The following is a 144,179-nucleotide window of genomic DNA, read 5'->3' as shown; positions in this document are numbered from 1 at the left end:
TCTATCCCTTGGCATACGTGGGGAGTTAATGGCGCAGGCATCAGCAGAGTGATCTCTGTGTGGTCAGGGGGGCCACAACCAACAGGGTACATGGCGGCCCCACCACAACGGACTAGCTACCGTGCTGGATATCAGGTGCAAAGAAGTCCATGGTCATCATCAGCGCAGAAATCGGCACTGCATAGTGCATGGTGGAAAGGTGTCCTCGCCCAATAGATGGAGAATGGGCAGGACTGCAATGCGAGGATGAGAAAATGGGCTAAAGATCTCAATGCACAATAGACACGATGCACCTTGTAAGGCGCCCTTCCCCAGTTGGCTCGCTCTTCAGGAAAATTTTGAAGAACGGAGGTCAAACCCTACAGGGGACCATCACATAAAGGCCGAAACTTGTGAAACTCCATTTAGTCGTCTCGTATGACAGGCAGGAATACCTCAGGCCTATTCTAAACGCTGGACCCACAGGGAGTACATCCATTTGAACCTCCCACTATAGTCAATAAGCCTTGGTCTCGCTCTGAATTTTTTACATGCCACACTTCCCTTCCTTCACTATTAAGTTGTCTACTCCTTGACGCTTTAGTGCATGTCCTAACAACAAATGACTTATTTTAATCAAATTATGTCACAGATTTCTTTCTTTTCAGTTTGATTCAGTGCAGCTCCACCAGTTATCCTGCCTAACCATCTACTCTTTGGCATTCTACTGTAGCACATTTCAAAAGCTTCTATTTTCTTCTTGGTTGAAATGTTTATCCTACATATTTCACTTCTGTCCTAGGCCACACTCCGAATACCTTCACAAGAGACTTTCTAACACTTAAATTTTTATTAGTGTTAAAATATTTCTTTTTATCAGACTCACAATTTTTTGCTTTTGCCAATCTGCATTTTATATCCCCTCTACTTTGGATACTGTCAGTTTGTTGTCCAAATAGCAAAACACATCTACTGTTTTTAGTGTAACATTTCGTGATGTAAATCTGCAAGCACCACTCATTTTAATTTGATTACACTACATTACCTGTTTTATTTTGTTGATATTCATGTTATGCCCTCTTTTCAAGACACTATCCATTCCATTCAATTGATCTTCCAAGTCCTTTCCCTTTCCTAACATAGTTACAACGTAATTAGCAAACCTTAAATTTTCTTTATCACGGACTTCAGTTCCCTTTCCATATTTATATTTTGTTTTCTTTACTGCGGACTCATTGCACAGATTGAGTGACATGAAACAGGCTACAAGCATTGTCTCACTCCCTTCTCAGGCAATCTTCCTTTCACACCTATAAAGAAATTATGGATTCATCGCAATATTTCACTCTCTATTTTATCCCTGCAACTTTTAGACTTTCAGAGGGTGTATTTCTGCCAAGTGCCAAATGCTGTTTCTATAAATGTGGATTTGTCTTATTTCTTCAACATATTTTCTAACATCAGTCCTCAGGTCAATATTACCTCAAGTGTTCTAATATTTGGTCAACATTAAACTGACTGTCTCCTAATTGGTAGCCTTTGATTCTTCTGTAAATATCTTGTGTCAGTATTTGCAACCATAAGTTGTTAAATTGAAGGTACGGTAACATTCACAATTGTCAGTAACTGCTGCCTATGTATTTGGGACTATTACATTCTTCTTGCAGCCGGAGAACATTTTTTCTGTCCTGCAACTCGCATACCAGGTTGAATAGTTTTGGCATGGATGGTTCTCTAAAGTATCTTAATTTTGTGACAATGTCTGCCACAGGAGACTTCTTGTGATTTACACCCCTCAGTGTTCTGAAATTCCTCTCGCAGTATGATCTCCCCATCTCACCTTCATCCAAGTCACTTGTCTGATTATGACAATATCTTCACCTTTGTGAACTTCGTATAGCCCTATGTATCCCCATCATTTTTGTTTTCAGCCTTGGCTAGTTTTCTTAGCACCGGCTTGCAAAACAAACTCTATGTATATACAGCTGCTTCTCTTTTCTCTGAAGATTTCTTTGATGCTGAATGTTTTTTTTTTTTTTTTTTCATAGTAATCCTTTTGCTATACACTTCGATTTACCTAACAACTTTCACTGATGCCAATTTCAAGTTTTTGCCAGCTTCCTGTACTTAGTATTAAGTGAGCTCTGTGGCATGCCCAAATTCTGGTACTTTGTTGCAAATGAGAACAAGTTGCATAGCACTGAGAGATGCCAGTGTGCACAACCTGAGATGTCACATTGTGCTAGACCGTCCCTAAGTTCCGGTGCACAGCTCTGTATTGACAACAGAAGTAATTTCAAGCAGATATCGCTCTGGACTACACAGCAAATAGAACATTTTGTACGGGTTGTAATATTAGCAATATTATGAAAAGGATGGACTATTGCTCAACTTGTAAAGATGAGAAGGTGAATGATATTATCTTTTTGGAGAGTAGCAATCTACCCTTCTTGATATTTTTAAATATAATGTTTTGTGACACATCTTACACACTATTCTTATCCGAGTCCAGCACCATAATGTGTATGATATCACAAGAAGGTTTTTTCAGGAAATAATAAAATAGTCTGGTAAAGGATTGTCATATTATGATGATGAAGGAAAACAAGACATCATCAATGTAGACTAATCCTCTTATGCTCTAGTCCTGCCCACACCAGCATCTTCACCACAATCCTGTCTAATCACCTGCAGTTAAGTCTGGCTTCTTGTCGGGAGATCCTAATCAGCACCATTTGCCCAGTTTCTGTACAGACACTCTATTGTAAATTATTTGCCATTTTTTATTAGTGGGCTAACTAGTTCTGTTCTCTTCAAGTTCGTAACACCCACACACCATGCATTTAGTTGGACGGCAAGAAAGGAGCAATACTTTTAATTACTTGTTTATCAAGGAACTGTTGCTGTGGTTTCCAGTTCAAACATTGCTTTCATGCAGCTTGAACAGTCTTCTCAATTTGGGAAAGATCTCACAAATGACAAAAATTGTTGAGTGCATGCATGTCCCATTGTATTAATAGCAATAATGGAAATCCCTGGATTGGACAGTATTTAAAATAATGGGAAACTGTAAAACTGATGTGCAGCACACAAACACACTGCAATAGGAAACAGTGTTCACTATCTTTTGACCAGTGACACTATTTCAAGTGAAAAGTACACACGTTCACACATACAACCACACAGACACCAAAATGTGCACTATTGCGGAAAAACGGCTATTACCAGGGATGATGCATGTGGGGAGAAGGTAGGTAAAGACACATGAGGCAAGTAGAGGATACTGTGGTTGTGCGAGGCAGAGCGGAAAAGACAGTTATCAGCAGCTGCACACTAAGATGAAAGGAGTTTTGAGGTAGTAGAGCATGTAAGATATACAGAAAAAGGAGTGTAAGAGATACAGAAAAAGGGAGATGGGGCAGTGATAGGGAGAGGGGGTAGTGATTGTGTGAGGGAGGGGGAAGGACAGAGGGAGGGTGAGGGAGAGAGAATAACCTTGGGTAGAGGGGGGTGCCAGTGCCACAAAGGGGCTCAGTGGTGCACAGGTGCACTACATGATGTCGATGGCGAAGGAAAATATGGAGCGCAATTGAAATTATTTTTCTGATGTGCTTGCTTTCTTCTTCTCCCAAAATCTCTTCATGTTCTAACTGGTTTTTGTTACAGTCTGTCCATGTTCCCTTAATAACACTAAGTTTAACTTCAGACTGATGGTTGTCAAAATTTTGGATTCAGCTGTGTCCCGTAGATTTTTTCTTGTAATGCTTAATTCATGAATATCTTTATTAATATTAAGTACCCAACTGATTTTAACATTCATTAAGGGGACAAGGTAATGAATCCTTTTGGTCAATCATATTGTTTATTCTGAGAATGTAGCCATAAAATTTATATTTTCTTTTCCTGAACATGTTACAGATTTTCTCCTGATTTTGATGTAACTTGTTGGACTTCCTGCTCATCTAGAGACCCTCAACACATACTGAGCCAGTAATTTTACCTTGTTTTTCTATGTCTTTAGCTGATAAGCTACCTCCACTGGTTATAGCCACTGATGCATATAACATTTCAGGTTTGATTACCTTGATGTTACGTTTTAATTTTGCCTGATGAGATATTGATTTTTACTGTACCTATCCCGTGCAATTCTCTAAATTTTTGCAATTCCATACTCCTCTCTGTCTGCACCATGATTTAATCTGAATGGTGGGTGATTTCTTCTGTGTATCAAATTTAGATATTTGATAATCTTGCCAATCTGTGTGTGTAAACATGAGTCCTCCATGGCTCTTAAGGAGACCATTCTACGTATTGGGTTTTTCCATAAGAAATTTTCAGTTTAATTTTAACTGCCATTTTCATTGCATTTTTCAAGCGAATTAATTGCTGCTTCTCTGTTATTTAGAAAGATAGCTAGATTGTCTGCATAAGCTGAAAATCATAAATGAATTTTAGTTGCTCACAACCTGCCAATGGTTATTTTTTTTTCTCATATCCTAATTACTTTTTATAGTACAAGATTTAACAGTAAGAGGAATAGTCTAACTTTTGAGCTGGCATCAGTTAATGTTTGTTCAATCAACTGTCTTGCCTTTCTATCCACTTGAAACTCTTCCAGCATATTAAACAGTGCACAGCTATCTACTGAATCACATGCTTTTTTGAAGTCTACGAAGCTGATTATTATTTGTCTGTCTTTGCCATCTTGACTTTGAGAATTCATTTCACACTGGACCTAGCTAGCATGAAACAAGCTTGATGTCTGCCAATTACATGGTCTGTTCATGCTTCAAGCATTTTAAATACGATTTTTGAAAGTGAAAGAAAGCAAGTAACTGGCAGCAATGAAATCCCTGGGGAACTGGCAGCAAGGAACAGGAGAGGACACCATGTGCACTCTGTATGTATGCCTGGAGGCCTCAATCATGTTGAAGAGGCTATTCCAGCAGCCACTGAGGGAACATGGTGCAGCCAACTGCCGATTTTGGTGCACGTTGAAACAAATGTTGCCTGTTGTCTGGGCTGCGAAGTCATTCTTGAGTCATTCCAGCGACTGGCAGAGAAGGTTAAGAAAAGTGTGTGGAGTTTCAACAAAGCTCACAATTTACAGCATTGTTGCCAGAAAATGATTGTGGCCCTTTAGTTCTGAGTCAAGTGGAAGGACTGAACCAGAGACTTCAAAGGTTCTGTGATCAGGTAGGCTGTGACTTCCTGGACTTGCGCCATAGGGCTGAGAACAGCAGTGTCCCCCTAAATAGGTCAATTGTGCATAACACATTTGAGGTTGCCACCCAGGTAGCCAATTGTGTGTCGGGTGCACACAACAGTCTCTTTTTGATTAGGTAACTCTCCATCCAATCCACATAATGATGGATGAATGAAACCCAGAAATATCAGTGTGAAATCGAAAGAAATGCCTCCCACAAGTGAGAGTATTAAAATCCTAATGGTAAACTGCCAAAGCATTCTTAACAAAGGCCAGAGGTTGAAGTGCCCATGAAACGCAGTGCAGCTCGCATAATACTAGGTACAGAAAGCTGGTTGAAACCTGAAATGGACAGCAGTGGGATTTAAATGTATATAGAAAGGATAGGCAAACAGGAAATGGAGGTGGTGTATTTGTCGCAGTAGACAAGAAACTCAAATTCATTGAGATAGAAATTGAAGCTGCGTGTGAGACTGTTTGGGCAAGACTCAGTATCAGTGTGTGCATAAAACTGTAAATGGATCCTATCGCCCACCAGACCTCATCTCTTGATGTAACCAAAAACTTCAGGGAAAACCTTACTTCACTTGCACTTAATTTCCCCAATCATACAGCAATCATCGGTGGAAGCTTAAATCATCCAACAATTAATTGGGAAAATTACAGTTTTCTTCACTTAAAACTTCTGGGCTGATAGGCCGTGGTCAAAGTATGAAACACTCTCCAGACGTTTCGTCTCCAACTGCGGGAGACATCCTCGGAGGTAAAGCGGTGAACTGGACAGGATGTCTCCCGCAGTCAGAGACGAAACGTCAGGAGAGAGTTTTATACTTTGACCACGGCATATCAGCCTGGAAGTTTTAAGTGAAGACAATACCGGCCGGGAAAGCTTACATTGTATGAAATTACAGTTTTGTTAGTGGTGGGTGTGATAAGGCATCCTATGAAATTTTACTGAATGCCTTCTCTGAAAAACTACAACAGATAGTTAGAAACCCCACTAATGATGGAAATACATTGGATCTAATGGCAACAAATACACCTGACCTCTTTGAGGATGTCCACATAGTAACTGGTATCAGTGACCGTGACGCGGTTGTGGCAACAATGATTACCCTAGAAAAAAAGAACAACTAAAACAAGCAGAAAGATATATATGCTCAGTAAACTACGTAAGAGATCAGTGATCTTATCTCAATGAGGAACTTGAAACTTTCAGCACAAGTCAGGAGCATGTAGAGGAACTCTGGGTCACATTTAAAAGAATAGTTGATCATGCACTGGACAGATACGTACACAGTACAGCAGTTCATAATGGGAGGGAACCTCTACAGTATAGTCACTGTAAAGAAAGTTCTAAGGAAACAGAGATTACTGCATAATAGGTGTAAAACAAAGCATACGGCTCTCGATAGAGAGATGCTGAATGAAATGTGTTTGGCTGTCAAGAGACCTATGTGTGAAGCTTTCAATTAATAACATAGTGAACTATTGTCAAACGATATTTCACAGTTATAGTTACGTGTTCTATTGATTGATCTCACGGTAACTTATGGTGTGGAACATGCTCAAGAAATGCACACATGAATCAAGTTAAAAAAAAAAAAATAAATAAATAAAAAAAAAATAAAAAAACTTAAAATTTTTATTACCTACCCGAGTCCCCTAACTGGCACAAAATGCATGTATTATACCTATAGATTTATTTATTCCTATTCACAAATCCATCTATGGAATAGAAGGATTTGTCAAGGAGACATGGTTTCAATTTACTTTTAAAACTATTACTGCTGTCTGTCAGACATTTTATTTCATCTGGTAATTTATCGGAACATTTTACAGCAGAATATTTTACCCGTTTCTGTGCCAAAGGTACGTTAAGTAGAGGATAGTGTAAGTCTTTTTCTTCTGGTATTACAATCATGAATGTCACTGTTGTTTTTAAACTGGTCCATGTTGCTGAGAGCAAATTTCATTACTGAGTAAATGTACTGTGAGGATGTTGTCATTATTCCTAACCTTTTAACACATTCGCTGCCATCGGCGCACCAGCGCGTCCGGCCGATACGGGTGCACCTGCGTGGCAAGAATCTCAGCTGTTGCAAGGCACCACGGTTTAGTCACGTACAGCCATTTTTTCCCACCAGTTATTCTCTGTTGTGGGACTGAAAATGGGAAACAATCGTGACACAGCAGGTCCTTCAGCACCTAAGAAATATAAAATATGGGACACCGTAAATGAACAAAAATTAACGGATGCAGAATTATTACGAATATTAGAAGAAAGCAATTCAGAAACGGAACTAGCCAGTGGGGAGCACGGGTGGGAATCCAGTGAAGAGTCTGACGGAGCCAAGTTTTCTTTAGATGAGACTATAGAAAGGGCAGAAGGAGTGGTAACATAGCTGATACAAGTGTTGCATGGGAAAGTGAGCCAGCTGGAATGGTAGATTGTCCGTTTATAAAAAATGAGGGACTGCTAATTCTACCAAGGGGGACTCTTGAGGGCGAATAGGAAGGATACACCCAAGGAAAAACAGAAGGCAAAATTACAAAAAGGTGAAGCCATTGCCAGATTTGCAGAAGAAGTTATTATAGGTAAGTGGCGTGATAAGAGGGAGATTTGCTGCATTTCTAAGGCATTTACAAATGAAATGGTTGAGGTTGAAAACAAAAGAAAGGAGAAGAAATCTAAGCCCTTGGCCAATGTAAACTACAATAAATTTATGTTGGGAGCTGATCGGCACAATCAGATGTTATCATATTACCTCTCGGAATGAAAAACCATACACTGGTACAAGAAACTTTTTATCCACATTATGGAAATACTGCTGACAAATGCACGTGCCCTACACAATAAATATTCTGGCGCAAAATGCCCCTCAAAAGAATTCAGACTCAGTATTATAAGAGCACTATTGCCAGAAAAGCAGGTAGAACGGCCAGTCAGAAATCCCCAACATGTTGTGATAAAATAAGAATCAACTGGAAAATCAAAAACACCGAGAAAAAAGTGCAGATCATGCGCCAGTCAAGGACACCAAACAGACATGATTTACGAGTGCCCAGATTGCCTAAATAAAGCAGGGTATTGTTTGAATTGTTGTGTTATTCACCACTTCTGAAGGCAGATAGCACTTTCGTTGTTTTTTCATTATTCGACAGTTATGTGTAAGTACTAGTCTCGAACTTTGTATTTATTTTATTTGTTTGAGTTTAAGCGGTTAAGTTCTTGATTGTATCTCTTCTGAGATTTAACTATCATTGTATTTCAGAGGTTTCTTCAAGATCTTGTGTTTGTTTTTGAATGCTGTTTCTACTATATTTTTTGTTCAATAAATATGTTGTTTGTTGGTAGGATGTTTCGTTTTATTTTTTAATATAAAATGAAAATTTATTACTCTAAACTGTCACAATTTTCAGTAAAAATAAACAACACACACTAGCGCGTCCGTGGCCACCCGCTACAGAATGTAGACTGATATGCCGCTGATGCCTTAGTGTGGCCCAAAAAAAATTTGATTCACGAGAGTAAATTTTATCTTTTACTCATTAAATAAATACATTTTACGTTACTTTTAGCAATACAGTTTGAGATTCTATTAAAAAAATAATTGGTTACGTGGAAACGCAAGGCCAATTACAGTGGCAGTGAACGTGTTAAAGAAATGTCTACAAGATGTGTGGCTATAAGCCCCACACATTATTCTAACCACTTTCTTTTGACCAGTGAATACTTTTTGTTTAAGTGTTGAGTTACTCCAAAATATTATTCCGTATGACATCAGAGAGTGAAAGTCTGCGAAAGTGTATTAGTTTGCTAAATTCTGTTTCCTCAAAATTCTGATTGCAAAAGTTGCTGAACCTAGTTAATTTAGGAGATCCAAAATACGAGTTTTCCAGTTAAGATTCTCATCTATATGTACACCCAAAAACTTAGTACACTCTACACTAGCTACTCACTTCTGTTGATGTGTTATATTTATTGAAGGAACTGTACTCCTTGCAGTAGAAAATTGGATGTACTGTGTTTTTTCAAAGTTCAGAGCAAGACCATTTGCAGGGAACCAATCAACAACTTTTGCAAAACTATTATTTTTATCATTTTCTATTGGAGTTTCTTTTACTGGATTAATAATGATGCTTGTATCATCATTAAACAGTGTCAGTTTGGCTTCTTTTTTCAGATAAGAAGGGAGATAATTCACATATATGAAGAACAGAAGGAGACCCATGATCGGACTCTGTGGAATACCTAATGTAATTTCACCCGTTAGATGAAGTGGGAAACTTCCTTAAATCACTTAACTCTTATAAGAAACTTTTTGCTTCCTGTTCTGTAATTATGACTTAAACCACTTATATGCTGTTCCATTTGTACCACACAATTCTAATTTCTGTAACAATGTCATGGTTCACACAAGCAGATGCTTTGGATAAGTCAAAGAAAACTCCAGTTGGTGACATTTTAATGTTGAAAGACTATTATGTTGGCAGTGAAATTTTATATTGCTGTCTTCAGTGAAACAGCATTTTTGAAATCCAAATGTGATTTACAAAGTGTCCCATTATGTTCAGATGGCTACCCACTTTCTAGTACATTACTTTCTTGATGATTTTTGAAAATGTAAGCAATGATACTTGTCGGTGATTATCGACATCTGCAGTGTCCCCTTTTTTGTGGAGAGGCTTGACAATGGCATATTTTAACCTGTGTGAGAAAATACCTTGAGTTAGTGTTGCATTACAGATATGACTCAGAACATCTGCTGCAACTGTTACACACTGTTTTAATACCTTGACAGAGATGTTATCTACTCCAAAAGAACGTCTATTTTTCAAAGTGTTTATGATTTTCCTTATTTCACAAGAGGGGGTTAGATGAAAATTAATCTGACTATGGTTTCTCAAAACTACTCTTCATGTACTGCTTGGCTTTTCCTTTTGAACTATTCTCACAAATTTTATCACCTATACTTCAGGTATAGGTATTAGTTCTGTTTGCAGATGATACTTCTGTCTTAGTTGAAGATCAGGATTTGGAAAAAATTCCCAAATCTGTGATCGGTACCCTCAGTACTTCAGAAACTCGGTTTCAGCTAAATCGGTTGAGTCTAAGACTCACGTGATGCAGTTCAAAATCAGTCAAAATGTGAGCGGATTACAATTGTACACAACAACTAAGATGTAGAAGAAGTTGACTCAGTCAAATTCTTAGGTTTAAATGTAGATAAAAATTTGAGGTTGCAGGCACACACTGAATACCTGGCAAACAAACTGAGCAGCTTTGCATCTGCAATGAAAATATTATCAACTGCAACGGGAATGGACACACAAAAAGTGGCATATACAAGCTACTTTGAATCCATTATTAGGTGTGGTATTGTTTTTCAGCCTCCCCCAAGAACCATGGACCTTGCCGTTGGTGGGGAGGCTTGCGTGCCTCAGCGATACAGATAGCTGTACCATAGGTGCAAACACAACGGAGGGTATCTGTGAGAGGCCAGACAAACGTGCGGTCCCTGAAGAGGGGCAGCAGCCTTTTCAGTAGTTGCAGGGGCAACAGTCTGGATGATTGACTGATCTGGCCTTGTAATACTAACCAAAACGGCCTTGCTGTGCTGGTACTGCGAACGGCTGAAAGCAAGGGAAACTACAGCCGTACTTTTTCCCAAGGGCATGCAGCTTTACTGTATGGTTAAATGATGGCATCATCCTCTTGGGTAAAATATTCCGGAGGTAAAATAGTTCCCCATTCGGATCTCCGGGCAGGGACAACTCTGGAGGACGTCGTTATCAGGAGAAAGAAAACTGGCGTTCTACGGATCGGAGTGAGGAATGTCAGATCCCTTAATCGAGCAGGTAGGTTAGAAAATTTAAAAAGGGAAATGGATAGGTTAAAGTTAGATATAGTGGGAATAGGTGAAGCTTGTTGGCAGGAGGAACAAGACTTTTGGTCAGGCGAACACAGGGTTATAAGTACAAATTCAAATAGAGGTAATGCAGGAGTTGGTTTAAAAATGAATAATAAAATAGGAGTGCGGGTAAGCTACTACAAACAGCATAGTGAACGACTTATTGTGGCCAAGATAGACACGAAGCCCACGCCTACTACAGTAGAAGAAGTTTATATGCCAACTAGCTCAGCAGATGAAGAAGAAATTGAAGATGTGTATGATGAAATAAAAGAAATTATTCAGATAGTGAAGGGAGATGAAAATTTAATAGTCATGAGTGACTGGAATTCGGTAGTAGGAAAAGGGAGAGAAGGAAATGTAGTAGGTGAATATGGATTGGGGCTAAGAAATGAAAGAGGAAGCTGTCTGGTAGAATTTTGCACGGAGCATAACTTAATCATCACTAACACTTGGTTCAAGAATCATAAAAGGAGGTTGTGTATATGGAAGAACCCTGGAGATACTGACAGGTTTCATATAGATTATATAATGGTAAGACAGAGATTTAGGAACCAGGTTTTAAATTGTAAGACGTTTCCAGGGGCAGATGTGGACTCTGACCACAATCTGTTGGTTACGAACTGTAGATTAAAACTGAAGAAACTACAAGGAGGTGGGGATTTAAGGAGATGGGACCTGGATAAATTGACCAGAGGTTGTACAGGGTTTCGGGGCAGCATAAGGGAACAATTTACAGGAATGGGGGAAAGAAATACGGTGGAAGAAGAATGGGTAACTTTGAGAGATGAAATAGTGAAGGCAGCAGAGGATCAAGTAGGTAAAAAGACGAGGGCTAGTAGAAATCCTTGGGTAATAGAAGAAATATTGAATTTAATTGATGAAAGGAGAAAATATAAAAATGCAGTAAATGAAGCAGGCAAAAAGGAATACAAACTTATCAAAAATGAGACGAATAGTAAGTGCAAAATGGCTAAGCAGGCATGGCTAGAGGGCAAATGTAGGGATGTAGAGGCTTATCTCAATAGGGGTAAGGTAGATATTGCCTACAGGAAAATTAAAGAGACCTTTGGAGAAAAGAGAACCACTTGTACGAATATCAAGAGCTCAGATGGAAACCCAGTTCTAAGCAAAGAAGGGAAAGCAGAAAAATGAAAGGAGTATATAGAGGGCCTATACAAGGGTGATGTACTTGAGGGCAATATTATGGAAATGGAAGAGGATGTAGATGAAGATGAAATGGGAGATATAATACTGCGTGAAGAGTTTGACAGAGCACTGAAAGACCTAAGTCGGAACAAGGCCCTGGGAGTAGACAACATTCCATTAGAGCTACTGACAGCCTTGGGAGAGCCAGTCCTGACAAAACTCTACCATCTGGTGAGCAGGGTGTATGAGACAGGCGAAATACCCTCAGACTTCAATCAGTTTAATAAGCCATAGCTGCAAAATACTAACACGAATTCTTTACAGACAAATGGAAAAACTGGTAGAAGGCGACCTCGGGGAAGATTAGTTTGGATTCCGTAGAAATATTAGAACACATGAGGCAATACTGACCCTACGACTTATCTTAGAAGCTAGATTAAGGAAAGGCAAACCTATGTTTCTAGCATTTGTAGACTTAGAGAAAGCTTTTGACAATGTTGACTGGAATACCCTCTTTGAAATTCTGAAGGCGGCAGGGGTAAAATACAGGGAGCGAAAGGCTATTTACAATTTGTACAGAAACCAGACTGCAGTTGTAAGAGTCGAGGGGCATGAAAGGGGAGCAGTGGTTGGGAAGGGAGTACGACAGGGTTGTATCCTCTCCCCGATGTTATTCAATCTATGTATTGAGCGAGCAGTAAAGGAAACAAAAGAAAAATTCGGAGTAGGTATTAAAGTCCATGGAGAAGAAATAAAAATGTTGAGGTTCGGCGATGACATTGTAATTCTGTCAGAGACGGCAAAGGACTTGGAAGAGCAGTTGAAGGGAATGGACAGTGTCTTGAAAGGAGGATATAGGATGAAAATCAACAAAAGCAAAACGAGGATAATGGAATGTAGTCTAATTAATTTGGGTGATGCTGAGGGTATTAGATTAGGAAATGAGACACTTAAAGTAGAAAAGGAGTTTTGCTATTTGGGGAGCAAAATAACTGATGATGGTCGAAGTAGAGAGGATATAAAATGTAGACTGACAATGGTAAGGAAAGCGTTTCTGAAGAAGAGAAATTTGTTAACATCGAGTATAGATTTAAGCATCAGGAAGTCGTTTCTGAAAGTATTTGTAAGGAGTGTAGCCATGTATGGAAGTGAAACGTGGACCATAAATAGTTTGGACAAGAAGAGAATAGAAGCTTTCGAAATGTGGTGCTACAGAAGAATGCTGAAGATTAGATGGGTAGATCACATAACTAATGAGGAGGTATTGAATAGAATTGGGGAGAAGAGGAGTTTGTGGCACAACTTGACTAGAAGAAGGGACCAGTTGGTAGGACATCGTTCTGAGGCATCAAGGGATGACCAGTTTAGTACTGGAAGGCAGCGTGGAGGGTAAAAATCGTAGAGGGAGACCAAGAGATGGATGCACTAAACAGATTCAGAAGGATGTAGGTTGCAGTAGGTGCTGGGAGATGAAGAAGCTTGCACAGGATAGAGTAGCATGGAGAGCTGCATCAAACCAGTCTTAGGACTGAAGACCACAATAACAACATTGTTTTTCGGGGTAACTCCAACAACATTGTTTTTCGGGGTAACTCCAACAACATTGTTTTTCGGGGTAACTCCAACAACATTGTTTTTCGGGGTAACTCCAACAACATTAAAGAACAGGGTGACCATTATTTAGGAAACTTAAAATATTAATTCTGCCATCCTTACACATACAAGCCGTGATTCAGAATTTTCAAGACTGAATCATTTCTGAGTAGCGCTGCGCACGCGGACCAGTTCTGCCAGTGGGGGAAGTAGTGAGGGGTCTCAGGCCCAGCAGTTGCCTCCGGAAACCTGGCGAGTGCTCATCGCTTGCAGTGTGAATGCGTGTCATTGACCTCGGTCGAAAAGTGAGAGAGACAGAAATGGAGCAGCGTTATGGGATTAAGTTTTGTGTGCGGCTGAAAAAAACTGCCACGGAGACATTCTGTACGATTCAAGAGGCCATTAAGGAAGGAGCCATGTCCTGTACAATGGTTTTCATTGTGGCACAAACGTTTCAAAGACGGCTGCAGGAATGTTGAAGACAATGACTGCTCTGGGAGGCCATTATAAATCCTAACGGATCAAAATGTGAAGAGTATGTGGGAACTTTTAAACAATGAGCGTCGTGTTAGTGTGAGTGTTCCACCGCTTGAGAGATCGAGTTTGCCGCGTCCGCCCAGCGATCGAGGCGATTGGATTCTCCAACACGACCATGCGCCCACTCTCACTTTGCGCGCCGCCAACAAAGTTTTGGTCAAGTTCAAAGTGACAACACTGCCGCAGCCACAAGTAGCCCTGTCTTGGCTCTAAGTGACTCTCTCCTTTACCCTCCGAATCAAGACAGGCCTAAAAGGGAAGTGATTCGACTCCATCAATGCCATCCAGCAGGCTTCGACAAGAGCCCTTGACAGCATGACTCCCGAGGCCTTACAGAAAGGCTACTAACAGTGGAAGACACTCTGGCAGCGCTGTGTTGATGCTGGATTACATCTTGAAGAATTTTAGTCCGCTGTACTTAAATGTCCAATAAATTTCTAGTTCTGAGTTAAGACTTGAAACTTTTGAGTCACACTCTATATATAATATTTTTGTACACCAGACATGAATTATTTGAAGAAAATTTTATGCTCCCCACCCACTGCCTCAGACTGTCTGCCCAGAGTCCTCAATACATGGGAATGAAAATTTGTAATAAATTAAAAGGGAACAAGCTGATGCAGACGAATTTAGGTTCACTTTAAAAAAGGAGCTATATGAGGTACTGACACTGAAGTGTTGAAGTGTTATTACTCAGTGGATGAATTCATGTGGGACAAACTGGAAATTTGAGCTTGATACAATGTGTTACACATTCCAAGATATATCCTTGTATTGCTATTATTTATTGTTGTGCTATTATTTATTAATGTAAAAATGCTTGTAACTTTGTTATACATTTTTGACGTGTCTCCTGTATGCAGACCAAATTTACTGTAAATGTATGTCATGATATGAATAAAACACAATTAACAATTCAATTTAATACCTGCAGTGATCCAAGGGGTCTTCGAAAACCATTTGGTGTTACATTTGGTAATTTTTTTAATTTTTTTTTTTTTGGGGGGGGGGGGGGGCAACAGTGTTCAAAAAGGGATATAAATTTATCAAGAAATATGTTGCATTTATCATTATCATTTGGCTCATTATATACATCTTCCCAATTAACATTTCTTAAACTTTCTCTGAAGTGCTCTATAGATACCAGGTTGACCAGCCTTACACTTTCACTTAATCGTTTCTGAACTGTACATCGTGCTAAGTTTTGTAAGTTAATCAGCTGTGCCTCATGGTCTGATAATCCATTTATCACAGGGAAAGCATGTGTTAGTTTTATATCCTCTTGCTGTACAAATGCATTATCTATTAGAGTGCTACTGTCTTGAGCTATACATGTAGGGAAATTGATCATCTGATTCTAAGTTATATGTCATTAGAAACACTTCTGGTTCACTATTCCTACCAGAATTGTTTAGAAAGTTTACATTGAAATCACCAAAATTTAATAACTTTTTTTTTGTCTGACAGACAGCATAATAGACACACATTTTCTCCTAATGGGGATCTGTACACAGTTGCTAATATCAACACTACATTATACATTATCTAACTGTAGTACACATGCACAAACTTCAAAGTGCCGATTGACAGAAAATTTGTTTACTTATACAATTTTGTACTTGCACCCTTGTTTTGTGTAGATGGCAACTCCTCCTTTATCCATGCTAGATCTCCAAATGTAAGATGTTAAATTACACCCATTTATACTGACACTTTCCATCCCCACAGCTACATGGTGTTTCGATGAAGTATATCAATGTCATTCTTATTTTTGAGATCATCTACACACACTAAGAGCTCATCTACTTTATTTTTTATTCGACTGGTGTTCTGATGAAGTACATTGATACTACCCTTAGCTTTATCCCTAATTTACTGTACATGAAGCTCCTTTTATTCTATTTTTCTTGATTGTCTGTCTGGGCTTTGGCTTAATCTAAAAAACCTGTCTACCTGTCTGCCTGGTTCCATTGACCACAGTGATCATCCCTTGTGTGACTGTGCCGCCGCCCAACCCCCCCACCCCCTTACAGTAACTGCTAACAAAGAAGTTACCTTATCTTTTTCCTTCCTATTCAAGTGCAGACTACATGTAGTGTATCCCCACCTACCAATAGTATCCACTGGAACACCACTCGCGAGATTTTGCCAGTGTCTGGAGCAATCTGTTCAGCTCAGTGTTAATATGCCTTACGCAGTGTTTACCCAGGGACAATCATAGCACTGGAAGATCTCCACAAACCCCACCTTTGTGGGCCCATTTTCTGCTCCTATTTTATCCAGGTCACTCATAATACTACATCTTAGATTTATAGCCAGGTTGTTTCCTGCTCCCAGCTATAATTACCTGATCTTCCTTATATAAAAGTCCTGGCATAGCTGACCTCAGTTTTCTATCACATGGCTAAGGCTAGCACTTTGTTTCACAAAACTTGTGATCTGGTACCCTTCACCTAATTCCTACTGAAGCTGCTAGCCTACACCCCTCCCATGACTGCTGCCTAGAAGCAGAATTCTTTTCCTATTGTAATTCGATCCTGACCCTGACTTTTTTTCTTTAAGCTAATATTCTGCTTCAACCTACATTCAATTATATCTAGATGAGGCTCTTCCTCCAGTACTTCAGATGGCAAGCCAAACTGATGTACTAGTGAAATTTCTGAAGTTTTTCAACAGTTTCCATTTTTTGCACTTTGCTTGCTACCTTTTTCCAGCACTCCATCTCTTTCCTCCTTTAGCCTAGATAATTCTAAACTCATGTTTCCTAATTCAGCCTTATGGGCACAAATTTTTGCCTCCTGCTCAGTGATTTTTCCTGTTTTTCTACACAATCTACATTGCCATGGAAGAGCCTCATTACCTACCCTACACCCCCCTCCGGGCCAGCTGTTTCCTCACCGCTATATTCGCCCCAATGAAACTGTAACCTACAGTCTTCACAGAACACCACCACCTTCAGATTTCTATGGCAACCATCACATTTGTCTTATATGGTTTGATAGAAAAATTTACACAAAAGTAGAGAATAACTTGGCACAAAACTACCATCCAATATCTTTGACGTCAATTTGTTGAAGAATCTTAGAGCATATTCCGTGTTCAAACATAAGGTATCTTGAACAGAATGATCTCCCCAATGCCAACCAGCACAGTTTTTGAAAACATTGATAATGTGAAACCCAACTCACACTTTTCTCATGACATATTGAAAACTTTGGATCAAGGCAAAGAGGTAGATGCAATGTTCCCTGATTTTGGAAAGGCATTTGCAGGGGTACCACAAGTTTCCCCAAGCGAAATTCCCCCGATCGGCAGGTCCAATCTGTTAAGAGATGCCTGCAGAAATGGTCTGCAGTTTTGGCCCACCGTGGAAGTCCACACATGTGGTCAGCTATTCACGTGTCACAGACACCAAGTTGATGAAATGAGACCGTGGTGATCAATCCAAGCAACAGATAAATTGTGAAAATGTTCTGAGAATCAATAATAATGAGGATAGGTAGCAACTCAACGCGAAGATGATCACTGAGCTGCAGACAGGCATGTAGGAAAGAATCACACTCTCACAACAAAATTTTCAGCCATAGCCTTTGTCAGAAAATGGAAGAACACACACTTTTACAAAACCACTCAGACACAACTCGTGCATGACTGCCATCTCCAGCTGCTGCATCAATCGTGTCTAAGTATCACTGCCAAACAAACCACTCCTCATGCCTCCCTGCCTCTCATCGGCAGCTATGAGGCTAGCAGCAAAAAGTGGTGGCAGCTCCGACAGCAAGCTGAGGGAGTTGTAGGAAGGGTAGAAGCAGTAAGAATGAGGGAGTAGGGAAGCAGTGCATGTACTGAGCTGCACCCAGCCAGTGACGATGCAAGACGTCTCAGTAAACAAACCATTTCATCTACTGAGACAAAAAACAAGATTTTTCCAGCGTGTGTGTCTTTTTTCCCAAATTTCTCTGACATGTTTGAAATTCTGATAGTCCCCGATTTCCAGAACTTGTGACAACCTTGATCTGACTCAGTGCCACACCCATGTTTATTATCAGAAGCATGATCATATGGGGAATCAAGTGAAATTTATAACTACTGGGGACTTTTTGTTAGGGAGGACACAGTATGTTATCTTGGATGGAATCATCATCAGATGTACAACTAACTTTGGGTGTGACTGAGGGAACTATGATGGGACCCTTGCTGTCCATGTTATATAATAATGACCTTGCAGACAATATTAACAGTCCAATCAAGCTTTTTGCAGAGGATGCAGTTACCTGTAATGAAGTACTATGTGAAAGAAGCTGCATAAATATTCAGCCAGATCTAGATAAGATTTCAACAGAGAGCAGAGATTGGCAACTTGCTCTAAACGTTCAGAAATGTAAAACTGTGCACTTCACAAAATGAAAAAAAATGTACTATGCTGTGACTGTAATACGGGTCACTGTTGTAATCAGCTAACTCATACAAATATCTGGGTGTAACACTTTGTAGAGACATGAGGTAGAATGATCACATAGGTTCAGTAGTGAGTAAAGAAGATGGTAGACTCCAGTTTACTGATAGAATACTGGGGAAATGCAGCCAGTCTACAAAAGAGACTGCTTACAAATCACTCGTGCAACCCATCCTAAAATACTGCTCAAGTGTGTGTGAACCATACCAGATAGGACTAACAGAGGATATTGAACATATGGAGAGAAGGGCAGTATGAATGGTCACAGGTTTGTTTAATTCATGGGACAGTGTCACAGAGATAATGAACTTGAAGACTCTAAAACAGGTGTAAACTACCCCATGAAAGACTGTAAAGTCTCAAGAACTGGTTTTAAACGGTTACTTTAGGGTTACACTACAACCCCCTATGTATTGGTCACACAGGGATTGTGAGGATAAGCTTAGAATAATTACTGCATGCACAGAGGGTTTCAAAACACTCATTCTTCCTGCACGTATGTGGATGGAATGGCAAGAAACCCTAATAACTGGCACAACAGGATGTATCCTCTGCCGTACACCCCACAGTTGTTTGCAGAGTACAGATGTAGAAATCCCTTGGTACTCATTTATATCAGTTTTGTCGCCTTTTTGTGTAATTTGTGGATTATGGCACACCATTTCCTCCATCTCTAAGAACTTTATGAATTATTGCAAAGGCTTTCCACTTATTTTTCACATTTCTGCTGTTATCCCATCTGCCTTTAGAGCTTTACTGTCTTAAAGTTATTTTTTTGTCAATTTCTATTGTTGGGGAGTTGTGATTCTGTGTGACTCAGGTTTTTGAAATGTGATTTGACTTGCAGAAATTCATAATTTAAAAGATCTTTGAAGTAGTTTGCTAAGAGTTTACAGCTACCTTTATTATTTATTTACAGTCCCATATGGGCATCAGAAGACTGACACTGGGTGCCTGATGTTGATATTTCTTCTCTAAGCATTCTGTAAAAATTTTATGGTCTATTTTTCTTGAACTTTAGTTCTACTTCTGCTTGCTTGGTTTTATTATAATTGCATTTTAAAGAGCAAATGGTGTTTTATCAATATTTGCTTTATTTAAAGCTAACATTAAAATAAATAATCCCGACTACAGGAAGCAGCCAGTCAGCATTTTTCAAACTGCACAAACCACGTTTTTCCCAGTAAAAAATGCCTTAACTTTCCACTCTTTTACTGCAACGATGTCTCCATGCGTGTGGATCAACTTTCTCCTCCTCCACCCAAAAAAAAACCACTTGATTGAATTATACTTACCACCTTTTTCTTTATGCTTCTATCAGCTTTGCTAAAATACTCTGTGTTAAATTACAATGACACAGAATTGCTGGACACTGCTTACTTTAAGTAAAACACAACAAGTGACATCACAATGTTTTAATAGGGATGTTCCTGTTGGCAGTGGTACGTTATCAACTGCCTCTGACCTTTGAACTGACTTACCCAGACAGTTTAACAGATTCCAAACCATGCGCTGTAGGGAAGTGAAATTCCTAGCACCAACAACAGGAAGATAAAGCATAATATACTCATCACAGCTTTTGGATCGTTCATTTTTTTCCTTCTGGGAAGAAAACTGGCTGGTTGACAAATTTGGAAACTAGCAACAAATCACTCAGCTCCATGTTTGAGAGAAGACATCAGATAGTAGCTGCTGTCTGAGGTCTTTTCCATCTTTGCCTCCACTGGTCCTCACGAGGGGAGACCCTCTTAGTCTGGAGGCCGCCCCTCCTTTCTTCCCTGAGGAAGGAACATTCTACTTCCAAATGCTAGGATTAAGATATTATACTCTGAAAAGTTTCTATCATCAATGCTAGTACTTGTGTCTTCTAAAAGGCAAGCAGTGGTCAGTCTTTCTGTCTCCTAATTTTGGATGTATCAAATTTTCTTGTTGATTTTATCATTAAAATATTCACATTTAAGGTAGACATGCAAGTAGGATTTCTTATTCTAAACTTTATATTGTAAATCACATTGCATAATCTATATACGAGGTTGAGCAACTATCAAAATAAATCCAATCATTGCCCATGTGTTTGCTGTGTTCTGGCCACTCTGAATATGATGTAGTGACATCAGAAAGAAAAGCTCTGCCATTATCAGCCGGTGATGTTAAGGGGCGTCTGATATGAAAGGTGGGTTTTCTTGTCTTGTACACTAAGATTTGTGTTATTGCATGATATCTCATTTACAGAATACTTAAACAGCTCTCCAATGAAACATTTTAATAGAATTTGACTGACAGTCTTCCCAAGTTACTGCATGCGCTGCAATTTTTATTGTGAGAGTCTAGTTAAGTGTATGCCAGACAAACTATGGACCAGATGTTTGTCTTACATACCATGTATGCTAACAATGACCTCAAAAGTAACAAGTTCTCTGCTCTATTAAACCACGTATTCTAAAAAGCATATAAATTTTGATTGATCGTGTGTGTGTGTGTGTGTGTGTGTGTGTGTGTGTGTGTGTGTGTGTGTGTGTGTGTGTGTGTGTGTGTGTGTTTTGTAGCTAACCCTTTTACCTACTTTGACACTCTTGGAAGCTGACACCTCTCTCGATTGCCGTAACAGGCCGAGAACAGTCTGGGGAGGTGGGGGGGGGGCACAGTATTTACTGTTGGAAATCAATTTAACTTCCATTTGTGACATATTCACGAGCAATGGCCAGCCAAGGTCTCACGATTCTGTTGTAACCAGGGAAGGGAAAACTCAAAACTGCAACATCTAGTTTTTGTGCAGTCAACATACTCTTGATGAAATAATTAATGACAGTTCAGTGTGGCAAAGGACAGTCAATTATCACGCGAACAGTCACAATGTTACATGGGATAATTTTGCCAGAATAACAATTTTTAGGTTGGACAAAAAACATCACAAATACAACTGCTCAGTGAAAACATATTGGCACTAACACTGTGTCTACCAGACTGAATACAGGAAATCTTCCCATATAGATTGACACAGTTATTGTACCTTAATTTTATGTCACAACCTCTTTCAACACAGGTGTTAGAAGTTTTGTACCTAAAACTGGATGAACACAAAACGACAATGATGTCCTGCAATTTCTTTCCGGTTGCAAACTGGCGATTTTGGGGATGGGGCAGCTATTCACAGACAGGTGTAAGAATATGGCACAATTTCTTAACTTGCTTAATGCTCTGACAAATCTGCTAGGTTGGATGTTGTCATTTTTGTATGGATTATATGACTTACTGTTATCTGGTTTATGACAAAAGTATGTCATTATTTACTATAGTCAAAATTTCAATTAGCCGTAACTTTTAATGAACTCAACTTCTAGTGAAACTAACTGTATCATTGGAATCAGGAAGATAAATATAACCAACTGAATAATAGTGAAGACACTCAATACTCAATATCCATCCAAATTGTCATCAAAATTACAACAGAAAGTCGAGAATGACTAGTTGTTCCCAAAGGCCACATAGCTACATGAAAGTGCTTCGTACGCAACAACCAGTTGCACATCAATCGAGGTGCATCTTCAGGTTTTATAATGGTTAAATTTTCCTAATGTAGATGGACAATTATGGAATTCCAGCATTTGGAAAGTTATCCATGTTAAGAGTCAAACCTCACTGGTTGTTTGTCATAATAAAATTGAGTAGACCCAAAAGATTTTTGGCAAAATGTACAAAGCGTGACTGCTGAATTATCCAGGCCAGTTAACACCCCAATAATATATTACAGCATCAGGTCGACACCAGTTGTATAAAACCAATGTAAGTAAAGCTTAAAATCTTGTTTTATGTGCACACATCTGCTCTACTGCTCAGAGGCCAATGTGGTGAAAGCCACCTATGGAGACAAGAATACACTGGAAAGTTTAAGGCCATGGTGCTGATGATGAAAATGAAGTCAACACACCAACAGCTGTTGCAGATGTATGCACATCATACAGTGATTTTAAGTTTTACTTACATCAGTTTTATACAGCTGTTTACTGCATCCAGTGTTATATCATAAGGTGTGTTAACCAGCCTGGCTCATTCACCTGTCATTTTTTCATTTTCAACAAACATCTTTTGGGATTCTCAATTTTATTATGGCAACCCACCAATGTGGTTTTCTTCTTAATGTGGATGATTTCCCAAATTCTGGGATTGTATAATCGTCCACCTATATTATGAAAACAACCATTCTAATACCTGAAGATGGGTCTATACTGATGCGAAACCAGTAGTTGTGATTTAAGCACATTCATACAGCTTCATGGCTTTTGGAGCTACCTTATCATTCTTGACTGTTTAATTGTGATGAATTTTAAGATAAGTTGAATGGTTATGGAGTTGTTGTTGTTGTTGTTATTATTATTATTATTATTCACAAAGTCTCCGAGCTGTGGTTGCCCTCCCCACACACTATTTGTAAAATTTAGATACAGAATGAAAGGAACAGAAAACATAAATTGGATGAGTTTACAACTTACTATTTTTCAACTAGGTTTCAGGATATAAAATGAATAAAGCAGCATTACAAAAGAATTTCTGCAAACACAATGTATTATCAAAATAAAGCAATTGATACATCAACATTTTTGTAACAATTCACTTAATCTAAACAGTTTTATCACAGTGCAAAATTTTAATGCTGAACAAATATATAGGAACATAACAAAATCAACAAGAATGGCAATGAAAGAATGTTGTGGGTGAACATTTCACCCCAACTAATGTCGCTTTAAGCATAAGACATGCTAACTAACAATTCATGTTACATCAGGACAGAAACACTGAAGGAAAATCACAGCGGAACATATCACTTCTATGAAGAACAGAATCAACAGTTTCACTGAAGGAAGAAAGCAATTGCAAATAAAACCAAGGAAAAAGTTTGTACTTCAATAAAAACACAGGAACCGTAAACTAATTTTTCACAAAGACAAATTTGTAACAGCATCTTACCTGAAACAAATGACTTCTGGAAAAATTTCTTTCCAGTAACAGACATGAAATCAATTACTCTTATTCATGGCACATAATCAGTCTCATATGAAAACACACACAAAAATATTTACTGTAGAGCATTAACATTTAAGATGAAGCTCAAGGCAATTTCAATTATAAAACAGGTACTGCAGATGTCCACTGCCTTGATTTATCACAGAATGTCTAACCATAACAAAATAACAACAAACAAACAAAAAAGGCAATGAAGGAACTCATCAACTGACAACAAAAATAGGAACTTTCAACTGAACCAAAAAACAGCAAATTTCCAGCGTGCCTCACGAGTTAGTGGTGATGACCTGCCATGCTCTAATATGGTTGTCCGAGTAGCCCGCAAACAAAGTTTGTCCATCACCTGACCATGCGAGTGACAGGCACTGCGGTGGTTCCGCGTCCACTCCCTGATATTGATTAAGCACTTCTGGGCACAGTTCATCTACTAACAGCTTACCTTCCAGATCCTGAAATTTCATAAAAATTGTGTTAGAGGAATGACATGCAGATAGAACTAGGACAACACCACAGACACAAAACAAAATCACAACTACTTTTAAAACTAATGAATGTTAGGTATTTACTCTTCATGGTACTTCAAAGCTTTCATCAACACTAATTGTATTGGTTATGAGTATGTCCATATTCTTATGCAATTGACATTAGCAGCACCTGTACTTTCTGAACCTAAACCTACTGAGAACTAATGATGATCATTAAGTCCCATACTCCGTAACAGAGCATAGGGGACGATGGGGGAGACCCGCACCGCCATACGAGGCAAGGTCCTAGTGGAGGTGAATTGCCATTGCCTTCCTCTGACAGTAGTCAGGATGAATGATAAGGCAACACCACAACACCCAGTCATCTTGAAGCGGGTGAAAATCCCCGACCCCACCGAGAATCAAACCCGGAACACGCAGACAAAAAATCAATATTGAGTCTTCAACTGAAATAAATATGAATTGAAGTTTTTGACTGGGCTTACTCAACACTTCATGACTATCAAGGGAAGAATGCAACTAACAGCTCACCGATTTCACTCATCTCTTGCATGATTATATTACTTAGCTGTACTAAATGCTGCTATAGCACAATGCACTAAGTGTTTGTGAAATCTATTCAACTTTTACAAGCCTGTTGAGTACCAAGCAACAATGCCAGAAACCTAGTGGCAGACTAGAGGTTTGTGATTATTGAATTCAAGTAAGAGTTTTTTCCTAATGTTCACATAAATACTTTGTGAAGGACCACTGTAATTCAATCAAATTTATTTTATTATTTTTTTTTTACATTTCAGGTTCTGATATGTGGATTTTTTCCCATTAACACTACGCAGTTGGCATTGGCCAAGTGATGTGGAAAGGGACAATTGTGGTGCCTCATGTTGGCGGGGGGAGGGGGGAAGAGATGACTTCTATTGGAAGCGATAGTGGTATGATCAGGGACTGGTAGATGGCATAATGTTAGCTCAATGTGAATCAGCTAAATAAATATTATGCCCTTAATTATGGAGTGGGGGTACATAATGAAAGAGGAAGTGCCCAGGTGGAATTTTGCACAGAGCATAACTTAACCATAGCTAACACTTGGTTTAAGAATCATGAAAAAAGGTTGTAGACTTGAAACAGGCCAGGAGACACTGGAAGGTTAGAGATAGGTAATATGATGGTAAGACAGAGATATAGAAACCAGGTTTTAAATTTTAAGACTTCCCCAAGAAAGCAGGTGTTGACAGGTGTGAAAATTGCCAAACTATCAGCTTAATGATTAATGGTAAATCTCAAAGATGTGAAACAAATACTAACTAAAAGATACAGGGGCTGGCCAGTACTTACCTCAGCTCAGTACAGCCGATAGATAAAAAACTGAAAATATACTTTCCTAGCTTTTGGAATAAATGTTCCTTCATCAGGGAGGAGAGAGGGGAAAGAAAGGGAAGAAGGGAAAGTGGATTTAGATACTCACAACCCAGGTTATGAAGCAACAGGATAAGGAAAACACGGAGGGTAGCAAGGATGGAGGCATGGTTGTCAGAGGGAAGCCAAAGATATTCTACTGTAAGTACTGTGCCAGCTTCAAACCAAAGAGGATGTATACAGAAGTAAAGAGGTATATAGTATAAAGATAAACACAACTATGTAGGATGAAAAGATGAGTGTATGGCTAAAGAGGAAAGGGAAAGAGGATGTGTTGGAGTGCACGTGCTCTTCTCCTCTTTAGCCATACACAAATCTTTTCATCCTACATAGTTGTGTTGATCTTTATACTACACTCCTGGAAATGGAAAAAAGAACACATTGACACCGGTGTGTCACACCCACCATACTCGCTCCAGACACTGCGAGAGGGCTGTACAAGCAATGATCACACGCACAGCACAGCGGACACACCAGGAACCGCGGTGTTGGCCGTCGAATGGCGCTAGCTGCGCAGCATTTGTGCAATGCCGCCGTCAGTGTCAGCCAGTTTGGCGTCGCATACGGAGCTCCATCGCAGTCTGACGGACTTTGAGCGAGGGCGTATAGTGGGCACGCGGGAGGCCAGATGGACGTACTGCCGAATTGCTCAACACGTGGGGCGTGAGGTCTCCACAGTACATCGATGTTGTCGCCAATGGTCAGCGGAAGGTGCACGTGCCCGTCGACCTGCGACCGGACCGCAGAGACCGTAGGATCCTACGCAGTGCCGTAGGGGACCGCACCGCCACTTCCCAGAAAATTAGGGACACTGTTGCTCCTGGGGTATCGGCGAGGACCATTAGCAACCGTCTCCATGAAGCTGAGCTACGGTCCCGCACACCGTTAGGCCGTCTTCCGCTCACGCCCCAACATCGTGCAGCCCGCCTCCAGTGGTGTCGCGACAGGCGTGAATGGAGGGACGAATGGAGACGTGTCGTCTTCAGCGATGAGAGTCACTTCTGCCTTGGTGCCAATGATGGTCTTATGCGTGTTTGGCGCCGTGCAGGTAAGCGCCACAATCAGGACTGCATACGACCGAGGCACACAGGGCCAACACCCGGCATCATGGTGTGGGGAGCGATCTCCTACACTGGCCGTACACCTCTGGTGATCGTCGAGGGGACACTTAATAGTGTACGGTACATCCAAACCGTCATCGAACCCATTGTTCTACCATTCCTAGACCGGCAAGGGAACTTGCTGTTCCAACAGGACAATGCACGTCCGCATGTATCCCATGCCACCCAACGTGCTCTAGAAGGTGTAAGTCAACTACCCTGGCCAGCAAGATCTCCGGATCTGTCCCCCATTGAGCATGTTTGGGACTGGATGAAGCGTCGTCTCACGCGGTCTGCACGTCCAGCACGAACGCTGGTCCAACTGAGGCGCCAGGTGGAAATGGCATGGAAAGCCGTTCCACTGGACTACATCCAGCATCTCTACGATCGTCTCCATGGGAGAATAGCAGCCTGCATTGCTGCGAAAGGTGGATATACACTGTACATGCTCTGTTGCCTGTGTCTATGTGCCTGTGGTTCTGTCAGTGTGATAATGTGATGTATCTGACCCCAGGAATGTGTCAAAGTTTCCCCTTCCTGGGACAATGAATTCATGGTGTTCTTATTTCAATTTCCAGGAGTGTATATATCTCTTTACTTCTGTATGTATCCTCTTTGGTTTGAAGCTGGCACAGTACTTACAGTAGAATATCTTTGGCTTCCCTCTGACAACTATGCCTCCATCCTTGCTACCCTCCGTGTTTTCCTTTCCCTGTTGCTTCATAATCTGGGTTGTGAGTAACCAAATCCACTTTCCCTATTTCCCTTTCTTTCCCCTCTCTCCTCCCTGATGAAGGAACATTTATTCCAAAAGCTAGGAACGTACATTTTCTGTTGTTTTTTGTGTATCTATAGGCTGTACTGAGCTGAGGTAAGTACTGGCCAGCCCCTCTATCTCTTTGAAACTATCAGCTTTTAAGTCATGGATACAAAATATTGACTCTAACTCTTTACAGACAAATGGAAAAAAAACTGGTAAAAGCCAACCTAGGGTAAGATCATTTTGGATTCCATAGAAATGTTGGAACACATGAGGCAATACTGGCCCTGTGACTTAGAAGATAGGTTAATGAAAGGCAAACCTATGTTTCTAGCATTTGTAGACTAAGAGAAAGCTTTTGACAGTTTTGACTGGATTGCAGGGGTCAAATACAAGGAGCAAAAGGCTATTTACAATTTGTACAGAAACCAGTTGGAAGTTTTAAGAGTCAAGGGGCACAGAAGGGAAGCAATGGTTGAGAAGGGAGTGAGACAGGGTTGTAGCCTATCCCCGATGTTATTGAATCGGTATATTGAGCAACCAGTAAGGGAAACAGAAAAAAAATTTGGAGTAGGAATTAAGATCAAAGGAGAAGAAACAAAAACTAACAGTTTGCCAATGACATTGTAATTCTGTCAGAGACAGTAAGGACCTGGAAGAGCAGTTGAACAGGTCTTCAAAGAAGGATATAAGGTGAACATCAACAAAAGCAAAACCAGGATAAAGGAATGTAGTCAAATAAAATCAGATGATTCTATGAGAATTAGATTAGGAAATGAGACACTTAACATAGTAGATGAGTTTTGCTATTTGGGTAGCAAAATAACTGATGATGGCTGAAGTAGAGAGGATATAAAATGTAGACTGGCAATGGCAAGAAAAGTGTTTCTGAAGAAGAGGAATTTGTTAACATCGAGTGTAGATTTAAGTGCCAAGAAATCTTTTCTGAAAGTATTTGTATGGAGTGGAGCCATGTTTGAACGTGAAACATGGACAATACATAGTTTTAAACAATAAGAGAATGAAATGTGGGGCTACAGAATACTTAAGAGTAGAACATGTAACTAATGAGGAGATACTGAATAGAATTGGGGAGAAGAGGAATTTGTGGCATAACTTGACTAGAAGATGGGATCAGTTGGTAGGACATCTTCTGAGGCATCAAAGGATCACCAATTTAGTACTGGGGGGCACTGTGGACCACCCATGCTGTTGAGTGTGCATGACTGCACAAGTTCGACAGTCAACAGTTGTGGTACCGTTAGTTAGGTAAGATCACCCACAAGGTCGTATCACAATGGATGGGGAAAATCCAGTTTTAAACATCTGAAGGCCAGAAACCATATAAAATGCGAAGTGACATCAGTTTCAAATTGTTGTGAGACTTACTCCAGACATCCACCATTTTTTGCCAGAAGTTGAAATTGAGAAGGAGCACTGTCAATGAGAGAGGTGGGGGGGGGGGGTTAGAGAGAGGTGGGGGGGGGTTAGAGAGAGGTGGGGGGGGGGGTTAGAGAGAGGTGGGGGGGGGGGGGGTTAGAGAGAGGTGGGGGGGGGGGTTAGAGAGAGGTGGGGGGGGGGTTAGAGAGAGGTGGGGGGGGGGGGTTAGAGAGAGGTGGGGGGGGGGGGTTAGAGAGAGGTGGGGGGGGGGGTTAGAGAGAGGTGGGGGGGGGTTAGAGAGAGGTGGGGGGGGGGGTTAGAGAGAGGTGGGGGGGGGGGGGTTAGAGAGAGGTGGGGGGGGGGGTTAGAGAGAGGTGGGGGGGGTAGAGAGAGGTGGGGGGGGTAGAGAGAGGTGGGGGGGTAGAGAGAGGTGGGGGGGGGTAGAGAGAGGTGGGGGGGGTAGAGAGAGGTGGGGGGGGGGTAGAGAGGGGGGGGTAGAGCGGGGGGGGGTAGAGGGGGGGGTAGAGAGGGGGGGGTAGAGAGGGGGGGTAGAGAGGGGGGGGTAGAGAGGGGGGGGTAGAGAGGGGGGGTAGAGAGGGGGGGGTAGAGAGGGGGGGGTAGAGAGGGGGGGGTAGAGAGGGGGGGGTAGAGAGGGGGGGGTAGAGAGGGGGGGGTAGAGAGGGGGGGTAGAGAGGGGGGGTAGAGAGGGGGGGTAGAGAGGGGGGGTAGAGAGGGGGGGTAGAGAGGGGGGGTAGAGAGGGGGGGTAGAGAGGGGGGGTAGAGAGGGGGGTAGAGAGGGGGGTAGAGAGGGGGGTAGAGAGGGGGGTAGAGAGGGGGGTAGAGAGGGGGGTAGAGAGGGGGGTAGAGAGGGGGGTAGAGAGGGGGGTAGAGAGGGGGGTAGAGAGGGGGGTAGAGAGGGGGGTAGAGAGGGGGGTAGAGAGGGGGGTAGAGAGGGGGGTAGAGAGGGATGTGACCTGCTGGATGTACAGTTGGTTGCCTTGTAAATAGATTAATGGAATAGTACTTTAAGGTAATTTTAATTTATTACAACAAGACAATACCTGGGTGACAAACAATGAAAATTGTTAAACGTAACCACTGTCTTGCAGATGATTGGTCTGCAATGCACAGACGTACTACTAGGTTTCGAGCTACTATTCTTTTCTAGTTTAAGCATGCCCATAAATGGAAACCCTTCCTTTGTGGGTACGCATATACTTTAACTAGGCATAATGATAGCCCACAAACTAGAAATGTGTGCAAGACATATCGACTGGCTACAGATAGAAGATGCCTTTCCTCACTTTTGTTTATACTTCAAGTCATAATATGTAATTTCACAAGAGTGAAGAACACTTTAGCTTATATCTAATTGTCAGTAAATTAACAACTGCAAAGATACTGACCCAAATTTTGATTGAAGGCCCAGTAGCAGCACACAACCAGTACCGATTTGGAGAGAAACAAAGTGCATTGATGATGCTCTTGTGCTCCAGAGTGTACAAGTGCTTTTCTTCATTCAGATCCCAAAGCATTACTGTCCAGTCCTGCAAGAGAAAAATTAACTTATAACAATCGTGCCAGCAATGAGGCAGTAAAATAATCAATGACTTAATACATACTCAGTTAAGATGATGGAAAAAATGATAGGAAGGAAGGCCAGAAGGAACTATAAATAATTCTTTCTGACAATCTTCTGTTTCTCGACAGTACATTCCTAAACTCAATAGTCAAATAATTTAACAACTGTAGAAAAGGGGATAGTTTTATGATCAATGAAAAGGATATGTAATAGAAGTATTGATCCCAGAACACAAACAGCAATATATGATATAGTTAGTAATGTGGTTAAACATTTTTCTTTTCTGCTATTAACATTTCTATATAGGAAGCATATTTAACTTTCAAGATAAAAGGATGCTACACCAATGATAAATTTTGGATTGGGCGAATTCACCTGTTTACAGTCAGAAATCGACAATATTTAAGTACAAATTTGGTTAACAAACATATTTAAACACAAGTTCAGCTAACAAATTGGTTACTTCCACACCATTGTGACATAAATACAAAGGCTACATGGAACCTGTTACTGTCAATCCTAAGTGACATTTGGAATTGCAAAAATATGGAAGGATAGATTGCTACTCATCACACAGAGCCAAGGAGGAGAGGTGGTGGTGGTGGTGGTGGTGGTGGTGGTGGTGGTGGTGCTGGGTGGGGGAACACTAGTAGATTCATAGAGGTCATGTGTAGTACTGGAGTGGGAGCAGGTACATCATGTGTAGGTGGAGGAGGATGGGGACTATCAAAGATTGAAGCCAAGAAGGGTTACGAGAGCATATATTGTAGCGAGAGTTCCCATCTGTGTAATCAGAGAAGCTGATGTAAGTAGGAAGAATCCACATGGCACAGGCTGTGAAGCAGTCAAAGTAAAGCACATCATTTTGGGCATCATGTTCAGCAACTAAATGTTCTAGGTGTCTCTTGGCTACAGCTTAGCAGTGGCCATTCATGTAGACAGCTTGTTAGTTATCATGCTGATGAATAAAGTGGCGCAGTAGTTCAGCTAAGTTTGTGAATCCTATGGCTGCTTTTTCAGGAAACCTTGCTTTTAACTGGGTGGAAGATGTGTGAGACAGGACAACAGCTGGCGGCAGTGGGAAGGATGTTTGGGACTGGTGTTGATTCTTTGTGTCTACTGCAAGGACATGAGCCTTTGGGCGCACACCTGGGAGCAGAGGTGAAGTACAAAGGGGCAAGGGTATTACATAGGTTTGGTGGGCAAAGGAATACCAGAGAGAGAGAGAGAGAGAGAGAGAGAGAGAGAGAGAGAGAGAGAGAGAGAGAGAGAGAGAGATATTTGCTCTGAAATGTAACTTCGCACTCTAGATTTTAAAATGACAATCATGCAATATTTATAACTCTTCAACACCAATTTATGGCGACTATGGTGCAATTCCATCAAGCTCACCGTCATCAATGGAATCAGCACCAAAACAGTTATCACCATCACCTCCACCACTATAAATCATTAACTGTTCATCGTCTTCTGTTGCTTGTGCTGCTCAAATAAGTTTCTTGATCTGTCTGATCTTTCCTTCCACGAGGCTGCATCCCGTCATGAGTTTCACATAATAACCTTTCCACCTCTGTTACTGTAAAGGACTCGTTCCTGATGTCTGTCTTCACATTTCTCCATACTGTCTCAATGTGGTTGAAATGGCAGTGATGGTGGCAGCCTTACTACAGTGTGATGCTACTCCTTGGCGATTTTGTCTAATACACATAGAGGCACATTGGGCGTATTTTCTTTAAAGAGCGAACAACAGACTTCATCATGCTCATATCCACAGCAATGTTTCACACCTGTAACCTATACACCCTAATAAATTTTGACAATAGTCTACGGAGAGCAGCGGACTGAAGCATGAATGATCGAGATCGCAATAATATTTGTTTATTAACCAGTTTCGGCTTGTGTACAAGAGATCTTCAGAATCTTTGGCCCCCTATGGCTGGTGCTGGCAGCTCCTCTGATTTCTTGCAATACCACGATCATATCACGAAAAATCCGAAGTCACAGTGGGCTAAAACTTCTGAAGATGGCATGCACATAAGCCGAAACCAGTTAATGAACAAATATTATTGCTATCTCGACTGTTCATTTTAACTTAAATTGCACCGTAAGTTCTTTACAATCATCTGTGGTTCAGGCTCTGTTCAGAATCACTGAAAGATACGGAGCACTGCCCATTACAACAGTTATAGAGACAAACTGTTTTAAAAGGTTCCTAAACCACTCAACAAATCTTGTTTGGTCCATGTCTTCATGGTAATCACCTATCCTCTTGGACCAAAAAATAAAGTGCATCGGGAACAAAGCCACTAGAAGAACCTTTAAGTACCACGATCTTGCTCCTCTTCCCATCAGATGAAGACCGCTACTGCTTTGAGTGTCATCCATCCAGCATTTGCTGATGCCATCCCTGGCATTAATCCATGTTTTATCTAATCATCCACATTATTGAAAGAATGTCTTTGTCCACAATTCTGCGCAAGAATATGCTTCGAGCCATTACAATATGCGTCTTTTCTAACAGGACTGTGTGTGTCTAGCAATTTGTAACAGAAACCCGTATTTTTCAGCATAATTTTAGTGACACTTTCACAACCCTGAAAAGTTCACTTTCTTTTCAAAACTAGCAATTTTGCAGTGGTAGGATACTCTTTCCCGGTGCAGTAAGCATAAATATGCCTGTAAAATTTGCTGTCTGGAAAGAATCTAAGTCGGTGACTGAGTGAGGCTGCTTTCTCTTCTTTTCTGAAGTTGTCAGAAATACATTATCCGATTGAGATGCCCTCAACTTTTGCAGTAACACACTCCTATTACTGTCCTTGCACTAATTCTAAGAGTTTTCAAGGAATGTTCCACTACTTTATCGGCAGGCACTGATAGCTGTCCATAAATATTAACGTATTCTTTCTCCTGCAAATAAAACCCACGAGTTCTCCATAACTCCAGTACCTGAATGTTTAGCGGCGCACCTCATTGCAAACGATTGTCACTAGGCAAATTAACTATTTTCTGTCGCACTTTCCACATCTCCCTCTCACAGTGCTGGCAACTTACAACCATATTCTGCATACCTGGGAGGCAGAACTGATGCAGTAGTCATATGGATCACTGATCCCATTCAGTGGTGTGAGTCTTATACAAATCCTTTGACACACCAAGTTTGGTGTCTGCACTCCTTTCTAAATAAGGAACAGAAACACTAAGTAGGCACAACACAGAGCAAAATGGAGTACACAAAACAATTGATATAAGTTTTGGGGTTTGATGGGGACTAAACATCGAGGTCATCAGTTCCCTGTTCCAAATAGATATACTTGTAAAAGGCCTATACAGTAAAAGCGTAACCTCTGCACTCAGGAGGAGGGAATACCAAGGGGTACAGAACTAAAATTAACACCACAATAACACAAAACAGAGGACACTTAAAAGGAGCAGAGCAAATAGTTGACTAGACTAAAACTACAGTGGTTGATGGATCAGGTAAAAGGTCAACCACTCAACAACAAACAAAGAACCTCCAGCTGGGAAGCGTTGATAGAGTTACCAACACAACTTGTCACCATAAAAGACACTATTTTGGTAGTCACATCACAATTAAAAGTATCTGGAGTGGGTGTAGCCTGAGAAATCGTGCGAGAGCGCCCACACTAGAGTGAGTGATAAAAACCAGCTGCACGGATAAACGTAAAACTGACTCGGCTATAGAAGCATCGTCACCTAGAATTAAAGGAAATGCAGCTGATAAATTAAAGGACTGCTGCAAGGGGGCTAAAAGGGGGCACGCCATCAGAAGATGGACCACTGTCAGCCCTGCATCACAGCTACACTTGGGCGGGTTCTCACGGCGAAGGAGATAGCTGTGGGTCAACCGCCTATGTCCAATTTGGAGACAGCAGAGAACAACTGAGTCCCTATGCGTGCTCCTCAAGGATGAGTTCAATACGACCGTGGACAGCTTTACCATGCGGAGCTTATTTGGCGTGTTCAAGACAGACCATTCAGAGCTCTAGACCTCGCAGGCCTTACGATGTAGGGCTGACCAGAGGTCTCTTTCCATGAGAAATTGGTAATGGCTAAATGCAACTCAGCAAAATTTAACTAAAACTAAACAAATTTTTATTGTCATGACTAAAGTAAAAGTTTCACTTCTTTTAATATTGTGATTTTACTTAAGTGGTGTTTTCCTATTATAAGAATGCCTTATAATTCTAATATGAAATAGGGCAATAATTCAGTAAATAGCCTGGATACAAAAGCAAATTTTTAAATTATGTTGTTGTGGTCTTCAGTCCTGAGACTGGTTTGATGCAGCTCTCCATGCTACTTTATCTTGTGCAAGCTGCTTCATCTCCCAATACCTACTGCAACCTACATCCTTCTGAATCTGCTTAGTGTAGTCGTCTCTTTTGTCTCCCTCTACGATTTTTACCCTCCATGCTGCCCTCCAATACTAAATTGGTGATCCCTTGATGCCTCAGAACATGTCCTACCAACCAATCCCTTCTTCTGGTCAAGTTGTGCCACAAACTTCGCTTCTCCCCAATCCTATTCAATTCCTCCTCATTATTTATGTGATGTACTCATCTAATCTTCAGCATTCTTCTGTAGCACCACATTTCGAAAGCTTCTATTCTCTTCTTGTCTGAACTATTTATCATCCATGTTTCACTTTCGTACATGGCTACACTCCATACAAATACTTTCAGAAATGACTTCCTGACACTTAACTCTATACTCGATGTTAACAAATTTCTCTTCTTCATAAACACTTTCCTTGCCATTGCCAGTCTACATTTTATATCCTCTCTACTTTGACAATCATCAGTTATTTTGCTCCCCAAATAGCATAACTCCTTTACTACTTGAAGTGTCATTTCCTAATCTAATTCCCTCAGCATCACCCAAATTAATTCGACTACATTCCATTATCCTCGTTTTGCTTTTGTTGATGTTCATCTTATATCCTCCTTTCAAGACACTGTCCATTCCGTTCAACTGCTCTTCCAAGTCCTTTGCTGTCTCTGACAGAATTACGATGTCATCGGCAAACCTCAGCGTTTTTATTTCTTCTCCATGGATTTTAATACCTACCCCAAATTTTTCTTTTGTTTCCTTCACTGCTTGCTCAATATACAGATTGAATAACATCGGGGAGACACTACAACCCTGTCTCACTCCCTTTCCAACCACTGCTTCCCTTTCATACCTCTCGACTCTTGTAACTGCCATCTGGTTTCTGTACAAACCGTAAATAGCCCTACGCTCCCTGTATTTCATCCCTGCCACCTTCAGAATTTGAAAGAGAGCATTCCAGTCAACATTGTCAAAAGCCTTCTCCAAGTCCACAAATGCCAGAAACGCATCTTTGCCTTTCCTTAATCTTTCTTTTAAGATAAGTCGTAAGGTCAGTATTGCCTCACGTGTTCCAGTATTTCTACGGAATCCAAACTCATCTTCCCCGAGGTCGGCTTCTACTAGTTTTTCCATTCGTCTGTAAAGAATTCGAGTTAGTATTTTGCAGCTGTGACTTATTAAACTGATAGTTAGTTAACTTTCACATCTGTCAACACCTGCTTTCTTTGGGATTGGAATTATATTCTTCTGAAGTCTGAGGGTATTTCACCTGTCCCATCCACCTTGGTCACGAGATGGTAGAGTTTTGTCAGGACTGGCTCTCCCAAGGCCGCCAGTAGTTCCACTGGAATGTTGTCTACTCCGGGGGCCTTGTTTCGACTCAGGTCTTTCAGTGCTCTGTCAAACTCTTCACGCAGTATTGTATCTCCTATTTCATCTTCATCTACATCCTCTTCCATTTCCATAATATTGTCCTGAAGTACATCGCCCTTGTATAGACCCTCTATATACTCGTACCTTTCTGCTTTCCCTTCTTTGTTTAGAATTGGGTTTCCATCTGAGCTCTTTATGTTCATAGAAGTGGTTCTCTTTTCTCCAAAGGTCTCTCTAATTTTCCTGTAGGCAGTATCTACCTTACCCCTCGTGAGATAAACCTCTACATCCTTACATTTGTCCTCTAGCCATCCCTGCTTAGCCATTTTGCACTTCCTGTCAATCTCATTTTTGAGACATCTGTATTCCTTTTTGCCTGCTTCATTTACTGCATTTTTATATTTTCTCCTTTCATCAATTAAATTCAATATTTCTTCTGTTACCCAAGGATTTCTAATAGCCCTCGTCTTTTTACCTACTTGATCCTCTGCTGCCTTCAGTACTTCATCCCTCAAAGCTACCCATTCTTCTTCCACCGTATTTCTGTCCCCCATTCCTGTCAATTGCTCCCTTATGCTCCCCCTGAAACTCTGTACAACCTCTGGTTCTTTTCGTTCATCCAGGTCCCATCTCCTTCAATTACTACCTTTTTGCAGTTTCTTAAGTTTTAATCTCCAGGTCAGATTGTGGTCAGAGTCCACATCTGCCCCTGGAAATGTCTTACAATTTAAAACCTGGTACCTAAATCTCTGTCTTACCATTATGTAATCTATCCGAAACCTGTCAGTATCTCCAGGCTTCTTCCATGTATACAGCCTTCTTTTATGATACTAGAACAAAGTGTTAGCTATGATTAAGTTGTGCTCTGTGCAAAATTCTACCAGGCGACTTCCTCTTTCATTTCTTTGCCCCAGTCCATATTCACCTACTAAGTTTCCTTCTCCCCTTTTCCTACTGTCGTATTCCAGTCACCCATGACTATTAAAGTTTCGTCTCCCTTCACTATCTGAATAATTTCTTTTATTTCATCATACATTTCTTCAATTTCTTCATCATCTGCAGAGCTAGTTGGCATATGAACTTGTACTACTGTAGTAGGTGTGGGCTTCGTATCTATCTATTCGAAGAAAAAATTTGAGAAACATTATTTAGTAAGTTTGTTGAGTCATTTATTTGGAGCAAGTTTCTTGTACATAACATATTTAGGGCATATAATAATGCTGTAGTCTCCCTCTATTTTCTCCTCCCACCCCCAACTTCCCTCCAATACAAAATTGGTGATTTCTTGTCTCAGAAAGTATCGTATCAGTCAAATCCTTCTATTAGTCAAGTTTTATGACAAATATGATCTTTGTAATTCTAGATCTAAATACATATTCTGCAAGCCACCATTCAGTCTTGTTGGAAGCTACTTCATACCACTACTGGCCACTTCCTTTCCTGTTCCACTAACAAATTAGGCAAGGGAAAATAACCGTCTACATGACTCCATATGAACTCTGATTTCTCTTAGCTGTGCAGTCCTTGCAAAAATATACATCAGCAGCAATACAATCATTCTGCAGCCAGCTTCAAATGCCAGTTCTCTAAATTTTCTCAATAATGTTCCCTCATAAAGAACATTGCCTTCCCTCCAGGGATTCCAATTTTAGTGCATGCTGTTCAAACCTGCCAGTAACAAATCTGATAGCCCACCTATTAATTGCTTTGACTTCTTGCTTTCACCTAACCTGATGGGGTTATCAGACACTTGAGCAGTACTTAAGAATAGGTCACCTTAATGTCTCATTTGCTGTGTCCTTTACAGAAGAATCACACTTTCCCAAAATTCTCCCAGAAGTCTACCATTCACCTTCCCTTCTACAATTATTACATGCTTGTTCCATTTCATATCACTTTGCAACATTATGCCTTGACATTTAAATGACATGACTGTGTGAAGCAGCACACTACTAATGCTGTATTCTAACATTACTGGTTTGTTTTTCCTACTTGTCTACATTAACTTACATTTTTCTATTCAGTACCACCTCATTTATGTGAGCTATCCATCTTACCTTCAGAATTCTTCTAAAGAAATACATGTCAAAAGACTCTTCTCATGTCTAAACTATTTATCAACCATGCTTCACTCCCATACATGACTACACTAAAAACAAATACTTTTAGGAATGAGATTGTAACACATCTATACTCTATGTTAAACAGCTCTTCTTCCAACACACTTTTCTTGCCATTGCCAGTATACATTTTACATCCTATCTACTTTACCCATCATCTGCTACTTTTCTGGATCAAATTGCAAAACTCATCTACTACTACTTTTAGTGTCTCACTTTCTAATTTAATTACCTCATCACCTCCTTATTTAATCTGATTACATTCCATTACCCTTGTATTGCTTTCATTGATATCCTACTTTCAAGACACTGTCCATTCCTTTCGGCTGTTCTTCGAAGTCTTTTGCTTTCTCTTACAGAATTACAATGCCATCGGCAAATCTCAAATTTTTTCTTCACCCCTGGAGTTTAATTCCTATTCTAAATTTTCCTTCGGTTTCCTTTACTGCTTGCTCAATGTACAGATTGAGAAACCCTGGGATAGGTTACAACCCTGTCTCCTTCCCTTCTCAATAACTGCTTCCCTTTTATGATTCCCCTAAACTCATAGCTGCCATCCAGTTTGCACCAACATTGTAAATGGCATTATGTTCCCAGTCTTCTTCCCACATTACATAGAGAATTTTGAAGGAAGTATTCCAGACAACATTGTTGAAAGGTCTCTTTAGTTCTACAAATGCCATAAAAGTAAGTTTTCCCTTAACCTATCTGCTAAGAGAAGTCAAAGTCAGTACCACCTTACTTTTTCCCCTGTTTCTCCAGAGTTCAAACTGATATGCCCTGAGGTTGGCTTCTACCAGTTTTTCCATTCTTCCATCGAGAATTCGTGCCAGTATTTTGCAACCCTGACTTATTAAACCGATAATTTGGTAATATTCACATTTGTCAGCACCTGCTTTCCTTGGAATTGGAATTATTCCTCTTGGAGGGCTATCTGTTGAGAGGTCAGATAAATGTGTGGTTCCTGAAAAGGGGCAGATCCCTCAATCAGGCAGGTAGGTTAGAAAATTTATAAAGGAAAATAGATAGGTAAAAGATATAGGGGGAATTAGTGAAGCACGGTGGTAGGAGGAACAAGACTTTTGGCCAGGCGAATATAGGGTTATAAATACAAAATCAAATAGGGATTCTGCAGGAGAAGGTTTAATAATGAATAAAAACAGGAGTGTGGGTAAGCTAGTACAAACACCACAGTAAACACATTACTGTGGCCAAGAGAGACATGAAGCACATGCCTACCACAGAAGTACAAGTTTATATGCCAACTAGTACCGCAGATGACAAGGAGATTGATGAAATGTATGATGAGATTAAAGAAATTATTCAGATAGTGAAGGGAGATGAAAACTGAATAGTCATGGGTGACTGGAATTCAATAGTAGGAAATGGAAGAGAAGGAAACACAGTAGGTGAATATGGAAAAGGGGTAAGAAATTAAAGAGGAAGCCACCTGGTAGAATTTTGCACAGAGCATAACTTAATCATAGCAGTTGGTTCAAGAATCATGAAAGAAGGTTGTATACACTGAAGAGGCCTGGAGTACTGGAAGGTTTGAGAAAGATTATATAATGGTAAGAAAGAGGTTTAGGAACCAGGTTCTAAATTGTAAGACATTTCCATGGGCACATGTGGACTCTGACCACAAACTTTTCGTTATGAATTGTTGATTGAAACCAAAGAAATTGCAAAAAGGTGGGAATTTAAGGAGATGGTACCTGGATAAACTAACAGAACCAGAGTTGGTTGGTTGGTTGATTGGGGTTGAAGGGACCAAACAGCAAGGTCATCAGTCCCTTGTTACAAAGGCGGTCAGTTCCGACAGAGGGACAGCTCAGAAGAGTCAAAAACGATAAAAGGTAAAAGGTAAAAGGCTAAAAAAGTGCAGTTGTGTCGTCAATGATAAAAACACAAGGAGGGAAGTCAGTAAATGGGCAACCTCAAGAGAGGAAATATCCCACCTGTGATGCAGTACAAGCAAGACCACATGCTATTTAAAAGCGTTCAACCGCCAGAGTGTAAAAGGGCGGATTGTAGAAGGGATTAAACAAACCTAAAAGGCGATAAAAACAGTAAAAGGGAAAAAAGAAGGAACATGGCCAGGGAGGGGAGTCAGGAATCTCCAAGCACAGCCTACAGTGGGAGACATCCCAACCCTCACCGCCCTGCCCCTACTCCAGAGGGAGATGAAAATCCTTAAAACTGAGAATAAAAACCACTTTCACGGAGGAAACTGAGAACCAGTTCAACCATCCGGGAATCGTCTGCTAATATTAAGGGTAAAGTGCAGGGAAGTCTGTACTTAGTACGCAGAGCTAAAAGAAGGGGGCATTCCACCAAAATGTGGGCCACTGACTGGAAAGCTCCACAACCACAAAGTGGGGGTGGCTCACCACGCAAAAGAAAACCATGGGTCAGCCTGGTATGGCCGATGCGAAGACGACAGAGGGTGGTTGAGTCCTTTCGCGAGAGGCGTAAGGAAGAACGCCATGGGACAGGTGTCACCTTAATCGCACGAAGTTTATTAGACAAGGAGGTAGCCTCCCAGGATGTGGCCCATGATTGCGCAAAGTGGGATTTGAGATGAAGCCGTAAATCCGCCACAGGAGGGGTGACAGGGAATGGGGGATAAGTGACTGCTCCCCCAGCCAAACGATCAGCAAGCTCATTTCTTTGGATGCCCACATGGCCAGGGACCCAAAGGAAGCTAACAGAACAAGCAGCATGGTGGAGATCAGCGAGATGGTCATGGATGGAGGAGACCAAGGGATGACGGGAGAAACACTGGTCAAGTGCCTGAAGGCCACTCATTGAGTCTGTACATAACAAAACGCGATTGAGCTTGGACTGTTTAATAAAGGCCAGGGCCCGGGAGACCGCCATCAATTCCGCAGTGAACACCCCACATGCATTTGGCAGGAGATGATTTTCCATGCCTACAGAGGAGGTGAAGGCATAGCCCACACGATCAGCAGATTTAGAGCCATCAGTGTAAAAAACAACAGCATCCCGAAACTCAGATAAAATGCGGCGGAAAAAACAATGGAACACCATCGGGGGAACGGAATCTTTCGGACCTCGGCAGAGATCCATCCGAACTCGGGGCCGAGGAACTAACCAAGGAGGTGTGTTGGGGAGGGAACGTGGGATACAGGAAAAGGAAGGAAGCTGAAAATCACGGCGAAGAGACGCTAGGCGGAGCCCAACCGGTAAACCCGCCCGAGGACGGGAGTCAGGTGGGCGACTTCCTTGGGCAGGGAACAGGATAGAACAGGAAGGATGAGTGGGAGAGGAACGGACAGCGATTGCATACGAAACCAGAAGCTGGGAGCGCCGAACAGAAAGGGGGGGAATCCCAGCCTCAACCAGGAGACTATCAACAGGGCTAGTCGGGAAGGCACCGATGGCCAAACGGATACCACGATGGTGGACCGGATCCAAGAGGCGCAATGTAGAAAGGGCAGCTGAACCGTAAACTTGACAACCATAGTCCAAGCGAGACAACACTAAGGCCCGATAAAGGTGGAGGAGAGTGGAACGGTCAGCACCCCAAGAGGTGTGGGCAAGGAAGCGAAGGACGTTTAGTTTACGGAAACATCCTATCTTCAGGCGTCTGATATGAGGCAGCCAAGTGAGCTTGTTGTCGAAAAGAAGGCCAAGGAAACGAAACTGTGGGACCACAGGTAATCGTTGTGCATTGAGATAGAGCTCTGGATCGGGGTGGACTGTCACACGGCGACAAAAGTGGACCACTCGCGATTTTAAAGGAGAAAACTGAAATCCGTGTGAGATGGTCCATGCAGAGGCACGCCGTATAGCACCCTGGAGCTGCCGCTCTGCAGCGGCCATCGAAGAGGAACTAACCCAAATGCAGAAATCATTCACATACAGAGCAGGAGTGACCAAAGGACCGACGGAGGCCACAAGTCCATCTATAGCAATGAGGAACAGAAGTACACTCAATACGGAACCCTGAGGGATGCCATTCTCCTGGGTTCGCGGAGAACTTAAAACTGTACCAACCCTAACCCTAAACGAACGATGAAACAAGAACTGGCAGATAAAAATCGGGAGTGGGCCCCGAAGACCCCACTCATGAAGTGTAAGTAAGATATGATGGCGCCAAGCCGTATCATAGGCCTTGCGAAGGTCGAAAAATACAGCAACCAAATGGCGGCGCTGGGAAAAGGCCTGCCGAACTGCGGATTCCAAGCGAAGTAAATGATCGATCGGAGACCGTCCCTCTCGGAAGCCACACTGGTAAGGGGACAACAGACGCCGAGATTCGAGGACCCAAGTGAGCCGACGGGCTACCATCCGTTCAAGTAACTTACAAACAACGTTCGTCAGACTAATTGGCCGATAGCTGTCGACGAACAGGGGGTTCTTACCGGGCTTAATGACGGGAACCACGATGCTATCCCTCCATTGAGAAGGGAAGTCACCCTGGAGCCAAATACGGTTTAATACCCGGAGAAGATGTCGCTGTTGTGGAGCACTGAGATGTTGAAGCAGTTGGTTATGAATGGAGTCTGGGCCAGGGGCCGTATCATGTGAAGAGGAGAGTGCGGAAAGAAGTTCCCATTCAGTAAAAGCGTCGTTGTATGATTCTGACTGGCTGGGGGTAAAACATAAGGCGGAAGCTTCGGCCCGCTGTTTCTGGGGAAGGAAAGCAGCCGGATAGGAGGCTGATGCCGACGCTGTTGCAAAATGGGTCGCAAGGTGTTCCGCGAGAATCAACGGGTCCGTGCAAAGGCCATCCGGGAGGTGAAGACCCGGGAGGGTAGACTGCCGATGGCAACCTTGGAGAGAGCGAAGTGTAGCCCATACCCGCGACAGAGGGACAGCAGAACTGAGGGAAGAAACAAAGCGTTCCCAACACATCCGTTTGCTCCGTTTGATTAAGTAACGGGCTTTTGCGCGAAGGCGTTTAAAGGTAATAAGATTGGCAACGGATGGATGCCTCTTAAGGTGTTGCAAAGCTCGACGGCGATCACGGATGGCAACGGCAATGTCCGAACTCCACCAAGGGACCTGCCGGTGGCGAAATGGTCCAGATGAGCGCGGGATAGCAAGGCTAGCAGCGTGAACAATCGCGTCAGACATGTCACGTATGACATCATCAATACCATCCGACAATGAGGGAGAAAAAACGACCTGTGCAGTATACAGAGGCCAATTGGCACGTTGGAAGGACCAACGAGGTGATCTGTCCATGGGGGAGCGAGAGAATCAACGGGAAGTGGTCACTATCGCAAAGGTCGTCGTGCGGTGACCATTTTAGGGAAGGGAGGAGGGAGGGAGAAGAGAGAGAAAGATCAATGGCAGAAAAGCTACCATGACCGGCACTGAAATGGGTAGGGGAGCCATCGTTAAGAAGGCACAAGTCGTGGTCGGTAATAAACTGGTCAATGAGATGACCCCGACTAGATGGAAATGCACTGCCCCACAAGGGATAATGTGCATTAAAATCGCCAAGTATAAGGAAGGGAGGAGGAAGTTGCTGAAGGAGGGCACTTAAGGAGGCAGGTGTAGGAGTTCTGTCAGGAGGGAGATACAGATTGCAAATTGTGACCACAGAGTCCAGGTGGATCCTAACAGCAACTGCTTCCAATGTAGTTTGGAGAGGAATCCACGTGCTGGCAATGTCCGTTCGGACCAACGTGCAAACTCCGCCAGACGCCCGTAGGGGGCCGACCCGATTTCGACAGAAAGCACGGAAGCCACGGAGGGTTGGTGAGTGACCACCAGTAAAATGAGTTTCTTGGAGAACCACACAAGCCGCAGAGTAAAACGAAAGAAGGGATTGCAACTCCGGTAGGTGACGGTAATAGCCATTACAGTTCCATTGGATAGCCAAAGAACGATGAGTCAATTGGGGGGTGAACAGGCTAATGTCAGTCATGCCGGTGGGTCACCACCCGTCACCGACAAGGAGGGGGCGACATCCATGAATAACAGGTCAGAGTCAGGTTGTGAAGATGGGGACGAGACCTCTGGCGACACCAGAGACTCCTTGTCCCGGGACTTGTGCTGCTTCTTTCTTTCTGTTTGGGATCGTGGAGGGCTGTGCAACAAAATGGAGCCAGCCACAGCAAGATCGGGAACAGAAAGAGAGCGGGCGATCTGGGGGCCCGCAGACCGTGGTTCTCGTGGTGGCCGCGTGGCAGCAGACCTTTGGCCTGGAAGGTGCCGGGAAGGGGGATCCCGCGAGGGGCGCCCATGACCGGCAGACGCCGAAGAAGCAGGACACTTCTCCAGCCGGGGAGAGGAAGCGGTGCCCGGAGGGGATGGTGTGGGAACCGCAGGGGGAGGGGGGAGGAAAGGGGTTCGGGACTGGGGTAAGGAATGAGGAGGAGGGGGTGAAGATACTACTGAAGCATAACTAGTTGTCAGGGTCACTGGATGAAGGCGTGTATACTTTTTACGGGCCTCGGTATAGGTGAGACGATCAAGAGTCTTATACTCCTGTATCTTTTTCTCTTTCTGATACACTGGGCAATCCAGTGACCGTGAAGAATGATTCCCACGACAATTTACACACACAGGAGGGGGAACACAGGAACTTCCCTCATGGAACGGATGTCCACAGTCACCACAGAGGGAGGCCTACGAACAGCGCGAAGACATGTGGCCAAAACGCAAACACTTGAAACATCGCATAGGTGGTGGGATGTATGGCTTCAAAGGCCAAGATAAAGGCACCAGTGTCAACGCGGTTGTCCTTCGGACCCCTCTGAACCCGCCGAACAAAGTGAGCCCCCCACCGGCTTAGATTGTCCCGAAGTTCCTCATCAGATTGAAGGAGGAGGTCTCTATGGAAAATTACACCTTGCACCATGTTCAAGGACTGGTGTGGGGTAATTGACACAGGAATCGTACCAAGATGGGTACAGGCACGGAGAGCTGCAGACTGGGTAGCTGAAGCAGTTTTAATCAACAGCGACCCAGACCGCATCTTGCTGATAGAGTCCACCTCGCCAAACTTGTCTTCGATGTGTTCAACAAAAAACATAGGTTTCGTATGAGTAAAAGTATCCCCATCAGTTCTGGCGCAAACCAGATAGCGAGGGAAAGGTTTCGCCCCCAGCCGATGAGCCTGGCCCTCCTCCCAGGGGGTAGCCACGGAAGGGAAGGCGGAAGGGGCAGAGGAAGCAGCACGTGAAGAATCTTTTCCAGTCAAAGAGACGGCCGGAGAACGGCCAGTTATGGACTCTTATGCGTTTCATGAGCATAGTGTCCGCCCTGATACCACCCACTCCGATCAGGGGCTCTCCTCATGGGCGCCACCCAGCCACAGCAAGGGCCGTCTGGCACGGCGGCCATTGCTGGGAGTTCCGATGCTCCAGGACGACAAGCAACCACTCCTAGGCTTACATGAGGAGGTCACACCTCAGGTATCAGACATGTGATCCCTGTGTTTTCAGGGGGCTCAACCAAAAGGGTACATAGCGACCCCACCACACGGGCTGGCTACCGTGCTGGCTATGGACCCTAGCGTCAAACGACGACGTAAAGGAAACGATGGAATCAATGATGATGGCACACGCCGGAGACACTAGGTAAGGTGCTCTTCCCCAAATGGCTCACACTACGGAAGAAAATTTAGTGATGGAGGTCAAACCCCAGAGGGGACCAGAGAATACCAAAAGGATGAAGGAATTACAGAACAAGGCCGAATTGCAAGGTCAACAGAACCAGGAGAATAGCAGGGCCAACATAAGGAGGGACACCATAAGTAGGGACACCAAGAGAGGGAGAGGAGAGGTCGGAGGGAAGGATGACGGACAGGAAAGGAGGGGAAGGGAAAGGAAATGCAGCCCGGAAAAAGAAGGAAGGCTGCAATAGCTCGGGGCCCCGTGCTTGCCACGCACGTACTCACGAAAGGACCGCGAGCCCCCTGGGGGCTAACAGAACCAGAGGCTGTGGAGAGTTTCAGGGAGAGCATTAGGGAACAATTGACAAGAATTGGGGAAAGAAATACAGTAGATGACGAATGGGTAGCTTTGAGAGATGGAATAGTGAAGGCAGCAGAGGATCAAATAGGTAAAAAGACTAGGACTAGTAGAAATCCTTGGGTAACTGAATAAATATTGAATTTAATTCATGAAAGGAGAAAATATAAAACTGCAGTAAATGAAGCAGGCAAAAAGGAACACAAACGCCTCAAAACTGAGATCGACAGGAAGTGCAAAATGGCTAAGCAGGGATGGCTAGAGGACAAGTAAGGATGTAGAGGCATGTATCACTAGGGGGTAAGATAGATACTGCCTGCAGGAAAATTAAAGAGACCTTTGGAGAAAAGAGAAACACTTGCATCAATATCAAGAGCTCAAATGGGAACCTAGTTCTAAGCAAATAAGTGAAAGCAGAAAGGTAGGAGTAGTATATAGAGAGTCTATACAAGGGTGATGTACTCGAGGACAATATTATGGAAATCGAAGAGGATGTAGATGAAATGGGAGATTTACTGCATAATTCCAATCCCAAAGAAAGCAGGTGTTGACAGATGTGAAAATTACCAAACTATCAGTTTAATAAGTCACAGCTGCAAAATACTAACATGAATTCTTTACAGACGAATAGAAGAACTGGCAGAAGCCAACCTCGGGGAAGATCAGTTTGGATTCCATAGAAATATTGAAACATGTGGCAATACTGATCCTGCTACTCATCTTAGAAGATAGGTTAATGAATAGCAAACCTATGTTTCTAGCATTTGTAGACTTAGAGAAAGCTTTTCACAATTTTGACTGGAATACTATTTTTCAAAGTCTGACGGTAGCAGAGGTAAAATACAGGGAGCGAAAAGCTATTTACAATTTGTACAGAAAGCAGATGGCAGTTCTAAGAGTCAAGGGACATGAAAGGGAAGCAGTGGTTGGGAAAGGAGTGGGAAAGGAGTGAGACAGGGTTGTAGCCTATCCCTGATGTTATTCAATCCGTATATTGAGCAAGCCGTAAAGGAAACAGAAGCAGTTTTGGAGTAGGAATTAAAATCCATGGAGAAGACATCAAAACTTTGAGGTTCATCGATGACATTATAATTCTGTCAGACAGCAAAGGACCTGGAAGAGCAGTTGAATGGAATTGGCAGTGTCGTGGAAGGAGGTTGTAAGGTGAACATCAACAGAAGCAGAACGAGGATAATGGAATGCAGTCTAAATCGGGTGATGCTGAGGTAATTAGATTAGGAAATGAGACAAAGTAGCAAATGAATTTTGCTATTTGGGGAGCAAAAGAACTGATGATGGTCAAAGAAGAGAAGATATAAAATGTAAACGCAATGGCAAGGATAGCATTTCTGAAGAAGAGAAATTTGTTAACATTGAGTATAAATTTAAATGTCAGGGAGTCGTTTCCTGAAGTATGTGTGGAGTGTAGCTATATATGGAAGTGAAACAAGGATGATTTCTAGTTTAGACAATAAGAGAATAGAAGCTTTTGAAATGTGGGGCTACAGAAAAATGCTGGAGATTAGATAGGTAGATCATGTAATTAGTGAGGAGGTATTGAAAAGGATTGGGGAGAAGAGGAATTTGTGACACAAATTGACTGGAAGATGAATCAGTTGGTAGGACATGTTCTGAGGCATGAAGGGATCACCAATTTAATATTGGTGGGCAGCGTGGAGCGTAAAAATCGTGTAGGGGTACCAAGAGATGAACACACTAAGCAGATTCAGAAGGATGTAGGTTGCAGTAGGTACCGGGAAATGAAGCTTTCACAGGATAGAGTCACATGGAGAGCTGCTTCAAACCAGTCTCTGGACTGAAGACGATGACAACAACCTTCCTCTCAAAGTTTAAGGGTATTTCACCTGTCTTATTTCTTTTACACTAGATCAAACATTTTTTGGCATGGCTGATCCTCCCAAGGCTATCAGTAGATCTGACAGACTTGCGTTTACTCCAGGGACCTCGTTTCAACTTAGGTCTTCCGTCAACTTTCTCGCAGTATCGTATTTCCCATCTCTTCTTCATCTATGTCCTCTTTCCATTCTATAATACTGCCTTATAGTTGACCTCCTTTGTATAGCTTTCCTATATATTCCTTCCAACTTTCCCTTCTTTGCTCACTACTGGTTATCCACCTTAGTTATTTTACATATATACAGCTGGCTCTTTCTCCAAACGCCTCTTTACTTTTCCAAATCCTTATATTCGTCCTCTAGCCATTCCTGCCTAACCATTTTGCACTTCCTGCCAGTCTTGTTTTTTTCACTTCATCAATTATGTTCAATATCTCCTGTTGAATCCAAGGATTTCTACTGGGCCTTGTCTTTTTTTTACATCTCTGAGCCTTTTATGCTGCACTGTTTCCTCTTTCAAAGCTACCCATTCATCATCTACTGTATTCCTATGTCCTGTTTCACTCAGTCCCACTTCCTTAATTTCCTAACTTTTTGCAATTTCTTTACTTTTAACCTACACCCTGTAACAATAAATAGTGGTCAGAAACCACACCTGTTCCCGGAAATTTTTCAATTTAAAATCTGGTTCCAAAAGCTGTCTTACCATCATACAATAAATCTGAAACCGTCCAGTGCCTCCAGGTTTCTTTCATATACAAAATCTCCTTTCATGATTCTTACACTGTGGGTTAGGAATGATCTGATTATGCTCTTTGCAAAATTCTATCAGGTGGCTCGCCCTTTCTTTCCCTTCATCCAGTCTGCATTCACCAACTAATTTTTCTTCTCTTTCTTCTCATATTATCAAATTCCAGTCCCCCACAGCTTAAATTTTCATCTCTCTTAACAATCTGAGTAATGTGTTCTCATCATACATTTTTTTCATTGTCTTCATCATTTGTGGAACAAGTTAGCATATGAGCTTTTACTACTGTGGTGAGTATGGGCTTTGTGTCGATCTTTACTATGATAATTCATTCACTATGATCTTCACAGCAGCTTACCCACACTCCTGTTTTCTGATTAAATATTAAACCTAATCCTGCATTACCCCTATTTGATTTTGTATTTGCAACCCTGTATTCGCCTGACTGAAAGTCCTTTTCATTCTGCCACCACTGAACTTCATTAATTCCCACAATTTACAACTTCAAATTATCCTTACCCATTTTCAAATTTTCAAACACACCTGTCCTGTTAAGGGCTCTTAGTATTCCACATTTCAACATGTAGAACACCAATTTTGATTCTCCTGATATGTCATCCTCCTGAGTAGTCCTCTTCCAGAGATCCAAATGGGGGGACTACTTCACCTCGGAATATTTTACCCAAGATAATGCCATCCTTTAGCCATACAATAGAGCAGCATGCCCTTGGGGCAAGGCCTGTGACTGTAGTTTACCCTTACTTTCAGCCACCTGCACTACCAGCACAGTGTGATGGTTTGCCCGCTTGATTTATCCGTTTGTTGTCCTCGGTGTCGACTTACTGTGTTGTGATACTGGCTGAAAAATGGGGTGTGGAAGTAAAACACTGACTACTTTAAATAAAATGGCCGAAAGGTGCGCAGTTGCGTTTCACAGTAGTTTACTTTCATTTTTCACAACCCCCCAATAATAAGATTTATATATGGCCAGTGCACTATTGTTTTCAATTTCCATAAGCCTCATTAATAGTTTGCAGGCAAACCTCCACATACTGCTACAATAGTTGACTACTGAACATTTACGAGCAGTAAAAACAATCACAAAGTTCACAGTTCGTAAAAAGAATAGAAAGGTACATATGGAGCAGACACTATCATTGTTTTAACACATGGCGTAATCGTGTAACACTTATTTCACAGTTAAGTTGAAGCATTGTTGTTCTAATCAAGACAGGTTTCTCGTCTTAAACTCAGCCTTGGACTGACTGTCTCTGGGACAAAAAATTGGGCCCTTATAGATCCTCACAATAACAGGTACTGAAACTACACATTGTTCGATGTTTAGTTTTAATTGTGATTTCTGTAAATTAAACTTATTAAATCAACTGAATACATCAAAAACTTCCTTCTTTTTAACAGTTTCTCCAGCTGCAAGGGTTAAGCCAAATTTTGTTTAAATCACGAAATTAACATATTTAGTTATGCAAACAATACTTTGACAAAACTTCATTACTTTTGAATTAATTAAGGGTTGTCTTTGCTAACATGTTTCCAAATAGAGTCAAATACATCCTTTAAGAATACTGTTAGTTGTTCCTCCGAATGTTTGTAATTAGTATAGAATTTATATTTGTTTGTAAGTCAGCAATAGAATTTAAATTATGAAACAACTGTGACTCTTCAAACAATTACTGCCTTCACCCTACAATGGAAGTATTAACTAGAAATAGTCTAAATAAATTAGAAAATCAATTAAATTCATAAAACTAAGCCCAAAATTACATCTGGTGTTATATTCTTTGAAACTGAGGATCAACCTTTATCTATTATGAAAATAGAGATAATACTCACATATTTTAATGGTAATTAATTCAAGAATGGGGAAAAAAATTAAGGAGGCAGATGGAAAAACAAGAGGAGAAGTAAAAATATCCCAGCTTGCTTCATCACAACAGCAAGGCTAATTTGGATGATGTTATAAGCTAAATCAGTCAATCATCCAGACTGTTGGTCCTGCAACTACTGAAAAGGCTGCTGCCAAACGACGCATTTGTCTACCCTCGTAACAGATAGTCCTCTATTGAGGTTGCACCTACAGTACCGATATCTGTATCATTGAGGCAAGCAAGCCACCCCACGACTGGCATAGTCCAGGGTTCCTGGAGGGGTATGGGGGGGGGGGGGGGGGAGATTTAGGATACAGAAGCATGTAATCAAGTCTAGTATTAACACCAGAGTACTGAAGGATGTTGGGATCTTGACAACTTTTTCAAAACACATGTAGTCAATTGTGGCCTTTATAAAGGACAAATCGGAAACTTAGGGATTTAACATGAGTACAGAAGAAGAGTCAGGTACATAGTCAAATATACACACTATTTTGGCAAGGCATATTTAATGTCTTGTGGGAAATGTACTGTATTTTAAAAGAAACTTTTCTTGACTAACACATTCCATTCCCAGGAAGGACATGTTTTGTAACTCAATCACTTTATTATACTTCTTTCCTCTGTGGAACACAGTGAATCTACATCTACAATCGGCAATCTACTGTGAGGTGCATGGCAGAGGGTACATCCCATTGTACCAGTTATTAGGGTTCCTCCATGTTCTATTCTCATGTGGAGTGGGGGAAGAATGAATGAGTGCCTCAGTACATGCAGTGATTATTCTAATCCCCTGTGTGAGTGATATATATGTAGGGGGTTGTTGTATATCCCTAGAGTAATCATTTAAAGCCGGTTGTTGAAACTTTGTTAATAGACTTTCTTGGGATAGTTTAAGCCTGTCTTCAAGAGTCTGCCCAGTTCAGTTCCTTCATCTCTGTGACAATACTCCATTGATTAATCGAACCTGTGATCATGTTGCCCTTCTCTGTATATGTTCAATATCCTATTAGTCCTGTCCAGTACAGGTCCCCACACCCACACACTTGGGTGATATTATAGGATAGGTCACATGAGTGATTGTAAGAAATATTTTTTGTAGACTGATTGTACTTCCCAGTGTTCTACCAATGAACAAAGTCTACCAACTGCTTTACCGACAACTGAACCTATGTGATCATTCAATTTTGTATCCCCTTAAAGTGTGACACCCAAGTATCTGTAAGAGTTGGCCGATTCCAACAATAACTCATTGATATTATAATATCCTATGATTATGTTTCATTGTTTTGTGAAGTGCGAAAGTTTACATTTCTGAACATTCAGAGCAACTTGCCAACCTCTGCACTCCATTAGTCTTATCAAGATATGACTGAATATTCATGCAGCTTCTCTAAAATGGTACTTTCACACTTCCCTGGAACACACCTGAAGTTACTTCCACATTTGACGATGTCTCTCCATACAAGATAACATATGTCCTCCCTACCAAAAAGCCCTCAATCTAATTACAAATTTAACTTTATACTCCATGTGATCATACTTTTGATAAGCATTTGTGTGGTACTGAGTCAAACACTTTTTGGAAATCAAGGAACACAGCACCTACCTGGTTACCTTGCTCCAAAGCTTTCAGTATATCAAGTGAGAAAAGCACAAGTTGGATTTCACATGATCAATGTTTTCAAAATTCATGCTGGTTGGCATTGGAAGGTGGTTTTGGGCATCACTTCTGCTACCCTTCTTGTAGACTGGTGTGACCTGCACCTTTTTCCAAGAAATTGGCACAGCTTTTTGTTTTAGACAGATTATAGTTAGAAGAGGGGCTAACACTGACAAATTCAGTACAGAATCGGTAGGGATTCTATCAGGGCCTGGAACTTTGTTCTACTTTAACAATCTCAGCTGTTTCTCACCATCACTGACACTAATACTTATTTCATTCACCTTTTCAATGGCAGATGATTAAATCGGGGCAATTCTTGCGGGTTTTCCTTTGTAAATGAACATTTGAAAAGTGAGTTAAGAATTTCAGCTTTTCGTTTGCTAACCTCAATTTCAGCAACTGTCATTTGCTGGGGACTAGACACTAACTCTGGTGCCACTAACAGCCTTTGTATATGACCAGAATTTCTTTTGGATTTGGTGAAATGTTTGACAAGATTCTGCTGAATGAGTGTACTATGTCACACAATTTAAATATCCGGGAATGGCATGAAAGCAGGTAATGTAACGTGTCAAGTAGAAAGTACACCATTTGCCAGAATTATGGACTACGTTCGCAGTTTCATTCACACAGAAGTACCATTTCAACAAATCACAATTACATTTAGGTTCCATATTATAAATGTTATTTCTGTCACTTATAATATTAGGTGATCTTTGTAGGAAAATTTTCAAATCCATACGACTATGTGTTACAGAAATTTCTATAAACTACTGCAAGTATCATTCTAAACTTTTTTCCTGTGCTATGATGAATAGCTAACCCACAAGAAGACAAATATTTGAAGCAATTTCTTACAAACTAATTATCTTAAGATTATCACTCTTCTAAGCAAAAAGACTTCTCGTTTGAGACAATACAGGGTGATTCACAAGTGTCTTCGAGATTTCAGTAGGCAACTGTGCAAAACTGCAAGACACAGAAAATAGACAAACCCCAGGGGATTGTAACTTTAACAAGCTCAATATGGGCATTTGCAACACAGCACATAATGTGATATTCAACTCTTGCCTTTTTTGTGTCCTTGAGCTCACTAAATGAGTATCAGTTATGACAGTTCAGTGATTATTTCGTACGAAATATCAGGTAGAAGGACCAAACTAATGTGTGTGCTGACATTATAGCAAACACGTTCATCACTATTATATGCCACCATGTCCTGACATCTACCCCTAATGGTGAACTAAGCTGCTACACTAGGGAGTGAATTGCAGACAAACTTACAGCAATGATCTATCCACTGATATGTTAATTTTTGCAGAAATTTTGTTGTTTATGAAGTCATTCTTTGAAACCCTGGAGATACTTATGAATACCCTATAAAATCACTTTATATATGCCGTTACCAAGTATTATGAAAGAGAGAAGTAAATAATGGGAATAATATCTGAAAACATGAGCCAGCAAAGCAGATAGTGCACAACTCTGGTACTGTTACAAAATAAACTGGCAAAATTAAGTGCTTGAAGAAACACACACACACACACACACACACACACACACACACACACACACACACACACACACACACACAGAGAGAGAGAGAGAGAGAGAGAGAGAGAGAGAGAGAGAGAGAGAGAGAGAGAGGACACAAAAGTTTTAAGATGACTCATGGAATTTTTACCTTGCCTCCGGAAGCACAGAGAGAACCATCTGGTGAGATGGTGACTGAATTCAGGTAGCCTGTGTGTCCAATGTGGTCAGCTTTAATCTTGCAATTAGAAAGTCCCCACACCTGCAAAAATTGAACTATATTAAAATATTGGTGACAACTGGGTCCACAGCCTTCATCAAATTTTTAAATGAAGTCCTTCTGCTTTAGGTTGCTAAAATATTATTTACTGCGACTGCAATTTCAATACAGGGTCATTCGGAGTGTCTACAGATTTTCGGAGGATCAAATTCATGACTTTTTCATTACCTCTTTAGTTATATTCATGATCTCTTGAAAATAAGCTAGTACAATGACAAACACTTTTTTGTGAGCCGGGAAACTGTTTGAAATGAAAGCTGAATGCAATAATTCTTGTGTGAGCATGAATAACTTAATTATGTATGACTTAGTATACCATTCATCAAATGCTATAAAAACATTAACTCTCACACAGAATGGGGTATGACTATTCAGATATATTTATCATCACATCAATATATTGAAATTTTACAATTTTTTTAAAGACAGTATAATGATTCTGAAGGTACAAAATCTATGTCAAATGTTAAACTTCACAGTAAGCATCTAAGTGTGTAAGATTCTTGGCTAAAACTAGAAAATTTCATTATATAAAACTTCAGCTGCTTCCTTTGCCTTTTCAATAATCACATTTTATTTTTGAGCTTTTATTTCTTGAACTGTTATTTTAGGATTGGCCTGATCATTTTCATTAGATTTTTTTTCAAGGCTTCTACTCTTTTTGATTAAGCATGCTTCACAGCTAGTATAATTCCTTTTGTAATGTCCACATTCAGTTGTTTCTTTGTTAACATATAAGCTTCTTTCAACTGCAGTGTTTCCATGAAACATGCAAACCAGCTTCTACACCAACTTTATGAAGTCATGGTCCGCACTTTGAAGTAAAAGATGGCGGCCGAAGTACATCACAAGTGTGATATTCCTCTTAGTAAACCTAGAAAATGTGTGAAAAGTGCAAACAATTCAGTGTTTACCGTAATAATATGTGCTTGGTGTGTCATATTGCCGGAAAAACAACCGAAATAAAGACTAAGGACATAGAAAAACCGATTCCGGTTATTGCTACTGTGAAAAGCAAGCTTGCAAAGGAATAACATGTATGAAATGTGAAACAGTATTTCATTTTCAGTGTGCAAATGCGGCTTCAAAACGTAAAATATGATCAAAATGAATCAATAGTTAACTTAAAAAGGACTGTAAAAACGAAATTGTTATGGCGTTAATAGAAGAAATACGTAACTTAAAATACAAATGTGACTCACTTTCATGTATGATAACAGAAAGTCTTTGTACAACTCGCACTGATAGAAGACTGGATCCTAGCACCTAAGTTTCACGTGACGAAATTTCGTCTCGTAAAAGATGCAAGAAAAATGTGAAATTTGGTGTGAAGTGCAATGAATGCTGTCTACTATTTCACTTTAGATGGGGAAAAGTTGATCCATCCCTTACAGAAGACATGAAATTGTTGACAAATTGGAAATGTGAAGAATGTAGGACAAGATTTAATGCTATAAGCCAACAGGAAGTTTACCATAGAGAATTTACAACAACAATGAACACACTAAATAACAAATCATCATCCCAGTCCACAGGGCAAAAACTTTCAGAAAAGCAGTACAGGATGGCTTATGCCTCGAGCGCCTCACAAGGTAACAAACACAAAAGTGAATAGTTATCTTAATCTTTGTACAATGCCTTAGCATGAGAATAGATACTTAGCTCTAACTCGTATAAACAATGACAACGATCACGTGACAGTCCGAAGAAGACATACCCCAAACAAAACTGTGATAAAACAATCTCATCAAACGAATACAAAGGTACTACGAAAAAATAAACACTATAATAACCTAAAAGTTTTCTGAGACAGTTTCGGAGGAGGGTTAGCTATAAAACTGAAAATAGGTGATGCAGCAGGAAGGTTCAAAAATTCAGGGACTAGTAAAACCTAATGCAAGATTAAGCCAAATTGTTGACAGTGTTGCAAGAATCTACATCAAACAACTATGCACTAATTATAGGAGGTGCTAATGATGTATATCACAATTAAACAGTTGCAGCAACAAAAGCACCGAAGAGTCCCTGGGTAAGCTAACACATACCAATGTAATATTGGCTAAAATACCTAGCCATTATGATCTAATAGAACCATCATGTGCGAACAATGAAATTAAAAAAAGCAAATAACCTCTATAATTCAGTATGTAAACATTTCAAAAATTTAACAGTGACCGACATGAATAATATTGCAGACTGCTGCCGCACTACAATAGTGCCCCTCAGCAAACCTTGTCACTGTAACAGAGTTTGTCATACAAGCCATGGTCAGCATCTAAATGGTTTAGGAAAGTCACTTCTAAGCAAAAAAATACTTGGGATTGTACGAGAAAAATTAAGCTCTGATAAAAAAACAATTGATAGGCTTCAGTTCAAAGATACGGAACAGGGAAACTCCCAGTAGTGACAAAATCTAACATAAGCTGGATTCGGCCACAACAGTTTGCAAAGGACAGTAAAGATAATGCAACAGCAAAAGCAACAAATATTCCTCCCAGTAATAAAAACAATTTAATATTATTTCATGTTTATGTACAATCCCTAAGACATAAGGTTAATGAGTTACAGTACTTGGCAGACAGAATTAACTCTAGCACACTGTGTATTAATGAGCATTGGTTGCATGACTAATAGATTTGTGTGTACCTAATGGCTACATATTAGCCACAAAATATTGCAGAACAAATATTGCACATGGTGGAGTTGCAATCTACATCAGAGAAAACAAATCTGCAGCATTCAGTGACAGACCTACACAAACACTGCATTGAAGGTGTATTTGAAGTAGCAGCCATAGTATTGCACACCCAAAAAATTATCATTGCTTCTGTGTACCACACACCAGCCTGTGATGAAGTCCTTATAAATAAACTAAATTCACTAATCAAATTATTCACGAAACACAAAAATCACAAAATTTTTATTGCAGGTGACTTCAATATAGACATAAGGGAAAGTAGAAAAAAATGTAAATGACATCGTTAACAGCCTAAAGGCACTAAATTGCTATGGTATAAATGAAAAACCTACTAGACTAGATGCATACCTTGACAATTTAATTATTAATGTAAATCAGGATCAACTAAAACATGATGTGATTAAGTTAGAATTATCTGATCATGACAGGACATGGGTCAGAATAGGCAGTATGAACCCAGAGTGAACTGAACAGTCACTTTCAGAATACTAAAAGAGAGCAATATTGTACAATTGAAACATGAACTGAAGGTGGTAGATTGGCCAAATACAATACACAATGTAAAAACTCTCAATGAATGTTTCTCTATGTTTTTATATATATCATTAAAAATTCAGTAGATAGTCAATGTCCACTTATCACATGGTGCACTCCAGAGCTCAAGCAAATGAGGACACTGAAACTTCTGCTAAAAAGCAATAGTGATAATGAGGAAGCCAGGAAACACTATGTGACCCTTAAGAAGTTGTACAAATATGAAATAAAATCAGCTAAATGTAAAGTAAATTATGAATATATTACAGGCTCAAAAAATGCCTGTCAATCAGCTTGGAATATAATAAAAAGTGAAATCAATATGAGCAAATAGGAAGCCACAGTGCCAACAGACTGCAACATCCTTAACAAATATTTTAAAATTGTGCCAGCTCTCCTTCTTCTGGTAAAAATAATTCTGATAATATTTCAGCTGCTGTAGCCCTTCTTTAACAACAAGCACAAGCAACCAAGAAATTCTCTTGGTCAAAAATCACCTCCGGCCACATTACCATATCTGTAAAGAAACTTAAAAACTCAAAACAGAGGACTATTACAGGCTTAGTAACAGTATTGTTAAACAGACAGTCACTGCAATCTTAATGCCACTAACATATCTGCGAATCGCATACTTGGATGAGTATTCCCTGGCTGTCTGAATGACTGTTACACTCCCAATCTATAAGAAAGGTGACAGAAAAATGCCAAAAATTATAGACCTATATCAATAGTTCCCATTATATCAAAAGTAATAGAAAACTGCATACGTATCCAAATTTACAATTATTTTGAAAGTAATAAATTATTGAGTAAGAACCAGTTTGGCTGTCTATCTGAATTATAGACAACCAAAGCAATTGAATGCCACCTTAGTAATATGTATGAAGGATATGATAAGTCACACATGAAATAATGATAAAAAACTAGAACATCATGGTATTATAGATAAACCATTACAATGTTTTCAATCATACTTAAGCAATAGGGTACAATTTCTAAAAACAAACTATCAAAAGTCAACACACATTAAAGTAAAGATTTTTTTTGTGGTTTTAGGATGCACAACTACAATGGTCATTAGCGCCCTGACTAATTTAGGAACGTACCGCGAGGCACAAGATTAAAACAGCAACTAAAAGGGACAACACTATATAAGACATATTAACAGGCATAGGATTAAGAAACTACAGCATAATCATACGTCCTTAGAAAGGTGTGTCAAGTTGATAAAACGAAGAACGCGAGCAGCAGCTCCTGGGTCATCCGCTAAAATGGCATCCAGAGTACATGGTAGGCCAAGATCAAGACGCAGCGTAGTAAAATCCGGACAGGATGTTAAAATGTGGCGGACCGTCAGCAATTGCCCACATGGACAGAACGGCGCTGGCGCTGCCGTCAGCAGATGGCGATGGCTGAACTGGCATTTTCCAATTCGTAGCCAGGCCAAAACGACCTCCTCCCACCGAGAAGGACGTGAGAAGGACGTGAGGAGGACGTCCAAGCTGCGGGAAGAGGTTTCAAGGCGCGAAGCTTGTTGTCCTTAAGTGCAGCCCAATCGGCATGCCACAGCGATAAAATGAGCCGACAAATGACCGTGCTACAATCTGATGAAGGGACACAACAAGAAGCCGTCCGAGGCTGGAGGACCGCAGCCTTGGCCGCGGCATCTGCAGCTTCGTTCCCAGGGATACCGACATGGCCAGGAACCCACATAAAGCTAACTGGAGACCCGTCGTCCACCAGCTGCTGAAGAGAGCGTTGGATCCGGTGCACGAAAGGGTGAACCGGATGCCGATCATTGAGGCTCTGGATGGCGCTCAGAGAATCTGAGCAGATGACATAAGCAGAATGTCGGTGGCGGCAGACATAAAGAACAGCCTGGTAGAGGGCAAAGAGCTCAGCTGTGAAGACCGAACAATGGCCATGTAGCCAGTATTTGAAACTTTGTGCCCCAAAAATAAAAGGCCACCCGACCCCGTCATTGGTCTTAGAGCCATCTGTATAAATGAAGGTCATATCAATGAACTTCGAACGAAGTTCGACAAAATGGGACTGGTATACCAAACAGGGGGTAACCTCCTTTGGGAGCGAGCAGAGGTCAAGGTGAACGCGAACCTGAGCCTGGAGCCAAGGTGGTGTGTGGCTCTCGCCCACTCTAAAGGTTGCAGGGAGTGAAAAATCAAGGTGCTGAAGGAGGCGACGAAAGCGAACTCCAGGGGGTAGCAGGGCAGAGACATACAACCCGTATTGACGGTCGAGAGAGTCGTCAAAAAAAGGAACGATACGATGGGTGGTCGGGCATAGACAGTAGCCAAAAGGCGTAACGGCAAAGCAGTATATCGCGCCGGTAGGTGAGTGGCAATTCACCGGCTTCAGCATGAAGACTCTTGACGGGACTAGTATAAAACGCTCCAATCGCAAGCCGTAAACCCCGATGTTGCATGGAGTTGAGGCGGCGTAAGATGGATGGCCATGCAGAGGAGTATACAAAGCACCCATAATCCAGCTTGGAGCAGACGATCGACCGATATAGGCGAAGTAGGACGGTTCGATCCGCTCCCCACGACGTGCCACTGAGAACACGGAGGACATTTAGAGAACGGGTACAACGGGCAGCCAAATATGACATGTGGGGACCAACTAAGTTTCCTGTCAAATGTAAGACCTAAAAATTTTGTTGTCTCCACGAATGGGAGAGCAACGGGGCCGAGTCGAAAGGACGGTGGGAGAAACTCTTTGGAGTGCCAGAAGTTAATACAGACCGTTTTCTCGGCAGAAAAACTGAAGCCATTGGCGACACTCCAGGAGTAAAGATGGTCAAGAGAACGCTGAAGACAGCGCTCCAGGAAACATGTACGCTCCGCGCTGCAATAGATGGTAAAATCGTCCACGAAAAGGGAGCCTGATACATCATCTGGGAGGCAATCCATTATTGGATTGATCGCTATGGCGAAGAGAGCAACGCTCAAAACGGAGCCCTGTGGCACCCCATTCTCCTGGCGAAAGGTGTCTGACAGGACAGAACCCACACGTACCCTGAACTGTCGATCCATTAAAAAGGAACGAATAAAAAGGAGGCGACCGCGAAAGCCCCATGTATGCATTGTGCGGAGAATGCCTGCCCTCCAACAGGTGTCTTAAGCCTTCTCCAAATCAAAGAACACAGCCGCGGTCGGGCGATTCCGCAAGAAGTTATTCATAATGAAGGTCGACAAGGTAACCAGATGGTCAACAGCAGAGCGGCGCCTACGAAATCCACATTGTACATTGGTAAGTAGGCGTCGAGATTCGAGCAGCCAAACCAAACGAGAGTTAACCATTCGCTCCATCACCTTCCAGACACAGCTAGTAAGCGAGATGGGTCGATAACTGGAAGGCAAGTGCTTGTCCTTCCCCGGCTTAGGAATCGGTACAACAATAGACTCGCGCCAGCATGCGGGAACATGTCCCTCAATCCAGATGCGATTGTAAGTACGAAGAAGGAAACCTTTACCCGCAGGAGAAAGGTTCTTCAGCATCTGAATATGAATAGAATCAGGCCCCGGAGCGGAGGACCGTGACCGGGCAAGTATATTTTCGAGTTCCCACATGGTGAATGGGGCATTGTAGTTTTCACAATTTGAGGAGTGGAGATTAATTGGCCGAGCCTCCTCTGCCTGTTTTCGGGGGAGGAAAGCAGGGGGGTAATGAGTGGAGCTCGAAACCTCTGCGAAGAAGCAGCCGAAGGCATTGGAGACATCCTCAGGGGCTACAAGGATGTCATTCGCGACCGTCAAGCCAGAAACTGGTGAGTGGACCTTAGTGCCAGATAGCTGGCGCAGGCTACCCCAGACAACAGAAGGAGTAAAACTGTTGAAGGTGCTTGTTAAAGCAGCCCAGCTGGATTTCTTGCTTTCTTTAAAAATACGACGACACTGTGCACGTAATCGTTTATAATTGATACAATTCGCCACTGTAGGGTGGCGTTTAAAGGTGCGTAAAGCACGTCGACGAGCACATAAGGCGTCTACATGCTGCGGTCCACCAGGGAACCGGTACGCAGTGTGGAGAAGAAGTAGTGTGAGGGATGGAATATTCAGCAGCAGTGAGAATGACTTCCGTGAGGCATGCGGCCTGACTATCGCAGCTTGTGAAGGTTCGATCCTGAAAGGTCGCCCTGGAAGAGAAGAGCCCCCAGTCTGCTTTGGAGATGTTACAACTAGTTGAACACAGAGAGGGGGTATGATGCAGGAGATGGATAACACACGGGAAGTGGTCACTCGAATATGTATCAGAAAGCGCATACCACTCAAACCGGCGTGCAAGTTGGATAGTACATACAGAGAGGTCTAAATGGGAATAGGTGTGAGAGGTGTCTGAAAGGAAAGTAGGGGCGCCAGTATTGAGGCAGACAAGACTGAGCTGGTTGAAAACGTCTGCTAACAGGGAGCCCCTAGGACAGGATGCTGGAGAGCCCCAAAGAGGATGGTGAGCATTGAAGTCTCCAGTTAACAAAAATGGTGCAGGGAGCTGAGCAATAATTTGCAGCACATCTGCCCTGGTAACGGCAGACGACGATGGAGTGTAAACGGTACAGATGGAAAATGTAAAAGTGGGGAGAGTAATGCGGACGGCAACTGCCTCAGGCCGGTGTGCGATGTGATGGGATCACAGTAGATATCATCCCGGACCAGCAACATAACCCCTCCATGAGCCGGAATACCTGCCACAGGGGGTAAGTCAAACGCACAGACGTGTAGTTTGCCAAGGCAATTTGATCGCATGGGCGTAGCTTCATTTCCTGGAGGGCTACGACGAGCGGATGGTGCAAGCGGAACAGCAATTTCAAGTCCTCTCGGTTGGAGCGAATGCTGCGAATATTCCAGTGAATAAGTGCCATTGTGAGAAGAAGATGCAAAGAAGGGGTCATCTCGAAGGCCGCTGAGGGCCGGCTTCGAGCGAGCACTGCCACCGCTAGCAGCAGGTGGACAGTCATCGTCCATTTGTTCTATAGGTTCATCGGCTGGTGAACGGCCAGATGTTCGGATACCAGCGGTGCGGCCAGGCGAAACGGATGAAGGCCTGGGGAGGCAACCGCTGGGTGGCGCAGGAGGAGAAATGCGCCGTGGCGGGGAAGGAGAACCGTGCTTCCTATGAACCTTCTTGGAAGGTCGTTTTGTGGAAGGATTGGTCGATGGCTGAGGGTTCGAGGTATGTAGAAGGTCTGCACGAGACAGTTCCTTCTTGAAGGCCCGTGCTTCTGACTTCTGGGTCTTTGTCCTGGCAGAAGCTGGTAAAGGTGCTTGTGTCGGAGAGGCGACCGGGCGATCTTAGCACTGGCCGAACGGACGACCATAGTGCTGAATGTCAGATCGCATGTCTGCGTCGTCACCTCCCTGGTAGTACAAGGAGAGGCGAGGACAGTACTGTACTTCCCTGCTGGGAGCAACGTGGGCTTCCTACTAGCGAATAGCTTGCGAGCAGCCGAGGTGGAACCATCTCTTTGACCCGAAATTCTTGGATACAGCATTCTTCCTTGTAGATGGGACAGTCGCGGAAGGACGCTGCATGGTCACCGTGACAGTTCACAACGAGGAGACAGAGGTGGACAGTCACCCTCATGGGCATCCCTGCCACAAGTCACACATGTAGCCGCATTGGAACAAGACTGGCGAGTGTGATTATAACACTGACACTGGTAGCAGCGCGTAGGTGTCGGGACATAGGGGCAAACAGAAATAACCTCGTAGCCCGCTTTGATGCGCGACGGCAGCTGAACACTATCAAAGGTAAAGAAAAGTGTCCGGGTCGGTACAAGGTCATTGTTGACCTTTTTCATGACCCTATGGACAGCCGTCACGCCCTGCTCAGCGAGGGAAGACTGAATCTCCTCGTCAGTCAATCCGTCAAGTGATCTAGTATATATCACACCACGAGAAGAATTCAAAGTGTGGTGAGCCTCCACCCGGACAGGGAACGTGTACAGGAGTGTGGCCCGAAGCAGTTTTTGTGCCTGAAAGGCAGTCTCTGTTTCTAGTAACAAGGTACCATTACGCCACCTGGTACAAGATTTGACAGATCCGGCTATGGCATCTACACCCTTCTGGATAACGAAAGGGTTGACAGAGGAAAAATCCTTTCCGTCCTCAGATCGAGAAACTACGAGGAACTGTGGGGCAGGCGGTAGTACTTTTGTCACTGGTGGCTGGTCAAGTTTCCGTTTGTGGTCAGAAGTCGAGAGAGAAGAAGAGAAATCTATTGCGGAGGAATCCCCCACGATTGCCAGCGTCTCCGATGGCGCGCTCCTTCCTTGAGGGGACCCTCTCAGAGGGCACTCCCGCCTTAGGTGATTGTTCACACCTCCCGAGAAACGGACGGAACGACCAATCGGCATGGTCGGAAGGTGTCACCTCAGGCAATCACCCCTCCCTGGGCCTGGCCTTTACCAGGGGGTACGTCCGTGCCTTACTTGTCTACCCAGGGCGGGGAATTACACGTTACCCCGTCACCGGCTACATGTGCAAATGCATGGCTCGGCCTTCAGGCATGCCCAGGGAGGAAGGAAGAAGAGGAAAAAGAAAGGACAGACTGTCTACAACGCCGAAAGCAAGGAGAAAAAGGCAAGGAGAAAAAGGCAAGGAGAAGAGTAAGTAAGACAGTGGGATGTAGAAGAACAAAAAAGAAACCAACCAAAGGAAGGAAGAAACCAGAAGAAGTGAAAAACCAAAATGAACGCAAATATAGGTCGTGAAACCGTCCGTCTCCGGACGCAGGCGCTAACTAACCTCTTGAGGGGGAGGGACTTCTTTTAGTCGCTTCTTACGACAGGCAGGAATACCGCGGGTCTATTCTAACCCCCAAACCCGCAGGGGGGATTAAAGTAGAGAGAGGAATTCCACAAGGCTCAGTTCTTGGCCCTTTCCTGTTCATTGTTTACATCAATGACACCTCAAATTATATGCCATGCAACAATGTACTGTATGCTGATGATATGACACTAATAACAGATGATGAAAATCTGCAAGATGTCATAGAATACAACAAAGTAGTAGCTGAAATGAGCAGTGACTGGTGCAGAGCCAACCTTATATCAATAAACAAATTGAAAACTGAAGAAATTTACTTCACCCTGAAGCCAATTGAACAGAATACAAAAAAGGTCAAGTTACTACGTTTACATATATATCAAAAACTTACATGGGACACACACACAAATTATCTATGTGGCAAATTTGCTTGAAGTCTATTACACAGGCTGAGACACGTTGTCAGTAAAAATCTGTTAATCTCCACATACTTTTTTTTTCTTCATTCACAACTGCAATATGGGGTACTTCTTTGGGGTAACCCAGTGGGTTCAAGTACCATCTTCAAGTGGCAGAAGAAAGCAGTTAGGTGCATTTTAGGACTAGTACCAAAACAAAGTTGCAAAAATCATTTTAAAGAACTAAAGATAATGACACTACCTAGCATATACATTTATAATTGTTTAATATATGCTAAAGAGAACATAAAGAACTAAGAACTGAAGTGTGTGTTCAAAATCCTCAAAATAATAGTAACATAGACCTACCATGCACAAGACTGACATTAACACAAAAGAGCCATAAACACCTTAGCTTGAAATTTTGTAATAAACTCTCAAAGGCTGTGAGCGAACTACCGATGAATAACTTTAAGCAAACGATAGAAGTGTGGCTCAAATGTATGCCATAGTACTCACTTGACGAGTTTCTAAACAATGACACAAAAGAGATATGCTACATGAAACAAAAAAAAAAAAAAAAAATGCCATGTGAATTATACCTATATGTTTGTGACAGTAACGTACCAACAAAGGCTTTTTACATGGATACGTAAGATGTACCATAAATATATCTTGATACTATTGTATATTTAACTATTATTATTATTATTATTATTATTATTATTATTATTTACTACTACTACTACTGTGAATGAATAATTGTTGCATTATCAATATTACTTATAATTATTGCAATTTTAAAAAATGTATGAACACACTGACGATGTCAATTGCACGGAAAACCTACTGAAAGGCAAATAAAGCTTCTGTTCTATTCTAAATTTATTGGAAGGTGATCACATTTATCCTTCATAGGATTGAATTGTTTACTGTTTTTCAGTATATTCATAAATTTAAAATATTCTCTCTCCACTTTGTCAGCTATTGGAGTAACACTACATGACGACTTGTTTTATAAATACATGCTTTGGTCAAAGTTTCTAGTTTCTGATGGTCTTTTATGTACTTCAGCAACATAATTTTAAATGTGGTTTACTTTCAAGTGCTCTTTTCATGACTTCAATATTTCCAACCCATCTTACGGAACAATGATATTTGGAGGACAATCCTTCATAAAGTACTAGATAACCTCTAAGAAATTCATGAACAATCCAACCACTTATTATAGGCAGTTTTCAAAGCTCCATTCACTACATGAAGTGAGCAAGTGCCACAATGAAACTTTTGTGGCTGATCATTTTCTTCACTGATGATAAATGTTGGCAAAGCATGCACTTCCAAGTTTACATTTGGCACATCCATTGGAATTTGAATTACATTCACAGATAACAAATTCATACCATTCAGAACCTCCAGGAAACTGTACAGTAAATCAGAAGATGTGGCAAAATTAAAAAATGTAGATATTCAAGATCTTGTAGATACAGATTTTGTTCATCCCAGAAATGGACTGCCAAATCAATCTGTACCTTTTTGGACAACTTTGTTTAAACACTCATTATATGACACACAAAAGAATTCAACTTCCCGGACTTTATTAGCAAGAAGATTCTGGAAATGAGGGCCAATTCCATAAGTAATTATATATGACAACTTACTCTGGTTTAACTGTTTTCTTTTTTGGCAGCCATGCTGTCAGGAAACATAATTTGGAGTATGTCTGTTGTGTTTCCAGCACTTCTTACTGAAGACTGAGACATGACTTCACAGCCAGCCCATTTAATTTCAGATTTTATTATCTCATCAATAACTAAAAAAAATGTTTCAGTGAAATTGTTTTGGAACACTCTTCAACTGAAGTTCTGGAGGTTGTAGCATGAACAGGTGATTGTGATTCATTACTGCCATTCAAATTCTGTGCAGAAGAAACTTGATAGTGTGCTGCACTGTTTTTACTACAGCAAAACAACTTGTTTTGCCACCTTGAAACTAACGAATGAACCAAATCTGAATCTCTCTCCTTTTTTTATGTATTTTTACACATGAAATGCTGCTAGCAATAATGGAAAGTCACATTTGCACAAAATGCTCGCCAGATGTCAAATTACAGCCCACAAGTATTAGCCATATGGGGCACGAAAAGTTTTGGCTAGCTAGAAATCTAGCTTACTTTTATCATCTGTAACACCTTGAAAATAAGATAAACATTACAATGGTTTTATTTTAATTATTAGAAACTTAAGGAAATGCCTTTCCAAAAAAAAGATGGAGATTAAAGATATTTAAACAGAAGTGAGAGGGGACAGAAATAAAGAAACAGCTGTTCTAACTGATAATCATCCAGCAACACGAGATGGCAACAATGTCTTGGAATGAGCTACAATTTATTTGTCATTCCCTCAGGTGTATACACCACATATAGCTCAACGAAGCCACACATCTAAATTTCTCAATTTCCCCTCAAGTTTGCAAACTGCAGTAGCAGGGGCATTGGTAACATGGCTTGCACATATGGGCACTTAAGTCCCCTACTCATAACAAAGACTTAAGTGATTTGGGGAATCTTCTATATAATTTTTTTAATTAAGTGGTCTGCTGGGGGTAGCTGTAACTCACTATTCCCTTCTAGACCTCACCTGACTGACATACATAACAAAAACAAAATTCGTGACCATCCACTTAATTTCATTACCTTCACCTTTTCATTACTTTCATAACCACTTTTTTATTTTCATGACCTGTAGACATGCTGTCATTTTAAGTAAATTAACATCTACTACACTTAAATGAAATTTTGATTTTAGTGTTTATCATATCTACTGTTATTTCATTAGCTTTCTAACATGTTCAGGCACGATGTACAGAACACACAATAAATTTACAGCACCACATGCATTTTCTTTTATACTGCTGAGCTTTATCTTATTGAGTAGGTTTCAACATCCCACAATGCTTGACAATGACCAAGTGCTGACATTGCTATCACAATAAATAATATTTTAACAGTCTAAAGCAGAATAACTTCATTCAAAAGTATATTAAAATAAATGTAAATTGTGAACATTATGTGGTGCAGACAATTTGAATGAATCAGAGCTTAAATCTTAGGGATGGAAGTGAGAGGACACAGACTAGAGGTACGTGAAACACACAAAACAATAACAGATTCAGACTTCTTGCACAATCAAACCACCAACTAAACCACAAATACACACACTTGTTTCCATAAATAGTGAACAGGACACATGTAGTATGTGCAGGCCAACACAAAGTCAGCAACACAAGACAATGCACAAGAAAAAACAGATTTCATTTGAGTGTCATTATTAGATAAATTTTGTTTGTGAATACAGTGTGTGTGTGTGTGTGTGTGAGAGAGAGAGAGAGAGAGAGAGAGAGAGAGAGAGAGAGAGAGAGAGAGAGAGCAAAACACTGCAACATGCAGCCTACCTTTACTCTCTTATCCCAACCACCAGAGACAATAATTGGGTTCTGCACATTAGGCGAAAAGCGAACACAAGAGACCCAGTCTGTGTGTCCACCATCATCCTGAAACAGAGAATTTTTGCAGAGAGAGATAGTCAAAGTGTTTATTTGCACTCATACAAGTGCTTTATTACGTATTTTAAAAGCTAAATACTTCAATTACACCAAGAGTCAAAATAGCACAGTAAAATGCATGTATGTGAGTTAGAATGAGGAACAGCATAAGGATTACTGTGGAGAGGAAGGCAATCACACACCTTCATATGACTGGTGGCACCACAGAAACACTCAGCAATCAGATAATAAAACTACATTTTTGCATTTGGTCCTTGAATCTATCGTCTTAGCAGAATAAGTAGCTGAACTGAGGTACAAGAAGTTGTGATCAGTGAAGCTAAACCCATGGGCCATGAGAGTCCCTTTGAACCATGGAAGTGATATGAACTGCAACTAACAATCCTTCAGATTAGGTCTTGCCAAATAGAGCATGGATTACTTCTCCAGCAAGGAAACCAACTAATGCATTGTGCTCATGATGTGGGACATCAGTTTATGACACTCATGAGTTCCTAGTGGGGATGGAGGTGGGCACTGGAGGTCTTCCCTTCATGGTGAAAACAAGTATTTCTAATTTTGGATCCCTTAATATATTTTTGTAACTTCGCTTGTTTACTTTTTGTTAGCCATGCCATTTGTTATTAGTATTGTTCCCATCAATCAGTATGATTTTGTTACGTAATTGACATAAAAGCTTTTTCTACATTTATGAATGACCATGAATGAAAATGCTGTTGCAGACTCTAAACCCAAACAATAACAATAGTAAGTTTCAATTTATTGTAAGTTACAATTAACAGATTATAAATATACAACACAGAAGAGTGTGTCTTACCTTCATTGTGTATTTGCACTGTGCCAGAGTATTCCATAGCTTTATACTGCGGTCACGACTACCAGATACTATCTGTCTGTTGTCAGCAGAGAAAGCCACACTCAAAACATCCTGGAGCAGATGACTAAATTTTAGTACATAAGGACAGTATTACAAATGGTACTTAGAGAGACTGCATGTATTACCAACAATGCTCTACATTCCACTTATTAGCTCCAACAGAAATAGAATCCACATAATACAAAATGCAGCCATAGCTTAAGTTTTTCTTGTTTAAGACACCACTGCATGTAATGCATTCGTTTACACACCTCAGCAATGTTTCGTTTTGATCTGTGATATAATTTTTCTGGGAATTTTGAGTTGAGACATTTATGTCTGAAGCTCTCATTCATACCATTCAAGTATGCTGTTCCAGTTCGAGTGCCTGCCTGTGGGCAGCCATGTACTCTTTAACAAAGATGGGCATGGGTCAGCAAATAGACAATGCAAGGGATATCCGGAAGCTGGGCCATAGCCACATGATCCTACTGCCCTGACAGGCAAAGCTTGTGTAATAAATCCACCTGGCACATAGCCTATACTATCTGTGCCTGTCCATGGGTGAACTGAAGGGCACCTGTGACCTGTGGGGAAGTATTGGAACAGGTTACATTAGAGCGTGAAAGTCAATAATGAACAAGTTTACTGAGAATTTCAAGAGGACAACAGAACTGAGCATACCATGAACATAATTATTCCCCAATACTTGACATTTTGTTATTTGCTACTTTTCTTGGTAATCTGTGCCTTGTTTGGGTGAAGTTACTATTTCCTTATGCACCTTCTCGTGATATACCAATTACTTTTATGATCGTATGTGTGTCTGGGAACCAAACAGAGGGAGTAATATAAATTACGTATTTATTATAGTAAATAATTCCTAGTGTGCTGTTAACATTGACAATGTTGATATAACACATAGCAGGCATTTGATACTGAACCTCACCAACAAATTGTTAATGTGATTGTATGGGGATACCAGATACATTTTGCAAGTGTGTAACATGACCAACTGTTGTGTCATATCAGCAGATGATGTTTCATTTGTCGTCATCTCAAGGATCTATTTATATACTTTCATTATTTGGTAATTTTTAGGACGTGGGCAATGAAAGGTTCAACTGATAACAGTCGCTGTTGGGTCACTGACTATAATTTATACCCAAGTTATTAACTTCAAACTAATTACACTGAGTTTTAGTAGCATTCCACATGCCACAATTCAATGTTACAATTTCACACAAACTATAAGACCATCAGAACACAGAACTAATAATTAACCTGAATACACTTGTGAACTTAGCTGACCAATGTTGACTCAGTACCACAAATGTTCACCACACGCTACTACGGTACGATGTACTGTATCCGAAACACCCCCGCACCCCAGTCACCCAACTGAGACAATAATCCATATGCCCGCAATTTGCTTACTAGTCACTTGTGAGGAACGGTATCAAAAGCTTTCTGGAAATCTAGGAATATGGAATCAATCGGATCTCTTGTCGACAGCACTCGTTACTTCATGGGAATAAAGAGCTAGCTGTGTTGCACAAGAATGATGTTTTCTGAATCCGTGTTGGTTATGTATCAATAAGTCATTTTCTCCAAGATGATTCATAATGTTAAGAGTAGAGTATATGCTCCAAAATCCTCCTGCAAATTGAGGTCAGTGATATGGCTCTGTAATTCAATGGGTTACTCCTATTTCCTTTCTTGAGCATTGGTGTGACTAGTGCTACTTTCCAGTCTTTAGGAACAGACCTTTTGTTAAGTGAGCGGTTGTATGTGATTGCTAAGAAAGGAGCTACTGTCTCTGCATACTCTGACAGAAACCTGGTTGGTATACCATCTGGACCGGAAGACTTGCCTTTCTTAAGTGATTTGAGTTGTTTCGCAACACCTAAGATATCTACTTTTACGTCACTCATGCTAACAGCTTTTCTGGTTTCGAATTGTGTAATATTTACTTTATCTTTTTTTTTTTTTTTTTTTTTTTTTCGTGAAGAAATTACGGAAAACTGTATTTAGTAACTGCTTTAGTGGCACTATAATCGATAAAATTTCCATCGCTATCATACAGTGACTGTATTGACTTTTTTTTTTGCCACTGGTCTTTACATACGACCAGAATCTCTCTGGGTTTTCTACCATATTTTGATACAATGTTTCATTGTGGAAACTATTAAAAGCATCTCGCATTGACATCCGCACTAAATTTCATGCTTCTGTGAAACTTAGCCAGTCTTGGGGATTTTGCGTTGTTCTGAATTTGGCATGCTTTTTTCATTGCTTCGGCAAGTGTTCTGACATGTTTTATGTACCATAGTGGATCAGTCCCATCTCTTATTAACTTATGCTGTATGAATATATTGCAGTCGATACTTTATCTTTGAATTTAGGCCATAACTGGTCTACACTTACATAATTAGCTTGGGAGGAATGAAGACACTCTTAGGAAGGCATCAAGCGAATTTTTATCTGCTGTTTTAAATAGATATATCTTGCGTTTATTTTTAGTGGTTTTGGTTGATATGGTTTTGAGCCTTGCTACAATGACCTCAAGTTCACTAAGCCCTGTATCCGTCATGATGATCTCTATTAGATCAGGACTGATTATGGCTAAGAGGTCAAGTGTGTTTTCGCAATCTTTTACAATTCCTGCGAGCTCACGAACTAGTTGTTCAAAGCAATTCTCAGAAAGTATTTAGTACAATTTCGGATGATGTTTTCTGTCTACCACCTGCTTTGAAAATGTATTTTTAATCTATGATTTCTGAACACGGTTTGCGCCTCTAAAAATTTCGGCAGAATTTATCTCCGGCTTTAGCCAGCTTTTTGTTCCTATTACAATTTCAGCTTAAGTGCTTTCTATCAATGCTTGAAGCTCTGGTACTTTTCCAACACAGCTGTGACAATTTACTACTACAATACCGACTGTTGCTTGGTTGGATTCTCGTTGTTTCTTTGCCCTGTACCCTTTGAGACTGGAGCCCTTTTTGATCTTTCCAGAGACTGTCTAACCTAAAAAAACTGCCCAGTTCATGCCACACAGCCCCTGCTACCTGTGTGGCCACATCCTGTGTGTAGTGGACAAATGTCTCAAAAGATGATTAAGAGGTGGAGAAAGATTGAGAATACTGAACAGGTAATTCAGTATGTAAAGGAAGATGAACATCTAATAGTCATGGAGGACTGAAATGCAATAGTACAGGAAGGAACAGAAGAATGGGTTACAGGAAAATATAGGCCTGGTAATAGGAATGAAAGAGGAGAAAGACTAAGTTCTGCAATAAATTTGAGACATGGGTAACCATTTCTGCTAGCCACATTTCATCCATGTAAGATGTTAGATGGGACAAATTAGCATGTTCATAATACTTGAGCACAACAATTGCATCTGGAATTTAAATGAGTGATATGACAGCAATTGCAACAGCAGTACAAATACTATCTGCTTTTCTATTCTGATTGGAATTCCTGCATGCTATACTAATGATGTGTTGAGGCAGACTAGAGCCATTAGTGGAGAGATCGAGGGCCATACTGGGGGTCATTCCTTGGGATGTAGGAGGTGGTGTCCTTTCAAGCAGACAGTCAACTCACATCCAAGGGTGAGCAAAAGAGAGGCGTGGCAGCCACCGAGCCGGTGCCGGGCCGTGGACAGCCAGTGCCAGGGCACAATACAGACATGCAGCTGGCGTTAAACAACACTCTCCTGTTCCAATAGTCTAATTAGCAGGCTTTAACACACATTCACAGAAAATGAGAAAAACTGGCCTGATAGTATGAGGGATTTCAGACAAGTGCTATTGACATTCCAGGGTTTGCGAAAGCATTAGCTCTGGCCACAGATAACATCCTTAAAAAGCATACTCAAAACACCATCAAGTTTGATTTTACTGCAAGGAAGATAGCGAAAACACACTTGTGGTAAGAGCAAAATCCTACACTGGCAGATGGTCTGTGTGCTTGAATCGCAATTTTTAGACTGACAGCAGTAGTAATGCAGTTGACTGGGAGTTTCAATTTTATTGAGTCGCTGAAGGGAGGATGAAAAACCATTACAAAAATATACTATTGGCCAGTGTTTTTCAGGAAAGTTTAGGTGCACAGCAATCTGCCACCAGGCCGAGGAAGTTGTGACTTCAGAGTTACGAGTGAGAACTCAACTAGCAGAGAGGGACTTAAGGTATAAAGATAATACAACACTAACTCTAGTTGGGAAGAAAGGATACTTGAAATCCTGACACTGAAACGAGAAACTTAACATCGAAAGTGGTGATCATGAAGCAGACAAAGTCGAGGCATTCTGCTACCTTGGAAGTAAATCAACCCATGACAAATAAAGCAAGGACGACAGGGCCCACAGATGTCTACATAAGCCTTAGAGGATGCAATTTCTTAGAAATTACTGTTAGAGCAAATCATTTTTTAATAGTGGCTAAGTGGCTAAGAAAATCGGAATAGAAGAGACTTGGTGCTAAGGAATGTGGTGCTAAGGAATGTAAAAAATTTGATGGACTGACAATACGGTGGTTCTCAACACAGTCAGCAAAGGAACGAACACATGGAAAACACTCAAATGGACAGAATTCTAGGGCACCTGTAAAGACATCACGGAATAACCAGCATGGTACTAGAGAGAAATGTAGAGGGTAAAAACTGGAGAAGAGAGAGATTGAAACACATCCAATAAATAGGGAGAAAGCATTGTGCAGAGATGATGAGTATGTTGCATGAGAGGAATTCATGCCAGCTTGCCTAAAACCAGTCAGAAGACTGGTGACTCAAAAAGATTCCAGCCTGTCATACGCAAGCCATCATTATCTCAATGATCATCACTAATCAATTACTGGTGTGCCATATTGCCCAATGCCTGAATAATTAACATTGTTCCCTGGCATGCAATACTGAAGTAAATGCCAGCTGGAAATAGCCTATTGAGGTTTATGACGATGTGTACACCTAGAGCCATGGGAACATCCTGGTGACTTTTTCGTTCTCTAGGAAGGTAACACTTCCAGACAGAACTCTGGCCATGGTTGCCATTCTTTATGGGACCACAAGCAATAGTTTTGTTGCTCAATCTACCGGCAAGTTCATTTCATTTCATTGTAGCATACCAATAAAGCCTGGAATTTGTTGATGTGTAATTTCTGCTTATGGGCTATGCACTGTTCACAAATACTGAAACCCTGACTACTCCCACTATAGAAATGTAATTTTCATCATATGGACATTGTACTGTATTTAATTTTTAAGGATCACATCATTTTAAAGATTTTACTTCAATTTTTCAATGTTTGTGTAAAACATCAATTTGTAAGAACAATTCAGTCTAACATTGGTAACAATGAATAACGAACATGCTTCTACTAAGAACACAACAACATTGCTGAAGTATGTATTTGTACTTGTTGAAAATAAACTGTAGAGTTACTGTTGTTAACTTGTACCAAACACGTGTCCTGAAACAAAAATATTAATATTCTGCATTGATATTGTACCAAATGTAACCTCTGTTGTGAAATACCGATCTTCATGTGGCGATTTTTTAAATTCATTTCTGAAACAAAGGAAAATTTCGAAGTGCACATTTGAGTTGTTTCAGCAAATGTTGAAAGATTCTCTAACTACAAGCATGGGTTGTCTGAAAACAGAAATGCCCTCAGTCATTTTAGTGATAATTTTTCAGGTTCAGGCTCAGTAGTTACTGAAACCTTTCACGTTCTTAAATTAAATAATTTCTCACTAAGGGCAACTGCCCACACTGCGTGTGGGTTGGGTGCCACGATTGTTCACTCTACCAAAAGTGCATCCGGCACATTTCAACACAATATCTGATGAAGTTTGATGGCAATTCCCAAGACTTTTTGTGCCGATTTGTGACCGTTTATGAGCCCTGGATCCATTATTACATACCAGAGTTAAAATGGCAGTCACAATAATGGATATAAAAGACGGGTGTAAGTGCACCTACGAAGGCAAAGACCATTTTGTCAGCTGGTAAGGTGATGACCACTTTTTTTTTGGTATTCTCAAGGAACAATCATCAAAGATTACTTGGGGAAATGGCACAACCATAACTGGACCCTATTCTTCATTGCTGGATTATTTGAAACTTGCATTGGCTGTAAGACTAGGGTTGGCACACAAAAAGTGTCTGTGATAACAATGGCAAAAATGCATTACCAGGGCTTTGAACAGGTTCCTCATACATCCTATTCACCTACACAGGCCCAAGTGCCTCCTTCCTGTTCCACAACTTGAACCTTTAACTTGCTGGGAAGAAATCTTCATCAAAAGAGAAAATGACACTTGTACAGGGTACATTCCGAAAGTAATGAAATTGAATTTCCCGCACCGCTCCTAGTAGTCGGAGTGGGAGCGGGCCACATGGAGTAGGTGGGGGGGACACTAAGCTTTGCCGCAAAACCGGTTTCAGTGCTCTCCGAGCTGTGGAAGCGGCAGGACGTCTGTTATTGTAAACCTCTGTGCGCCACCGTGTCACGGAAAAAATGGAATCGACGATCGAGCAACGTTGAACCTGATTATTTGGACAACGTCATCACTGGTGATGAAACCTGGGTTTTTGAATACGACGCAGAAACAAAACGCCAAAGCTCTGAGTGGCACACTGATCAGTCCCCCAAGCCCAAAAAGGCAAGAATGAGCAAATCAAAAGTGGAAACAATGCTCATTGTCGTTTTCGACAGCAAAGGAGTGGTCCATAAGGAGTTTGTTCCTCAAGGACAGACAGTTAACGCTGCCTACTACGTGGATGTGCTGGAAAGACTCCGCAAAAGGGTCGTCAGGACGAGAAAGGACATCTCCGCTACCTGGCAACTCCATCACGACAACGCGCCTTGCCACAACGCGCTACGAGTCCGCGAGTTCCTGGCCAAACACCAGGTGCCAACGCTGCCCCACCCCCCCTATAGTCCTGACCGCACCCCAGCTGACTTCTTTTTGTTTCCTAGGATTAAGTCAGCCCTGAAAGGAACCCGTTTTTCGTCCATAGACGAGATCCAATCCGCCGTGACGAAGACCTTGCGAGAGGTCCCAGAAGATGCCTTCCAGGGCGCGTACCGGTCATGGCAGAGTTGCTGGAAAAAATGTGTAGAGGCCCAAGGACAGTACTTTGAAGAATTTTAAGTGTTTGTGCAAATCTGTTCAATAAATTACTTTAAAAAAAAATAATTGCATTACTTTCGGAACGCACCCTGTATGATGCAAGTATTTTAAAGAGGTTGACAGTATCTATTTTTCCGAAGGAAAGCTTGAGGATTGCTGGACCAAGTACAGATCCCTCAAAGAAGATTGTCAAAAAGTAAGGTGAGTTGTAAACAACACAAACTTTTTTCCTTATCTTTGTTTTATCAAACAAACCTCCCTCGTTTCACGAAACTTGCCTTGCTTGTAACATTATTTACGATTCCATCCACTTTTGTTATGCCACAACATGTTTTGCAACTTCTGAATGAGTGCACGCTGCCAAGATGTTTCCGTAAATGTTTAACACTGAAGTGACGAATTATGTTCTGTTATAAAACTAGCATGGTGAATTTCAATGGCCTTAGCTATGTCATGTAATCTTGAACGGCCATGAACTAATGACCTCCTGTTAAACTTACGTTACCTTTGTAGAACACCACAAACAATTACATTGTTGTTACCACTTGCGTGCTTTGCTATATCATTTTCACCAGAAGTAATTTTTAGGTAACTATCACAGACAGTGGGAGGAATTGAAAGGACATTTCTTTCTGCTTCTGAGCCAGTCACTAAATGCTGTTATATTTTGTAACATACTTCACCTTTTGTAGTGCTGTCACCACAGATTCAGAATCAGACTTCGAGCACATAACTAAACAACAACAACAACAACAACAACAACAACAACAACAACACTCCACTACTTTGCACAAGCTTCTGATGGGTGTCAGAATCTGTATAATGCCTTGCACACACTGTCAACCGTATGCTCCTTCGCAGAATCAGCAAAAATTTGACCACATCGGCTGGGCAGTATTTTTCATGGCTTTGCCAGCCAGCCCTATCATCCAAACAACAACAACATAGTAGTATAGCAGTGATTAGTGATAATGCAGAGTTTCGTTGTCATCTAATTGATACATATCTCTTAGCAGCAGTGACATATTTACGGCGTTGGGGGCTGCTAAAGTCTACACCCCCCCTCCCCCCATGCAATTGTGAAATTATAGATATGTTTTTCTTACACACCTGTGCACAATATTTTAATACTATTGCTAGAAAATAATTGTTAAGAATACCCCTAAAATGCACACAATATTATAATACTATGGGCAGAAAATAATGGCTAACAATACCTCTGCTTCAGTATGTGAAGAAGTGGGTAGATGGGTTGTAAACTGCTACAATATGCCAACAACAGACTAGTGTGGAGATTCACTCAGAAACAAACACAATTAGCAATAACTCTTCAGTGACTACCACACTCCATTTAAGAAATGTTTGATCATCTGACTGTGGATCCGATCCAGCCTAGGAGCTGTGTCAGGGCAATGTGCAAGTGCGCTGAGGAGCTCCCACTCCGTAAATGGGGTGTTATAGGGCTAACTGTGGCATGTAGTGAACGAGAGAACTTTCCTTTCCAACCGTCGTATGAGGGTGCTAAAGGCTGGGGGGTAGTTCTCTGACACAGAGGCTCGAGAAAATTGCTCGGCAATCGCGTTTGCATCGTCACATAGCATGCTATTGATGGTAACACCAGGGACACCTGTTTGGATCTGGTACCCAGATAGACTTGGGAAGGCGACGTATGGCACCCAATGGTCAACTCATATCTCTCAACACTCCTGTTTCCGTTTTTTTTCTAAGCTGGCGTAAACGGGCATGGGCATGGAGCTGCTTATAGGCTATCAGATGCTCTAGGGAAGGGTGTCACTTATGTCGCTGTAGAGCTCTTATTCGGCGTTATGTCTTGTTCTTCAAGAAACGCATTTCCGTGATAATCCCTCTCCAAATTTTCGTGGTTATCAAGCGTTCTGTTGGAACTGTGCCTCGTGGCGGGACGCTTCAGTTGGCAATGAGGTGTTCTAAGAATTTCACGTGACTATTCCAGATAGGGCTGGCTGGCTCACTCGCGAGTGAATATATTAAGGAAAAAATTTATAACCCTTCATTTTGTGAGAAAACTTTCTCCCAAAATGTAGATTAGTGACTTTAATTGCAGCCTGGTTCACATCTAAGTACAGTAGGTTTCACTCTGCTTCCCTACTGATGATCTCCTGAGACAATGTTCACAGGTAGGTGCAGGTTCATCGTAAAGGGACGGAAAGAACCGCGCCGCCGCACAGTCACCTGTTACATGTCAGTCGTGTGGGACAACCTTCAGAAAAAATGACTGTGAGACTTATTACATCAGTGACAGACAATGCAGAACATTCCCAATAACATGCCTGACTTGCCAGGACCCAGTGGATGTGCGTAGGAGTTCCTGAATCATTTCCGTAACACTCGCGTGATGATCATACCTTCTTGTTGTTGTGGTCTTCAGTCATGAGACTGGTTTGATGCAGCTCTCCATGCTGCTCTATCCTGTGCAAGCTTCATCTCCCAGTACCTAATGATAACACCTACCAGTAACAAATCTAGCAGCCCGCCTCTGAATTGCTTCTATGTACTCCCTCAATCTGACCTGATAGGGATCCCAAAAGCTCCACTCCTGAATCCCTGAACCATTACACCAACAACCTGAAAACAGCTTTCGCATCCCGCAACTACCCTCCCGACCTGGTACGGAAGCAAATAACCAGAGCCACTTCCTCATCCCCTCAAACCCAGAACCTCTCACAGAAGAACCCCGAAAGTACTCCACTTGTGACAGGATACTTCCCGGGACTGGATCAGACTCTGAATGTGGCTCTCCAGCAGGGATACAACTTCCTAAAATCCTGCCCCGAAATGAGATCCATCCTTCATGAAATCCTCCCCACTCCACGAAGAGTGCCTTTCCGCCGTCCACCTAACCTTCGTATCCTCTTGGTTCATCCCTATGAAATCCCCAAACCACCTTCCCTACCCTCTGGCTCCTACCCTTTTAACCACCCCCAGTGTAAAACCTGTTCTATGCACCCTCCCACCACCACCTACTCCAGTCCTGTAATCCGGAAGGTGTACACAATCAAAGGCAGAGCCACGTGTGAAAGCACCCTCGTGATTTACCAACTGACCTGCCTACACTGTGAAGATTTCTATGTGGGAATGACCAGCAACAAACTGTCCATTCACATGAATGGACACAGGCAGACAGTGTTTGTTGGTGATGAGGATCACCCTGTGGCTAAACGTGCCTTGGTGCACGGCCAGCACATCTTGGCACAGTGTTACACCGTCCGGGTTATCTGGATACTTCCCACCAACACCATCCTATCCGAACTCCGGAGATGGGAACTTGCCCTTCAATATATCCTCTCTTCTCGTTATCCACCAGGCCTCAATCTCCGCTAATTTCAAGTTGCCGCCACTCATACCTCACCTGTCATTCATAATCATCTTTGCCTCTGCACTTCCACCTCGACTGACATCTCCGCCCAAACTCTTTGCCTTTAAATACGTCTGCTTGTGTCTGTATATGTATAATGGATGGATGGATGGATGGATGTGTGTTGGAATGACTCCTTACCCTCTCCCTTAAAACCCACATCCTTTCGTCTTTCCCTCTCCTTCCCTCTTTCCTGAAGAAGCAACCATTGGTTGCGAAAGCTAGAAATTTTGTGTGTGTGTGTGTGTGTGTGTTATTTTATTGTGCCTGTCTACCGGCGCTTTCCCACTTGGTAAGTCTTGGAACCTTTGTTTTTAATATGTTTTTCCCATGTGGAAGTTTCTTTCCATTTTATATATATATATATATATATATATATATATATATATATATATATATATAAAGTAGAAAGAAACCCACATGGGAAAAACATATTAAAACAAAGATTCCAAGACTTACCAAGCGGGAAAGCACCGGTAGATAGGCACAATAAATAAAACAAACAAACACACAAACGGAATTTCTGGCTTTCGCAACAAGCAACAAGCTTGTTTCTGTGTATGTGCGGATGGATATGTGTGTGTGTGTGTGCGCGCGAGTGTACACCTGTCCTTTTTTCCTTTTTTCCCCCTAAGGTAAGTCTTTCGGCTTCCGGGATTGGAATGACTCCTTATCCTCTCCCTTAAAACCCACATCCTTTCGTCTTACCTTTCCTTCTCCTTCCCTCTTTACTGAAGAAGCAACCGTCGGTTGCGAAAGCGTTTTTAACACACACACACACACACACACACACACACACACACACACACACACACACACACACACCCATCTGCACATACACAGACACAAGCAGACATATTTAAAGGCAAAGAGTAAGGGCAGAAATGTCAGTAGAGGCGGAAGTACAGAGGCAAAGAAGTTGTTGATAGACAGGTGATTTCCCTCTCCTTCCTTCCTTCCTGACGAAGCAACTGCCAGTTGCGAAAGCTCGTAATTCTGTGTGTGTGTTTGTGTGTTTTGTTCATGTGCCTGTCTGCCGGCACTTTCCCGCTTGGTAAGTCTTGGAATCTTTGTTTTATATATATATATATAGTCCATAGCTCGCGGTCTAGTGGCTAGCATTGCTGCCTCTGGATCACGGGTTCGGTTCCTGGCCAGGTTGTGAATTTTCTCTACTCGGGGACTGGGTGTTTGTATTATTTTCATTATTTCATCTTCATCGTGATCGTCGTCATCCATTCGTGCCAGTGGCTAGACTGGACTTTGAAAAAAGTTGCACGGTGTTAAAATTGGAACCTTGCTGTCGTTAGTTCTTAGTAATAAAGACAAATGTAAACTTTACTGACTTAATGTTAGAGTATCATTCCATTGCCATGGTTAATTATATATGCTACCAGCAAAAACTCGAAAAAGTAACTTTTCTTATAATTGCTCAGATTTTGGGCTTTTAAAACTGCTCCGAGCAAATTCCTGGGCAAATGCCCATTTAGAAATGTCCTGCCCACTGAGCATTTGCCCAGTCCACATCACTACTCTCACCTGTGGGAAGGATTTCTTCTGATCTTACACTCATTCTAGATTTCCTACAGGAATCATTATCTAGACTGGATGGATTACTATTAAGGCAACAGAAAACCTGCATTAAAAATTATTAGTTCCCGAGTACTTTCTGAGCTTAATTACAGTTGTTAGCCAACTAAAAAACGGAGTCAATTTGTGCTAAATGTGGAAATATACACTCTTCTCTAGGGAAAAACCGGATGTCACAATATATGCTGCACTAACTAAATCACAAATACCGAATTTACAGTACTACAAAATTAAATTATATACAGAAAAACAGTAACTTCCGGAAATTCTCAAAAATGCACATTTGTGTTGATATACAATCAAATTGAGAGTGATCTATTCTTTGGCAGTAACTGTGAATCATTAATGCTGATTTTCTATGAAATAATTTATCAGAAATACTTGTACCGGTAACTTAAAAAAATACAGTTTCATAAGCATACAAAAATTCTAAAAACAACCTATATCTAAAATGTGCCAATTTTTCCACTAGTGTGCTGAATAACACAACGAGTTTATCTCAGTCAAAATTGCAGAAACACACACATACACACCAACAAAACATGTTTTCTGCCTGTTATAGCTTACAATGCAATTGTTTGCTTACACTAGGTTGTTCCCATTTGTTGGAATATGGGCCACCAACTATTGCAATTTTCATAATTATTTCTTCAACCTAACAGGCTTATTTCTTTCACTTTTCTCTTTTACCTTTTTAACCAATTTACTGAAATGTCATCAATGTCGTCGTCGTCAGTCCTGAGACTGGTTTGATGCAGCTCTCCATGCTACTTTATCCTGTGCAAGCTTGCTTGTCTCCCAGTACCTACCGCAACCTACATCTTTCTGAATCTGCTTAGTGTAGTCATCTCTTGGTCTCCCTCTACAATTTTTACCCTCCAATACTAAATTGGTGATCCCTTGATGCCTCAGAACATGTCCTACCAACCGATCCCTTCTTCTGGTCAAGTTGTGCCACAAACTTCTCTTCTCCCCAATCCTATTCAATGCTTCCTCATTAGTTATGTGATCTACCCATCTAACCTTAAGCATTCTTCTGTAGCACCACATTTCGAAAGCTTCTATTCTCTTCTTGTCCAAACTATTTATCGTCCATGTTTCACTTCCATACATGGCTACACTCCATACAAATACTTTCAGAAATGACTTCCTGACACTTAACTCTATACTCGATGTTAACAAATTTCTCTTCTTCAGAAACGCTTTCCTTGCCATTGCCAGTCTACATTTTATATCTTCTCTACTACGACCATCATCAGTTATTTTGCTCCCCAAAAAGCAAAATTCCTTTACTACTTTAAGTGTCTCATTTCCTAATCTAATTCCATCAGCATCACCCTAATTAATCCAACTACATTCCATTATCCTCGTTTTGCTTTTGTTGATGTTCATCTTATATCCCCCTTTCAAGACACTGTCCATTCCGTTCAACTGCTCTTCCAGGTCCTTTGCTGTCTCTGACAGAATTAATGTCATCGGCGAACCTCAACGTTTTTATTTCTTCTCGATGGATTTTAATACCTACTCCGAATTTTTCTTTTGTTTCCTTTACTGGTTGCTCAATATACAAATTGAATAATATCGGGGAGAGGCTGCAACCCTGTCTTACTCCCTTCCCAACCACTGCTTCCCTTTCATGTCCCTCGACTCTTATAACTGCCATCTGGTTTCTGTACAAATTGTAAATAGCCTTTCGCTCCCTGTATTTTACCCCTGCCACCTTTAGAATTTGAAAGAGTATTCCAGCCAACATTGTCAAAAGCTTTCTCTAAGTCTACAAATGCTAGAAACATAGGTTTGCCTTTCCTTAATCTTTCTTTTAAGATAAGTCGTAAGGTCAGTATTGCCTCACGTGTTCCAGTATTTCTACGGAATCCAAACTCATCTTCCCCGAGGTCGGCTTCTACTAGTTTTTCCATTCGTCTGTAAAGAATTCGAGTTAGTATTTTGCAGCTGTGGCTTATTAAACTGATTGTTCAGTAATTTTCACATCTGTCAACACCTGCTTTCTTTGGGATTGGAATTATATTCTTCTGAAGTCTGAGGGTATTTCGCCTGTCTCATCCACCTTGGTCACGAGATGGTACAGTTTTGTCAGGACTGTCTCTCCAAAGGCCGTCAGTAGTTCTAATGGAATGTTGTCTACTCCAGTGGCCTTGTTTCGACTCAGGTCTTTCAGTGCTCTGTCAAACTCTTCACGCAGTATTGTATCTCCCATTTCATCTTCATCTACACCCTTTCCATTTCCATAATATTGTCCTCAAGTACATCGCCCTTGTATAGACCCTCTATATACTCCTTCCACCTTTCTGCTTTCCCTTCTTTGCTTAGAATTGGGTTTCCATCTGAGCTCTTTATGTTCATAGAAGTGGTTTTCTTTTCTCCAAAGGTCTCTCTAATTTTCCTGTAGGCAGTATCTACCTTACCCCTAGTGAGATAAACCTCTACATCCTTACATTTGTCCTCTAGCCATCCCTGCTTAGCCATTTTGCACTTCCTGTCAATCTCATTTTTGAGACGTCTGTATTCCTTTTTGCCTGCTTCATTTACTGCATTTTTATATTTTCTCCTTTCATCAATTAAATTCAATATTTCTTCTGTTACCCAAGGATTTCTACTAGCCCTCGTCTTTTTACCTACTTGATCCTCTGCTGCCTTCACTACTTCATCCCTCAAAGCTACCCATTCTTCTTCTACTGTATTTCTTTCCCCCATTTCTGCCAATTGTTCCCTTACGCTCTCCCTGAAACTCTGTACAACCTCTGGTTCTTTCAGTTTATCCAGGTCCCATCTCCTTAAATTCCCACCTTTTTGCAGTTTCTTCAGTTTTAATCTACAGTTCATAACCAATAGATTGTGGTCAGAATCCACATCTGCCCCTGGAAATGTCTTACAATTAAAACCTGGTTCCTAAATCTCTGTCTTACCATTATATAATCTGATACCTTTTAGTATCTCTAGGGTTCTTCCATGTATACAACCTCCTTTCATGATTATTGAACCAAGTGTTAGCTATGATTAAGTTGTGCTCTGTGCAAAATTCTACCAGGCAGCTTCCACTTTCATTTCTTAGCCCCAATCCATATTCACCTACTACGTTTCCTTCTGTCCCTTTTCCTACACTCTAATTCCAGTCACCCATGACTTAAATTGTTGTCTCCCTTCACTATCTGAATAATTTCTTTATTTCATCATACATTTCTTCAATTTCTTCGTCATCGTCATCTGCAGAGCTAGTTGGCATATAAACTTTTACCACTGTAGTAGGTGTGGCCTTCGTATCTATCTTGGGCACAGTTCACTATGCTGTTTGTAGTAGCTTACCCGCATTCCTATTTTCCTATTAATTATTAAACCTATTCCTGCATTACCCCTATTTGATCTTGTGTTTATAACCCTGTAGTCACCTGACCAGAAGTCTTGTTCCTCCTGCTACCGAACTTCACTATTTCCCACTATATGAAACTAACCTATCCATTTCCCTTTTTAAATTTTCTAACCTATCTTCCCGATTAAGGGATCTGACATTCCACGCTCAGATCCGTAGAATGCCAGTTTTCTTTCTCCTGATCTATTCTACTGAAATATCAATGGCGATATTCCAAAATCTGTTAAGCTTTTACTCTTCAGAAATCAGTGTCTCCTCAGCTTCGACTGGTTAATACAGAATTAACAACTACTGAGAATTTTGAAGAAAATTTTTCCTGCATAGCAGCCACAATTTTTTGCCTGGTTTGATATTGGACTGTCATACATTTTAGCTGAGAAGCCATCTTGAAATCAGTTGGTTGCAGACATTTATGACTGTATGGTTCTTTTTGCCAAAGGGGTTACTTTGCAGTCTCAGCAGTGTACTGTCTCTCTGTACCACACATCAGTCTCCAGCTGTTGCTTACCCCAGTAACTGGCAATTTGAGTAGGCACCACACTGGGTCAAAGTGTGCTTCCACCTCCCTACAAAAACTAATGCCACTGTTCCTAAACATAATGCTTGACTTGTTTGCTTTCTGCCACCCATAAACATTACAGTGACCATGTACCTTCAACATACCTAAATTAACAAGAAAACTTTACAAATTCCCTTGTGCATCACAAAGCACATGTCATAGACACAAGCAGAAGAAAGGCACTGTAGGCAGAAGTGACATACGGTACACTGTTCTTTGTCACTTTGCCATTACCCCACCAACCATCACCTTATATGAACACTATTTTAACAGTTTGGGAAGAAAATATCAAAATTCCAGTCTGCAAGTATAGTGACATTTTATTAAGGTATTTCACAGTAGTTTTTTCCGATACTCTGCAATTAGAGCATTTTCTTAAACATTTTTGGGCACTTATGCAGTTTAGGGGGTACATGCGCTGATCACTAGAAGAGTACCTATTTTTGAAGGAAATGCGTATTTCTGAAGATACAAGCATATATATGCACAGAATACCAAAAAGTTTTATTAAAAAAATTGTGTGCTACACTCTTATCTGATGTGCTTATTTTCATATGGATGGGGCTGGTGGTGGCGGAGTAGAAGATCAATTAACTGTCTCAAATTTTTTTTATCAAAAATGATGTATTGCATATGTATGCACGAAATTTCAAAAACATTTATTCTTGTAAAAGAGATGGAATTAATAACAAAATTTTCTCAAAGAAATCATGTTTTTTATTTTGCACAGATATACATTAAAGCATGTATCACAGATTAGATAAAAACAGCTACCTCAAGTTAATTTGTAGCATTAGGATAGATATTTCAAACATGCTCAATGAAACGTTCGTTTGTTGGTTTTGGGGTTTGATGGGGGCTAAACATCGAGTTCATCAGTCCACTGTTCCAAACGGATGTATTTGTAAAAGGCCTATACAGTAAAGGCGTAACCTCTGCACCCAGAGGGAGGGAACACCAAGGGGCACAGAGCTAAAATGAACATCGCAATACCACAAAATAGAGGACACTTAAAATGAGCAGAGCAAATAGTTGACAAGAGTAAAACAGACTACAGTGGTTGATGGATCAGGTAAAAAAATGTGAACCACTTAACTACAAACAAAGAACCTACAGCTGGAAAGCGTTGATAGAGGTACCAACACAACTTGTTACCATAAAAGACACTATTTTGGTAGCCACATCACAATTAAAAGTCACTGGATTGGGTGTAGTCTGAGAAATCATGTGGGAGCGTCCACACTAGAGTGAGTGATAAAAACCAGCTGCACGGACAAAACTTAAAACTGAGTCAGCTATAGAAGCATCGTCACCTAGAATTAAAGGAAATGCAGCTGGTAAATTAAAAGACTGCCGCTAGGGGGCTAAAAGGGGGCACGCCATCAAAAGATGGACCACTGTCGGCCCTGCATCACAGCTACACTTGGGCGGTTTCTCACGGCGAAGGAGATAGCTGTGGGTCAACCACGTATGTCTAATTCAGAGATGGCAGAGAGCAACTGAGTCCCTATGCGTGCTCCTCAAGGATGAGTTCCATACGGCCATGGATGACTTGGCCATGTGGAGCTTATTTGGTGTGTTGAAGAAAGACCATTCTGAGTGCCAGACATTGCGGACCTTCCGAAGTAGGGCTGACAAGAGCTCTCTTTCCACGAGACCAAGCTCCAGGGTTGGCGAAGTGGTGGCCTGCTTGGCCAACCAATTGACACATTTGTTTCCTGGAATGCTGATGTGGCCCGGGGTCCACACATACGTCTCTCTGAGCGACCACACTCGGTAAGAGCAGAAACAGCATCTTGAATACTGGGCACCAAAGGGTCCCGAGGAAAGTGCTTGCAATCCGCTCAGGGAGTCACTGCATATGACAAATGACTCCCCAGGGCAGGAGGAAAGGTGAGCGAGTGCATGATAAAGAGCAACCAGCTCCACAGTGAAAATACTGCTCCTACAAGGCAGGGAATTTTGCTCAATGTAGTCGCCGTGGATTAAAGCAAACCCAGTGCGTCCATCGACCACAGAACCATCGGTGCAGACTACACCTGAATTGCGAAACGAGGCAAGAAGAGCCAGGAATTGTTGACGTAGACTGGCAGGTGGAATGGAGGACTGAGTTGCAGGACAAATCCCAGCAAAGGGACCAAGGAGGGGTAGAAGAAGAGGGCCGGAAGGATGGAGGAAGGGGAAAGCACTCTAGTGACAAGAGAAGGGAATGATCGCAGACCGCTATCGGGAGACCCGACTTAGGCTACCGTCGTGGGGAGGGGAGTGCAGAAGATGGAAAAATGAGCCTGCGGTTTGGGTGGTCGGGCGAGGCATGGACGCAGGCAATGTATGGGCGGTATCGTAGGGGAGGGATTCCAGCTTCTACAAGAAGGCTAGTCACCGGACTAGTGCAGAAGGCACCTGTAGCCAGTGTGATGCCACAATGGAGAATCGAGTCGAGGATCTGTAACGTTGAAGGTGCTGCTGAATCTTACACCATGCTCCCGTAGTCGAGACAGGGCTGGACTACAGCCTTTTAGAGCTGTAGGAGGGTTGTTTGTGCAGCTCCTCAAACGGTGTGGCTGGGGCAGCGAAGGATGTAAGGTGCCACCAGCACCGTTGTTTAAGCTCACGAAGATTAGGTGTCCAAGTGAGCTGAGCATCAAACAGCAAGCCAAGAAAGCGATGTGTCTCCTCAATACGAAGGAGTTCATTGACAAGGTAGAGCTCTGGACGGAGGTGGACCGTTCAACGGCAACAGAAATGCATCACTCGGATCTTAGAGGCTGAGAACTGAAAACCTTTGTTGGATGCTCAAAAATGTGCCTTACAGATAGCTCCCTGCAGCTTCCGTTCAGGGACACAGATGCTTGGGGAGACAAAAGTCATCGGCATATAGAGAGGAACAGACCGATGAGCCCACAGCAGCTGGAAGACCATTAATCGTCACCAAAAAGAGGGCAGCATTGAGAACCACGCCTTCCAGGACACCGTTCTCCTGAATATGAGCAGAGCTAAAATAAGTGCAAACTCTAACCTGAAAGGAGCAATTGGAAGGAAATTCCGTAGAAAAATCAGAAGTGGACCCCGTAAGCCGCATTCGTGCAGCGTAGGAAGGATATGGTGGTGCCAGGTGGTATCGTACGCCTTCCGAAGATCAAAGGAAACAGCAACTAGATGTTCTCACCAAGTAAAAGCTGTAGGAATAGCCAACTCTAGCGAGACTAAATTGTCGATCACTGATATTTGGGAGCACCAGTGCTAAGGAGGCAAATGTCCTGCTGTGCCAAGAGAGCCTCAACGTTTCTACCCCGGCCTGAGATTTGGGCTTTTCTGACCCAATCTCATGGACTGAGGAAGACCTGGAAGCTCTACGGCCCTCAGGTGGTGGCTTTTTCAGCCACTGGCTGACATCTGGAGAAGCAGCAACCGTGGAAGGGAGGACACCATGCGATCCCTTCTAAGCGAGGGGAGTCAGAGGAGGCGGGCACTTCTTCGGCTCAGAGGTGGGGAAGTTCCGAAAGAAGGAGGGGTTGTTACTCCCAATGCTGAAAACAGGGGAGCAACGGAAGAGGGTGTTCCCAACTACCATGCGGGCAGGAATAGACGGCCGGGCTGGAGGGACCACAAAAAGTGGCTGAGCTTGGGGGCTCATTGCCAGGGACGGCGACACCAAAGCTGCTGCAGCATATGTCGATGAAATGCACACAGGGTTAAGTCAGTCGTACTTGCATTTAGCCTCTGTGTAAGTGAGCCTGTCCAAGGTCTTCTACTCCATAATCTTCCGTTCTTTTTGATAAACCGCGCAGTCTGACGAGCAAGGTGAATGTTTCTGTCCGCAGTTGACACAAACAGGGGGCGGCGAACATGGGACGTTGGGATGGGATGCACTTCCACAATCCCGACAGGTGAGTTGGTATCATATCTCTATGACATATGCCCAAACCTCCAGCACTTAAAGCAGTGCATGGGAGGAGGGACGTAAGGCTTAACATCACATCGATATATTCTCACCTTGACCTTCTCAGGCAGGGTGTCACCCTCTAAAGGTAAGATGAAAGCGCGGGCGGCGACTCTACTATCTTTAGGTCCCCTGATGACACATCATACAAAGTGGGCACCGCGGCGTTCCAGATTTGCACACACTAGATCGCGTGTTAACAACAGGTCACAATGAAAAATAAGTCCCTGAAACATATTGAGGCTCCTATGAGACGTAATGGAGACTGCAACATCACCAAGCTTCTAGAATGAAATTTTCACTCTACAACGGAGTGTGCGCTGATATGAAACTTCTGGCAGGTTAAAACAGTTTTAATCTGCCAGGAAATTACCAAGCTTGTCACAAGCAAGCAATGCTCGTGGCTGTGCCGGGGATGCTGTCCGTATGAGGACTGCTCCAGACATTGTTTTAGACATGCCCTCAACTTCTTCGAACTTGTCCTCTAAATTTTCCACAAAAAACTGAGGCTTTGTGGTCAGAAATGAGTCCCCATCTGTTCGGCTGCAAACCAGAAATTGAGGAGAATACGTCTCACCAGATAATTTAGACCACCGTTCCTCCCCTGGTCTGGGCAGGGAAGGGAACGATTGGCAGTCATACATTAAAGCATTGAACTTTTCTTTCTTAAGAGACTCGTGCTTGCACACTATTCGTATTTCTTTTCATGGTGGTCTCACGAGCAGCTACGGAAAGGAATGTCCACCCAGACAGAGCCCCACTTGCCTGGGTAAGCCTAATACAACCAGGGAGCGGCATGTTTCCCAGAGGTCGCCCAGTAGCACCTGTTCTACCTCAACAGCCATGTGTCTCCTCAGCACGCAGCACACCTTGAGATTGAGGGTTTTTCATAAAGGTTTATACCATCCTCGCGACCTAGGCAGTTAAGCCAAGATCCCAGGCTCCGCACCATACAACATTCACCGTCGCGCCTTACGGTGATTGTTGAAACACGCTCTGAGCTTATGGTATTGAGGACTGGTGGTGCTTCCCAGTACCCAGCTTAGGGACACCGGGTTTGCCAAGCCTGTACCCAGCAACCAAATGCAGAACCCCCGAGGGTCCCAGAACGTTGATGCCAGAGAAATTCTGCAAGGTAGTTATTCAGCATAGCACACTGAGTTCCGAAATGCCTTTTATTTTTTCTTTAGCTTTTTGCCAGACTGACTCCACGTGATTTGTGGTTGCGTTTGTAAAGGGATTGACAAAATAAAGCAAACGATTAAAAGTCAGATGATTGTAGCCCAAGTTACCTATGGTATTGTAAGCTTGCCACAAATCAGAAACTACTGTGGTTCCAGGCAAAACATACTGTTGCAAAATTGGCAGCAAGTGAGAGCATCATGTCGTGGCACAGTTACCATAAAGCTTTGCTTTGTCTCAACATCATAACCACCAAAGACCCATTGTTCCTGCACCATATGAGCTCAATGGTACTTTCTCCTGATGAAGCAGCTCTCGTCTATTACAACAGGGCCGCCCAAAACTATTGGCTCAATTAAGAAATATTGACGGCAGATATCCCTACAAAATTGGCACCACTTGACCACAGTGTGCGCACTGCCAATTTTGAGCTCCCTCATTAAAAACTTTTGCTTATTGAGTTTGAAAGCCCACATGTAAGACAGTTGCAAAATTTTAGAAATGTCTAAATGACTGCCAGCAAAAAATGACATTTTCCCGATTGAACATTTCTTTCTAGAGTCCCTGCCAACAGAGCAGGGCCAAATTTTCTAGCAATCAGTGCATGTATCCCCTAAACTGCGTAAGTGCCCATTTTTGTTACACCAAGATACAATAGTTTCCTTTAGAAATAGGAGGTAAGTCATTCAGATACTATTGATGTTGCAAGTACACTGACTGCTGTGAATAACAAATTCCTACATATTGTTAACTTCTTGTCCTTTCATTTGCCGTATCTGCCTTCCCTAGAGCTATTGGAAGTTTTATTTAGCCATATAGCTGAAGTTAGAATATGACTTAAGACTATTAGCAAAGAGAGTTGTACTATCTGTCCATTTGATCATTACAAATGTAATAACTGAAATAAGCAGACAAAAATGAGGCAGGTGAGCAATATGGAAAGCCACTCACATCTTGATAATCAGTCTTCTCTGGGGTTTTAATAAATGAATTTGCTGATCTCCCCTCCCCCTTTCCTCCCACAACACAGATTTACTGCACAAGAACCATTGCAATGACATTTTAACAACTCTTTGGAAAATATTGACTGTAGACACATGAAAATTAAGAGCAGACAGTCAATCCAGAGAAGAGAAAGTTTTTGGAATGTGATGTTGCCAAAGAATACTGATGGGTAGATCATTAAACTGCTGAAAAGGTGCTGAATCGAATTAAGGGGGAAAAATGTGCAGTAAAACATGACAAAGTACGGGCAGTTGATAGGACGCACCTGAAACAGCAATGATTAATCAATTATGCAATGGAGGTAAGTATTATAGAGAAAAGCGTAACTTGAATACACATAGCAGATATAAGAGGATGTTACACAGATATCAGGCTTACGAAGGACAGACTTATGCAGAGATGTCTTCAGACTGGAGATCATTGTGAAACAATAAATTGCAGCTGAATATTTAACTTCCTGGACAGATATTTAATAATAAGTCACTGCAAAGGTGAACTAATTAGATTCAATTTATTTTCCTTCACTTACTAAACACAGTATGAATTTTGAATGTGTACAAGAAATTGTACAGACACATTCATGATAAGCTGCAGCCATCAGATCGCTGTTAGTGGCCTGTTAGGTTGAATGAAACTACTTGAAAGAGGTCCATTGTCAACCAAGAATACCTGAAGGAAGTCTAGAACAAAGAGTGATACAAGTGGATTCCTTTTACAAAGCCTTTGTTCTGGCACATTACGTTACCTACAAACCATATTAAACTAACATATTCCAAAATATTACTGTGAGACAAAGACATATGTGAACGGAATATCAGTTTAATGGCCAATGGGAGTCCAACATCTTGATCACATTTATCCACAGGCATCTGTTCACCTAAGGAATATATTAATAATAGAACCTTGAGGCAACTATGTCTCAACACCTCCCCCCCCCCCTTTTCCTTAATCCCAAAAGAAATTACGTGCACGAGGGACACACGTGTTTTTGTTTTGTTGGACTAACAACACTGTGCTGTCGGCAGGAATGCCTCTGTTGCTTCATACAATTCCTTTGCCAGTATTGTGGCATTAGTCTTTGTTAATGGTGCCAGTCAAAAGTAAAGTAATAACTGTTTCCTCAAATATTACAATGTCTAAAAAAAATGGCTCTGAGCACTATGGGTTGGGACATTTGTGGTCATTAGTCCCCTAGAACTTAGAACTAATTAAATCTAACTAACCTAAGGACATCACACACATCCATGCCCGAGGCAGGATTCGAACCTGCGACTGTAGCGGTCACGCGGTCCCAGACTGAAATGCCTAGAACCGCACGGCTGGCATTACAATGTATGTGAAAGACATTTATCCAGTTACTAAAGTTTTGTTGTGTTTCTATTAGACAAATATTCCTAAAAGTGATCTTTTATTTCTGGTGAGTAGAAGCAGGCACATCTAATTGCCTCTTCTTTTAGACATTCTGCTAAGTTAAGAGAACTCTCCTTTAAAAAAAATAATAATAATGTTATATGGGTAGCGGGCTTGATCTATGTCATGAAAAAGAGGAAAAGAAGTAATGTATGGGATGATCCAAATTTTGAAGAGAAACTTGCTATGATGCAGGAGAAGCTGATGGAAAGTAAATGGATGCATAGTATTTATTTCCCGACCATTCTGATTGTGATCCTTGTTTTTCTCCTGAAAAAGCAACCCCTAGGTCTTTCACTTATGCATCATGAGAAAGGCTGATTCAGCTGTACGATAAACTAATTGTAAAACAGATGCACATTAAACTGGAACAGTACAGGAACAGGATCAAAGTACATCAGCAAAGTAATTAGGCCTACAAATCTCCTGATATGTACAAAGAGGAAGTCCAGTCTCTGCCCTTACCAGAACATGAACACTGCATACAAGTGTGTGAAGTGTTGAGAGTAATGGATTAATTCAGTAAAATATCTAAATTTAAAGCTTACCCCTGACAATTTTTTTAAAATAATTCATGTATTCTTATAGTTTCATTAACAAGTACTCACAAAAGTATTACATAGTGGAAACCTTACTTGATAGTGGTGATTAGTGAATTGTTGTTCTGCTTGTTCATTGTTCTAATAAGTTAGCTATCTCTTTGCAGAAAAGCAACATTTGTTACAGTGCCTGTCAGACACATTTCCTGTTAGCTAATGAAAATCATTCTTTCTATAGTGGGTTGACACTGACTAATATTTCAACAGCGAGGTTCCATACAATCTTAACTGCGTGTAGATATCAGGCATACGCCCAACAATGGGCAATGTTAATCGGAAACTAAGTACGTTGCGTAGTAACAACAACATTCATTTATAAATACCTTCGTATGGTCCACAAATTGACGAGTGCTTATTCCTTTGGACAAATCCCACAGCCGTAGTGTCTTGTCCCACGACCCAGAAAGAGCGAAGTGTCCATCTGTCGAAATTACAATATCACTTACGAAGTGGCTGTGGCCTTGTAGTCTCTTCTGTGGTACTCCAAAATTTGTATCGTCGCGTGTCAACTTCCAGAGAATCAAAGACCTGTCTGAAAATGAAGAGAACGAGAACATCAAGTTACCATATGCCTGCATCATATGGTGCATCACACAAGGGCGCAACAAACGCTGAGGTAATTATTATTGTAATACAACATTTAGTACAAAAATAGAACTTAATTTTAAATAGAAGGCAAGTTTCCTTCTCTTTTGTTACAAACGACTGGTGCCACCGAAAACTCAGGACATTACTGAAAGGGTCCCATATGGCTCCTCTCATCTTTATCATCCTGATTTTTTAAAAGAGAACTAAATTCACTCTAAACAACACCGTCGCGATTGTTTGCGGCGCGCATATTAAATGTTTGAAAGAACGAGACAGCTGCAATTCGGTCATTCCCATAACTGAATCTGATTGTAGCGAAACTACCACACCGCTTCTGTCTACAATAAAACTGGGGACGCCTGCAACAGGGGTGCTCTAAATAGCATATTTAAAGCCAGTAATAAAACGACCTAAAATTTAACATTACCTCTAGACGACGATAAAATCATATCAGGGTATTTTGTATTGGTTGCAACTTGCGTAACCCAGCCATTGTGACCTCTTAGAGTCCCACGAAGAACAAGAGATTCAGTCATTTGCGTTTTCTCTGTACCATTAAAGAAACAACAAGCGACACATACGCTACCACCTTTCAGAATTCCCTCTGCAGTGTGCCGAATAACGTCAGATGCCGCTTGGCGGAGCTAATAGTGGGGGGAACTGGGACATGCAAAGTACACAACCACAGATATTTCACATTCTAATGACAATTTCATTTTATTAATGTGTCAATGAATATTGTAGAAATATGAGTAATTGCAGTGTGAATCAAAATTAAGTATTAACATACTTCGAGTAAATGCAGTACCGGTTATCGGCTAGTTATTTGTAACTGTAGGCTAATATTTGGAATCACTTTGTTATATAATCTTTGGTTTCAGTTTTGCTGGGACGGACGAAGAAATAAACGCTCGTAAAAAGACTACTAGAAAGAAAGATCGCTTACTAACAGTAAATAGCGGATGTTGATCGCTTCCGCGAAGTAAGCCAGTATATGCATGCTATTTAGTTACGTTATTTATTCGATATTATAGCAATTTCCGCGAAAATCGAATGTCAGCATTCAAACAGTGACGTCACCCAAGGTTCTAATCATCGGCCATTTTGAGTGCTGGTAGTATTGTTAACCTGTGTTTGTAGTTTGTTTTCAGTGTTTATAAGTAGTAACATTGATTACGTTTCTGTAGGCCTGCACAATGGAAGATAAGGCATCGTTGAAAGAATTGGACCAATGGATAGAACAATTAAATGAATGCAAACAACTGACAGAAAGTCAAGTAAAAACTCTCTGCGAAAAGGTAAGTGAATTTAAGCATAAATGCCCTTGCGTAAAGAAATCAATAGATGCATTCACACATCAATGTTATTTCGTAGCTGTATTGAGTTAAAGGCCTGAGCGAAACATGAAGCCCGATAAAACGTTAGTTCGTGCAACATTCATATTTAGACCTATGTTTAGTGTGGTACTAGTAACTGATTAGTTTGGTGTTATACTGCTTACATTGACATCTTTAAGAAACTGTGTTAACGGTTCTTGCATTTAAATCTTGTTAACGTGTTCGGATTTTAGTTTAGTGTTGAGAAATTCGTGGTCAAGAATTTAGTGTCTGCGCTATAATTTTTAGTACTTTTGTAGAGTTAACTGTGTTGTGCCCGTAACGCAGAAAATGTATTAAGGTGTGATCTTCAACTGTAATTTCAGGCGAAAGAAATATTGACAACAGAGTCCAATGTTCAAGAAGTGAAATGCCCAGTGACTGTTTGTGGCGATGTCCATGGACAGTTCCACGACTTGATGGAACTGTTTCGAATAGGTGGCCGCTCTCCAGACACAAATTATCTTTTCATGGGAGATTATGTTGATCGTGGCTATTACTCCGTGGAGACAGTGACACTTTTAGTTGCTTTGAAGGTACGTGTTAATTTTTTTTAAATTTCTGTGCACAATTATTAACGTTATGTTAAAAATAAAATAGTTTTATCACCCTACCACACATAGCGATTGTTATAAGAATATACACAAGGACATAATTAATAAGAGCTTGTATGAAACAAAAAAATTAATTCAGATGCTTGGTGTATCAAAGTAAACCAACACATTACAATGAAAGTGATATTTATGTGAACCATAGACGTAAGTTGTAAAATTAGTGCCACATGTTTTCACCAGAAATGTCTGTTTTATGACTGCCATCACTGGATTGTACATCTAATTTGTTGTACACATTTTAGTTGTCTGTGAAGTTTAGTCACTCATTGCGAATAGTGTTCTTTTGTTTAATATAGTGCAAATGTGCATTCATTATGCCAACCATTGATGGTACGAGAGTGTATTGTACGCCTACCTTGGTACACATTGTAGACTTGTCTATTATATGATTTAGGCTTTTTGTAATTTATCTTGCAGTTTTTATGAAGAAAAGTGCATCAAATATGGCGCAGACATTAGGCTACACTGCAGTGCAGTGTGTTACCAGAAACTTGGTTGTGCAGTCATTTTCATTGGCTTTACTAACTCATGATAACTATGATAACTTTCTCTTACAACCAAACCTAGACTTCGGAGGAGGGAGGATCCTCCTCTTAGCCTTCAGACTTCACACTGATCACTCCATTATCACTTAAGGATTGAAAGGAGGACTGTAGGCATAGATCTGTTTTTGAATGTTGTTTTCCCACTTGTTGGTCCAGTAATCAGTAGCCACGATTTATCTTAATTAGGGCTATTTCTGTGTAAAGTTTCAGTTCCCATTTTATGCTTATTCATGCTAGAATCAAAATGGAACTGAACATTGAAAAGTAGGTGTTAACTGCAACACAATTTCTGTTACGCTTTTGGAAATGTGTGTTCTACATGTTTCCTGAATGTAAATGTTCCAATTTTGGTTAACGATTTAAAATTATCTTCATGTATACACTGTAGGTTTTTTTTTTTTTTATTAAGAATACTGTATAACATGTCTCATGTGGCTAGTGGTACTGCTTACTTATTCATCATTGAACCATTCAGTACGACAGTTTTGGGTATGTTATACACAGTTAATAAAGAATAAATACATATGTAAAACAACGAAGCATAATAGAATTAGGCAAAGATAAGACAGGAATTCAGCCATGGCCTTATCAATGGAACCATCCCAGTATTTGTGTTGGCAACTTGAGAAAGCCATGGTAAATGCAAGTCAGGATGACCAGACTGTGCCCAAGCACTCCTTCCCCAGAATCCCTGTCCAGTACGTTCACGGGCTTAGCCACCTTGGTACATGAATAGGAAAGAGAACCACATATACCTTGTCTATAAAGATATTACTAACTTTAAAAGTAATCTAAAAAGTGATATCACTATAACACAATACTTTTTTATATTACACTTCTGATAAAGTAAACAATTACATAAAACTGTTGAAAAGTATAGCACACACACCTGCCGTTGCTATACCCTTCACAAGTAACCTTGCACTAAATCCCTTCTCCAAGGAGATGTATTGCACTGCACCTGGAACAGCGAAAACGGAAAACCAAAAGCAGAAACGTTCTCTTTGGCAAAACATATGTAGCATTTTCTGTTACATCAGAACAGATTAAATATTGCTCAGCAGTAAGTGGGGTCTAGTAATTCTAACATATTCACTTACATGGAAGAAGCTTTTCCCAACAAGACATGATTTTAACTTTGCTCAAAAAGATTTCCTTCTTGAACATCTTCATGAATGCTGACTGTGCCTTATAAAGATTGACACCAAAGTGGCTAACACGTCTTTGAGTACACGTTATTCTTACTTGTTCTACAAAGTAGCTGTAGGACTATCAACCTGTGTGGTTACAGTGATGTCACCCTATCACCCTTTTTACTATCAGAATATTGGGTCTCCTGTGTGAATGTAATGGTGGTGGACAGTTTTATTAATACTCTCTCTCTCTCTCTCTCTCTCTCTCTCTCTCTCTCTCTCTCTCTCTCTCTCTCTCTCTCTCTCTCTCTCTCTCTCTCTCTCCCCCTCCCTTCCCCCCTGTTAATCTCCTCCCCCTCTCTGTTCATATCCTCTCTCTGACCTGGAACCTTGTTTATTAGAAATTCAAACAAAACCTTGATTATGAATTGAAGTTGCATTAAAATTAATGGTTAAATCGGCTGGGATCATTGGTACACGGGGGGGTGAGAGAGGCCTCTCCAGCTGCTGGATCTGCTATCCTGCTTAGTTTTAATCTGCGAATGGGTAGGATTACAAAATTACAGACGTTACAGATTCCATAGTAGTATTCTAATCATAAGCCACTAAGCCATAAGTATGATTTCTATATTTTCTGTTAAAACTGACTGCGAGACAGGAATTGAAACCACGCATTTTCACAGCACGGCATTTTATCTCTCTGTCATCTTTATATTTGTACATTGTCCTTAAAAAAAAATATCATCTGTCTCAATTTTTTTTATAGTATTGAGTAAAAATTTAAAGTGAATCAGTCAAGAAATGTGTTAAGTGTTTGGGGAAAATGTTAAACATTGTCTTTATATAGTAGTATAGATAAAGCTGTGAAGAAATTGTAGTTTACAGTGCACAGTAGATTAAGTGGCTGGAGGTGCAGTTGCATACTAAAGGGATTACTTGGGTTTAGGGTAATAAACGTTAATTTTACAAGTGTGTAATGAATAACAAACCTGTTGAAATCACAGGAACTACAGATCTTTGTAGAAAAGGAGCAAGTTAAATTTATAGTATATTTTTGCATTGTTATTGTAGTTTAATAATTTGCCAGCTTTACTAGCAAGTGCCTTTATTAAAGATTGTTCACAGAAACATATGGTAAATTATTGAATTGATTTTTTTTCCATAAGTGTGTGTAAAAAGATTTTGAAACAATGTCTCGTTCCTTTAAGGATACTTAAATATAACAGTATTGCATATTAAGAGCTGCATAGTGGTTAGAACATTAAACAATCATCCCATAGAATCGAATGAAGCATATGACTGTATCTTCCTTGCAGGTTCGTTATCGAGAAAGAATAACTATTCTTCGTGGCAATCATGAATCACGGCAAATTACGCAAGTTTATGGCTTTTATGATGAGTGTTTGCGCAAGTATGGTAATGCTAATGTGTGGAAATTCTTCACGGATTTGTTTGATTACCTGCCTTTGACAGCCCTTGTTGATGGGCAGATTTTTTGTCTGCATGGTGGCCTTTCACCATCAATTGATACGCTTGATCATATACGGGCACTTGATCGCCTGCAGGAAGTTCCACATGAGGTAAGTGATATTAACTTGGATATAGAAATTACCTAATTAGTATCTAATGAGTGAAGGAAAAATGTGGTGCAGAACATGGCTATAACTCGGAGTATCATTGCTTATCCGTCATTTGAGATAACCTGAACTGTTGTTTTTAAGTGTATATAACCTTTTGAATTGAAGTTTGTAATATGAAATTGAATCTCAGTATTGGGGTGTATTGGTTCTAAATTATATCTCTTGGTTGCATTATTGTGGTGGTGGTGGTGGTGGTGGTGGTGGTAATATGGAAATAAATGTTACAAAAGCTACTTAATATCGGACATTAGGGTAATTGTATGAAAGTTGACAATGATGTAAAACAGCAAGGCAGATTGTATGCTCCCATTTCTAGTATCAGGTTAAATGAAAATTGATCACAGTTACCTTCTTACTGTGAAGATTATATCCTCTTCTTTATTCTTCCATCCTTCTTCCCCCCCCCCCCCCTTTTTTTATGCACAATGTATAGTAGACCATCCATGTTTCAACTATGATGTACTTGTTATGTATATGAAATTTTCTCTTCACTTTGCAAAATCAAAAATTTAGGATTCGTTTCTTGTTACATGTATGAAAGTTTGGTGATCTGTCATTCCTTTATGATTTAACAGGGTCCAATGTGCGACTTGCTTTGGTCTGATCCGGATGACAGAGGTGGTTGGGGCATATCACCTCGTGGAGCCGGTTACACCTTCGGACAGGATATTTCGGAGACATTCAATCACTCAAATGGCCTGACACTGGTGTCTCGTGCACATCAACTTGTAATGGAAGGCTATAACTGGTAGGAAAATTTGTTGGAGATTGTAATACCAGTTGTGTGTTGCAAGAACTTGATTGTGTAGAATTGAGTACAACAATTCCATAATTTATAAAAATCTTAAAATTGTATGCAGAATGGACTGTACTAGATGAACTGTGGGTGATAAAGTTTGAAATTGCATGATGGTCAGAGGGGACTGTTGATACAGGATACTGTGCAATATTGTAGCAGTTCTCTGCATTGTGGGCTGATGAAAATGCCAGAGCTGTCAGACTCACTGTGATCAAAATAGAGATGAAGAAAAGCGAATCTAGAGTATTTGATTTGTTGGAGGGTATGATTAGAGATGATGATTATTGCATAGGACTTTTCAAATTTGAGTATGTTATTCGATGATTATAAATTAAGTTTAATAAAATAAAAACATACTTTCTAAATCAAAGTTGTGTGTTTCAGGTGTCACGATCGCAATGTTGTTACAATCTTCTCTGCTCCAAATTACTGTTACCGTTGCGGGAATCAAGCGGCTATAATGGAACTGGATGATGCTCTCAAGTACTCGTTGTAAGTATATCACTGCTAGGCAGTCATTTATTTTATTCTGAAAAAATGGTATATTGTTTTATAATCACAAAATTAGTGACTATGCTTTATACCTTTGTTGGCTTAAATGAAATTGTCTGAAGAGACTGGTGTGTTGAAGTAGGATTCACTCAGGGCCACTAAGAGTCCCCACATAATGAGTGATACGTCTCTCAAACAAAATGGTATTACAATTAGAAAAGTAATAGTGGGCACAGATTAAAGAGCAGGGTGGAAGATTTACATATAAGCTAGTCAGTCTAAAATTTGAGAGCATGAAAGTTCTGCCATTTACAAGACTCTTCACTTTCTTTTGCCAAACTGGCTATCCTGCACGTTTCCAATATACATTTTTGAATATGTGTGGAATGCATTGTACTCAACATACTGTAGTAACTATGTTAATGAAACAATGTTGTGTGCTGCGTGCCTGATGCTTGTGGTGATACAATTGTGAGCAGTCTGGACTTTGAGAAGAATAGGTTTCAAACTCCAGGTATTTCTTATTTTACTTGAACGGGTCACACTATTTTCATTTATTACTTCCACATGAAATTGACTGTTTTTCAGTGATTTGATGCTTTCATAAATGTGACCTGTAGTTTATACATGACAGTTCTCAAAGGTAACTTAATTACAGTAAATAATACCACCGCTGGCTCTCACATGCACCTCCTTACATGTTCTGAAAAGAGGTCACTCCTACAGAACATAAATTTTATTTCCTTTAGATATATCATAAGTTTTGAGGAACTGTAATGCTTCATAAAAGCCCAGTTCCCTGTCACAAATAGTGTGTTTTTTTATTTTGTAAAATATCATGGTACACCTATAGAGAGAAAAGCTTCTGTGCGTGGATCAGCATGGATTTCAAAAATGTCACAAACTCTGTGTGCTGTTTCCTCATAAGGTGGCAACCATCGCAGCAGGCAGATTCTGTATTTCTAGAGTTACGGAAAGCATTTGACATAGTTCCGGAGTGCAGACTGTTAATGAAGACCCGAAGCATATGGAATAGGTTTTCAGATTGTGAGCGACTTAGACTTTAAACAGAACACACAGTCCTAAATGGCAGGTGGTCATCACAGGCAAAGAGAATATCAGAATTCCTACAGGGATGTGTGATAGGACTGCTCCAGTTTGTATACCTGAAGGATCTGTCAGATAGGATGAGTAGCTTTCTGCTACTGTTTACTAAGGACTGTAGTATGTGGCAAACTGTCATTGTCAAGTGACTGTTCAAGGATACAGGACAGCTTGAACAGAACTTCTGTTTGTTATGACGAGTAGCTCCTTGATCTAATGTGGAAATATATAAGATAATGCACGTAAATATAAAAAAAGATACTCGTGTATGCTTGAGAACTTTGGGAAAGTGTAGCTCATCTGCAAAAGAACAGTACACTTGTATGACCCATTCTTGAGTGTCTGGTATCCCCACCTGGTCAAATTAAAGGAAGACATTTGCAGTTCAGAAATGCTCTCAAGAATTCGGAGCATTTCCAAACTGCCAATGGGAATTCTTTTTTGTGAAACAATATTGAGAAAGTCTTGGGAACTGGCATTTGCAACAGACTGCTGCAAGCATTGCAATTCTTGTTCGACAAAGTGACGATAAGATTCTGCCCTTACCGTATTTACTCGAATCGAAGCCGCACCTGAAAAATGAGACCCGAAATTCAGGGGGAGAGAAAAGTTATAGGCCGCACCTCTAAATCAGAACAAAGTTGGTCCATTGCAATATGAGACACAATTTAGGTCGAATGAATGACGATACAGTTACAATAGTTTAGTTCAACTTGTAAGCTTAGCAGTTAAGGTTTACCAGGTAGCAATTGCTGTGCGTCAGGCGCTCCGTCTGTATTTATTCGGGTACCCTTCCTTTTCACATGCTTCGTCTGGTTTGAATTGATTGCTTATTTTTCTTTGACCTGATAAGTGCCGTTCTCTTTGTTATAGGTGTTTACTTCACTCTTAGCTGAAAATGCATTACTATACTGTAGTGCATTGTTTGTTGCACTCTGATAATGAGTGTTTACGGCCTGTCGGCGCTCATGGCATGGGTTGCTTTTGTGCACGCTATCGCTGCTTACAATTTAAAAAAAGAGAGAGGAATTGTCTCATTAGCGAAACAATGGCAAGAGACTGCTATTTGTTGTTACTTACACAGCTGCTTTCTTTGATTATGATCAACAAGAACCAAATAATAGATTGCATATGATAGCTGTTCTGAACGAGAGTGTAACAAAAAATTTTTTCTGTTTGAAAATCTTTGCAGACACCTCTTTACTACATTACATTCTGCACTGAAATTAGTCAACTTACATTTAAAAATCTAGTCATTTGCTGTGCTTCATTTCTGACTCTATCACTATTAGGCATAAGAATAATACGAATATAAACATGACATGATGTGTGTATTCTTCCACGTTTGCTATATGTATATAATTCCGCGTTTGCTGTTGTCTCACTTCAGTTTCGTAATTTATTATGCAGATGGGATTTAAATGAGATAGCAGTAAACACGAAAGAATACATGGCAAAATGTTTATATTCATATTCTTTTTATGGTGAAGAGAATACTGCATGTGATAAACAATTCATAAAAGTTTCTATTAGCAACCATCTCTTCTCGCAGGTAGGAGAAAATTCAGAATGTATAGTTGGCAATATTGACAACATCCCAACAGTCTTGCCAGTCGAATTTTCTTAGTACATTGTAATGCTACTACATTTGAAGATTAACAATATGGAAACTCGGGGCAGAGAAGAAAAGCTCGTCTTCCACCTTTCTTTCTTTCTTTTTTTTGTGTAGAGCTACCTATATTCGACAGCAGAAGTTAGTTGTGGCGGCACCTACCAACATTTTTCAGAACTTCCGCTTACTTTGCATTTGATTCTAAGCTGCAGGTGGTTTTTTTTTTGGATTACAAAAACCGGAAAAAGTGTGGCTTAGATTCGAGTAAATATGGTATATTTGTCAATATTTACTTGGTTTCATCTCCTACACATGAGGTGCAAATTGAATGATATTTTAGTCTTCCAATTGCCTCTGGTAATGTGTCCAAATGATTCAGTCTGGCAACCTTTCACATAAATGTCTGCATGTAAATTTTGCACTTTGGTATACGGTGAGTACACTGGTTAAAAACTGGTTCAGTATGTTATGTTATACTTCTTGTGATGACAAGAAAACTAACAAAACATGTATTAAAGGCTTTTTGAACGGACCTCTTTTTTAATGACTGTGAAATGGTAGTGTGCAGGAGAAGATACTGTGCTCTTTACAGTGCAGTGTGATAATTCATTTTATTTCAACACTACAGTTGTTTTGCAAATTGCTGCAGTTATGAAATTAAGAATGAGCAGAGGTCATGGCTACATAGGAACATACATGTATGTAGCTACATGCCTACACACTGGAGGTTAGCTTTTCTTAAATAAGATCTGTTCTTAAAGAATAACTCCCAAAAAAGAAATTTAATGATGAAACTTCCTGCAAGATTGACTCTTTCATTTATTACACAATACTCTGAAAACGTACTGATACTTTAAATACCTTCATGCAAATCATTACAAGCTATAATCAGTAAATGTGTTGCTTGTTCAGTGTGTAATGCTGAACCCACCTGAAATATCTCTTGATTGTAGAGATCTGTGTGGTATAACCCTGGGAGGCTTAAAGTAAAAACATGATTACTGTAAGTCCGAATAACAGTTGCAACTTAGTTGAAGCTGAGATAGGAACTGCTGTTACTCCAAATTTCAATCCTTATTAGGTTTTATTTTTATTTATTTATTGTCATGTGGCAGGCACAATGAAATCACACTTCATATTGTTCACTTTATTGAACTCATTGTTAAACAAAAACTTGAAGCTCCAAGTTTCCATAAAGGCTTTATTCTAATTGTTTGCATTTTTTCTTTCTTTGTTAAAAAAACTGCATCATCTCGTGTCTCGTATAAAGATGGACGCTGCAGGAGAACAAATTTGTTATTGCACACTACATTAGATACCTCGGCTATCCAAGAATTTTTTTTTCATATATTGTATAAATAGTATGTGTAAATACCTGATTTAAAAACAGTTTGCGAAATGAGTAGTACCGTGTAACACTTGCTTTTCTTGCAGCCTGCAGTTTGACCCAGCTCCGAGACGTGGAGAGCCTCATGTCACACGGCGGACACCAGATTACTTCCTCTAGGTTGCTGCTATTGCTGCTGTTGCACTTCACCTCATCCAGTCACATACATTACATACATACATACCATATTATATATACATATATAAATAAATACTGTGCGTGTCCCTGGTGGTACAGTAAAATCTCGTTACTGCATGGTGTTCCTGATTATTTTTATCCTGTTCCTTCTGTGTGAATATTTGGTATTGGAAGTGTGTGGACTAGGAATTCCTGTTAGGTCTCCACCTTTTTTCCTTTCCACTACATTTTTCCAGTTGAATCTTCTGGTGAAGTAGGAGTGACGGACTTGTTAAGAGATGCTGTAACGAGATCATACTGTGCTGTTGCAATTACAGAGGCTCTATTATGTTGATGTGCCTCTTTTGAACCATGCTGGAAGGAGGGGGCCATCTGCATAGCATTGTAGGATTGTACCTATTCGTCTCCAGTAGCAAAATATGACTGGTACATAATACGTGAGTTTGCTGCTGTGTTCATTCTGAGCAACCTGGAGAGTCGCCCATGGCTGAGGGATGTCTTGCGGAATGCTGATTTCCCTGCCTGTCTGATGCGTTTTAGGAGTAGTCCTTCTAAGTGGACACACATTCTTTTGTTTTCTACAAACTTTCCATGTATTGATTGTATTGTAAACTGAACGCTGTGTTGCGTATTGTATTATTAGTTATTATGACTCGTAAGAGTTATCTATCTTTTTAAAATTGCATAATGATGCATAATAAATCTATTGTATTTGCACAGTGTCTTGATCACATCGACTCCCCTTGCCCTAGGCCTTTCTTCTTGAGAATACAGTCTGTTTAAATAATTTTGACAGTATTTTAAATAATTCTCATCCAGACTGTTCACATTACAGTTTTTATTGTTATATACAAGAGGCTGTAAGTATTACCTGCCTTGAAGGAATTTATTTAATGATTTTTTTTTCTGTCCTTGACTCAATTTTCCTACTTTATTGATTACTTTTGTAAAAATAATTAACTATCCTCATGTAAGAACTCGTATTTTTATAATTTTGTTTTAATTTATCATTTTATTAATTGGCAAGGCAGAGTCTTCTCTGCTGAGAATGTTATAAATGTTTATAAAATATGCTGAAAACTGTAAACTTATGTTTCCTTTACTCAAAGCAATATCTTTTCTACTTCTTCACTATACTTTGTATTGGACATTCCCAGTACTTTCGTCTGTCAAATTTTCGTTCATGTGGTATATTTTAATAATACTCTGCAGCACTAGTTTTGCACTTTGTCACAGTCGGTATCCAGTGTGGTAAATGCTGACATGCTATTCCAAAATGTTTTCTGACTTTGAGAATTCCTATGTTTCCATTTCTTTGTATTATTTTATTGAAATACTATGTGAATTTTGATTAAGAATACTATTTTTTGCTTTGGCAGTTCTAACCTGTTAAGTCATCGTGTACCAAAACCCAGAATGAACATGTTGATGAGAATGGGAATGTGTGTTTTGAAGCATGTTTCGTATTTGTTCCTAATAGACTCACCCTGTAAGTTCCTTGAACTGCCGTGTTACTGTAATGTGACCTTTTAGGACAGTAATTCTGGTTCACAGATAATTTGTAAGTAGGAAAAGAGATTATAGGAAATAAATTGTGAAATTCTTATTAGAAGGGCACAGTTGATGTATTCTGCTCACTGAATGCTTGCTTTGCTGTTGGAAATTCACATGTTGTCTTAATCTATCCATCGATGTGACAATACCATTTCATACATGGAAAATTGACGTGATCTGTTGGAAGTTATTGATCTTCACCCTCTCTGCAGTTTTTATTTGTTGTTTTCCATTTCTCATTTAACATTGTTATGAAGCATACTGTATGATTACCTGTTGAACAGCTTCTCAAGCAGTTTAAATTATCACTATGGTTGTTGCTTGCACTTTCTTTGATTTTAATTTACTTCATATCTCTTCTTTTTCTACATCTGCATCTGCTGTGCTTATTAGTGTTCACAAGTGAGCCATACAGTGGAGTAACAAATATGGGCTGATGTATGATAATAGCCATTCTGATATATATATATATATATATATATATATATATATGTCTGTGTATGTGCGGATGGATATGGATGTGTGTGCGTGCGTGCGTGTGCGCGAGTGTACACCTGTCCTTTTTTTTCCCCTAAGGGAAGTCTTTCCGCTCCCAGGATTGGAATGACTCCTTACCCTCTCCCTTAAAACCCACATCCTTTCATTTTTCCCTCTTTCCTGACGAAGCAACTGCCAGTTGCGAAAGCTCGTAATTCTGTGTGTGTTTGTGTGTTTTGTTCATGTGCCTGTCTGCCGGCGCTTTCCCGCTTGGTAAGTCTTGGAATCTTTGTTTAACATGCATGGATTTGTTAAAATGTGACTGCACACTAACAGGTGATGTGATAATTTGTGCAAACATTAGTTTGCAAAACACAAGCTGATATTCACATGCTTCACAATATATTTTATGCGGTATAACCATGACACCAGTATCATAATTAAACCTCGGTGCAAACAACATAATTTTAGTAACATATCAGAAAATGACTGGTCAGTATAAGTAACTTGTATAGAAAACTATTGTACAAGGAGAGGCAGCAGTCTTTTCGTAACTTGAAACCCATTTTAAATACAGTGTTACAAAATATTTCTCTTTTGTGAACTTTCATTGGCATCTCTTGGAAATGATTAGTCTGGTGAGAAAATGCACACCGAAAAACTGATATTTTTGGTACACACTTGCTTTAGGCTTCTGTAATTTTGAAACTTTCTTTAGTTGTTATGAAATTAGATGACCACTGCCGAAAGTTATTTCTGTGCCATCTGTTTTCAGAATCTAATTTGTAAACGGCAGTTTCTACTGATTTTCTTTTATACCATTTGGTCATAATGTGTATATATGATTACTTCCATTTTGCTGGATAAACAAAAATGAGAAAGCTGTGACACCAAGTGGCATTTTAAAATGCCCATTTTAACAAAGAAAACCAGTATTTAATATTCAAAGTGGAAAATTTGAAGAACAGACAAAATAGTTCCTTGGGATTAGAATGTGTAATAAGCAGAACCCATTATCCCATCCACTCCTGTTAGCCAAATACAAAGGTGATGAAGCTAGCAAAGCTCTATTTTATGTAAAGATAGGGCTTTTTTTTTTTTTTTTTTTTTTTTTTTTTTTTTTTTTTTTTTTTTTTTTTTTTTTAATTAAGGGGGTTGGTTTGTTCACAAGACAGTTAATTCCTGGATTATAGAGAATTATTGAAATAAATTTGTGGCTGTCATTTTTATTTAGGTATTTCCACATTTGATTAGTGTGTTAAGATTTAATTTTGATATTAGTACTAATTTCTCTAGAAGGAAAACAGTCCTTATGGGCTAAATGTCTGCCTACCAAGCAGCAGTGTAGGTATGTACACACAGCCACAAAATACCCTACTTTAGAGTGCAGCAGTCGTCCTTTTTTAGATTTTATTACGCAAATCCGGAGAATAGGAAATAGTGCATTGAGAATGGCTAGTTACTACCTGAAATCTGGATTTGCCTAATAAGATCTAAAAAAAGGACAACTGATTGCTATACTCTATAAGTCATAAGTTGCTGAGTGCACCTACTTGCCGAATGAAAGGGTAACATGATGGTCATCAGATCTTGTTCATCTGAGGAAAGGATGATAGGATTAGAGGATATTAGGAATCTTGTTAAAATTTTAGAAAGTGTTCTATCAGGGGAGTGCAAACAGCAATCAGTATATAATGTTAAAATCCAGTAAATCTCGATTGCAATGGGGGGTTACTTTGGTTGGTAACAGCATTTGGTGTGTAATTCGGTAATAGTTACAGCATCAGCTATTCGAAATTTGTTGGTGAATAAAAGTTACCTCCATAATATTTCATGCATTGCCATCAACGATAGGCACCCATGTTGCTCCTCCATGATTTCTAATGTCTTTTCCTGCCCTTCCATTCGGTTATCGTGACAGTGCGTTCTTTAGGAACTTGGCAAAGAAATTACTTGGTCCATCTACCATCCAATCCCCATAGCAATGTCTCCCTTCCATCTGCATTTGATTTTCATCAGTTGTAATAAATTTTCTTCAGCTCAAGTCTGTCTGCTGACACATTTGTTTTTTTGTTTCACTCCTCTTGTCTCTCGTACCAATTTACAAATATGCGTCTTCCTTGGGTGCTAAGCTTCCCTCAACTTTTGAATGGTTTTGCACATTGAAACTTCATAACATGTAGGTGTCCAAAGTCAAATCAAGGAAAGTGCGATCTTCGTGACTTTCATTTCCAAGCACAGTGGAAGAGTCTTCTTGAAAACTCTGTTTAGCTTACCAAAAACAATCCAGGCCATTACTCTTCTGTTTCCATTTTGTAGTCCATCTAGTTGTCTTCAGCTATCCTAAACATGAAGCACCCGAATACTTCTGTGACTTTATTGTTAATTTTTGTAGATTGTCTTGCTTGTTTGTACATAATTTCAGGCCTAGCTTCAAACTTCATGTATTAAGCTCTTCCATACATTGTTGAAGTTTGTGTCTAGAGACAAACACTATTATGTAGTAAGCAAAATAGAGGTGGTTTTAATATGCTCAGTAAACACTCATTCCTTCTCGTCTTTTATAGTTTTGGCATCTATTCATTTGGGGCAGGCTGTTCCAGTGCTGCCCTACAGGGCTAGGGCCCCCCTTATCTTGCTTGTGCAGGCACAGATAGTCTAGGCTACCTGCCACAGAGCCCTAGTGCATGCGTTCTTTGCATGTGCCAATTGCTTGGTCACCCCTGCCCATATGCACTTGCCCATGGAGTACGATCGCATATTCTACAAAGCAGCTGCAAGACTGCCAGCAAATTAGTCGCATGCACGCAACTGCCTGTTGGAGCCTGCCTGGCTGCCCCTAGATGGGCACATGAGCTGAACAGCCTGCTTGGAGTAGCCAATAATACTTGGAAGTTTCTCGCCTAGCTTGTCTTTTAATTGTGTGTGTTCCTCTATTGTACTAACCAATTGAATCTGTAGCATTGATGTATATATTCATCAGTATTTTTATGTAAGTTGAGTACAACTTTATTTCTTAGGGCTGTTTGTATGGATTTAGTCCAAACTTAAGTAAAAAGGTTCCTGAGAAAGTGTTAATCCTAGGCAAAGGTAAATTCATTTGGATACTTTGTTCATGATTTATAAAGGGTTCATATTGCTACATCCACACTATTATTCTGATCCTCAATTAAAATACAATGCTCTCTCCCATGTGATAATTTTTTTAATGTGTTTCATGAAGGAAAGAAGACTGCTTGTTTTAAATTAAATTTTTACCATTTTTTTCCAACCTAAGTAGAACAAATACAGTTTAGTTTCAGAAGCAGTGTCCTCTGGGGTCATTCTGTAAACAGTTTTTTCCAAGTTCTATAAACAGTATGTGGATAGAAAAATCGTGCACTAATAGTAATGCTTTATTGAATAAGTGTGATACATTAAAATTATGTGCTGGTGTGATACTCAAACCTAGGTCGTGCCTTTCACAAGCTATGTGCCACCAGTTACTCCATCTTAAACCTTTTGGATAGAGTCAAAACTTCAACCTGCCATGCCCTCTTCTGCGTTTCTTCCAACTGTGTAGAGGATCTGCCACTGTGCGTCTCTCCCACACAAATATGTTCAAAATAATGGATGTACTGGAGACAAAAGAGGATGACTACTTCAAGTTTGTAGTAGTTTTGTGAGCTGTGCTTGGATGACACTAGTATTACATTACCTGTGGAAGGCATGATTGATACATTATTTTCCAAGACACAGACAGTTTTACCTTGCCTCATACGTTACTTGTGTATCACTTTTCCTGTATTTTGAATGGGTTTGTAACGTCTGGTAGGTAATAATGCGGTATATTGAATATGATATGGGACTTACTGGTGATGGAATAGAAAGTAATTGTAGGTGTACAGAACAAGGTTTGCAACTGGGTTGTGACAAGGAATGAAGCATGCAATAGTGTAATGGGAAGAGGAATTTATATAGCTTGTGAAGGTGTTAAGTGTAATGGGAAGCTATCTGAGGGAGAGTAGTGTCTCATACAACTCTCATTCCAGGGCCAGCTTAAAGCAAAGTACAGGCAGTGTTAGAAGGTAACACAATGTGTAAAAGAAGAGTTGCATTGTTGAGGCCTACTTAGGAGTGGTTACAGTGCAAAGAGAAATGGCTTGTGTTCAAAACTGGTAGAGTAGTGATGAGAAATGAAGGAAGCAGCAAGACTGGTGTATTCACATAGTGAACCAGATGCTGAAGCAGCAAGACTGGTGTATTCACATAGTGAACCAGATGCTGAACTCATTCGAATGAAGGACTAGGTGAGGTAATGTTACAATGCAAAAGAAAATATCAGAAATCAATTGGTACAAGATTGCAAACACACTAGGTTAATCTCCTATGTAGAAATGAATTAAAATAATTAAGAAATTCAACAGCCTCATCATGGAACGAAAAGATGAAAATACCAATACATGTGCAGCAGATAAGGGGCATAGGTTTGTGGAGTCTCTCTCTCTCTCTCTCTCTCTCTCTCTCTCTCTCTCTCTCTCTCTCTCTCTCTCTCTCTCTGTGTGTGTGTGTGTGTGTGTGTGTGTGTGTGTGTGTGTGTGTGTGTGTGTGTGTGTGTGTGTGTGTGTGTGTGTGTGTGTGTGTGTGTGTGTGTGGGGGGGGGGGGGGGGGGGGGGGAGAAGGAAGGGGATGGAACGCATGTGTGTCTATTGTTGATGAAGGCCTTAACGGCTGAAAGCTGTAATTGAGTGCGTCTTTTTGTTCTGCCTACCTGCGAACTCAGTGTCTCCGCTATATCATGAGAAGCAACTTTCCTTCTCATAAAATAATTCAAATGATTAGCCTAAGAAGGACTCGGCCTCCTTCCCAATGCACTACACATTCTAGATCAATTCCTAAACACTAGAGTGCCGGAGTTTCTGACTCTTCTGATACTGTGCAAAAGGATTGTTTTGAGCTTGCATAAAATATTTTCATATTTATTTTGGTGTGTATTAGTTCCACTTTCTTTTGAGATTGTATATTATACTCACATGTGTTCTACATATGGCTTTTTTTTTTTGTACTTTTTACTCCGATCATTATAATCAGGCTCACTTCACACAGGTGATTTGTGTTGCATGCGCACAGTATCCACCCTCTGATTTGTCACTTTACACAGTTGTCATTGGTTTTGCTCCCATTGCAGAAACTGATTTTCCACTTCCGCCTTATAGTCGATGTTGATTCTGTATCCTCTTCTTTTCTATGTTTTCCTGCTCTGTCGTTACCTTGAGATCATTTTTTCAGCAGAAGTATGGACTTGTTGCTTTTCTTGTTTGTTATTTTTTAGATGAACCATGTATTCAGTGCCACCATGTCAAAGATATTGAAGAAGACTGCTAAGAATGGCATTTCAGTTCATCTTTCCTTGGCATACAGTCATGATGCAGGATGGCAGTGGAGTGTATTTGGCTTCTTTATCTCATCAGGGATTTCACGATAGATCTTGTTCATTGTGCCATCAGATGAAGTTTTCTGTACTTTGAGGTGCTTCTTGTTGAAGTTTCAGACCCATGAAGAAGTTTATCGTCATATTTTTTTCTTTTATTTTGAATTGGGTGCATGAGATACAGAATGACATATTCTCTTAGTGATTGATTCTCTCTATTGGTGTCCTCTTTATTCCAAGTTATTGGAAAGCATGGCATATATCCAGAATTTTGAGACTGCATTTGTCAGGTTCGTGAATCAGCATTTTATTTTACTTAGTAATAGTTGCTTTGTGTATGGTTATATTTTCTCCAGGATGGTAAGGATAAATACTGTTTTCCATGAACTTCCCCAAATTTCAGATACTAGAGCAATTTTTTTGGCTGGCGGCATTTAGCACAGGTCAATTTTTCAATGAAATGAAGAAATCCGAGAACTGAAATATGTCGTTTGACATAACATCCTAGAATTCACAGGTACACCAAGAATTCTAAAAGTATACTGGGAAAACATCAGGCTGTATGTCCTTGATGAAAGTAGGTTCCTAAGAATGTAACCAAAGATCATCTGCAGACATACCTTCTGTAGAAATGACACCCCCGTGTACATGACGGCTGTCAGTTTTTTCATTTCCTCAAGTGACATGGTCCAGTCATTGTTTTTTAGTGCTTTTCAAGCATTTAATTCTGTGGTTTCATCATTGCTTTGTCAAAAATAAGATGAAAGGCATTGATGACAAAGTTGCCTACTCTTTGGAGCATAAGTAGTCAATTCTCTTTTAAAATGTCCATAGCTGATGTCCATCCAGAAGATGGATAAATTGACAATATCCCATGCGGTTCCATAGCTAGTGACCATCTTTGTAGTGTCATTAGACTATTTCTGCTGTGATGGATGATGTAAGGATTGACATAGATGAGCATCTTAATCCTCCACTAGTACTGCCTTCGTCTTTACTTTTTGCCAGTACAAAATCATTTTCATCAGTAAAGTCAAATTTTGATTCAGTATCGAAATACTCGAAGAGACATTTCTTCATCAGAAAGTCTTTAACCCATATGCACATTCAATAATGTCTTTCGTAGACAAAGAATGATGATATACAGTGTGGCATGTTGGAATGAGCAGGTGCCAAGATGCAAAAATGATTGCTGATTCTTGCCACTTAATCATTAGAGTATTTACATCCTCTCAGAAGAGGAATTATGATGGTGTCAAATTGATTCCTTCTGCCATTCTAGATAAGTCAAATCAGATGCCAAAGAAAAAATAAGTATTTTGTAAATCTGAACCCACCTTAGTAAGGAGGAGGAGGAAAAAGAGGGAGAGGTCATATGATTTATGAACAAGACCGCCGGGGCCACACTGTCACGCCAGCCCCTTTCACATTAACAAAAAATTTAAAATTCTGAAGTAGCGTACTTGTAATGGTTGATTTATGACATTATATTGTTTGTCACAATTTCATACACATGAACTTTATCTGTTGCGTCGCGCGAAGAGTGCGCTTTGAAGGACAGCTCAGCTGTCGATTGTTTACTGTAACTGAGTATTCCTGAAGAAGCTATTGGACGGAAATCTTCAGTGCTTTATGAAATAATCATCTCCTAGCCTTAATGTGAGTACCTTTCGCACTATTACTGACTTCCATGATGTTTTCGTTCAGTTACCTCGGGCGCTTTTGTTAATTTGAATTTCTCTCAATACAGCAATACTGTCAGGTTATTCATTTTCTGTTACAATCATTTAATTGCATTAACTGTTCGCTAACAGTTGATGGGTAGATAGCATACATAATACAATTCGATTAAATCCATTTTCAGTCCTTTAACATTCTTCAATTTATCTCATTTGCCTAGGTCTGTAATTTCTTACATGAAGATAGCAGTTTCTTTCAATATTTCCTTGCGTCTTTATTTCACATCATTCTTCAATTATTTCTGGTCATTAACCAACATAAACTTACAGTAAAATGCTTTTTAATACAATACCATAGGCTCTCTTGTTAAGTTTCAGTGTTTACGTTGTTACATAATTCATTGTTTCTTGCTTCTCGAATTAGTACACCAGGTATTTCTACTTTTGGTCAGTAGTTAAAGAGATTTCCTTGATGCCTTTGGTTAATTGCCTAACTTTGGTATCGAGGGATTCCTGCATCTATTTGACCTTTGATACCTCTCCGGCCAAAGTATTTACTTTATCAAGCAATTCTTGTAAATTTTTCTTCTCTTCCTATACCTCAGATTCAACCTTTTCTATCTCGCTGTTACATGTTCTAATATGCATTGATTCCTATCGTCAAGAGCACAATTCAGTTTTGGTATCAACGCTTGTTTGAGTTTGACTAACTGCTCGTCCACTCTCTTTTCCTCTGCTGTTCCATCAATTCTATTTTCCGGAATAGCTGTGCAAGCATATCGCTTGGATTTGCGAAGTTGACCTGCGCGCGAACACTTTCGTCTGCTTTCTCACAGTTGATTTCTGTCGTAGTCTCGTCATTCTCTTGTCAACCCAGTGATTGTATACTCAGTTGAGAAATGTAAATCTGCGATACTACACTATCATGTGGGATCTTAGCTTGTTCATTTTCATGAGCTCCCGCTCCTCCTGCTAATGATCCAGGAATATTCTCTAATTGGTCATCCCTTTCACAATTCTCAACCTCTACACGGTTACGTCTAGTATTTGGCCTAACTATGTTGCTGGCTGATACTAACCAGTTCACACACAAAATTCAAACTATAACTACTCAACACTGCCTACACTAATAGTGACAATTGAAAAACTAGGAGAAAGCTATGTCTACAGATTGTTTTAATAGCATGCGCCCAGGTGCTACTGACTAGCTTTAATTAGAAACCTGGTCACGTGCACTCGGTTCGTTACCTTATGGCATATGTCAGATGTAAGAAACAGCGTTGGTCTGCGATCACTCATTTAGTTTTCTATCAGCTTGCCGTAGTTCTCATGCGTATGGTACATGACGTGGAAACATTTTATGCATTAATTACAATTCACTATTTCTGGTATACATACAGGTAATCAATTACAACAATGGAGATAGGTCGTAGGATTCTAGTTTTAATTTCAGCCCCACGTTGGGTGCCAAGTGTAATGTAATAAAATAAAATATGAGCCATGACTTAATGCAATGGCTCAGCATAAAAGAGAAATAACTAATGTAGGAATATTATTAACAGTGTAATATGTTGTTTAATTTAGCCCAACGAGTATAAGCACTCAGTAAACTAGCTCAGTTCTCAGGGTAGCTACGTAATCGTTGATACATCATGGTTTCATCTCGATTCCCCAATATAAGTTAACAAGAGTGGCATCTACAAATGAAATCCTATAATGGAACTGGAATCCTGTGACCAGACCTTTTCTGCCTGGGATGTTATCTCGTTATATAAAAAAAAAAATCTGTAAGTAAAATTTTTAAATTATTAGTAGCTGCCTCCTGTCTCGTGGGATCTGAAATAAAGCTAATTGTCATAACCGACGACACATCTCGTAGATGAGCTAAAAGAAAAATTTTAAAGGTTTTCTAAGATGGCACCTAACAATGAAAATTCTTTGTTAAGGCCCATATCTACTTAAGTCAATAAAGGTATCAGATTTACAATAGATTGACCACATATACAAATTCTTTTGACAAAATAACCATTATATTTTTTGGGTTTCAAGCACAACTTCCATTATCAGCTGGTACAGAAAAATGAGCTTTACACAAGAACATCCTCTTAGGTCTGAATCCAAGCAGATAAGATAAGCGAATGACAAAGGAAAGATATTTCATGCATAGAAGCACAAGAGTCCATGGAATAATATGTCCATTGTTGTTCTATCTCTTCTTCTTTGGCATACTTGTCGACTATTTATAAAATTTGTCGCAATATTTAGCTTACGTTTTTTTAAAACCCAAGTCCACTCAGGAGAAACAGTACAGTTACTCACTGGCAACTACTTCCATGCACACATAGTGTGATTAAATGTGTTAATGTTCTTGATGAATCGCTAGTAAAGAAAGTAAATTCTTTAAGAAAATATTTTGAAAGTAAATCACGGTTCAATAAGGATATGTAGTTTTGTCTTTTTGCCATTAATTAGGTTGTGACACATTATTATTTTCAACCATATATATATGCTATGTACTAATCTTCTCATTTACACATATACACAAAATATATTCTTTCTTCATAATTTCTGCTCTTAAAAAATTGAATAGTCATTCTGTTTCACTTTGCATTTTTTCATAGTTCATAAAATCATAGTAATCTTATATTCACATCTTCTTTTCTCCTTCCACTGATATTGTACTTGCACAGCTTACAGTTGACATGTGGTCGAATTCTATTAACGGTGTCCTATTGGTTTATTCTGTATTTCTCGAATCCATATCTCTTTCATCACTGATAATATTTCTAAATGTCTAGGTGCAGGAACAAGCCCCTAATCACGTCAGTGTCGCAATCTGCTAGGTTGTAGCTCCCTTCATGTGGTATTTTAATTATTCTATAGGGACCTGTATACAAATATTGCCACTTTTTATTCAATCGGTTTCTAGTTGATGCTTTCGAGTGATTTCTCAATAAAATTTCTACTTCTTATGTCACTACTTTTTTCACAGTTTTATCAGCCGAACGGCTGCTGCACCTGGAGAGCTAGCTAGCTATGTGTCAGTGTCAACGGCGAGCCTCACTTTCGCTTGTGGCCCGGTGAGGATTGTCCCCCGTCTAATCCATCAGGTATACAGCCCGGTGACTGTCAGATTGTAGGATCGGACACTCCCGCGCCCTTCTTGTCACCCGCATGCTCCCCTTCTTGCAGGTAGCCGACGACCCCTACCTTTTTTTTGCTCCGGTTGGCCTCTGCATTGCCACGGCACCCGTCATCTGCACAATTCTGACAAAAATCTTACACTTACCTTTTTCCCATGACTTTCTATGTTATAATAAATTTGCATAACGTTGATGGTCTGTCATTTCAGACACTCTTAATTTTATAGTTATTAATCTAGGGTCATTATTATAACAAAATGGTGTATCTAATTTAGACTTGGAAATAGAGTATTTATCTTGATATTTGTGTAGAGACTGATCTCACTACTGTACATGGTGTGTGACAACTGATGCTATGTATTGGATGAACGACTAAATGTGCGGGCCTGCACTAACATTACTATTACTTATATAGATCGACAGTAGACATGCACAAGAATTAACTACAATTTGCTAAAAATCTACATTCCATGTCTTTTTTTAATACATTATGTTACTATGCAGGTTGAAGTTTTACTGAGCTATAAAGAACATGCAACTATTCTACGTTCGCTCGCCCGTCGTCCCTCCATCTCGAGTCTGCGGTTTTGTGACCTGAAAAATAGCATCCGAACAGGCGCGCACCAAACATTCCTATTTGTGGTGGAAACCCACACAATATTAAGGATCTAGTTACTACTTAATCCTAAAGTTTAACTTATCCTAGGATATTGTACATTTTTTTTTTACCTTATACAATACCCTTACATAATTCCTATTACGCTGAGATGTCTCATTGCTCGCCGCTATTGACGACGACAGTGACGTGCGCGCCGTACAACACGGCCTCCGAGTTCTCACTACGCCTCACTGAAACTCGAGACGGTGGTAGCCGTGGCTATACCAGACCTGCTATACAAGGCCCGTTTATAGTTGCAACTTCTTTTTCTATGTGATGTGGTTTCAGCGATCGAAGGGCACTTTTCCAGAGGCAATGTAATATGACCAAGCCGGGACTGGTTCCTGTTGAGGATACAGTTGCCCACCATACGCCAGATACACAGTTTGTCACTAATCTCCAAGTATAATTCCTTGGTTATTCGTCTTTGACAGTCACGAGCAACACGCTAAATCTCCAACCAGCACACTGACATAGTAGGCTTTATGTCCGCATTTGTGCCGCCTAGGGCACCATTGGAGTCGAACTCTCAAAGGTTCACCCCAAATTGCAAGACAAGAAGTTTGGCGCACCACTGTAAAAACAATACTGCCCGTATTCATCCTCGAAATCACGCAATATCCCACAATCTTGCAGTGCACTAATGCGTGCCTGTAAGCATTGGTATGAACGTCTCGCGATCTGGTTATGGCCGCTACGAAGTGTACCACGACTTCCAAGAACGCTTCTATGAGTACGTTCTTGTTTGGGCCCGTTTGTGCGACATCTTTTCACTCATCTTTATTCCTCATCATGGACACCAGACAGGAAAGGACAAAAACATTGCTCATGAAATGGTAGTGCCTTCTACTCTATCGACGTTGTAAGTCGCGAATAAAAAACCAAAAAGGATAGCAGCAGTAAATTCTTTTGCAAGACAATGCAGCGTGTTAATACCTTGACAACTTTAATCTATTAATGCAACGATTACTGTTACCCGAAGAAAGGTTCGTATATTTTTGCCTATTCTACTATGTACACAACTTAAAACTACTGTTATTCCACGAACTCCTCCATGTAAGAGATGTTGTGGAGTCACTAGTCTAGTGTCAATCCCTTGTTAAACTCCCCCTCCTCTAACGTGTATTAGGATTTGCAGCTCTAATTTCAATCTCCTGTTGTCCTTGGTTTCGCTCTTTCTAATTACGGTCGCTTTGCCGTTCATTATTCCACCTGTCCCAGCTTACTTGTCTAGCATGATCCTGTTCCCTGATGTTCTGGTTTCCGTGTCTCTGGTTTCCATAACCTTGGTTAGCGTAACCTTTATTCTCCCCCTCCTCTGACGTATATTAAGATTTGCAGGTCTATTTTCAATCTCCTGGTTCTCCTGTTGTCCTTGGTTTCACTCTCTCCAATTACGGTTGCTTTGCTGTTCGTTATTCCTCCTGCCCGAGCTTCCTTGTCTAGCGTGATCCTGTTCCCTCCGTTCTGGTTCCAGTGTCTCTGGTTTTCATAACCTTGGTCAACGTAACCTTGATTTCCGTAACCCCGATTTCCTAACTGACCAGTGCGACTATGCCATCTGTTGCCGTCCTCCCTCGCTGGTCCTTGGTATTTGTTACTCTGTCCCTTCTTCCTGTCCTTTGCGTCTTGTTTGTCAAAGATTACTTCGAGTTCACGCAATAGATTCTTGAATGCCTCTATGTCAGATCCACACTTCCCGACAATTGTCTGTTGGTACCTAACTGGCAATTTGGAAAAACAAAATTTGATGATTTCTCCCTTGCTACGATGTGCATTCAAGTTCTAAGGCCTCCGATTTTTTTTTTTTTCTAATTAACTACTCACCTGAAATCGATGATACTGGCGTTACATCTCGACGTAATCGCACTGCAGACGTACACATTTTTCACAACGCTGACGCCATGATTCCATGGCAGTGGCGAAGGCTTCTTTAGGAGTCTGTTTTGACAACTGGAAAATCGCTGAGGCAATAGCAGCACGGCTGGTGAATGTGCGGCCACGGAGAGTATCTTTCATTGCTGGAAAAAGCCAAAAGTCACTAGGAGCCAGGTCAGGTGAGTAGGGGGCATGAGGAATCACTTCAAAGTTGTTATCACGAAGAAACTGTTGTGTAACGTTAGCTCTATGTGTGGGTGCATTGTCATGGTGAAACAGCACACGCACAGCCCTTCCCGGACGTTTTTGTTGCAGGGCAGGAAGGAATTTGTTCTTCAAAACATTTTCGTAGGATGCACCTGTTACTGTAGTGCCCTTTGGAACGCAATGGGTAAGGATTACGCTCTCGCTGTCCCAGAACATGGACACCATCATTTTTTCAGCACTGGCGGTTACCCGAAATTTTTTTGGTGGCGATGAATCTGTGCACTTCCATTGAGCTGACTGGCGCCTTGTTTCTGGACTGAAAAATGGCATCCACGTCTCATCCATTGTCACAGCTGACGAAAAGAAAGTCCCATTCATGCCGTCGTGCATCAGCATTGCTTGGCAACATGCCACACGGGCAGCTATGTGGTCGTCCGTCAGCATTCGTGGCACCCACCTGGATGACACTTTTCGCATTTTCAGGTCGTCATGCAGGATTGTGTGCACAGAACCCACAGAAATGCCAACTCTGGAGGCGATCTGTTCAATAGTCATTCGGCGATCCTCCAAAACAATTCTTTCCACTTTCTCGATCATGTCGTCAGACCGGCTTGTGCGAGCCCGAGGTTGTTTCGGTTTGTTGTCACACGATGTTCTGCCTTCATTAAACTGTCGCACCCACGAACGCACTTTCGACACATCCATAACTCCATCACCACATGTCTCCTTCAACTGTCGATGAATTTCAATTGGTTTCACACCACGAAAATTCATAAAAAGGATGATTGCACGCTTTTCAACTAAAGAAAACGTCGCCATTTTAAGTATTTAAAACAGTTCGCATTCTCGCCGCAGGCGGAAAAATTCCATCTGCCATACGGTGCTGCCATCTCTGGGACGTATTGACAATGAACGTGGCCTCATTTTAAAACAATGCGCATGTTTCTATCTCTTTCCAGCCCGGAGAAAAAAAATCGGCAGCCTTAGAACAAGAATGCACCTCGTATATGGACTATCTAGAAATTGATTCTTCTTGAGTAAATCATCAAAACATTTGGTTGCACTCCTTTGCCCGGACACTTCCAGTTCAGGACAAAAGATTATTTTCTCTTTAATCCTGTCTTGCGTTTCCTTTGACCAGTAGATCCGCAGGAACGCATCAACAAATTCCTGATATGTCCGACACGTCGCTGCCACACCCCGCATCTTTTCCGCAGCTTGGCCTTCGATGTGTCCACACATGAATTCTAATTTTGCCTGGGTTGGCCATATGACGGTAATGAATTTGTAATCTGCATCACCCAGCTCTTGGGATGCATCGACCCTCCATTATCTTTGAACTTTTGGAATTTTAGCTTCGACAGGAAGTGAATGTGAAAATCCTGTCCGATCCTCGCATTCGTGTTGTCACTCGTTTCCGATACTCGCACTTCTGCTGTGTGTGCTGATCTATCTTGCTGGTAACTGTGATGTGCTACCTCTGTAAAATGGCATTCAGCATTCACTCTCCTAAGTGGGCTGCAATTATTGGAGCTATCACTCGCTGTTTGTGCGTATGCATTGTAGTTCCGCACTCTGTCACCGTGCTAGAGCACGGCGGGCTTTTCCTCGGCGACACAGTTCTGTCTACATCATTAGTATCCGAACGCGCAGTGCTCGTGTGCCCGTTTCGCTCTAGTTTTGCTATCCTACTCCCTATTTCTTCCATTCGTTTCGTGGTAATCGTATCCGCGATGTTAGCTTGAGTTTTTACGAGCGCCAGGGATTTTGAATGGGCTTGTGTCGCACGTCGCAAGCGCCCTGCAATGTCCATGACTTCAATGCGAGACGCCTATAACAGTTTCCACAACGAAACTTTGTGTCTCGAAACCTGGCAGAAAATCCAAAGAGATCCTGGTCGTATGTGAAGTATGTTTAGTGGCAAGAAACAATCAATGCCTTCTCTGCGTGATAGCAATGGAGATACTATCAAAGGCAGTGCTGCCAAAGGAGAGTTACTAAACACAGCCTTCCGAAATGCCTTCACAAAAGAAGACGAAGAAATATTCCAGAATTCGAATCGAGAACAGCTGCCAACATACGTAACGTAGAAGTAAATATCCTAGGAGTAGTGAAGCAACTTAAATCACTTAATAAAAGCAAGTCTTCTGGTACAGACTGTAAACCAATTAGGTTCCTTTCGGAGTATGCCCCATACTTAATAATCAGATACAACCGTTGGCTCGACGAAAGATCCGTACCCAAACACTGGAAAGCTGCACAGGTCACACCAATATTCAAGAAAGGTAGTAGGAATAATCCACTAAATTACAGCCCCATATCGTTAACATCGATTTGCAGCGGAATTTTAGAACATATATTGTGTTCGAACATTATGAATTACCTCGAAGAAAACGGTCTATTGACACACAGTCAACATGGGTTTAGAAAACATCGTTCCTGTGAAACACAACTAGCTCTTTACTCACACAAAGTGTTGAGTGCTATTGACAAGGGATTTCAAATCGATTCCGTATTTTTGGATTTCCGGAAGGCTTTTGACACTGTAACACACAAGCGGCTCGTAGTGAAATTGCGTGCTTATGGAATATCGTCTCAGTTATGTGACTGGATTTGTGATTTCCTGTCAGAGAGGTCACAATTAGTAATAATTGACGGAAAGTCATCAAGTAAAACAAGTGATTTCTGGCGTTCCACAACGTAGTGTTGTAGGTCCTTTGCTGTTCCTTATCTAGATAAACGATTTTGGAGACAATCTGAGCAGCCGTCTTCGGTTGTTTGCAGATGACGCTGTCGTTTATCGACTAATAAAGTCATCAGAAGATCAAAACAAACTGCAAAACGATTTAGAAAAGATATCTGAATGGTGCGAAAAGTGGCAGGTGACCCAAAATAACGAAAAGTGTGAGGTCATCCACATGAATGCTAAAAGGAATTCGTTAAACTTCGGTTACACGATAAATCAGTGTAATCTAAAAGCCGTAAATTTAGCTAAATACCTACGTATTACAGTTACGAACAACTTAAACTGGAAGGAACACACAGAAAATGTTGTGGGGAAGGCTAACCAAAGACTGCGTTTTATTGGCAGGACACTTAGAAAATGTAACAGACCTACTAATGAGACGCTTGTCCGTCGTCTTTTAGAAACTGCTGCGCGGTGTGGGGTCCTTGCCAGATAGGACTGACGGAGTACATCGAAAAAGTTCAAAGAAAGGCAGCACGTTTTGTATTATCGCGAAATATGGGAGAGAGTGTCACAGAAATGATACAGGATTTGGGCTGGAAATCGTTAAAAGAAAGGCGTTTTTCGTTGCGAAGTAGTCTTCTTACGAAATTCCAATCACCACCTTTCTCCTCCGAATGCGAAAATATTTTGTTGACACCGACCTACATAGGGAGGAACGATCACCACGATAAAATAAGGGAAAGTAGAGTTCGTACGGAAAGATATAGGTGTTCATTCTTTCCGCGCTCTATACGAGATTTGAATAATAGAGAATTGTGAAGGTGGTTCGATGAACTCTCTGCCAGGCACTTGAATGTGATTTACAGAGTATCCATGTAAATATAGATGTAGATGAAAGATTTGCCTGAGAGGAAACGAACGCAGAAATAGGTATTAATTTGTTACAAACCGAGGACTTAGTTGAATGAACATGTATGCGGAGTAATAATGAATGGGAATAATGCAAATGTCCGGATGTGAAGAATATAAGAATCTTAGTACCCAGATGATACTTAATAATTATATGCTGGATCAGTGTTACGAGGAAAAGTCTTATGTAAAGGGAAAGTCTTATGTTCAGTATTACATTTTGACGAATAGGCGAAATATAGATTATCGTTAATCGCTACTTGGGTAGTTCCTTGTTAATTTGACACTGCTACGAACGCATGAAAGCAGATTCCGCTCTGACCATTACCGTGAGGCGTAATTTGGCAGGTGGACCGAGATAGATTATTTAAGGAAAATGATTATGATTATTATCCACCACAGGGAACCTAAGAATGATTAACATGGGTATGACATAAGAAACCCATAAATGAAGATAATGTTCTATCTGCTACTAAGCGAGGTAATGACAGTGTTTCATCGGGGTCATAGTATGAAAAAAGACTTCCACGTTGTTTTCCCTCATAAGCGCATTAGTTAGACATTGCAAGAGTACCTCAGGAACGTTTGACAAAAAGTTAAAATTAACTCTGTTCCCGAGGATAAGTTAATAATGAAACATTAACCCTCGGTTAGTAAGTTACCAAGGAATAGTTCCAACCTCCAGGATATGCACGGAGAGATAAGGATTAGGGTGCCTCTGCAAACCTTATAACTTTAAAGAATCGTTTTACAGTAATTAAAGCAATAATAACGATCGGAACAAGTTGTTGTGATCTTCAGTCTACGATTTTTACTCCACACGCTTCCCTCCAGTGCTCACTGAATTGGTCGTCCCTAGATGTCTCAGAATGTGTCGTACCAACCGATCCCTTCTAGTTAGGTTATGTCACAAATTTTTTTTCTTCACAGTTCTGTTCAGCACCTTCTCATTAGTTACGTGATCGTTCCATCTACCTTCAGCATTGTGCTGTATCACAACGTTTCAAAAGCTTATATTCTCCTCTTTTCTAAACTGTTTATCGTCCATGTTTCACTTTCATACATGGGGGCTACAATCCATACAAATACTTTCAGAAAAGACTTCCTGACACTTAAATCTATACTCGATATTAATAAATTTCTCTTCGTCAGAAAACGCCTTTCTTGCCATTAACAGTCCACATTTTATATCCTCTCTATTTCGACCATCATCGGTTATTTTGCTGCCCAAACAGCAAAACTCACCTACTACTTTAAATGTCTCATTTCCTAACACAAATTCCTTAGCATCGCCTAAGTTAATTCAACTACATTAGAATGTCAATCCTAAGGGCCCGGGTTCGATTCCCGGCTGGGTTGGAGATTTTCTCCTCTCAGGGGCTGGGTGTTGTGTTGTCCTAATCATCATCATTTCATCCCCATCGACGCGTAAGTCGCCGAAGTGGCGTCAAATCGAAAGACTCGCACCCTGCGGTCTACCAGAAGGGAGGCCCTAGTCACACGACATTCAATTACATTTTATTATCTTTGTTTTGCTTTTGATGACGTTCATCTTAAATCCTCCTTTCAAGCCACTGGCATCCTGTTCAGCTGTTCTTCCAAATCTTTTGTTGTCTCTGACAGAATTACAATGTAATCGGCAAACCTCAAAGTTTTTATTTCGTCTCCCTGAATTTTAATTCCTACTCTAAAACTTTCTTTTATTATTGAATGCCATCAGGGTTTAGCTACAACTCCGTCTCACTCCCTTCTCAACCACTGCTTCCCTTTCATGCCCCTCGACTCTTATAGCTACTGTCTGGTTTCTGTTCAAATTATAAATAGCCTTCACAAATTATAAAGAGCCCTTTGCTCCTGTTTTTTACCTCTGCCACCGTTAGAATTTTCGGTCAACATTGTCAAAAGCTTTCCCTAAGTGTACAAATGCTATAAACGCAGGTTTGCCTTTCTTTAACCTATCTTCTAAGATAAGTCGTAGGGTCAGTATTGCCTCGCGTCTTCTTACATTTCTCCGGAATCCAAACTGATGTTGCCAAAGGTTGGCTTCTACCAGTTTTTCCATTATTCTGTAATTAATTCATGTTGGTATTTAGCAGCCGTGACTTGTTAAACTGAAGTTCGGCAATATTCACAACTGTCAGCACCTGCTTTCTTTGGAACTGGAATTATTATATTCTTCTTGACGTCTGAAGGTATTTCGCCTGTCTCATACATCTTGTTCATTGGATGGAAGAGTTTTGCCATGGCTGGCTTTCCCAAAGCTATCAGTAGTTCTAACGGAATGTTGTCTATTCCAGGAGTCTTGTTTCGACTTAGGTCTTTCAGTGTTCTGTCAGTATCATATCTCACATCTCATCTTTAACTACGCCCTCTTTCATTTCCGTAATACTGCCCTCATGTAAATCTCCCTTGTATAGACCCTGTATATAGTCCTTCCACTTTTCTGCTTGCCCTTCATTGCTTAGGACTGGTTTTCCATCTGAGCTCTTTTCTCCAAAGTTCGCTTAAATTTTCCTGTAGGCGACATCTATCTTTCCCCTAGTTATACACGCTTCTAAATCCTTACATTTGTCCTTTAGTCATTCCCACTTAGCCATCTGAATAATTTCTTTTATCTCAGCATACTTTTCATCAATCTCTTCATCATCTGTGGAGCTAGTTGGCATAAAAAATTGTACTACGGCGGTGGGTGTGGGCTTCATGTCTATCTTGGCTACAATAATGCGATCACTATGCTGTTCATAATAGCTTATTCGCGTTCCTGTTTTTTTCATTATTAAACCTACTCCTGCATTATCTCTATTTGAATCTGTTATTTATATCTCTGTATTCACTTTAGAGCGCCAGTTTTACTTCTCCTGACAAGATATCCTCCCGACTAGTCTCCATCCGGAGATCTGACTGAGGGACTATTTTACCTCTGGAATATTTTATCCAAGATGATGCAGTCATCATTTAACTATACAATAGAGCTGCATGCCCTCGGAAAAAATTACGGCCGTTCGCAGTACCAGTATAACAAGTCCGTTTTGGTTGATGTTACAAGGCCAGATCAAGCATCGAGACTGATGCTCCTACAGCTACTGCTGCCCTTCTTCAGGAACCACACGTCTGTCTGGCCTCTCAACAGATATCCCTCCGTTGTGGTTGCATCTGCTGTACGACTAATTGTATCGGTGAGGCACGCAAGTCTAATCACCAAAGGCAAGGTCATTGGTTAATAGGGGAGGGGGGGGAGGAGGGGGGAGATGCGGAACTTACTACAGCAGCGAAATTTGAAAGATAATCTACGAGAGACTGAATCGCTCTGAGCGTTGTTAACCTTTGATGATTAGGAACGTCAATCAAAGTAACTAGGTAATCGTAAAGTAATGTTGTAAGTGGCATAGACATGATACAAGAAAGGCAATAAGACATGTTGTAAATGTACAAAGGTAAATCTCAAAACTACTCCTAAGTATAACGCAGAGACAACTGGAAAATAAAATTAGAAGAGGCACATGATCTAGCCTGTAAGATTAAGATAAAAAACACCTGATGTTGGATGTAATAATATTAATATATATATTAACAAAAAAGGAATTCAATTTTTAAACATAACGATATTTCATGTATTAACAAGAAGATTACCACAATGGTAATGATGTTATTGTAGCCAAATTACCATTAATGTCACAGTGACTAAACATCCAAGTACCTCCATTAGTAATGATGGATAAACTTGATATAAGTTATGGTTTTAGATTATAGTAAGGGACGTGAAGCTAGGGGTATTACAGTCAGTGCAACTGTAAAAGGAAAAGAAGGTCTGAAACTCTCAGTAAAGAGGTGGGACATTTTGGTGCGGCATGGTTGTAAAGGCAGAGTGTAAATTGTATTTAAATGTATTGAGATTATTACTCTAAAAAACTTGTTAAAGTCGCCGTTACCCGAGATCGTTTAGCTCGGGGTGAGATATAGTGCATCAGTTTGGACACACACTGACCTTACTTCCATGTTTAATCGAACTCAGGAAAGGCCTGTTTATGTGAATAATTTTTATAATCAGTTTATGTTAAAATGTATACTAAAATGTGTTTCTTTTGTTTGTTACATGTATTCGTGGAAGTCTCCGCAAAGGTTTTATAGCGGTGTTCCCCCCGAATCAGCGTCTGATTGTGTGGGTCACTTCATCCGATAGAGCAGACAGTTGGGGCGAGAACATCGCTCCACCATTGTTAAAATTCTATGAATTTATTATTAAAGAATTGCATCACAAAAAATGTAAAATGTAAAGACTTCTAGTTGGACTTCCGAACAGTAGTTAACCTATCTGAGTGTATGTACTGTGAAAAACATAACACTCAGTTCATCGTTGTCGAAGTCTTTGCTTGAGTAAGGTAGTGAAGCATTATTCTACTGAACATTGACTTTGCTTTAAGTATCTGTAATAACTTCAGCTTGAAGGGCAATATTGAAACGTATCACGAAACAGAGGCCTACTGAATTACTGAAGACATTTCTCATAATTAAGCTGTGCTTTTTGAAAAATTTTGTATCACACAATTCACGAAATTGGAGCAGACTGAGTTTTTCACGTATTTGATTCTGGGACATTTTTGGTGGAAAGAACCTTAATAACAGTGATATCATTAATTTCAGAAAGGCAAAAAGTGACGTTAGAATTTTTAAAAGTGCTTGATGTTAAATAATTGAAGAGGTGAATTATCAAAAGGTGTTTGAGCCGGTTTCAGGCTAGTCACCAAACCTTGAAAACCGGGAAAAGCCTTGAATTATACTTAACAGCCGAATTAAGTTAATAATTGGCTCCTTCTACCGACCCCCAGACTCCGATGATACAGTTGCGGAACAGTTCAGAGAAAGTTTGAGTCTCGTAACAAATAAATACCCCACTCATACGGTTATAGTTGGTAGCGAGTTCAACCTACCCTCGGTATGTTGGCAAAAATACTTGTTCAAAACCGGTGGTAGGCAGAAGATGTCTTCCGAGATTGTCCTAAATGCTTTCTCCGAAAATTATTTCGAGCAGTTAGTCCACGAACCCACGTGAATTGTAAATGGTTGCGAAAACACACTTGACCTCTTAGCCACAAACAATCCAGTGCTGATACAGAGCACCATGCGAAGTTCAGAAGAACGCGAAATCCTGAAGATGGGCTAAAATTTACAGACGCGCGAAATTTGGCACGTACTCCAATGCGAGATGCCTTCAATAGGTTCCACAACGAAACATTGTCTCGAAATTTGGTAGAAAATCTGAAGAAATTCTGGTCGTATGTAAAGTACACAAGCGGCAAGACGCAGTCAATACCTTCGGTGCGCAGTGCCGATAGTACTGTTATCGACGACTGTGTCGCTAAAGCGGAGTTATTGAACGCAGTTTTCCGAAATTCCTTCACCAGGGAAGACGAACGGAATATTACAGAATTTGAAACACGAACATCTGCTAGCATGAGTTTCTTAGAAGTAGATACCTTAGGGGTTGCGAAGCAACTCAAATCGCTTGATATGGGCAAGTCTTCAGGTCCAGATTGTATACCGATTAGGTTCCTTTCAGATTACGCTGATACTACAGCTCCCTACTTAGCACTCATATACAACCGCTCGCTCACCGATAGATCTGTACCTACAGATTGGAAAATTGCGCAGGTCGCACCAGTGTTCAAGAAGGGTAGTAGGAGTAATCCATTTAACTACAGACCTATATCATTGACGTCGGTTTGCAGTAGGGTTTGGAAGCATATACTGTATTCAAACATTATGAAGCACCTCGAAGGGAACGATCTATTGACACGTAATCAGCATGGCTTCAGAAAACATCGCTCTTGTGCAACGCAGCTAGCTCTTTATTCGCACGAAGAAATGGCCGCTATCGACAGGGGATCTCAAGTTGATTCCGCATTTCTAGATTTCCGGAAAGCTTTTGACACCGTTCCTCACAAGCGACTTCTAATCAAGCTGTGGAGCTATGGGGTATCAACTCAGTTGTGCGACTGGATTCGTGATTTCCTGTCAGGAAGGTCGCAGTTCGTAGTAATAGACGGCAAATCATCGAGTAAAACTGAAGTGATATCAGGTGTTCCCCAGGGAAGCGTCCTGGGACCTCTGCTGTTCCTGATCTATATAAATGACCTGGGTGACAACCTGAGCAGTTCTCTTAGATTGTTCGCAGATGATGCTGTAATTTACCGTTTAGTAAGGTCATCCGAAGACCAGTATCAGTTGCAAAGCGATTTAGAAAAGATTGCTGTATGGTGTGTCAGGTGGCAGTTGACGCTAAATAACGAAAAGTGTGAGATGATGCACATGAGTTCCAAAAGAAATCCGTTGGAATTCGATTACTCGATAAATAGTACAATTCTCAAGGCTGTCAATTCAACTAAGTACCTGGGTGTTAAAATTACGAACAACTTCAGTTGGAAGGACCACATAGATAATATTGTGGGGAAGGCGAGTCAAAGGTTGCGTTTCATTGGCAGGAGACACAGAATATGCAACAAGTCCACTAAAGAGACAGCTTACACTACACTCGTTCGTCCTCTGTTAGAATATTGCTGCGCGGTGTGGGATCCTTACCAGGTGGGATTGACGGAGGACATCGAAAGGGTGCAAAAAAGGGCAGCTCGTTTCGTATTATCACGTAATAGAGGAGAGAGTGTGGCAGATATGATACACGAGTTGGGATGGAAGTCATTACAGCAAAGACGTTTTTCGTCGCGGCGAGACCTTTTTACGAAATTTCAGTCACCAACTTTCTCTTCCGAATGCAAAAATATTTTGTTGAGCCCACCTTACATAGGTAGGAATGATCATCAAAATAAAATAAGAGAAATCAGAGCTCGAACAGAAAGGTTTAGGAGTTCGTTTTTCCCGCGCGCTGTTCGGGAGTGGAATGGTAGAGAGATAGAATTATTGTGTTTCGATGAACCCTCTGCCAAGCACTTAAATGTGAATTGCAGAGTAGTCATGTAGATGTAGATGTAGATGAAAAAACCGGGAAATCCTGGAAACACCTTGAATTTCTGTGAGAAACTTGGAATTTTAAAAAAATAATATTCATGACGCCATTTTTGTACATAAAAACATTTTTAAATCAATTTATCGTAGTTTTAAGAAGCATTCAAATAATAGGCTACGTATTTCGACATTATCTGAGTATTTCCGTCTTTACCTAAATGTCTTTATCGATACGTCTCGATGTAATTTTTTCCCGACGTGGCTCTCTGTTCAAGAGACGCTATGTTATCGGAGCGTCCGTTTGTGCGAAATCGCAGCTTGAATGAAGGATTTATTTATCTACACTAAATTCTCGTATTTAAATAAACGACCCACACAAAACTGTATTAGACACCATTCCACTATGAGGTCTGTTCATCATAAGTTAAGTTTTCATTTGCTTGGTTCTGTGATGGAAGAAGTCCTCTTCTAGGAAACACACGCTTGCGAGCATTTTGGTAATTCGAATTTAAAACTCCGTACGAGTTGGTATCAATGTTTTGCTAGTAATAAAGATAGCTAATTCCTCTGGATGACTTTATATTGGCAGTATTAATTGTAAACACAATTTCGTGTAGTCTTGCTAGTGATAGCTTTACATACGGTACTGATTGTTGCTGTTGTGGTCTTCAGTCCTGAGACTGGTTTGATGCAACTATCCATGATACTCTATCCTGTGCAAGCTTCATCATCTCTCAGTAACTACTGCAACCTAAATCCTTCTGAATCTGCTTAATGTATTCATCTCTTGGTCTCCCTCAACGTTTTTACCCTCCACGCTGCCTCCAATACTAAATTGGCGATCCCTTGGTGCCTCAGAACATGTCCTACCAACCGATCCCTTCTTCTAGTCAGGTTGCGCCACAAGCTTCTCTTCTTCCCAATCCTATTCAGTACCTCCTCATTAGTTATGTGATCTACCCATCTTATCTTCAGCATTCTTCTGTAGCACCACATTTCAAAAGCTTCTATTCTCTTCTTGTCCAAACTATTTATCGTCCATGTTTCACTTCCATACATGGCTACAGTCCATACCAACACTTCCAGAAACGACTTCCTGACACTTAAATCTATACTCGATGTTAACAAATTTCTCTTCATCAGAAACGCTTTCCTTGCAATTGCCAGTCTGCATTTTATATCCTCTCTACTTCGACCATCATCAGTTATCTTGCTCCCCAAATAGCAAAACTCCTTTACTACTTTAAGTGTCTCATTTCCTAATCTAATTCCCTCTGCATCCTCTGACTTCATACGACTACATTATATTGTCCTCGTTTTGCTTTTGTTGATGTTTATCTTATATCCTCCTTTCAAGACACTAACCATTCCGTTTAACTGATCTTTCAAGTCCTTTGCTGTCTCTGACAGAATTACAATGTCATCGGCGAACCTCAAGTTTTTATTTCTTCTCCTTGGATTTTAATACCTACTACAAATTTTTCTTTTGTTTCCTTCACTGCTTGCTCAACGGTACTGATTGTGAGCCAAAAATATGTGAGCATAACCTCGAAAATAAACGAATTCAGAGGGAAGGCGGATTTTCTTCGGTTCCGAATTATTCCTTCTACAGCAATATTTTTAAATAGTAAATGCCGCCAGACGGCATGTCGCGCATGAGCAGAGAGGAAATCGCGTATGAGCAGCGCCTTCTCCCGCTTCTGGCTAGTAGAGTATGGGTGTTTGGAGTATAAGCAGTTAGAGCCTACTACGAAAAAGTTTTCTGGCGCTGCCAAGCTGCTAGATACGTGCATGCGTTTAGCTCTCGGTGGGGATACACTATAACTGGCGCGTGTTTTGTTTGTGGCGCGTTTTTCAATTGTTTTGAAGTTATTGCAGTCGCTGCGTTCGGATATTGCACGTTTACATTTCATTGTTAATAGTAAGACAAGCATGTCAGGTGTTCACCCACCACTATGCGCGGGAGTCTAACCAGAAATGAAACGAGAAGCGTTTAAGGAGTGCAAAGACCAAACACGGGTTTCTATGTCAATCGTAACTGCGAATGCGCACTAACGTCTGTTTTTTTAGTGCTTGGAAGTAGCTGTCTGGCAGATGCTTAAAGGACCCATTGTTACACCTCTTCGAAGACTAGCGCCAGCTACATCTTTCTGAGACGAAAGGAGACAACGAGAACCGTCAGTCACAGAGACGGATAGTGGGAATCACCCGCGCAGTTGAACAAGTTTATAATATTTTCAGAGTGCAGTACTTTTCAGTCATGCCTAAACAGAGTACATACGAGTCAATTTATCCACGGATTATGCGTGACAACAAAGTAAAAACGAATGCATTATTATCCTGGGGAAACGCAACGGTAAATATTTAGACAAGGAGGAAAAGTGCTTCGGAAAGTCACGCTAATAGCCAAAAACATAAATTTTCCTCAAACAAACGGAAGCCTTTACCGATAAATATATTTATGCAACACCAAGAACCCGACAAAGTGAAAATTAAATCCCAAAGCAGTGAACAGGTTAAGCCTGCTTTTTTATAAGCTTTGGTTGTTGTCACGATGTCATTCGTCTTAGATGAACAATTGAATCGTAGGTGTCTTTGTTGAACTATTCGTTGAGGCTGAGCCGATGTAGTGGAGGAAGATGTTGATTAGAGTTATCTTTGCGTTTAAAACGATACTCTAAAATTTTTATTCCCGTGTGCGTCAACCTCCGTAAACAGCAGCCGTTACTAAACAACAGATTTTTCCTTAGAGTGCAGTGATTTGTTTCTATCGTCACGTTTTTTTTATTATTCTATCTTCTTTGCAACCATGCAAATTGTGTTTGAAGTCGTTTATTTAAATTAAGTTAATCTGTTCTTGGTTTTTATGTTTGAATTATTTGTGTTGATTTTGGAAATTATTGCATTCAGCCTGCGATGACTCTGCTGTTTTTCTCAGCTTTTACAGAACGTAATTGGTTGGAATGCACGTCAAGTAGCGTCGGCATATGACTTATTATGATGTGCAGTTAAGAGTTTCCAGAATATTAGTTTTAATGGAAGAACTCTTTTCCACATTTTTTCACCTTAAATCGACTCACAGCGAGCCAAAGAACATATTTTAACAAAGAAATCAAGTATTGAATTATTGTTCAGACGAGGACGTTGTGGCGACAATACAATATTTTCATAGTAACTGACAAAAAATCTAAATGTAATTATACATTCTAGCACGTAATTGGTCTCACGGTATAGTATAAGCTAGACGCTACTTAAATTTTACAGGGATTTCAGCATCTAGCATTTCTTCCAAGGCAACTGGTACCACAGAGCTGGCGTGACGCCTTCAACTTAAAAAAAATGGCCATCTAAACAATTTTCAGTACAGTCATTTTTATTATCAGAAAATGTCACAAAAGCTGAAATTTTGTGTTGCTTACATTTATAATCATTTGTCAATCCGAAGTTCTGCTGCTTGTCTATCATCATTTGCGGATATGTTCCCAGATAGTCAAAATACGGCAAAAATGGAATGGCAAAGAACAAAAATTGCATACTGTATTGAGTATGGTATTGCTCCGTATGTTCATGGCAAACTTATTGACCTGATTAAACAATGTGACAATGCTCTTCCTGAATTTGGCGAGAGTTTAAACACTGTTTCTCGAAAAACACAAATGGACATCCATGCTAGGTGCTAGAAGGTAGTGTTATAGGTCCTTTGCTGTTCCTCATCTATATAAAGGACTTGGGAGAGAATCTGAGTAGCCATCTTAGGTTGTTTGCAGATGACGCTGTTGTTTATCGACTAAGAAAGTCATCAGAAGATCAAAATAAATTGCAAAACGATTTTGAAGAGATATCTGTATAGTGCGAAAATTGGCAGTTGACCCTAAATAAAGAAAAGTGTGAGGTCATCCACATGAGTGCTAAAAGGAATCCGTTAAACCTCGGTTACACGATTAATCAGTCAAATATATAGGCCGTAAATTCAACTAAATACCTAGAAATTACAATTACGAAGGAACACATAGAGAATGTTGTGGGGAACGCTAACCAAAGGCTCCGTTTTATTGGCAGGATACTTAATAGTATAACAGATGTACTAAGGAGACTGTGTATAGTTCGCTTGTTCGACCTCTTTTAGAATACTGCTGCGAGTAGTGGGATCCCTGCCAGATGGGATTGACGGAGTACGTCAATAAAGTTCAAAGAAGGGCAGCACGTTTTGTATTATCGCGAAATGGGGATAGAGTGTCACTGGAATGGTACAGGATTTGGGGTGGACATAATTAAAACAAAGATGCTTTTCGTAGCGACGAAATCTTCTCACGAAATTCCAAACATCAACTTTCTCCTCTTCGAATGCGAAAATATTTTGACACCGACCTACATAGGGAGAAACGATCACCATGATAAAATAATGGAAATCAGAGCTCATACGGAAAGACAGGTGTTCGTTCTTTCCGCTCGTTATACGTCACTGGAATAATAGAGAATTGTGAAGGTGCCTTGATGAATCCTCTGTCAAGCACTTAAATGTAATTTGCAAAGTATCCACGCAGATGTAGATTTTGGGATCGAAATAAGTCACTAGTTTTAGCCCGATATTTCGACTCAGCTTTTATACAACGCACAAGGGCCAGTTACTTACTAGAGCTTTGAAAGGATCTTTTGGTTTACAGGATCTTCCAAAAATTTACAATTGTCGGTAGATGAACGAAACGTGAATTTTAAAGTTTGGAAGGACTTGAATGACGAGCCTTAAGAAATTTCCGAAAACACGGAACTCTTCCAGTTATGTAGTTGTAACCTGCATGTAGCTGCTTTCAAAACTGACACATCACAAGAAAATTTCAGAAGTCACATCACAAACAAATTGAGAAATTGCTCAATTTTTAAAAGCCGTTATATTATTTGTTCCGCTATTCGCCTACACGAATAAGTCAATATACAGAATATAGAGCCTCCTCAGATTTTCCTTTGCAATTCTGTAGCACAAGATGGATCGAAATTGCAAATGTGGCCGCACGAGATTTAATAATTCTTCTACATCTAAGAAATTATGTTTTTTAATCGGCTCAAAATAAAAGTATCTCAAATTCAGCGAGTTTTGGAACCGTATCTGAAGCGTTTAAAGATAAATTCTTACGCTAAGTGATCAGAAGTATCCGGACACCCCCCAAAACATATGTTTTTCATATTAGGTGCATTGTGCTGCCACCTACTGCCAGGTACATCGTGCGAGAGCAGAATGGGGCTCTCCGCGGAACTCAGGGACTTAGAACTTGGTTAGGTCATTGGGTGTCACTTGTCTCATACGTCTATACACGAGATTTCCACACTCCTAAATATCACTAGGTGCACTGTTTCCTATGTGATAGTGAAGTGGAAACGTGAAGGGACACGTACAGCACAAAAGCGTACAGGCCGAATTCTGAATGTATTGTTGGGTAACAGAATTAAAAAAGTCTTGTTGCTCAAACACAGATTTATGCTGCGATCCATGAAATTAGCGATGTTGACAATTGTAACTCCGTCTTTTATAACGCAAGTTCATTGTGTGAAGATGATTAAAAAAAAGAAACAACAGAGTGAAACTGAAAAACAACAAGAACAAGAATATGCTAGAAAAAGAATGCAATCTGCGATTAAGATGTTACAATCTAAGAAAACAGAAATGTTGGCTGAAGCGCCTAAAGCTACGGCAGAAATTGAACATTTGAGAAAGTAGCTTTCGTATAGATATTTTTATTGGTTTTTGATCATATCGTTTATAATATACTGTAAATTGTAATACCTTATAAATGTCCGAAGTTATTTGTTCGTGAAACATGTTAATCATAGAGCCAAAAGCAGAATTTGCTTATGTTCGTGAAATATGGGTAGATGTATATGTATGTGACGTGATTTCACAAAATATTATTAAAACTGATAAAAAGAAAACAATATAAATTAAGCTACACAAGTATAGCGAACTCGTAATTTGGTCGTTTGCAGATGATCTATATATTTCAGTGTCTTTTTAGAATCGTGAGAAAAAAAATGAAGCGCCTTAGCTAGAACAAAATGATGTTCCTGTTTAAAATGCACTATTGAGCAAGTACCGGTAACTCATGTGGTACTGGTGAACACTCTGTCAGGTCGAATCCTACAGGTCCGTTCTTCCTGAAATTTTTTTCCATTTGGCATTTCACCTCCTCTGAATTCCAGAATGCCGCAGGTTTTCAAATACTATTTTGGAACTAGTCACGTCTGTCTGTCTTCCTCCCTCCCTCCATCCCTCCGCCTCCACCCCCCCCCCTCTCTCTCTCTCTCTCTCTCTCTCTCTCTCTCTCTCTCTCTCTCTCTCTCTCTCTCTCTCTCTCTCTCTGTCTCTCTCAGTGTGTGTGTGTTTTACCTTAGTAAGTATGTCACAGTAGGGTCAAACATGCAGTGTAGCTATGCAGAGAACGGGGAATGCATCAGACATCACTTGATCGCTTATTTTGACAGCCTTGAAAGGGCAAGAATTCCGCTTTCTTAATGAATGTTCAAACCGCTTTACCTCACGTAATAACTGATAGCTCGCCACAACGATTCCCCAAAAATAGCTCTTTCACTGATCTGTCACTTCCTATTGCATAGCGTAGACGTGCAGGCAAATTGAGAAAAACAATATGTGTAACATACGATTTGTTGCGAAATATTGGTTCCGGAGTCACACTTAGGTTGGAACTTGGATAGTGGCAACACTGCTGTTGAGACAGTATGCAGTGGAATGTACTATTGTCGCTGATAGCACACGTTGTTAACATACCTGCTTTACCTCCGAGCAAATGGACTCGCCCGTCCCATGTCACCGGCGTGCGCACAACCGACGGAAAAACAGACACTTGTGAGCAAACGGACTAACGTAACTGTGTCACTATGTTTTCGGAACAGGAACAACGGAGTTGGATTAAGATTCAATGTGCCAGAGGTCGTACAGCACGACAGTGTCATCAAGATCTTCAAGAGGCGCGAGGGGAATCGACATCGCCGTACAGAACAGTGGCACGTCGGGTAAAAGCCTTCAACGAAGGTCGGCAAACTGTGGCAGACATGCATCGGGCAGGTCGTCCTAGCGTCTCTGAAGAAGTGCATGCTGTTGCCGCGTTAGTGGACAGTGATCGGCCCCATACCTTTCGTGAGCTCGCCCACGAAACCGGATTAGCGGATATGACTGTGCTTCGCATCCTGAAGGAACGCCTGAACATGCGAAAAATTGCATCACGGTGGGTTCTGCATGACTTGACGGAAATGCAGAAATGGACGCGTCACGACGTTGCTCAGACGCACTTGGAGCGCTAAGGAGAGGCTTTCTTACGCCGTATCGTAACACTGGATGAGGCATAGGCCACATCGTACGAGCCAAAACTGAAACGCCAATCTACCAAATGGCGTCATTATGGGTCGCCGCAAAAGTCGAAAGTGCGTCAGAGCCCCAGTATGGTTAATGTTATGGTGGTTCTCGTGTACGACTGTGATGGTGTTATCCTAACGCATTACGTTTCTCCACGGTAAACCGCCAATGCACAGTAATACTGTTGGTTTCTGGAGCATCGCCTACGACCAGATTTGCGAAAGAAACGACACTTTCTGCGCAACCCACCCATCATTTTGCACGACAATGCGCGGGCGCATACGGCGCAAGCTGTGGCTGCTATGTTCGGTCGATGGGACTGTGATGCCCTGTACCATCCATCTAACTCCTCGGACTTAAGTCCTTGTGACTTTGATTTGATTCCGAAGATGAAGGAACCACTTCGCGGCATTCGCTTCAGAACTGTTCCAGAGATTCGACAGGCAGCAGTCCGCTCCTTTCGCACCATCAACAGAACAGGCTCTGCTAACGGTATACTACGCGCCTTCCACATGGCTGGTAACGGGTTCTACACAACGCTGGTGACCACTTTGAAGGACAGTAACATGTCACGCACTGACTGTTTAAACCATCAGATGATTATAAGAAGTCTAGCTTAAACGAACAGTGTTGTAGAAATGACCTCAATTCGAATGTAACCGTCTCACATTATATTGTGCAGCATCCTGCAACTGTTCAAACTCGAATTAGTTGATTACACTGTAGGCAGTGTTTTGTAAATTATAACATGACATGGTTCTGCTTGTATGACATATATTTTTAAAACATGCTACTTCTTATTTCCAGCACAGGATGTTTGTTAACCTTATTTATTTAAACAAGTTATGTGATAACCTGGAAAGTCATTATTTTAACCTGGAAAACCCCCAAAATAACCTTGAATTTGAAAATTAAGATTTGGTAGCCGCCCTGAATTTTGATCTACATAGTGCCTAATCATCGATCTCTTATAAGCTACGCACAAGAACTTTATCGTTCACTTCCCAAGATTTTAACTATGACAACAAATCATAAGAGACTTTCAAAACGAATTAAAGCCATAAACCGCCGTTTAAGTGATAGTGATTAAATATTTTCGGTAACCGGTGTTTGAACGTTGGGAATTAATAGTTATGCTACAGCGCAGTTAAACACTATCGGGGCACGAAAACTGGGTGCACCACTTTGCGCCGAAAACAAATAGGCAGTCCTTGGAATGGCATCATCTTCGTTCACCACAAAAGAAGAAATTCAAGACAACCCTCTCTGCCAGGAAAGTCATGGTGACAGTCTTCTGGGATTGTGAAGGCGTCATTCTCGTGTATTTGATGCCAAAGGGTCAACCATCAATTCGGAGGCATACGTGAAAACTCTGAATAAATTCAAGAACCGTGTTCGATCGGACAAGAATACAGCAGACTTGCTCCAACACAATAATGCACTCCCACACACAAGTCTGAGAACCCGGGAACACATCGCCAAATTGGGTTGGACATCATTGCCTCATCCACCTTACAGTCCAGACCTGGCATCCTCGGACTGCCATCTCTTTGGGCCGCTTAAAGATTCTCTACAGGGAGCACACTTTGAAGATGACGAGAGTGTCAGTCATGTAGTGAAAACATTGTCACGCCTACAGGAAAAGAGCTTTCACCAGCAGGGAATACGTGATTTTCTACAATATAGTCGTACGACCATTGAACGTGATGGAGACTACGTAGAAAAATAGGAAGTGGAGAACATATTTTGATGAATTTTGTCATCAAATTCTGACTCTTTACAATAAATATGTTCCGAGAAAAAAATGTGGGGCATTACTTATTGAACGACCCTCTTGAATCATTTTTCGGTTTCAGATATCTGGCCTCGCTTGTGGAAGAAAACTCATGGAACATTTGCAGTTTGGCACGAAAACAAAACAAAGCAATTAAATAAAAATTAAGAAATGGCGTGACGTTATGTGCCATTGACAGCCTGAGTGAATACTGCTATTTGAAATGCACTATGGAATATTTCGACATGATGTGACGTGACGTTACGTTCTGTCAAGTGTGAAAAGTCCTTACTTCATCAGTTTATTACGAGAAGACAGGAACGACAAATTACAAGATATATGTCAAAGGAAGCTTGTCTAACAATTATGAGTTAGGAGATGAGCTCTATTGTCTCATTGAGAATCATACATTTTAGTTTTGCCATTATTTTCTAGGATATCTTTCTTCTCCAGCAGAAATTTCTAATCGTTGAAACAAGTCACGTTCTTGAAATTATTCTTAATTTCGACTGTATACTCCGTCTGCTTGTTACCTTCATCAACTGCTGCGTTATCAGCGAAAACACTCTCTTCACGTTCGCTTTGTAAGCTGGTATGCAAAATAAGTACTATACAATTTTAAGAATTTGATATTATAAATGTATTCATTACTAAGGCTTAAGCTAAAAACTTTTGAATTCACCCATTCACCAGTCAACTTCATGATCTCGACGTTAACGTCCATGAGAAGCGCAACTATTTCTTCAACAGTTCATGAAGAACGTTCAGTGATGTTAGATAACATCATCCACTCGAATTTTTGATACTCCTTAAATAGTTTTTCCCTTTTTTCTGTATACTACTTAATTTTGTTGTACAAATATAGACAATGATACATGAACTCGGGTTTGGTGTCTTTACTTTGTTCAGCTTACCTTGCTTCCTTATTGGCACATAGTTTTCATTTATTCTGTCTTCTAACATTTTTTTCAGAGACGCCAACTTGTTTCTTATTTTTATTGCAGAGTTACTATATTTTCTACCTTTCCGATTGTGTCGTGGAAAATGTTCGTCACTAAGAGACTCAGAAACAAATGTGCTTTCGACAATGGGTCTTCGAAAAACTTTCAGGTCATGATGGGTGGTTCGTGGTCTATCTAGTCGGCCAACCGTTCCTGATTCTGCCGCACCGTCCCACGTTGAAAGAATTAATAAAAGTTTCCCGCAAAATGCCTAATTTGTCCCACAGGTCCCGCATTCCGGTAATTTTCACATTCAACCAACTGTAGATTAATCCCACTTGTCGTAAGCACTACAGATCAGGACATGAACTTAGGATTTATGCGTGTGATTATGTGCAGTACCTTTCGTTGTCTAGTGTACATAAAAAAGAAATAAATATATAGTACGGATGGGTGAAACACCACTTGCTGTTAGCCCGGGGTGACCGCTCTTAATTCTCTGAGGTTGGCAGCGCTGTGAAATACAATTAAGTTCCAGACGACGCATTTCGGGTGATGCCGAAGTTCAACGGACGGTTTATAGGTTGTAAATTAGTCCGAGCGGAGACTCGCCATTTTTGATTTGTGTTTGCGTGTTTCGCCGAGGTCCGTGAACTAATCTGCTTGGTTTACTTAGCAATGCCGCCGACTATTAAAAAGCGAAGATGTTAATTCACGAAGGACTTGCAAAAGGAGTTTCGTTTTTTACAGAAGTGTACAACACCTTCACAAGTTCGGTGCAAAAAGTGTAATAGGATGCTCTCCGTTGCTCACCGCGGTAAACACGCTATACAACGTCATTTAACATCTGACAAACACAAAAGGGCGCAGACTGCTGCAGGTACATCACCGCTCTCAACTTATTTCCGTCAGTAAAACTTCGCTGACTACGAAGAACTTGCAAGAGCCGAAGGTTTGTGGGCTTTCCACACTGTAAGTCACTATCAGAATTATAGATCGATGGAATCCACTTCTAAATTGATTCAAAAAGTGTTTCAAAAGAAGTTTCGCTGCGGGAAAAGTAAGTGCGAAGCAGTAATAAGGACTGTGGCTGAGCCTTTTTCTTTAGATAACCTACAGACAGAGCTTAAAGACGTTCCATTTATCTGTATCTTCGCAGACGTTTCAAACTATAAATACCTCAAAATACTTCCAATACGAGTGCAGTAATTCCATCAAAGCTGGAATTAAAGTAAAAATATTAGATATCCGGAATTTGTCTGGTGAAACGGAAGTTATTGTATATGATTCTTTAATGGACATTCTGGAAAAACATGGGCTTAATGTGGAAATAATGGGAATTTGTGTGGATAATGCCAATACAACTTTTGGCGGAGTTCAATGTGAAGGTCAGAGTGATGTTTTCTTCAAACTTCCAGAGTGCCTAGGGAGAAAAGTCGTTGGCGTGGGGTGCGCAACGCATATTGCACACAACTCGATACAAACATCAACATATTTGGTACCAATGGACGTCGAATATATTGTTACGAAGATTTATTCGTACTTTTAAATACGTAGAGTGCATACAGAAGCTTTCAAACATTTTTTAGGAGAAGGGGAAATGCAATACAAAAGAATCTTGGGATACAGAAAAACAAGATGGCTCGCACTTTTGCGTGCACTAGAGAGTCCTGCAAATGTATATACAATTGAAATCTTACTTTCCACCGCAAGAAAAATGCCGAGCTGTGCTACACGCATTCTTTTATAATGAATGTTTGGAGCTTTGGTTATAGTTTGTACATGTAGGGGAACCCAGAGTAGAACGGGGTACACGTTGAAAATATTGATTAAAAGTGCAAAAGTGTTAAAAAGAGAGTTACCAATTTTTATATGAACACTTTATGACGTATTTATCATAAAAATACAAGAACCTTGCCATAAAATAAAAGAACAATATTTTTGTCACTCAAAAACAGGAAGGTATGTCATTTGCTCCATTCTGCACAGTGTACGGGGCAGATAGGGGTGGTAATTACAAGTAATTATAACAATGTCTAAAATTATGGGAAATGCAGAAAATATCGGCTTGCTCGGTATTTATTTAGTTTAAAGTAAATGTTAATGTCAAACTAAAGTTTTCATGTATTGTATCCTTTTCTTAAGGCTATTTACGAAATTCACACATGAGGAGAGACTCATCATCTTCGCTATCTACTCCTGCACAAGAATCGCGTGTCCATGTTTTGCACATGGAACAAGCGACGCCACCTTCAACTGATTTTGAATTAAAATCACCACAATATAAACATTCACAGTCAGAACTTTCCTCATAATCACTCTCGTTAGTATTGGATACCATCTCCTTCTTTTATCCATTTATCTTCAGGCCCTTTCCTTTCTTTTTTGAATTCTTAATTTTATTCTCTTTCGCAAATAGTTTTTTCTTTGCTGTTTCTTCTTTGGCAAAGTTCTTTTCCTCTATTTCTTTAATAATGGCTTATAACTCTTTTTTGTACGGCGAGTCAGCTAAAACAATGCTCTTTCCCCCTCTTTCGTTTCGCCCTTTTCGTGCTTTCGTTAACTTTTGGCAAGGGCATCAGAATTTCAGGTGAAATATGAAATGACGTGGCCGTGTTGTCAGTTGTCATCAAAGAGCACCCAGGACTAGAACAATTAGCCTCAGTAACTTAGTCATTCTTAGGCGGCAGTTCATTCGCTGAAACCTCGCCAGCTTGATCATGCAACCCATTGGCGTCGTCTTTTTTAGCTGGTATGCTAGGTGAAACCAATTCCAATTGTTCAGCTCCAGATAGAATACCCTCATTATCTGACGGCCTATCAAGTCCGACGTCAGTTGTGTGTGCCGGGAGGAAATCTGCATCGGTGAATATGGGTGGGTCCACGGGCCATAATCCAGTTTCTTCGAAATCTTTAATAGCGATTTTCATTGTTGCACTTTTGATGAAAGCTGAAACAAAAAGCGTTAACATTTGAAAGAGTGTTACGACTTTCCCTGGGTTGCTTCGTAGCCATTTTAGAAGCTAATCACTATAATGAAGACTTAAAGGCCTCATAAAAGAAACACCAAACGGCTGAAGTCTGTGAGAGCAGGGTGGTGGTAAACATAGCTACGAAACACCACTCTCCCTCGCGTAGCCTGTAACGTCAATGTTCTTGGTATGTGTTGAGTGGCCATCTAATATAAGAAGAATTGGGAAGTCTTTTGTGCCTTAGAAAATTACACAAATTTTCTAAACCATACAAAGAATGACTCTGTGGTCATCCATTTTGTGCTGTGGACCTCAGCTCAGCCTCCTGGTGGCAGTCCTAACTCAAATTCTTTCTGCTTCTTCATTCGTGGAAAAATAAGGATTGGAGGCATGTAAGCTGTTTGCTGACATACAAATGAGTTTACAGTTTCGCCCCTTTCTTCAGATATTAACGATCGTACTTGACGTTTCCCCTTGCAAGGTATGATCTTTGATTGGTTTTTAGGGTTAACTGAAACGCCTGTTTCATCACAGCTAAATATTTGAGAAGCCATTGGTTTGGGATTGTCAATTATACAGGGTGTTACGAAAAGGTACGGCCAAACTTTCGGGAAACATTCCTCACACACAAATAAAGAAAAGATGTTATGTGGACATGTGTCCGGAAACGCTTAATTTCCATCTTAGAGCTCATTTTAGTTTCGTCAGTATGTCCTGTACTTCCTCTATTCACCGCTAGTTGGCCCAATT

General features: G+C 40.7%; 2 protein-coding genes across 4 annotated transcripts; one reads left to right on the top strand and one right to left on the bottom strand.

Annotated features, from left to right (window-relative positions):
* Positions 1 to 23,380: 23,380 nt before the first annotated feature.
* Positions 23,381 to 94,661, bottom strand: LOC126335284 (guanine nucleotide-binding protein subunit beta-2-like 1). Its single transcript, XM_049998369.1, has 7 exons — positions 94,406 to 94,661; positions 93,714 to 93,922; positions 69,142 to 69,252; positions 68,214 to 68,312; positions 54,217 to 54,327; positions 30,405 to 30,545; positions 23,381 to 24,306 (listed from the first exon to the last, which is right to left on the bottom strand). Exons 1-7 carry the CDS (start codon positions 94,512 to 94,514, stop codon positions 24,124 to 24,126), a joined length of 963 nt encoding a protein of 320 aa, XP_049854326.1. The 5' UTR covers positions 94,515 to 94,661; the 3' UTR covers positions 23,381 to 24,123.
* On the top strand, positions 94,633 to 105,535 carry LOC126335285 (serine/threonine-protein phosphatase 2A catalytic subunit alpha isoform). 3 transcript variants are annotated; one of them, XM_049998372.1, is made up of 7 exons: positions 94,633 to 95,092; positions 95,166 to 95,276; positions 95,681 to 95,890; positions 98,963 to 99,226; positions 99,862 to 100,034; positions 100,470 to 100,577; positions 104,728 to 105,535. In XM_049998372.1, exons 2-7 carry the CDS (start codon positions 95,175 to 95,177, stop codon positions 104,798 to 104,800), a joined length of 930 nt encoding a protein of 309 aa, XP_049854329.1. In that variant the 5' UTR covers positions 94,633 to 95,092; positions 95,166 to 95,174; the 3' UTR covers positions 104,801 to 105,535. The 3 variants fall into 3 exon arrangements, with proteins under 3 accessions (XP_049854329.1, XP_049854328.1, XP_049854327.1); XM_049998371.1 differs by having other exon boundaries at positions 94,842 to 94,960; XM_049998370.1 differs by having other exon boundaries at positions 94,842 to 95,063.
* The last annotated feature ends 38,644 nt before the right edge of the window (positions 105,536 to 144,179 follow it).

This window comes from Schistocerca gregaria, chromosome 2 (assembly GCF_023897955.1).
Source record: "Schistocerca gregaria isolate iqSchGreg1 chromosome 2, iqSchGreg1.2, whole genome shotgun sequence".
In the NCBI taxonomy this organism is placed as follows: domain Eukaryota; kingdom Metazoa; phylum Arthropoda; class Insecta; order Orthoptera; family Acrididae; genus Schistocerca; species Schistocerca gregaria.
The sequence above is the reverse complement of the archived record's forward strand: the minus strand, read 5'-3'. Positions and strand labels throughout refer to the sequence as shown.

Bases quoted from the DNA above. Each gene is read 5' to 3' on its own strand.
- LOC126335284 (XM_049998369.1), bottom strand. From the start codon at position 94,514: ATGACTGAATCTCTTGTTCTTCGTGGGACTCTAAGAGGTCACAATGGC. The intron at 68,313-69,141 runs GTAAGACACACT...TCTCTGTTTCAG, and splicing joins AGTGCAAATACACAATGAAG to GATGATGGTGGACACACAGA. The intron at 54,328-68,213 runs GTAGGCTGCATG...CAATTTTTGCAG, and splicing joins GTTGGGATAAGAGAGTAAAG to GTGTGGGGACTTTCTAATTG.
- LOC126335285 (XM_049998372.1), top strand. From the start codon at position 95,175: ATGGAAGATAAGGCATCGTTGAAAGAATTGGACCAATGGATAGAACAA. The intron at 95,891-98,962 runs GTACGTGTTAAT...TCTTCCTTGCAG, and splicing joins CACTTTTAGTTGCTTTGAAG to GTTCGTTATCGAGAAAGAAT. The intron at 100,578-104,727 runs GTAAGTATATCA...CTTTTCTTGCAG, and splicing joins GATGCTCTCAAGTACTCGTT to CCTGCAGTTTGACCCAGCTC.